Raw genomic sequence first — 141,848 nt, 5'->3', positions numbered from 1 at the left:
TATGGTGTGTTTCTAAGGTGAGCGGCCTAGGGCCATCTTGGCCCTCTTGTTTCTTAGCGGAGCCTGTAAGATATACTGCTGTTGTGTAAGCTGTAGACGCAGCAGCAGCAGCGGAAACAACAACAACAACAAATATAAGCAATAAAAAGTACGACAGTCACTTAAATTGATAAAGAGTATGTTAGTAATAGGTTAGGTGGGGGTCTGTATTTTATAGATAAAATCGGGGGGTCATTATTATATAACGGGTGTCAGTATTTTATAGAAAAGGGGTCATTATTCTATGGGGGTCAGTTTACAACGTTACACCGGCAAAACCCATCTGACACCCCCATGCCAGATGACTCTTGTGCTATTTATGACAACTAGTGGTTCATGCACTGATAATATACTGTTTATGCAAAAATACGAAAAAAGCAGGTACCTTGATAGTTTCTCTCCGTTCCATATAGTATATTTCTCGATTCAAAATACGTTAGTTTACCGTAAGAACATAACGTTACGCTACAAACGATGAAACTAAAGTGGAACTTTGTTATGATGCGTAACGCAAAACGTCACTTCTGCTTACGGACGTAAATTTCCCGCGCTCTACTATAAGAGAGTGCTATAAAGAAAGTATTTCTACCTGTTATTTGTAAAGTACGGTATACAAAAATAATCTGCCAGAATAAAATGCTAACATGTATACGATATGCAAGAAAAATATGAAGCCTCATTACCGCCCAATGCGCAGGTGCCCTCGGGACGGATATTTCTATCTGATTCGTAAACACATGACAGATACTATTATTGTTATCTAATTTCCAACTCGTCTCAAAAGGCCGGTATTACGAAAGGAGTTTTTCAAGCAACAACGAAAAAGATAGAAGCTTTCAAGTACAATGAGATTTTATTTATATTGATTTCTGTGCAATTAATAATAAACTCCAGTAACCTTAGAACCCGCACACTATCGCAATTAGACCAAAGAGACTATTTCTAAATGGAAGTCGTTTGCTATTGGTGGTAGATACTATCTATTTCGACACTGAGTACAGTTTTAAGTCATTGAAAGCAAAATACAAATCTAAATTGGGCTAGAACTGTTAAAATGTAAGAAAGACGCTTGATGTCGAAGTATTATTTAAATCGAAATTTATTTATTTGTCCCAAGATCGGAGTAGCTTCAAACATAATCAGCAAAGTTTGTATTCCTTATTCCTGTATTTGTGTGTGACGATCTACCTTTTTTATAAAAAAAAGATTGGTAACATAAAGCTTGATCATGTAATAGTATGGCTTTTATTTGAAATATAACTGTTCTGCAAAATAGTGGTTCTGTTGTCTCTGAAAATGAATGATCGCTCGCAGGTATTTTCTTTTCTAACTGCATACAAAAATATAATAAAAAACTGAATCAACCAAATTTATCAAAATTCGTGATTGCATAAGATATAAGTATTATTTAGTTTGTTATCACAGAGATGTTAATACTTTTTAAGGCTGAGTTTGTATGGAAAATAGACTAAGCACAATTATACCGATGCATTTTAGATAATGCTACTATGGGTCCATTGCATTTGTTCCTTGGAGACGTCGGATGGTTATAGTTTCTAATGCTGTCTATGTTTCCGGCCAGAACAATATCTCTGCTATGATTGTACACAATGAGTTAATTTGTAATATTACCTGCAGTTTTCTTCTTACTGTAACTAACGCTAATATCGATTTTAAATAGCAGGGATCATGCTTGATGCATGTACATATTTGGCAGACAAAATAATTAACTTAGAATTGAGGCCATCTATTTTTGTTTTAGTTTATTACCATTATCTTCTATAGTTTTCCATGCTGAAAATGCCAGGGAATATGCTTAGCACATGGGTAGGTGAAAACAGAAAGCAAACATGCATCTTTAGAAAACAAAACAAAGCAAACGAGCTTGAAAATGATACCTAAATTTGCCCTTATTTGCCTGCTAATTATCTCCTTTTCGTGTTATTATTATTTATATTATTGCATATCAAGTTGTGAACTTGGTGATTTAATTTAGAGTACACACAATAAGACCTGAGATATCGCCATTTATTGAATATATTTGCATAGAAATGGACTAAAACTTGTGTCGCATGTAACTTAAAACTTATTTGACCTAGGGTCATGAAACAGAATTATAGGAATATCAATTCGTTTGGGATTTCCGACACTTAATCCAGAGTTATGGTCCTTGATTTAGTCACAGATTTATATAAAGGGCATACAAGTTTGAATCGCGCGTATCTCTAAAAGTATTTGACTGAGAGTTATTAGAGAATTGTTATATAGCTTTTAAAGTGGTCTATTGTGTTTGGTTTGGGATTTCACTGAGCCAGACCAGAGTTATGGTCCTTGACTTAGAGTAAAATACGCATAAATAGCTTAAAGATTTGTGTTGCATATTTTCTAAAAAAAATCAGAACAGGATTTGGGGGCCCCGTGTGTATAACGACACTTATTTTGTTAAACATTTTGTTAATAAAGATTTTAAAAAAATCATATATATCGCAGGTCTATATAAAGTCGTATATTATTTCAGAGTCCAAATAAAAGTGCAGTATCATGTTCAGGCTACTAAGATATCCAGAAAGTACAACATGTGTAAAAGAGAACAATATCTTTTTGTCAGTATTTTGCGAAAAATGCTGAATTAGGAAACACGCACTATCGTTCTTATAAGTGTTATTCTATTTTATTATGGATATTTCTTATTTCGTGTACATTTTCAAGAAAACTTTAGTTTGAGGTTTCTTGGGAAACAGAAATTTTGGACGATTTACCTTTGGAATGAACACTGCAATAACAAATACATTTGCAAAAACTACCACTGGGCATCTATTCTTTCATGAAAACTCAGAATTAGGCTAACAGAAGGATAAATATTTGTAAGTGAATATTTTAATACATGGCCAGTTTCTCAACAAAGACGGTTTGGCTAAAAAAATTGAAACCGTCCGATCCCCATGTTTCATTTATTAAAATTGTTTCTTATAAATAACAGTATCGCGAATTTTTTAATCATAAGGCCAAATGGAAGAAACTGGACCAATAAAGTATTGTTCTATCCGTAACCGTTTCAGAGTTTTTATTACTGTAGAGTGGGAACAGTTGGAAAATAGTTTATCACTTCTCATAGGTTGTATGAAACTAAATAACTTCTCCTGTTGTTTTATATAAACAATTATATCTAAAGATTGTTTCCGGTAACAAAATAGCAAGTTAGAATATTATGTCTTCTTACCAAGTGTTTATGAATATATTAATGTTGTACTTATTTAAAGGTATGTGACGAAAACGAATGCGTCTGCTTTTGGATAGGATCCGTGTCTGCCTTCCATATTGCGTTACTTTTCCCAAATCAAATCAAGAAATTTCGTTAAACATGTTGTTTAGTTTGATCGAAAACGGATATTTACTTTTAGCATTTGCTAAAATTAGTTGTGAAAACATTTTACTGCTTTATTTCTTTACGAAACAGAAGTCCACACACTATAGGATCTCCGTGGCAACGCTACAGATTTGATCACTTGCCCCACCAATGCGAGTTAAGAACCTGTCTCTGGGTGTAGAATTCTTATTTGAGGAAGCCATAATGCTGGTTCATGAAAGGTTCTACAATCCTGGGGAAGTACCAGGTGTCATCCTCAACTAACAAAAGATCAAAAAGTCGCCATATGTCATAAATTGTGTAGAATGTGACTTTAATTCAAATAAAGTAAATCTTGAGCCAAAGTTTTGGGTGTGAGGGGTGTTTCAATCTTCATAAGCATCTCATTGACAGACAATGCTAATATTTATCTAAATTACGCACTGTGTTTTCAGCGGCCAAGCGGTTAAGGCCACTTGTCACACACCCATGTTGGTACGAAACCTCGTTCTGGGTGTGGAATTCTTTCATGTGAAGAAGTCATGCAGCTGGCTTACAGAAGATTGGTGTTTCTACCCAGGTGCCAAGTCTTTTATGAAATAATGCATGAAGGGTCACCTTGATCTTTCGCCAAAATAAAATGCTGGAAAAAAGTGGCGTTAAATCCAGCAAAATAAATAAATAAATCTTATACATGTATTTTAGATACGGATTTGCCGAGATATTGAATTTATTCATCGTGCATTCTTTGAAAACATTATTTTATATTCTGTCAACAGATGTTCGTAATAGACAACGTTCTTTGATTTGATCAATGTTGACTTATTGTTGACATTTCATTACTGATTTTCAAAGTACAAACTCATTTTCGTCTTCCTATGTTGTTTTATATCAGCTTACCATCTTTGTCACGGTGATGTTGAGTTATAAATTCAGTTTTACTATTTTGAATTGACTAGTTATGATTTGACCAACTTTCAATTCCATTTTTATTAAATAAGATTAATGAGAAATGTTATGTTTCATCAGTATGTTATGTTCACGAAGGATCTAATGATAGAAAGCCAGTATACAAGATCCATTCTAAAAGTAATGACAATCGGCTCTCGTAGACGTTTGACTTGCAAGAAACTCAAAGAACATTGTTGCTGTAAGACATCCGATTGGTAAAGACGTCACGTACACGGTGTCCGAGACAACTTGACATGTCAACAGGGAGAACTCACGAGATTTTCATCAAGCACGCGGGTTTAAGAAGGTTTTGAGTCCGATTGGTGCGCCTCAAAATGTTAATCAAGGATAAAAAAGATCAGTGGGATCAAATGTGCTTAAAACACTGCAAATGTTCTTAAATTGGGATGATTGCCCAATGTCACAGCTCCTAACAGAAGATGAGACCTTGATATACTTTAATGAGCAAAAGCATCGCGTTGACAACAGACAAGGTGACCTGTTCATCATTAATTGCAAAAAAAAAAAAAGAACTAAGTGTCAAAAAATGTTTTGTATTCCACCATCATGAAAAGCTTTCGGTCAAAAAATGTGGTCGAAGTGTGCTTTCTTGGTGTAGTCGAAAGATCATTCAAGTAAATAGGTACTATTTTTCCACTTTCGGATAATTTTCATGTTGAAAGGGTTTTTTATTTACACTTCTTTTTCACTGTAAACTCCCGGGCTGTAAACACTGGTCCCCACTCTTTATGGAGGTGAGTTGAAAACAAAAAGAGCCAGTGAAATTTCCGAGGAGGCGCTAATGACCGGAACTACACGAGAAATGTAAACAAAGACAGAGGGTGAGTTTATTTTTTTCTTTCTGTAACAAATTTAAGTCCTTATTTCAAAAAAGGGGCAATGTTATTCCACTCAGAATTGGTTAAACTTCTTATGCATGCTGGGCGATCTGCAGAGCAAAGGCATTTCTTAACGAGAGAACTTCTGAGGTTGTGAAATAGAACCGAATTAAACTGAAAGTGGACATATGTTTATGTATTTCGTCTTAATTTACACAAGTCAGAGATTTCAAAGTCCTCGTTCGGATGTTGTTGAAAAAGAATGTCTTATTACTGTATAATCTACGTGATTTGTTGGTGGATTACTACCGCCTATGTGCATTTTTGGCCAAGAGAAGGAGCCAGCGACACAGAGGAGGCGCTTAGAACCAGTGTGGGAGCAAAGGCACAGGGTGTTCAACGCTTTTAAGTTATTAGCAAACGATCTGCTTTCCTTAAACTGCATTTAGATATATATCTTTGTCAACCGAAAGTGCTACTTTGATGACCAGACAAATATCAATATACATCGTTTTCAGCAGATCTCACTGACTCACATCATCCACCCCTAGATCTAATACAAAAGTAGGTATTTGATATTATATTATACTCTACAGATCTGAAGTGTTTTTTTTTTTTTTTTTTTTTTTGTTTTTTTGTTTTTTTTTGGATTTGAATTAGTGCCCTTTTACCTGTGTTGAAAAAAACGGTTTACATATATACGATACGCTAGATTGTCACTGAAACAAATGTAAGGACAATCTGTCACATATGTCTTATCGATACAAACAATTTTTAATTTGAACTTCATATACATAGGTTCGAAATATCAATTCATTACTGAACACTTCTATTCAAGTCGTACTGATATTTACATTTACATGAATATTGCTATGCCGCTAACCGTCCCATTTTGACAAACAAACACAGTGACTATAATGGCAAAGTACCGTCTGCAAAAAGAATAATTTATCTAAATATGTTTAACCCTTACCCTGTTAAATTTCTAAAATGGACTAGTCCATCATTCAATTTGGGCAATACCATTTATTATTCGAAGAGGATATTCACTGAATATTTACTGACTGAATAGCAAACAGTGCAGACCATGATTATCCGTGCAGGCTGATCTTGGTCTGCACTGGTCGCAAAGGCAGAATTACTTGCCGCCAGCAGGCTAAGGGTTAATGTTACTTTGCCCAAAATACACTATGTCTTGACCTCTAAACACGTTATAAGCACTAAATAGCGTAGATATACTTTATAACATTTCTTCTATTATTTTATGATCCGGTATCCAAAAAAGAAAAGCATCAACGGAAGTAAGTGCAGTTGGAAATATCAGGCTCTCGGGGTAAATGTTTTAAGCGGCAACATGTTGTGTGTGTTATTGTAACCCGCAAGTTGTAACATAGTACTGTAAATGCACATACGTTTGTTACATTAACCCTTAGCCAGCTGGCGGCAAGTGATTCTGCCTTTGCGACCAGTGCAGACCAAGATCAGCCTGCACATCCGTGCAGTCTGATCATGGTCTGCACTGTTTGCTATTCAGTCAGTAAATTTTCAGTGAACACCCCTTCGAGTAATAAATGGTATTGCCCAAATTGAATGATGGACCTGTCCATTTTAGAAATTAACAGGGTAAAGTAGACTACAGGTAGTTTGTAATTGTTCATCATTTCAAATTTGAATACTTTTAAAATAACAGTTGTGTTTTAAGACGATGTGTATCACAGATCTGCACGTAGCTGGTTAGATCTTGATATAAATCAATTCAATGAGCAACATGTGTTAATGTTTTCATAAGTCCTTGTTACGACAGAATTGATTTGACGGTAAGAAAGAAATAAAAAAGTTGTTTACATTTTCATTATATTAAAAATGATGGTATTGTTCGTAAGTGTTGGCCTGGAACACATGAATATTCCATATGTTTCCATGAATTGATTTTCGATGTCAGAAACTTAATAGGGATACCAGTACAAGATGTATATTTCCTAACCTCCTCGTGTTGCATGTGCAGATATAGTTTTGTGGACAACCCGTTCAGCTACTAACCTCAGGGTTGTTGGTTCGATTGCTCTGTCAGACGTTATCAATATTTTTTCATCTATAAAACTAAACGCGGGAAAAATTGTCACACTTCTCGTAATTTATAGTTCATTTATTTAAAAAGACTACTTTTCAACATTTTTAACGTACATGTCAGTCTAAAATATCAACTAAAACCTTCAGGACTGGACAAATGCTCATTCATTCAATGGATAATTCAAGCAAATAGTGTCAGCAAATGAAATCATCAAATAAATGCTACAATAATGTAAAAACTGTTTCATAAAATAATTGTAAGAATAAAAGCAATATTACATTGAATCAAAAAATGTTCTGACATTCCCGCCGATGTAAATATTATAATGAAGTAACAAGTGTTCGTGCATAGTACATTGAATTATACTAGTTGGTGTAACTATATTGAACTTACTTTCCTGTTGGTGTTCAACTTTGTAAACACACATATGCAAGTTTTTGTATTTTTTAAACTTGTCTGTTTTATAACATATTAAACGCACTGATAAAGTTTAAATTACTTAAAACTTTTTTCTTCCAACGAGACAAACATAGGCCGTACAAAAACTTTAAAACAAGGCTTAGTTGTTTTAAGGCGAGATTGGCATACTATGAGAGGTATTTTGTTGGAATGCCGCATTGTTGATATGTTCAACACACAGTTCACATCATACCGCCAATTTCTCAGTAAAAGGTAAAGAAAGACCCTTTTGAGTCTCAACTGATATTATGTAAGGTTCAGTATAGGATCTTAACCGACAACAAACCAGTAAGATATCTTCTGGAATGTATTTGTTGAGTATAGTTTCTTGGATACCTCTGTACATAATTACATGTGGGGGCGTCATAAAATTGATTGGATTATTGTGATTAATTTAAACAATACAACGGTTTATGATGTTACACTGTCCCTATATTAGGCAAACTTAAAAAAAAAGAATGTGCTGACAGTACGCCTCACCGTTTTTGAGATTTAAAATGAGTTTAAAACACAGGTTATTAAATCAGCAATATTTATATGTATACGGAAACTTGAATTGAAAACGGTTTAACTTCCGTTTAACATGAATTAGATCCCTTTTACCGCCTAAACAAAATACGTCTGACTGGATATTTCTGCCTGCCTCTATAATCTGTGAAAGATTCTTATAATTTTATTTAAGAAATTTAAAAAAGAACTAACCTAATTGTCAATGCATTACAATAAATTTCATATGACAAACACGTTTTTCTACTTTGAGCTATTCTTGCATACAATTTTCAATCAAGCTTTATTTTGGATAAGGAAGTCCTTAATCAATTTAATCACTATTAGAAACAGTCAGCCAATAAAGTTCATGTATTTTAGATAACAGTTTAACATTTATTACAAAATTATTGTAATCTCTATAAGCATTTTGCTAATCAATAATACTTTCATTAAATTTTATAAAAAAATTAAAAAGCCGAGAAATGAATTGCGTGTACCATCCTTAATTGCCATTGCACGTACTAAACCTAACCTTAAATAATCACTTACTAAACCAAATTGCGGGGACGCGTTATGTTTTTACATTAAGTACAACACCATTCCTTTATTAAAGTAATTCAGTATTGAGTCTACAAAGAATCAACTGTTTATTGCAATAGATCTTTCACAGTGAAACATTACCTTCATACCTTTGTCTATAAGGTATTTGCCCCAACAGTTATACAATATAAATAAAATATATACGATCTGCAAGAACATCCTCTGGAATCATAGAACTCAACCAAGCAAACAGTAATGATTATCAAAATGTAACACAGAACCTAAATTACGATGTAAATTCCGCGAAAAAAGAAATAATTGGAGGAAAGCATCTTCCTCTTCACGCAGTCCTACTGCAGATTGATTTGTTTTAGTACGAATTCATCAGCATACATTGGCCTTTCTTTTTTCATAAAAGACTTAAAACAACTGTATGCCATTCTATATTATCTATACTAAAGTCAACAGCAATGTTTCAGCTGTCAGTAAAACGTGTTACTCCTATGTTTGTTATCATAAATGAGTTGTATGAGATAATGTCGTGAATTCAAAAAATGAATTTTGAGTGAATCAGCCGAAGTCTGATGTAGTATTGCAGGGGAAAGTGGCTTATTAGTTATTATAATAAAATTGCAATTTTGAAAAGTTGGAAACCTCTAAAACGAATTGTGCGATTCGTAATTACGTTTTCATTTTCGGCAAGTCGTCATATTCTATTTCTTGTTCGTATTGTAGAAAATAAACTAGATCTATAAAAGTGTAAACTTTTGGCTTGACAACAAATAATCTATTCCTCAAATTCTTATTTGAAAATCATAAAGGTTAATATGTAAATCATTCTTTTGTTAAAAAAGTATATATTTGCCACTAGAAAATAATCTCGATCAGTAGAGTTTGTAGAGGCAAATCTTTCATACGTCTGGTTATGGATATTTCACTGATACAGTCCTGTTAAATCTTTTACTTGGCAAACTTTAATTGAAACTAAAATAGGTGGCCGCCTGCTCCTTTATTTTTTAATTTCTTCGCTAAAGCTATTGAATATCTCAGTTATCAGGAAGTATTGTTCCCACCAATTGTGGTCGTTTGTTTTACAAATAAACCAGGCGACAGTTCATTTTCTTTGGAATGGCGTCACTACACAGGTAAAACCAAATTACTGTCCCTTCACTACCCAGCTAATACCAAAATCGTTATTCTTTCTGCGCATGTCATTACCCTGCTAAAACCAAACTGCTGTCCCTGCATATAGGTGTCACTATCCATCATAAACCAAACTGTGTTTCTTCATCTTGAGTTTGTATATGTGTCCCTATCTGGCTAATTACTGCCCCTTCGTCGTATACATGACAAGGATTTGCCAATATCAATAAAACAATAAAAATAATCCGAAATCTAATAGAGTGAATTTAAGCAAGCAAGGAAATGGATAGGATATATAATTAACTCTTAAAATCAAACAGCGCCTGCAGCAACGTCGGAAGAAGGTGACTCCAGTGTGAATGTAAATAGATATATTTATTTGGTACATGATTACAATAACAAATCATATTGAATTCTTTACAATTTAAAACACAGACATGAATCATGAACAATATAATGCATCCCAATGCAAAGGATAACACCAAAAGGGATAAACCCTTATTTTCAACGTGGTCCTTGTTATTAATGCCATGACAAAGAGAGATATGAAATATTAATTATCACAAATAGATATTTTTAAAAATAGTACTGACACTGAATTGGATAAGAAGAAAATAATGATTGTATGACAATTTAAAATATGTAATAGCTGACTAGCAAAAATAGAGATAGAATGCATTCTGAATGACTAGTAAAAAAAAACACAGAAAGCTTTAAAACACAATGCAATTCATCTGGAATATTCACATACTTCCGTTTTACTTTGACAAAAAAATGATAAAAGTTATATTTGACCTAGCAAGTGGTTTTTGCTGGTAACCTTGAAGGTGCAGAGAAATGAGACCAGAATGAAATGTAACTGAGTCTATTGAAACTCCATGTCATTCCGAAAATAATAGTTTGAAGTAATTAGGTCCCTGATAATTATTGATAAATGGGCATATAGTTAGCAACTACATTTGGCCTTGTACCTGTTATCCATTTTTTTTTTTTACTGAAGCGAGATGAAATGTGATATCTTTGCTCTTAAAACCATGAAGAGTCATTCCCCTTCTCAGACATTAAAACTTTATTTATAACTTGTTTATGTGACTTTGTCATTAAAAGAAGAGTATACTAATTAGAAACCCTTACGTTTTATGTAGAATTCTAACACGACCAACAAATAACCTATATACATGTAGAGCAAAATCAGTTACCAATTATTTAACACCGTTGAAACTAATATGTCGTGTTAGAATCGAAATAACAAGTTCCCAAGTGTGATTTATCGTAGAATAACCCAAGTTGTTCTTCTTATGCGAAACAATATATCACACAGGCCTACGGCCTTCGTGATATATTCTTATGCATAAGAACTCAAAACACGGATTATTCTACGATAAACCACACTTGGGAACTTACTATTTCTTAATTGACGAAAATAGCATGAAAGTCATGTTCACAAACGTTTGAAAACGAACATGAGCTAAGAAAATACATATCTTATAACAAGCATGTTTAAACAATAGGCTTATTGTTATTATGTTCAGTATAAGTACGGCTGCTATCGCGCAATTCGCTTCAATGGAACTGCGGCACTCCTGTTGGACGATTTGCGCACATAAATTCGACAAATTTACTTTTGATAAACTTACTTTTCTTTAAATTATTCTGTTCTTGAAATAGAATATAACAAATCGGGCTTTGTAGTCCGATCTATATACGAACAAAGACTTATCCTGGAAAATATACGCTTGATTAGTGAAAGAACAAGTGAGGTACGATGAAAATTCTGCAGACCTAGTGATCAAAATATTGTTCAATGACATCTGAATGCTGTACATAAATGTTTTGTTCTTGCTGTCTTTTCCATTCCGAAGGAAAAAATAGCAAATAAATCACAATTTTATACATAATCTGACTTAAAATCGTGTTTTCCTTATACAAAGTGAAAATACATGGCTGGAATAATTCAAAATGTACACGATGCTTCAAATGCAACACCGGAGATAGAATTGCGCAAAATAATCTTAGTTTGCAGTGTTATATGAATTACGAAAGCGGAATGCCTTTCGGACAAACAAAAGTGTAAGATGCAGTTCGACACGTCTCGGGGTGACTTACTGTAGCTTGTCTACAAATATTTGATAAAAGCTTAGATAATATTGACATATTCAAAAGTATACTGAACACAGCAGGGAATAATAAGAACGACCGAAGTGAGTAATTTTGAGAGTTCTAATCACTGTGTACTGGAGGTGACATATATTCTACCTGCAGCTCTTACATAACCATATTAACTAGATCTTGATTTGAGTCTGGATATCTTGATTTGTCATTCATATAAAAAATGATAAAAGACAAAAATATTATGTCAGTAGACGTAAATAAGCCTGTCGCAAATTATATACATGCATGTAATACCATATTTAATTGTTTATTGAAAATTGGAACAAAAAGCCTTACACCAAGCTCTTGTCACGTAAATACTTTGGACTTGAATACAAGTAAAGACTTTGCTTTCTTGGTAAAAACTAACTTCCCCCACTGTTGCGTTTACTCGGTCCATGTTTCTTGTTTTCTTTTTCATGCAAAGTGCATGCACATGATAACTTGATAATGTCAGATTTAACCGGATCGAAGAATAAACGGGAGAAGTAAGATACAAAAAAAAACACAAAAAAAACTTTGTATGTGTAATATGATTTAGTAGGAATGTTTGTGTTATATACTTTATTTTGGAATGCGACCATCTTGATACATGTATGTTCAATTTATTTTCTAATAAAATTCTCGATACGACGTTCATATATTCCTTTGAATCTCTCTGTAAGAAGGAAAAAAAGTAAAATATTCCATTTCAACAGACTACTTTTATCGTTGGCTAAAATATGTTATTTTTTGGACAAAAAACTAGAACTTACATTAAACAAACACCTAGCACAAAATACGAATATAAATTTTACCAAAATAACTTTTTGTCTTTTCTACATACATTTTTCTATTTCACTGGACATTAAATAAAAATATGGAATATAAAATGTAACATGTTTCTAAAACAATCAGTTTGGTTCGTTCGTATTCAAATTCTCAGAAATGGCTTCCTTTGAATTTAGAACAAAACTGAAAAGAAAATCGCATGTGATTACATCAAGAAAATCTCCATTGTCAAAAGACAACGAAGAAAGTACACTCGACAAAACACGCCTGGTTCACCAAAACTATATTCAAGTAGGTTCTACATATTAAAAGAATTAAATGTAATTGTTACATTGATACTTAAGACGATAGGCAAAGTCGAATACCGTTTAACAATATACGCAAAACTATATGCGCAATTCTATCTCCGGTGCCGCAAGTTGAGCACTGGATACATGCTGGCCTATTTTAGCAATGTCTTCACACATCCTGTGAATTAAACATCATGTAAAATACGATACTATAATATCGGATCTTTTGTTTGCTATAGTTTCCTTTTGAATGGATAGTTGGTTACAAAAATAACATTTATTAGAGCATTGTGGTTCAGTTAAGTGAAGTTTTGATAAAAATGCTTGTACAATTTTCATCATATCTCACTGTTCTTTTACTATTTAAGAAGATTATTTAAGGAAATATCTTTGTTTGTATACAGGTGTGACTACGAAGCCCGATTTTCGATAACCTATTCCCAAAATAAAATAGCACAATGAAAAAGAAACCCCTAACCGTAAATTTGCCCAATTTTCGTACGCAAATCGTTCATCGGAAATGCCGCAACTCCACTGAAGCGAAGCACCGATCTCGAATTGTGCGATGCGATTAGCAGTCGTAATAAATATTGAGCAATTGAGAATATTAAAATAAGAAATTGTAACAATATTCGAGAAAATAAGAAATTTAAAGTTAGTCTGTGATCGTTACTGTTTTGTTTACATAGTAAGAGATACAAAAACGCTCTTTCGAATATTTTGGTTGTTAATACTGCAAGACACTTTCAATTTCTCACTAAAATTTTCTAGCGACCAATTAATAGGGGATAAAAGTCCCCGAGACGGTGACGTCTGTCTTTGTTGTCTGAATATACTGAGGCAATTTTTTATGTCTTCCGGTTCCGTTTTATGTCTTTCCGCAGACTGGTTTTCTGCATGAGTAACAGAGCACCATAAATCAGTTACAGAAACTCATTAATCGTGCCAATATGTTTCTTTTACTTCTTTCTCTCAAAAATCATGCAAAAAAGGTTTCCAGTTATTTGAAAAAATAGGAATATTTTCCTTTAAAAACATTGGACAGAAAACGGAAAATATTGTCGTTAATAATCATAAAGACAGTACGAGAACGCGGCGAATAGGAAATGACGTCACCGTGACATCGGGTTTCCCTACATTTTGCAAAGTATGATATTCGCTGTAACAGGTATGATGACACTAAATATAAACTTGCTGTTTTCAAGAGAAAATGTTCTCTCTTATGAGCAGTGAATAGTTTCTTTGTTATATATATTTTAAGCTAAATAAGATTTCATTGAGCTCGCTTTGAGGCTTTGCCTTATTTCATATTAACGGTAAACCCCCAGTCGAGACGGTGCATTAGTTCATAATAACTTCAAACAAATTGTATTGTGTCAGATTGAAATAGAGAGTAATGTCTCGTTCAGAATCAAACACGTGATATTTTTGTATGTGATCTTGTCCTTAAAACAAAAGTAACGCACCCCCACCCCAACCCCGTTTTATAACAAAAAAAAGATAGAAAAAAATATGTTGATTATAGAATTATTTTGCAATTTCTATTTTAATCCTAGACGTGCCTAGGTTGTGAGTACAACGTTTTGAAACTGGCCTGTGACTGGGTTTCTACTGTCTCCACTATCCATCAGTGTAATACCTGTAAATTAGTTGAAAAACAAATGGATTTGTACATATGATTTGATTCAAGCAAGATGTGTCTAGAGCAAAAATTGTTTACTCAGATAATTTTTAAGCACAGAGAAATAGCATTATTATAGATTGCTTGGCCTTAACAGACTCTGTAAGTCTACATGATAGCATGAATGAATATAAAAACTTTATTATAAGATTTTTTTCACTGGTTGTAGGTGCAGATGGGAATTTCCGGTCTCGAGGGGTAACTGTTTAGGCGGTAACGAGGCTCCTGCCGAGTTACCGCGTAAACATTTACTCGAGAGCCGGATATTCCCGTATGCACATACAGCCAGAGATAGAATCTTTTTCTTGCATACCATATTCAACAAATAATAGTAAAAAATAAATTCACAAATGGTTTTCTTACAGCACTTTTTTCTTATAGTAGCGCATTAACAAAGCGCGTGAACTTTACGTCCGTAAACAGGAAGTACGTCATGACGTTACAACGACGGAAACAACGTAATAGTTCCGGTTTTTGTTTTACCATCTGTAGTGAAACGTTATGTTATTTTCGTAAAATGACGTTTTTTGAATCGAGAAATATGTTATAAGGAACAAAGAGGAACTATCAAGGTATTTGATTTTTATCCCGTTTTACGTTAAACATTATTATTACTACACACATCTTCTGTACATATGTAGTTCGTTATACGCCATTTACAGCACGAGAGTCATCTTACACCCCGGGGTGTAAGATGGAGTTTTCCAGCACCGGTGAAATCACCAGAAATCCCAGTCTGGTATGCAAGAAGTAAATATGTAAACTCTAGTATGTCGCAGCATCTTTAATAAAATATTTCTAAAACCCAGACTGAATTATATTACCATAAACTGGAAACAAGTACTTTTTACCCAGTTTTTATTTGTCTATAACAGTATGCATATAAGCAACCTGTGCCTATAGGTAGTTGTTTTCGTTTTGTAACTTCAATTTAAATTACTAAGACATGTACATACCTGATGGGGAGTGTAGTGTAACAACGTTTGTATAAGGGTTAAAGTGTCCTTCTGAAACTCTCACTGTCACTGTTGATGAATATACTATAACAAATAATGGGACACCTGTTATATGTTGTTCTATACTAACGTACCAACGAAAGCATTTGAAAACACCTGAGATATTTCAAAAATAAAAATTGAAAGTGTTAAGATATCTTCGCAATAAACCCACTGAAAATATCTGCTTATCACCACTATGATTTTCATTTATAACAAAAAGTGAAGCTAAGTAATTATGCGAGAACTAATTGATATTATTTTATAAAGAGATGCAAAGTTACATCATAAGACTTTTTAAAAATTCCTGTATATAGTTAACACTATGTTTTCTATTCTAAAGAGAAGACACCTTCTACTGTATTATCTTTTCCAATTCCTTCATTTATACAATGTCAAAGTTTATGACATATCTAGAACTCGATCAATTGTTAATATATGAAAAATAACAAATCTCATATTAACGATAAATGAGCCGCACCATGAGAAAACCAACATAGTGCGTTTGCGACCATCCGCACAGTCTGGTCAGGATCCATGCTGTTCGCTAATGGTGGTTTCTCTCATTGCAATAGGCTTTGAAAGCGAACAGCATGAATCCTGACCAGACTGCGCGGATGCGCAGGCTGGTCTGGATTCATGATGGTCGCAAACGCACTATGATGGTTTTCTCATGGCGCGGCTCAAATTGTAAGATAATACTCACAGTTAGGTGCAGGTAATCGTGATCCGTAAACGCTCAAATTTGCAACAATAACGATAAAAAGTGATGTAATGACTCATAAGTCTTGCTAAGTGATGTCTATCTTTTGTGTTATCAAAAATGTGCTCAAGCACCATTTTCTTGTAAATATTTGAAATAAGATAATTTAATATACGATATCAGAACAAAAAAATATCAACCCTGCCGAAATGTTACACGTGTAATTCTGCTGTCTCTCCAATGTAATGGTAAATCAGAAAATCAGAAATGAGCACGAAGGAAAGCATGTGTTGTTGTTATTTTTTATTTGATTAATACTTAGTAATGTGTCAATTTGTATTTTCTTACTGCAAAATATGAAGTGAATAAAAAGAAATTAACGATGTCCAAGGTACATTTTCAACAATGCAAGGAAGAAATTAAACTATGTTGTAGAATTAATGGTGAAAACTATATTAGATATTAATTGTTTACCTGTTTCCCCTGTATGAGGTATGTACCCATTTTGTGCTGCAAGTTAAATATATATAATAAGAAAATAAACTGGCCGAACAATAATCAGGTGTTGGACAAGACCTGTTCCAGGTAATTATGGTATCCAAAACCAGCTGCAAACGACAATGCGTCTCTAAGACATGTCCTTATATACTATCGCTGCATAGTTCAGTTATAAATTAAATGGATCTAGTTTGCATATCATACACTCTTTAGACACAGTTCAATATTTTGAGACGTTGATGCATCCTAAAAACATAGGCCGTAAAGGGAATCATTTTAAATGTTGTGATGCATAGGTGAAAGGTATTCGCATTTTCGTAAAAGCACCTTTTCTAAAATATTTTATGTCTTTAAAGAATACACTTGCAGAAAAGTAGTATGCTAAAGTTTCCTCTTCTTTTACAATATGCAATTCGATTACCAAACTTACCGTTGTCAGTATACAAGTTAAGCAATATGTTGCATATGTAAGACGTAGAATACTATTAAGTTGTTCTTATGTAATGCTTTTTACAGCGATAGTTTAGTACATACGTAGTCTGTATTAAGGCCCTAGGTTTTGTTCATAAACATTAACTCCTGAAATTTGCTTAGATAGTACAAGTGAAAATTGTTTAATTAAAAAAATATTATCTTGTAGGTGGCCAGACTAGCACACGTGATGTGTGGAATTGTAGCAGAAGTGGTCATATCATTTTTGCTGTATGCATATTATGTCCTCATTTATCACATTTATTAACTCGGTACTACTGTACTGATTAAACTATTTTAACAAATTTACTTATATATTATCATTAATTCGAATCATTCTGCTTCGTTTTAAAATGTTTGCTTCATAATATAACAACCCATAGTAAGATTACAAGAAATGTGAATAAAAGAAAGCATGTGTTGCCAAACATTTAGAAAGTGAGTAATTTCCTGGAAACTATCAGCAGTATTGTACTATTACTTCCACAGGTGTAACCTCCATAACGCACACTTTACGGACATATGCGAAGGAAACAGTTAGAAATATCTGTCGCGTGAGTCGCCAAAAACCTCTATATCCCATCATTTCAAAAACAGATTCTAAATGACTCGTTTCTTATTACTTAAATAATGTCTTCCTTCTTTGTGTTTAGAGGTGCTAACCCCCATTCAGATTAAAGCACTGGTAAAGAAAATGTTTCATTATACCATGCGTTTAACCATACCGAAACATTTACAATACCAGAGTATCTTAAAGAAACAGATTGGGAAATTTAACCATCAAAACTCAGCGGTCTAACAACTTCAGAAAACATCCTAAAAACTGACTATTGCTTTCAAAATGATTAGAAAACGTTGTTAATATATTAAGTATATTAAATTATTAATTGTTTACCTGTTTCCTGTATAGGAGGTCTGTACCCATTTTCTGCTGCAAGTAAAATATATAAGAAAATAAACTAGAGCTGTGAACAATAATCAGAAACTGGACCAGATCTTTTCTGCTACAATTCCACACATCACGTGTGCTAGTCTGGCCACAAATTTACTTATATATTATCATTAATTCGAATTATTCTGCTTCGTTTTAAAATGTTTGCTTCATAATATAACAACCCATAGTAAGATTACAAGAAATGTGAATAAAAGAAAGCATGTGTTGCCAAACATGTAGAAAGTGAGTAATTTCCTGGAAACTATCAGCAGTATTGTACTATTACTTCCACAGGTGTAACCTCCATAACGCACACTTTACGGACATATGCGAAAGAAACAGTTAGAAATATCTGTCGTGTGACTCGCCAAAAACCTCTATATCCATCATTTCAAAAACAGATTCAAAACGACTCGTTTCTTATTACTGAAATAATGTCTTCCTTCTTTATGTTTAGAGGTGCTAACCCCCATTCAGATTTTAGCACTGGTAAAGAGAATGTTTCATTATACCATGAGTTTAACCATACCGAAACATTTACAATACCAGTGCATCTTAACCTTTAGCCTGCTGGCGGCAATTGATTTTGCCTTTGCGACCAGTGCAGACCAAGATCAGCCTGCACATCCGTGCAGTCTGATCATGGTCTGCACTGTTCGCTATTCAGTCAGTAAATTTTCAGTGAACACCCCTTTGAATAATAAATGGTATTGCCCAAATTGAATGATGGACCAGTCTATTTTAGAATTTTAGCAGGCTAAGGGTTAAAGAAACAGATTGGGAAATTTAACCATCAAAACTCAGCGGTCTAACAACTTCACAAGACATCCTAAAAACTGACTATTGCTTTCAAAATAATTAGAAAACGTTGTTGATATATTAAGTATATCAAATTATTAATTGTTTACCTGTTTCTTGTATAGGAGGTCTGTACCCATTTTCTGCTGCAAGTGAAATATATAAAAAATATAATAAGAAAATAGACTAGAGCTGTGAACAATAATCAGAAACTGGACCAGATCTTATCTGCTACAATTCCACACATCACGTGTGCTAGTCTGGCCACAAATTTACTTATATATTATCATTAATTCGAATCATTCTGCTTCGTTTTAAAATTTTTGCTTCATAATATAACAACCCATAGTAAGATTACAAGAAATGTGAATAAAAGAAAGCATGTGTTGCCAAACATGTAGAAAGTGAGTAATTTCCTGGGAACTATCAGCAGTATTGTACTATTACTTCCACAGGTGTAACCTCCATAACGCACACTTTACAGACATATGCGAAAGAAACAGTTAGAAATATCTGTCGCGTGACTCGCCAAAAACCTCTATATCCCATCATTTCAAAAAAGATTCTAAATGACTCGTTTCTTATTACTGAAATACTGTCTTCCTTCTTTGTGTTTAGAGGTGCTAACCCCCATTCAGATTAAAGCACTGGTGACTCCTGTGATATATTTCACAATTTAAGACATTACTCTTGTCAACTGATACCTTATCAATACTAGTATCAAAGTTGTTCGGCAAATAAAGTAGACTGATGTTTCATTCTTTCAAAGATCTTAGATTGTGTTAATCAAAACACGCCATATATTAGACACTATAACTAAAAAATTAAAACTGGACTTTTTAACATTTAGACTCCAAATATATATTGCTAAGTATAAAACGCAATATTAAAATGTTGTGTGTTATTATTTAAAAGAGATTTTTACTCCAAAACATTAATCCCCATACATTTTTGGAAATAGGTTTGACAACTCCTGAATGACTATCTCATCAAGTTTGCTGATATAAAAAAACTTAGGTATTTTCCAGAGATTCCCTCTTTAAAAGGGTATGTTTCTTCATTTCATTCGACATGGAATGTAAACAATCCAGGAACTACTTAACAGGACAAGGACATGAAACAACCTTTTTTATTTTTCCTTCAGTACGGGTACCATGTTAGGTTATATTGTAGTTAATAAACCCAAACATGTAAAACAATAATTAGCTCATCAAAGAAATGAAGACTATTAACTTCACAATATTTTTATTACTTCCCTTCATTTTTTATCTACATATTTTTTAAGGATTACCCTCTTATCTCATATTAGCTTTCTTATATTGCAATTTAATCAGTCAGTATTTTTACCTTAAATTTCAGACAAATAAATATATATCTTTTTAATCCGTGGTAAGATGAAAAGCATATATTATATTAAAGAATACCATAAAAACATTTATCACACATGAATGCAAGATATACACAAAAATAATGTTGAGCCTTGTTGCCAATGACAATGTTGAAAAATATTACAGCTCAGATGGCATAACAGTGAGATAAAATCTATTTCTTCAGTAAATAATTCCCATATTAACTTATGACTACACAAATTTAAAGTATGTTGTTTTTCCCATTTCCGTCCAACATATCTAAAGAAATAAATACTACAAAGACTGTATATCAATTTTTTTTTAAATATCACCAACATAATTTTTCTTTTTTCTTTTCTCTTGATTATGTAGTGTACTAATCTGAAAATGATGAGATATTTTAAAACGTATATTTCTTTATTCCCCTGGATGGAAATAAATAAACAAATAAACAAAACAACCATTTATACCAACCAAATTGTAAAATACTTAAGTTTTGTTTATGTTAGTTTTATATGTTGAGACATCAAAAAAATAAAAATTTAAAACTAAAATTTTGTGGAACATCATTTCTAGAGTAGATTAGACTGTATTATACAAATGTTTATATGAAAATATGCGACAAATCTGGTTGAACAGAATATTAATTAAGATATGGTAAAATGTTGAACTGCTTTAACATTAATCTACAAGTGATGAATGAGTTCATTTAACCATAATTTTGATATTTTATGCATTGTTAAGAAAACTATAACATACAAGAAATGACTTACAGACAGTATAAGTTGCTGAATGACTGGTTCAATATCCACCACAAATAATATGAAACTTCAAATTTTTAATGCCCAATTTAAAGGTTATTCTTTAATTAGATTGATCACATTTTAACATTTCTTGAATGCAATAATTATTTTTTAATTAATACTTGCTTCTAACATGCATGCAATAATGGAAATAAAACTGATTCAACATATTATGTATACAGTCTTGTATAAACACATTCTGTACAGATAATACATAAAAAGGCAACATATTTCTTTGTGTGGGTCCATCTCAGTTTAAGCTGGTGCATGTCTGCAGCACAGTTGGGGTAAAATCCACTTCACATGACAACATACTTGTAGCACTCCGGGAAAAATACAAAGGTAAAACTTCTTTACATAAAGAGAATGAAACATAGCAGTTTGTAAAACAATTATAACATCATTTTTGGCATTAAATTTTGCAGATATTTTTAGAAATATATTATCAAGCAGCAAGTAAGGTAACTCTATAAATTGACATTTTGTCTAATTTCAACTTGTCTAAGGAATCACCTGTCTAATACCCCAGTCACACATACGGCGCGGATAGCTACGTCTAGCTACGGAGAGAAACGTAGTAATCCGTATCGATCCGTACCTGAGCCGTACCTTAGAGTAGTCATTCGTATTAATCCGTACCAAAAAACGTGGTCAAAACGTATACAAAACTTATTCCAAACTTGCAAGTTTCTCCAACTTTTGAACATGCACAAAAGTTTGAGCGAACCGTAGCCATTTGAGCGTGACTTTAGTCCAACTTGGCTGAAACTTATTCATCCGATGTTAAACGTACTTAAACGTAGTTGTCCTTGCTGTTACGTACCTCGCCGTAGCCGAACGTAGTTATCCGAGGTTGCTCGTACTTAAGCATAGTTCAATGTAGTTTACCGCAGAACCGTCCGTGCGCTGGGCAAGTTGCAAGGCGCAGTAAAACGTAATTCAACGTAGTACCTCGTACCTATCCGTACTTATTCGCGTCCTGTATTGTTTTGTTTGTTTCCCTGTTTCTCACCATTTTTCCCGTACTAAGACGTACTGCTCCGTAGTTATACACCCACAGACTAATCCTATCCGCACCGTACCTCAACGCACGGACGGACATATCCGTATGTGTGACTGTAGCTTTAAGCAGCAATATTGTATTGCTACTTGGCGTGTTGCTTTATCTAATTTTACATATACTTAGATTCTCTAAGTGACAAGTTATATAACAGGACTGTCTGAAAAGATTGCATATTTTATAACATTCAATGTACATATTCAGTGAAATATTGAAAACAATAAACAGATAATTCTGATGATGTTCACCTATGATCTCACCTTAAAGTTCCAACAACAACCTACAACCTCTGTTTAGTATATGATTATGATGTAATAATGATCAACTACCTAAAGTGTTTTTATATAACATGCAAAAAGAATTTGAGAACTGCCACAACTTCACCTTATAATAATAAATGTTCACTTTTTCCCTTGTTGTAAGTGTTGTTTTTTTAAAGCATTTGAAACAATAGTATTATAAGTACAGTTCAACCTCTGTAGAGCAACACCCTGAGGGATGTACAAATATTTTTAGTTATGCTGGGTTGTTGTTCTGGAAGGGGAAATTTGATAGTTATATTTCAGCTTATGGAAATTTTTATGATGTTGTTATAGAGAGGTTTTTGCTTCAGAGTGAGTTTAAGAAATTGCTTAAAACTACATCTCTTTCAACTGAGCTAAATGAAGAAAAAACAACAAAATATTCTCTAAAATTTTGAATTTCCTTGTTTTTACAATTTTACATTTAATGTTAGGCAACCATGCAGACATATTTTTTATATGATTAATGCCGCCTTTAACTATTTTATTTCAAAGAACAGATTGTCAGTCTTGATAAAATCATTGTGAAAAAAGGTTCACCCGTAAAAATATTAATTTCCCAATCATTCATATGTATTTCAAAATCAGCCTTACACAACTCATAAGTGGCAAAATTAAAACTAAATGTTGCATTTGTGATGTGCAGCACTGGCCATGTCTTTTTATCACACAGTTCTTTCCTATTTATATCTGTTGCTTTTATCATTACTTTTATGTCCATTCTGCACTAACCCTTATCTTCAAGTTCTGAAATTTTGTAAAACATTAATTCACACGCTTTCTAGGTAATCAACATAAATCAGTGTCAAAACATTTGAATAGAATTGTTTTCATTTTCTTACTATAAAGATGAAAATGTTCTTCATGTTTTACTGACTGATACAATATACTAATAAATTTGTATTACAATGTTTGTTATCAATGTACATTTTCATTCTATTTTTAAAGTGTTTACATTACAAAGCTATCACACATTTATTACTAAAACATATCTATTAGCATTATCTTTAATGGTGATATATGTACTTAGAAAATTGAGGGATACACAGAGCTACAGGGAAAACAATGTTTATGCCAGGCTGACATAAAGTCCAGAAGGTTCATATCTTGTCAGGAATGTCACCCTTATAGCTGACTTGTACAATTATTTCAGAAGCAAGTATGTAGTCATACAGTATATAAATGCTTTAAGACCCTTGTTTAACATACAAAAGCATAATACCCCCTGCATTTAATCATAATGGTAACATCTTCTGGGACTGCCACAGGGTAAGACAGGTCAAACAACTGTACATACTCAAACTACTCTCTACCAAAACTGAAAATCAAAATTATTCCAAAAAAATATCTTTTCCTTTATTTTAGTACAAAAGATGACACATACATTTAATATAGACTTTTTACATGTATTAATCTAAATATATTAAAATCATTAAAAAATATTTAACTCCTTTTATGTTTAAACTATTACCATTAATAAACATGAAGCTGAAGTTTTTTAATTCATAAGCTAAAATTAATATTGGAAAAAACCCGCAATATTGTATTATATAAAAAAAATTATTATGAACCTGATTATAAACTGTCAGAAAATCAAGGTTTTGTACACATTAAAAGATTCATGTTTTGCCATCATAAACTTCATATATAAAAAAAATATACCCTTATGTCATTGTAGCCTCTTTTTTTGTTATTTCAACAGTTCCAAAGACAGGTTGCAACTACATGTATCAGACACTGAAAGTAAAATATACAAATAATCATTACACAAGAGAATATTTCATGCTAAATAGAGGGAGGTAAATTTAAAAGCAATCTGAGAATTATTGCTAGAAAGGAGAGGGGAAATAATTATTAATTAAACAAATGAAGAAAATGTATATATAAGGGAGGGGAATTTAGAAAAAACTTCAAATGTCAGTATAATGATTCTGACATTGACAATGACCTATATCAAGTATGCACAACATAAGAAACAGCAAGCACTTGAAAAATGCATTATATTTCCTTGCAATTTCAAGAATATTTGACTGTATTTAAAAGGGGTTCCCCAGATGTGTTATACCGAAACAAACTTTGTCTAAATATAGCTTAGATCTATTTATATCTTTAAAAAAAGGAGTCCCAAGTTTCCACAGCTATTCACAGGGTGAAATTTTAGATAAATTTTTATTATTATATTAATTTTTTATTATTATTATTATACCAGATTTATATAGCGCCCTTTCATGATCAATTTCACGTTCAAAGGCGTTTACATAGTTCAAATGCAGCCACACAGGGGGCATAATTCATCCTCTACTAGTACAGACACAGAGCGATCTGACCACAGGGACAGATGAGACAAACCCCCCCAACGGGGCAAAATCCTGGGCGGGGTCAAATTTGACCCCGGGGTCATGATTTGAACAAAGTTGGTAGAGGTCCACTAGGCAATGCTTCACACCAAATATCTAAGCTCTAGGGCTTCTGGTTTTTGAGAAGAAGATTTTTAAATTTTTCCTTTCGGTTGCCATGGCAACCAGAGTTCTGCATGGAATTCAATTCTTTGAACAATATTTAGAGAAGACCATCCAAGGAACATCCCTGTGAAGTTTCGTCAAAATTGGCCTGTTGGTTTAGGAGGAGATGTTGTTTAAAGGAAAGTGTGGACGGACGGACGGACGACGGACGGACGGACGGACGGACGGACGACGGACGGACGCCGGACGGTGAGCGATCACAATAGCTCACCCTGAGCACTTTGTGCTCTGGTGAGCTAAAAAAACGGATATCACTTTACAATTAATGATAGAAGCTCATATTTTGATTGGTTTAATAGCTATTTTGAAGTAATTTTTAAAGTTAATAAGCTTGCTGATGGTGCTAATTATGCTGACGGAGATCAAATTGCTCTAATTAATAATGCAGCTTCATTAATTGATCAGTTAGTGGTTAAACAAAATGGGAAAATTGTATATGATTGTAATAATTTATACAAAGTAATAAATGTAAAAAATTTAGTTGAATTATCTAATGATTATGCAGAATCAACTGGAACAAATGAATTTATCTATTTAGATACTACTGCTGTTGCCGAAAGTAGGGATGACCAAGCTGGATATAATAAAGGTTTTGCTATTAGAAAGGTATTAATCCAGGGTGGTAGTGAGGTAAATGCTAAGATTCCATTAAATAATTATTCATTTTTCAGGGTTTAGAAACTAATATTTTACCTCCAAGTCAAATTCAAATAACACTACAGCTGACGGATGATGATGAATTAATTTTTAGAGCTAATGCTGCTGATGCTGGTAGAGTAATTGTAACAAAATTAATTCTATGGGTTCCACGTTTAATTTTCAATGAATTTGGGTTTAATCTAATTTATGAAAGATTTACAAAAGCAAGATGATCATACCTTCGGGAAATGGTGACGCAATCAACTGATACACGACAGACGGACATATCTTTTAGAATAACAGCTGGTATAACAAAACCACAACATGTATTTGTTTATCTACAACGACCTGTTAAAAGTAACTCACAAAGACATAATCCGCATTTATTAGATACATTTAAAGTTAATTCAGCAGATGATGATTGCACTTTAAGCTCCTGTCGTCTTGAAGTTGGTAATGGTGTTTTTTTATCCAGAAACAGAATACACAAGTATATCAAGAATATATGATGATGTAATTAATTATTATTATAAACAAAATAATAAGACTACTGGAAGTCTGCTAAATAGATCAAATTTTTATGATTATTTTGGATTTGTTCATTTTAACTTGGAATATAAAAAGGAAGTAATAACAGAAGATCCTAAACACATTACATTAACAGCTAAATTAAATGTTCGGCCGACAGAACATGCCCGTGTTTAGGCAATTGTATTGTATGAAGAAACAGTTGAAATAAATACTATTGGAAATGAACTTGTTATTGTTTAAATAAAATAAAATTAAAATTAAATAAAATTAAAATAAATATAAAGTATATAATGTCATCAAATTATATTGAATATAAATTCTAACACGATCCGATTCATTTTCCTATTAAACAAAGAAGGAAGAAAGCAATGAATTATCATACAACAAATCACTGTTCTGACGTCACATTTATTACGTCACGGCGTCAAGCGGCATAGCAGCGCGCTGGAAAAGAAATCGATTGAAAACGGGCAAATATTTAATGCATGTCATCAAGGATGTACTTTAAAATCCTTTATAACGTGTTAGAATCGAAATAATATATCTCATTTAGTGATTTGCTCTTGAATAAATCACTGCTTGTCGTTCAGATGCGTATTATTATATCACTCGGGCTACGCCCTCGTGATATAATTCCTTCGCATCTGAACTCCAAGCAGTGATTTATTCAACGACAAATCACTGGATGAGATATATTATTTCTTAAACTTAAAACTTCCACGTTTGCGGACGACTCAATGAGAAAAACTAGCATTGTGAGCGTCTATGTCTACCGTATACGTTAACAAATATTATCATTACTTCTAATTCTAACACGATCCGATTCATTTTCCTATTAAACAAAGAAGGAAGAAAGCAATGAATTATCATACAACAAATCACTGTTCTGACGTCACATTTATTACGTCACGGCGTCAAGCGGCATAGCGGCGCGCTGGAAAAGAAACCGATTGAAAACGGGCAAATATTTAATGCATGTCATCAAGGATGTACTTTAAAATCCTTTATAACGTGTTAGAATCGAAATAATACATCTCATTTAGTGATTTGCTCTTGAATAAATCACTGCTTGTCGTTCAGATGCGTATTATTATATCACTCGGGCTACGCCCTCGTGATATAATTCCTTCGCATCTGAACTCCAAGCACTGATTTATTCAACGACAAATCACTGGATGAGATATATTATTTCTTAAGTTAACCTTACAGATGGACAAAAGAAAAATTTAGAACAAGCTTATAATAAAAAAATTCCATATAATTTTAGATTAAAACATGAACAATTACGTGGAAACTTCCCTTTACTTTTAACAAAAACACAAATTAATCAAATTAAAAAAGCTGTTGTAAATAAGAAGGGATTAGAAATTACAATTTCAAAAAAAAACAAATGTCCAGTCAAGGTCAAAATGGCGGATTTTTAGGAGCTTTGGCTGGTTTGTTAGGAAAAACAATTCTTCCAATGGCGGCAAAAATAGCTCCAAAAATATTAGCTCCTCTGGGCATCGGTGCCCTCTCTGGGCTGGCCAGTACTGGTGTTAGTAAGTTATTTGGGAATGGTATGATTTCGGTAGCTAATGATAAGAGAAATATGATATCGCCATATCTTACACCTAATCAAAGAAAGCAACTAGTAGGATCTGGAGTGATTAAATTAACACAAAAACAGAGACAAAATGGCGGCTTTTTGGGTATGCTGGCTGCTAGTCTAGGAATACCTTTGATTACATCTTTGTTAAGTGGGAAAGGATTACAGATTGATTCCTAACGGAGGTCGTACAGACGAATTCCTATAGTAAAAAAAAAATAAAATTTATAAACAAACCAATTTCTAACTTTGAAAATCAAAGTTGAATAATGAATGTGGAATTATAAATTTGGACGACTCTGTTGGACCTGGAACACATTGGGTTTGTTACTTAAATATTTTGTACTTTGATCAAACCAGAGGTTTTCGGAAAAGTACGTTGTACTTTGATAAAACCAGAGGTTTTCTGAAAAGTACTTTGTACTTTGATCCATTTGGACTTCCTCCGCCGAAGGAGGTAATTGAATATATACCCGGAGTTAAGTATAACAACATACAATATCAAGACATAACAAGTACACTTTGTGGTTATTATTGCTTATTTTTCATTAAAATGTTACAAGATGGTATAAATATTTATGATTTATTGTATAGAATACTAAAAGTTAACAATCAAAGAGTAAATGAACAAACAATTATAAATTATTTTAATTAATAAGGACATTTTCTTCCGCTTTTTTTTCTGTTTAATTAATGTGTTTTGATTTGAGTGGACCTTGGTTTTCATTTCATCCCTTCAACCTTACGTCCATCAAAGATTTTCAGGGTACAAATACGCCGAGTTAGTATTTTAAGATTGGTTGGTTTTGGATTTTTTAAATTTGAATTGGCCGGTGTTGGATTTTTTAAAAGAGGGGCAAGGGGTCAGGTGGGGTCAGATTGGCTTAAAACAAACAATTACTATACTACTGTGGCTGGTTTAACAATGAACTAAAATCTTGTTTCCATTTACTAAAAACATAATCTTTATCTGTCGTAATATTCCCAGTTTCATCTTTAACCTCCATCGGAATTTCATTTTTTCTATTATCCCGTATTACCACCCTCCCAATTGACTTCCAAAACTGTTGTGTATTACTTACATCACTGTCTAACAATTCATTTTGAACTTTTAACCAATAATTTCTTTTATATCTCTGGACAGAGGCATTAAAATGTTTTCTTTTCCTGACAAAATCATGTTTAGAAATATGTTTATTTATAACTTCATATGTATAATTTATATTTTAACTTGTGTTTAGACAAGAACCGTAATAATTGTCCCTAGCCGCGGGGCATTTCAGACAACCAGCCACTAATCCAATTACTTACCATAATATAAAGAAATTTGTCAGCATTTGGTCAAACGCGTTATTTGACTTTAATCTTGTGCGACAATGTGATAGTGTTGCTTGATTGAGATTTATCATGTACAGATATGAAATTGAGGTTTATCATCTACAGATATGAAATAATTACAATAACTGCAGCCGAATAATATGTTTTTATATTTACACATTACTTTTAAGTGAAGTATGTAATTTACATATACAATATTTCAGTTTAACTATGAACAAGTAGTAATATATGTTAATCAACTTTATGTTATGTTATGTTTTAACGCAATAAATAATTCTAGTACTTAGTGAAAATTAGTATCGAATGAATAAAAAAATGAAATATTTTTTACTTAAACATGTAATTTAAAATAACATTTATATTTAATCTGAAAAAGTAATGACATTAGACACGGAATTAGTTCGACAAACATGTCTATCTAATTAAGAGACTTGTACAAGGTTATCCGATGTCATCAGTACGGATCAGTACACGTGTACTATGACGGGCAAAACTTTCCAAATTAGTACAATCAGTGATATTCAAACGTTTAGCGAAGCAAGAAGACATAAAAATACCTTAAAAATAAACTAATTGAAAGAAAGATTAACTTTTCTAGTTTACTTCAATAACTTAATAAATGTTGTGAGAAGAGTATAAATATGAGATTATATCATTTAAAAAGACCATGTAAAGCTTAAAATCTGTCATTTCCTACAGAAACCAATGGGACTCGGGATTAAAATTAATTACTTATTTCAAACGCTTAGGGAAGCAAGAAGATCATAATTTATTTATTAAAAATTATATTGAAAGAAAATTTAGATATTGCAGATTACTTCAATAACTTAATAAATATTGTCAGAGAATGCTTTTGATGTCATTTGATGTATTAAAGATTTTCCCTTTCTATATTTCAATAGGCGTAAATTGACCGATAATTGCTAACCGATAAACTCGATAAGCTGTTTTCAAGAGGAGACAATTTCGTCAATAAGCCAGCAAAATGGCTTAGATTTCTCGGTATGATAGTTAATTGCATTTTTGTTATACGGGAAAAAAAGGACAAGACAGCTAATCGGAATCCACCGAGTTCTTGTTGATCGGTATATGAAGATTTTAAAGATTTAGACATATGCGGGTAAGCAGTGAGGTGTAACATAAGACAGAATTTGATTCTTAACAAAACATAAATTTACTTAAGGAGGTAGTATACCTTAATATTTGTAAGTGTGCATGCCAAATCTGAAGCTAACGCGATCATTTACGGCAACGTTCACGACAAACTAAATGTGTTTGTTGGAGAGGTCTATCGAGACCTCTCAATAATGTTGGCTTTCAAACTAGGAGGATTTAGACTATTCTACTAATTTTACGTTAGATTTCACTTTCTATCGCAAATTACAGTGAGCCATTCTAAAATGACCAAATGCGCTTGCGTACAAGTAAGTTTTGAAATCCTCTAAGACGAAATTAATTGTTCGTTTAAAATAAAGAAATACAGTGTATACTATTGTTACAAATGTTGGGAACGGCTCAGTTATTAATTGCAAAATATAGAGATATATATTTACTATTCTTTGTTCGCAGTATTCAAAGTTGCGAAATTGCATTGAATCACGTTAAATATATTTCGTTCAATTATTATAATAAATAAATTTATTGTTTAACTGGCGGTTCGTTTGCCCCGTTCGTTTAGGCCACGGAAGATCTGCCGGAATAAGAAGAGCTCTTCCGAGATGTTCGATTGTGCGTCTTCTGTTTTTAGAAGATCTTTTGTGTTTTCCATCAGATAGTCGGAAGAGGTTGCAGAGATGATAATCACGCACCAAAAACAAGGCAGCAATTCGACATATAAAACTTACAAACTGAGTGATAAACTAGAACAAATAAAATGTTTAGAATTTCTTTTTCAAATAGCACATTAACCACAAAAACCAACGGACGGACCGACCGACCGACCGCCAAGCTCACTCCTATATACCCCCCCAAACTTCGTTTTGTGGGGGTATAATGATTAGAATTTCTACCTTTCTTCAAACGCTTCTTTCTCGATAGACATGTTTTATTTTGATAGAAGCCTTTCAAAAGTTAGGATTAATAGTTTCCATAGGATCTCAAAACTTTATTGAACAAAAATGGAGTCTTTAAACAATAAACTTTCCATAGTCCATAGTCCAAAGTTTGGATTGGTACCTTCATTTTAGAATATGTCGGTCATTTTAGCCCAGTTTGTGAGAAGGAAACTTTTCACGATGGGTATCACGATTGTGTGATGAAACAGTTGCCATCGTCTGGCATTCTGAGAACTCCTGAAAGTTCTGTGATAATTCTGTCAATTGTCAAGGGCTGGCACAGCATTTAACAACATTTTTGGAGAATTTTCATAACAGTTCTACTACAGAATTCTTGCTATCAAAAGTGTCTTTCTTGAAATCACAATTGTCAACAGCAAAGAACATATGGTGACCATTCACAAAGTTTCTTGGAATGTATACAACCTAATTAGAGAAAGGTTATTATTAGCTATCTGATTCTAATGGGCTAAGAGTAGTCTATATAAATATATAACCCGTGTAAGAAATAGTTTAGTTCTATACTTCTTGATCTTTAATGTATAATTCACCGGCTGCAACCTGTAAATGTTATTAGTTATAACCACGAAAAGTTGCAGTAGGTTTGTAGATGTATGTGAATATAAGATTCTGTGACGAGTTGGGAACGTGACTGTCCTTGGCATGTTCAAATTGTCATTCTTGCTTTCCCTGGAAGGACCTATGATCAACCAACGTAGATAACATGCAATGAAATAGGTATGGACTTCCAAATAAGATCTTGATTATCATGGTCCTGTAAGTACCAGCCTGAGGGATGAGTATCATTTTTCCCTAAAGAATTTAGCTGTAGAGGAAAGCTCTTGTTTGTTAACCTTTCCGTCTAAAAATTGAATTGCTATATATTCGTTTCACGGACAATAGTTTGGCATATTTTATGTTTATTGCCGAATTTAGACGTATTTGAAATATTGTAAGACTTTTTGATCGCCGTTTGTAATTTTTCACCCACGGAGCATTGGCCTCTTCCAACAACTAATATTTGCTATTGCCTGTCTTGACAGAAAACAAACAAGATTTTTCTACGCCCGAAGGGGGCGTATATTATGACGCCGGTGTCCGTCTGTCCGTCCGTCCGTCCGTAAGCAATTCCGTGTCCGCTCTGTAACTCTTGAACCCCTCGAAAGATTTCGAAGAAATTGACACAAATATTCACAAATACTCTTGTTTAGTGTCCGCTCTGTAACTCTTGAACTGCCTGAAGGATTTTAAAGACACTTGGCACAAATGTTCACCACATCGAAACGACATGCAGAGTGCATGTTTCGGATGGCTGGCTTCAAGGTCTAGGTCACACTTATGGTGCGGTGCTCTTGTTTCCTAAAAGAATCATTATAACACTTCTAGTTAGTACTAGGGGCGCTTGTTAATTTTCAGTCATATTTGACTCTATTGCTTTTGCAACAATAATCGTTTCGTATCTGATTTTAGCGCGATCCATTGTGTCCCTACTGACGCGGCTCTATCACAATCTCTTTACCAAGATGAAAAGTCAGTCTATGTCAGAGAAATCGCGATCATCATATTAAATGCATTCTCGAATGGTAGAAAAGGCTGCTGCATAAGCGCTAGGGCACATTTTACCACCGTATGTTTAATATATCATACCCGTACATAGTTTCCATATCGTGCAAAGGTGTGCTACTGGAGCTTAGTGTCGTTGTGATCAGACATTTTGATACATATTTACAGGTATAAACTAGTAGAGAGAAGATATTAACGAACATATGTTAAAACATTGTCAAGAAAATGTTAGAAACAAATTTATTGATGTTTCATACAGCGGCTTAAACATTTCTGAAATGATTGTAAATGCTCCTCAGTCATCATGTCAGTTTTCACTGAATGCTGTGTATAAATTTTTTGGAAGAGTGATATTTCATGGTTAAAGGGTTTAGCGACGACACATCAATTTGAATGGGTCAATATTGTCACAACAACAGCAACGAAAAGTAGAAAGTAACTTATAAATGTGAAAGATAAATTAGATATAATTATACTCTTTTATTCTATAGTTATGTCCAGCTGTGTTAAATAGCAAGAGAAGATGTCACTAGAAAGAAAAGAGTGCACTCATTCAGAAAGATACATGTAGAGTTATATTAAAGTACATTAACATACAATTTTGAAGGGTCGTGAAAACAAGTCCCTGCGAGATGATTGTGCTTTCGGTTATTAGTTTGTTTAATCTATTATTACTGTTTTCAATTATGTAAGATTATTACTATCATATAATTATAAACATGTTTCTATTTTTGATTTACATTTATGTACGATGCAGCATAGAAATTACTTCAACAAAGCTTTTCCTTTATTTCATGTCCCTTTAAAGATGTATTATGCTCACCTTTTACATAAATATTTCCTCATTGCATATTGATCTAAATCTAGTAAATCCTCATTAAACATCCTTACCTTGGCTAAATATATAAACTAACTGTGTATAATGTCAGAATTAAATGTCTGTAAAGTAACAACATTTGTTTCAAACAAACTTCCAGAGTTTTAGTAGCGTAATATATTCGTACTGTGTTTACTTACACATTAATTAGTATGTAGTATTTAAACCTTACATACTACCTTTCATACTCATGGTTATTTTATAATTCCCTAAATGATATGCGATAATTGTTCATATATTCAAATATGAAATTTGGGCATAATATATCTTTAATATTGTATAAATGACGTTCCTTTTATTTAAAATAACATAAGTATGTATGTGTACGATGTAAGCTACAATAAACTTCACTTTCAGCAACAAAAACAAACAACTCTATCAATCATTTGAAGATGATGATATATTTATTTTTTTAAAAATGGCCGCCATTTTGATGACGTCATAACTCGGTCCAGTCGCAGAAATCACACTGGCGATATGGCTTATAACGAACTTCAGACATTACGGAACAGATTGGTATATGTCGCCATTAATATTTTTTTCTAATCGCGCGGGACCCAAAATATGGCTCTAAGCGAATACACTATGTACTTGAAGGGACAGAGATAAACGAACTTGACATTGTATTTAACTAAAACATTAAATTACGCGAAATGCAATAAATTGCTACCGTTCAACTAATTTGAATTTACCCTGATAAAAAAAGGTATACTTCCTCCTTAAAAATGTAGATCTATAGATGTTATACTTTTATTATGAACCTCAAAAAGAAGAAAGACAATCCTAAGGAATCAGTCACATAAATAACACATCGAATAAAGTAGGGTTATTATAACAGTACATTGATCTGCAATACTGTATGCTCGTACGAATCTTGGAAATATCCACGTGAACCGAACGCATCAATGCCGATCAACGCACTGTTTCAGTTACCCTTTCATTAAACAGAAGTCTACCTCTACATATTTGTAGTGTTATATCAACTTATACAGGTATAACTACAAAATATTACAAGTCATTTTTATTTATCGCCAATGGTTCGGACACATTAGCCTTTCTCAGGATACCAAATAAACAATGTATAGGAAATGACGTTAACGTCAAACGACATCAATGATGGCGACGTCAAAATGTAACCAAACGTTTTGCGGAAAAGTCACAACCAGGATCATAGTATAATACATAATTATTAGTGAAAAAAAGCAGTATAACAACGGACTTTGTTTCATTCAGTTTGTTCATGAAACTTAATGAAAACATGCATGCTTTATACCGATGTTCGTTATTGTTGGATTATGCATTTCACCGATTCTAAATTTTGTCGGCCCTTTTCCCTTTTTCAGCCAAATGCATTTTTTTTTATCTGCAGTTAAAGACATTACTTAAGTTATATTTCGAATTCTGCGGTAGTGATAATGCATGTGTGAGAATTATTTGAAAATTATTTTTGAAGTTTGGCGATTTAGTGTAAACAAACACTTAGATAGTTAATGGTACTATTCAAACTGAAAGAAAGTTCATTATAGAAATTTAGCAGGGTAAGGGCAAAAATGTTCTGTTATAGCCTAAGTAAGACAGCTGCATAAAAGTTATTCACCAAGCCGTACATGACAACATTTTGCATGCGTTTTAAGTGACGATATCATAAGAACAATGCAGATTAATTGATCAGGTATTGTTTGTTATAACAATTCAAGGACTGATCGCGAAAGTATTGTATCTTTTTCTTATTTTACATACAGTTACACAGTTTCACGCTCAGCCCTCTGGTTACTGGAAAAGTAAAGTTCTTGAGAGTTATTATGACTTCGTAAATGAAATCCCAAAGCGTAGACTTCAGAAGTGTCAATTGATGCTAAGCTTTTAAGCTCTAGTATTGTATGTAAATTAAGAAAATGTCTAAAACGTCTTTAAAGAGCACTGCTTCTGCTAAAATTCACAGAACCACAGAACACGCATGTTTTACATTTTTAAGTTTTTGCTATCTTGGTTTTAGAAGGTGAAGTCACGTTGCCATAAGAGATGCATTTTTCTGCCCGGTGCGCGTTTAACACTACCAAAAACAGCCGTCTTTCGACATCAATGTCATCAATATACTGACAGTAACAAACCATATCCGAAAATTCATTGTTTTTCTTTAATTTAAAAAAACAAACCTTTTCATAGATATCATTTTAATCTATATATTAAAACTCTTACATCTCAAGAACATGATCATGAAATGAATGAAAAGCATAATCATCTTTTATCATAAGCACAGTATATTCAAACGTGTCATTTTGTACTTTAATTTAGTCTCCTGATTTATAATCATATACAATTTCATTTTATAACAAATGTGTTTTCATGGAAATCTTTGCACTCTGTATATGAATATTAAAACGTAAGATATTATTTATTCATTTATTTATATTCTTCTTACGAAAATGAATTTGAAAAGAAGTTGTGAAATGAATAATTAGGGGCATTTAGAAATATTCAATTTGGCTGTCACTTTAAAATAAACACTAAAAGCAAAATACAAGTGTTTGCACGTGACTGCATAAATCATTAATATTAACCTGTTATCTTCGTATCGATTTCTTACAAATAATCTTAGATCCACGAGGATTATTCACACGATCCATTTAGAATGAAAATAAATACAGACGGTGACAAAGCAATGTATGTTTATACTAGGAAAACGGCCTTAGTCGTTAATTTATCTTTAGGTGTCACTCCGAAAAGCCATCGCACATAAAATAATGACTCGTGCCTTCATTGTTTTTTTTCAAAGAAATCTTCAACGAAAAAACAAAAACAAAAACAAAAAAAAAAACAAAGAAAAAAAACCAAAAAACAAAACAAAAAAAAAAACAAAAAAAAAAAAAAAACCAAACTAGTCGTTCTTCCATTAAAACTAGGACTAATATTAATCTTAAAAGTTTTGTAAAATTTCTAGCTGTATGCTGAGTCTACAGTTGTAAAACGTCACTTTGTAATGAAATACCAGGTCCAGTATAATACTAAATAGCTAAAAAGAATTATGTTAAAAACTAAGGAAAAAGAGGTGATTTTGTCATTTATTTATTCTGATTAGACGTGTTCATGTTCTGTTTTTTTCTTCTTATGAACACATCTGTATGTCTAAAGTATAACTTTACAGTCTTATACGCCCCCTGTAGTCGTATAACTTTACTGTCCTCTTTGTCGGCTTGAGTTGTATAAATTCACAGTCCCCTATGTAAGTTGTAGTCCAAAAAATACGCACCCACGTTCACTTGTAATTTACCGTCCGATGAAAATACAGTTCCTGGTTTTTATCTAAAATATCATTAAATACAGTGAAAAATCATACAGTCGTGTCGATTCAGTTTTTATCTTTATCTTAAGAAAAATTAGTTTAAGCTATGATTTAATATTTTATTTGAAATTTTGGCTTCAATTTTAAAAGAATTTTTCGAACGACCTCATTTTTTTATATTTTTTTTTTATATTTTGTGAATGACGTCAGGTTGCGCGTGCAATCTCGCGGAATGGTGCGCCTTTGAGATTATTACACCAATAGTCTTTCTACGAAAATAAACGCTTGTTTTCAAACAAAATATATGGGAAATGTAAATATTAACAAATAAACAAAATAGTTGAACGTATTTTCAGTCATTAACTTATGCTTTTTGTTTATGTAAAAACGATCTGTATATTGCATTTTTATGCTTTAATGACGGTGGTGGTGATGTGATGATATTGAATCAATTTATCATTACATGTTCACATGCGACTGTTTCTGACTATGACAAGCTTTCCATTAAATAAATGATATTAACTGAAGTTCTGCATTTATTTATTTTACTTCTGTTCTTAATACGAATTTTTAATATGCAACATGTTGGTAAGCAGTTTGTTTAACAGACTCAAATCTAAAATCAATTGATGCAAACTAAAGTATTCCAAACGTAAATAGTTTTTTTCATTCAATTTCTTTGTTAACCAGGGTCTGGCGCAATTTTATGACAAAGTTATACAGCAGGAGGGGTCTATCAAATTCAAAACTAATTTTAGTTTCTGCTAAATAAGAATATGTGAAACACACTCAACTCAATTGATAATAGTCAGTATTAAATTATTGCAGAATGCGTAAATAGCTTTTCATTCCATTACGATTAAACGCATGTGTTGCGAGTATAGATCTGTAAATCTCCACCATGACTAAAGGGAAACATCAACTTAATAAACTTCAGGAATAAAAACAAGATTAACATAACGCCTTTTATATACAATCAGTTTAAAATTGTTTATCGATATGCGTAGGATTCAGTGAAGTTGTCTGCATTTGATTGAATGTTGAGTTGAATACTAATTTAAATTTTAGCAATAGTGCAATAAATAAATAACAGTTTTGCCAAAATAGGTAAATAGCTAACCGGATGTACCGTTTGCATTTGATAATATTTAGCAGTGATTTCAATATTGAGGACAGAAGGATATAAGATTTTTATTTATTTCAGTAATTTATTAAAAAAAAAAAAAATGAAGTATAGCTATATTTCCACATGGATTATTTTGCTATATCTAGATCGGAGTTATTCACAGTTGAATCGTAAGTTGACCATAAATTTGGTAGAAAGTTGCTTCCTATTATTTAAAGCTGTGTGAATATCATTAATCTATATAATATATTTACAAATCCAGGAGCAGTGCTTTTAGTAGAGTCTTTAAAGTTTCTTTGAATTTTAGACCTCATTGAAGAGATATACATAAGCTTTAGTTAAATTTGTTTTAGTTTGGAAGATATTTTATGGCATCTCAATTATATGGTATGCAATGTAATTTTCAAGATACATAATCAAGATACTTTCCTTTCTGTTCTATAAGTCTACGTAATTTAAGAAAGTGCCTTCCCGTTTTATCATTTAAACAAAGAGTATATTTGCTTCGAGACTGCTGACCTTACTGATGTTCTTTATGTTCTATGCTCTGCAATAACATTGAGTATATCCGTGTATGTTTCGCAAGGTTGTCATATGATAATTATTATCACGAGACCATTTTTGTGTTTTTAATAATAATTGCGTGTGTTAGGGTTGCACCTGTCAGGGGCTTCTTTTATCAATACCGCATGGCTTCTTTGATTTGATATGGATGGTATCCCTAGCGCAAGACAGCATGCTACTATATACTTAAATTCACTTCCCTTATTAATATTCAGTAGATGTTACGTTAGTTATTTAAGTTTGGTTTTGTTATTTAAGCCCTTTCCCCGCCGGTTAGCACAATGCATCATAAGGCTGTAGATCCGATGCCGTGGTGTATGTTCTCACTGACCATTCAACTAGACACTAGAATGTACATGTATAGTCTACATTTCTCTAGGAAATAAAAAAAAAAATAGAAAAAGTGGAAACTCCTCTGATCGCTCAACACGACAAAAATGAAAATGTTGCAGGCTCGGTTTGATTGAGCCTGTTCATGGACGGTAGTGGAAATGCATGCTACCGTCCACGCCCTCTAGCCCCGAGTTGAGCAGAACATGCTACAAGTACAAATCAATTTAGAAACATCCGCAGATCTATTCATACGATGAAACACTAGCGTGTAATTCCATGAAAAGCGGCGTATGGTCCCCAGTTAAAATTATAAGCTGCCCCATTTTTAGTAACTATTTCTATGCAGAAATTTACAGTTTTTTATGGTGGCTGATATCTGCCATTTAGTGTTGGCATGTCGGCGGGGCAAAAACACGAAAACAAGACACATTGTACGCGTAAACACACAGACACTTGGGGTTCGGACCTCCACACACCCCATTCTCCTCCGCCCCTGGTTAAGGTTAGCCGATATATTTCAGCATTTTACCATGTATTGAGCATAGGTGACGATCATAAAACGCATTTTGTAACATTTCAGCGTGTTTTTAAAAAATGTATTTTTACCATCAATGCTCTTAATATTACAAGATATGTAACATCGCACGAACAATGGGAACACTTGCTTGCGCTGGACCCTCGCTTTGTGTAGCGCATGTCATAAACCGGGTACCAAAATTGATACTCTTACGGCTTTGTTAAACAATTCAGAATTTATTCATATTCACTAAAACTGCATTAGGAGATATGAGATTATAAAACAATACAATAACATGTCAGATGTCAGTTATCGTTTTAAGAATACAAAGTATATGTATAACTGTCCCGGTTCCAGAAATATTTCATTGGGGTGCGGTGAGCGGCAACAGTTAAAAAATGAAGGCGGCATCGGCGAGCCGAGTGGGATTAGGTACAGAAGTGGGTAACCCCTCATGTTAGGTAGGCCAGGGCGTGTCCGCCTGGAAATGTTTGAAATATATGAATAAAATGGTAGCCCCTGCAGCATTTTTTGAGTCCAAGTTTTGAGGTACGGGGGTTAACCCCCTCCTGACAGTGGAATCACAGGGTCTTTCCCTTGTCATTTCTGAAATACAGGTATGAAATGGTGGTCCCTGCTGCATTTTTGTCCAAAATTTGAGTTACGTGATGGGGTCATGCCCTCCTATTTAGGGAGTCTGATGGTATTCCCACGGACAGTTTTGAAATATAGGAATGCAATGGTGGCCTCAGGTGCATTTTTGGGTCTAAATTGTGAGAAATATTATTTTGATATTCGACCTTTTTTCGATATCTTTTTGTGTAACGAAATGGTATTCGGTCGAAATAAACATATAACATAAGTCTATTTTTATTCTTATACTTGTATTTTCTAGCATGCAGTTATGTTATGTTCAGTTCAGTAATTTTTGTGCGCTTGTCTAACGGAAGATAAGATATTTGTCATGTTTTCGAGTTTTCGTGTTTTCGTGCCAACGAAAATCATTCTGATAGATAATAACACAGTTTAGAGATAGACCCTAAAATTTTCAATGATAGAAATACATAAAATAAAGTTTAGAAACTCATTTTCAAGTCCTTGATATAATCAAAATAAGTTTACAAATGTGTAAATTTTGATCGTTTTGTTAATATAATATGATAACAGCTGTTTTAATATCTAATTTAAAGCGATCCGCAAAGAATGACAACTCTTGTCTTAGGCCAGTACTTATAGTAGAGATATCTGTTAGTTATCTTCCCTTGCAATAAAACAATTGAGTGGAAAACGAAAACGGTTTAAGACACAATATAATACCTCTTTTGCACAACAACAACATTTATAATTTATTCATTGTTTGATTTATTTAATCACCCCTTTTTATACGCCCGTTTTAAAAACGGGACGTATTATGGGAACGCCCATGGCGGGCGGGCGGATGGGCGGACGGGCGGCGTCCACAGACTTTGTCCGGAGCATATCTTCTTCATGCATGGAGGGATTTTGATGGAACTTGGCACAGTTGTTCACCATCATGAGATGGAGTGTCATGCTAATGAACCAGGTCCCTAAGTTTAAGGTCAAGGTCACACTTAGAGGTCAAAGGTCAAATTCAAGAATGCCTTTTTCCGGAGCATATATTTTTCATGCATGGAGGGATATTGATGAAACTTGGCACAATTTCTCACCATCATAAGGCAGAGTGTCATGCGCAAGAACCAGGTCCCTAGGTCTTAGGTAAAGGTCACACTTAGAGATCAAAGGTCAAATTCAAGAACGACTTTGTCCGGAGCATGTCTTCTTTAAGCATGGAGGGAATATCATGTAACTTGGCACAATTGTTCACCATCATAAGACGGAGTGTCATGCGCAAGAACCAGGTCCTTAGGTCTAAGGTCAAGGTCACACTTAGAGGTCAAAAGATACAAGAATGAAAAGTTTGTCCGGAGCATTTCTTCTTCATGCATGGAGGGATTTTGATATAACTTGGCACAAATGTTCACCACCACAAGACGGAATGTCATGCGCAAGAACCAGGTCCCTAGGTCTTAGGTCAAAGTCACACTTAGAGGCCAAAGGTCAAATACAAGAATGACTTTGTCCGAAGCATTTCTTCTTCATGCATGGAGGGATTTTGATGTAACTTGGCACAATTGTACATCATCATGAGACGAAGTGTCATGCGCAGGTCCCTTCTTTAGAATTACTTCCCTTTGTTTTACTATAAATAGCTTATATTGTAACGTTTTCATTACTAGTCGTAGGGAAAAATTGAAACCACTTTTCTGTAGTACAACATGCATGTTACATCCAATTTTGAGGAGTATTTTGACCTATCTCTACCTGGTAAGGATTTTTGTGTGGACATAAAACTTTTTTTTGGACTTTGTTTTTAAAGATTAACTTCCCTTAGTTGTAACTATAAATAACTTATATTGTAACATTTTTATAATTGACCGTAGGGAAAAACCAAGACCATTTTTCTGTGGTACAACATAGATGTTACTTTCAAATTTTAGGTGTATTTTAAGGTATCTCTACCTGGTAAGGAGTTTTTATGTGGATTTAGAAAAACAAAAGAATTACAATGATTACTAAACAACCACAAAATAAAAATTCCATTTGCAAATAAAGGTGCTAGTGTAAAGAATTTTGCTGTGACGGGCGTATATTGTGACATTCTGGCTCTCTTGTTCAGTATATTTTAAACACAGCTTATCTATTATGTAGCTAAAAAGTCTCTTACTCTGTAGAAATAAAGTCTGATCTCAACATAAGTTTATTAACTCAATAAAATGTTAGGAAAGTAAACATTTTATCTTAGCCACCTTTTATGTCACTGTCAGTTTTTAAGTAGATCCATGTATTTCCCTATTTACGACATAAATCGTGTATAATTACCATCACGGAAACACAATATAATAAAGTTATTTTGTGATGGGACTTTTACCTTCAGCCTACTGGCGGCAAGTGATTTTGCCTTTGCGACCAGTTCTGTTCGTTCTTCTGTCAGTAAGCTTTCAGTGGACACCCCTTTGAATAATAAGTGGTACTGTCCAAATTGAATGATAGACCAGTCCATTTCAGAAATTTAGCAGGGTAAACGTTTTACTTTGTATTCCTGGTTTTGTATTAATTTTGTATGCATATGCACACGAGCACAGTGATAGCATAACGATCTGAGGGCACTACGATCTATGGAAGTTATTTCTTCTTATGGTTTTGTAACATTAATTCATTTGTTTGTTTTTTCAGCTTGTTCTGGACAGATCGTTGGCGAGAGTAACCCCCAAGGCGGATCGCTGGGTCAAACTAGTATGTTAGATAAGTGTGTTATTACATATCTTATTACAAATAGTAACTAAACTGCATAGGAGAGAATCATGCCACCCATGTCAAATAACAGGAAGGGGGCATTATAACCGGAAGCAGGCATTATGTATAGATATATACATGGAAGAGATGTAACCTTGAGCGATAATTGCCTTGGCAAGGTGTTAATAGCCCGAGATTTACCTATTTATTACGTGTTTACCTATTATACGGTATGAAAAACTTTTAAAAGTTCAGTGTGCAATTTAAACGTGATCAAGTTTATAAGCAACTAGATAGAGTTTTTTTTTCCATTTTTTTTTTAACTTTGTTGGTTACAGTAAAGCTTGGGCCTGAAAATATAAAAAAAGTTTTATTGACGAAAACTACATGACGTTACGCTTCACAAGTTAAAACTAAAATTGAAATATTCATTGTTTTGCCTGTATGAAACGTCAAAACGACATTTATGTTTATGGACGTTAATTTCCAACGCTAACATCAGGGCCGTTACCAATAATGACCCCGGGGCCAATTATGTTAATGTGATAATGTATGAAGCAATACGATAAAAGGAGAATTTTCAGCACAACATTGTGATAGTTATAGGTACTCCTGAAATAAACCGGTATTTTGGCCAGGTCATGAATGACGTCATTTGTTAAGGATGTACGAGGGGTGTTCAATAAATAGACGGAAAAGTATACTCGATTCTTTATTTCTAGTCCCATTTAGCTAAAATTTAAAAATATGACGGATATGAACCTAGTAATAAATGTGAATATCTAAATTAAAAATTTCAGAACATGCACACTATCTTTTGTCGTCTCCTTGGCAACGTCACTACTTCCAAAACGGCAGAACGTCATTATGACACTGTCATTACATACAATGAGTCAATGCAGCTCAAGATTATCACTGGTTCAATGTTTATCGCCATTAAAGACATTTTTATACTTTCCTACAATTTAATATATATATAGATACTGCTCAAATAATATTCCTGTCGTATTGCAAAATTTGGACACTGAAGTGTGATGCCGTATCTTTAATTCATATAAGGTGACTGGACCTTTTATTTTTATCATGTCTGTACCTAGATTCGTCAGCAATATTCTCTTGACCACTTTTAAACGTCCCGTTCCATTAATAACTTGTTGTTTTCTTTAGGGCATTGTCCTTTAAACCTATTGCAGCAGAGAATTTTGTCCCTTTCCTTAATTTTCGATTCAATCTCATGTCTCTGTTCATCACTGATTTTCAAGCAATGACCAACACAATATGCTTGCCAAATATTTCAACAAGTCAAATGGTTTATCGCTGCCAGAAATTTGTACAAACCGGACAGAAGTTGCGAAATTGTCATTTGTGCAGGAAAGAAGCGTTTACCATAATGTCCAGTACTGGACAGGTATAGTGACCATGCACGGACACAGCCAATTTTGTCAGAGGGGGTCCGATCCCCTGCCCCCCCCCCCCCCCCACTGGAAATTTTGAAATTTAGCACTTCATTTTTTGCATTCTGGGGCAGTTTTATGGACTAACCTGTTAAATTTGGAAAAAATGATCAAAATCAAGCTTTCTTGAAGGTGAAATCCTTAGTTTCTTTTAGATAATTAATATTAATTATGTCGTGGTCGTATGTAGCAGCAGCCGCATATACTTTACATGCAATCCTAATGTTGCCTTTTTCGAAAAACATTTTCTTTCCTTCTTGTCTTCTTTCCTTTTTTAAAGATTTTCCAGAGGGGGTCCGGACCCCCCGGTCCCCCCCCCCCCCCCTCCCCTACCCCTCTAGATCCACGCATGGTGACATAGCACGCTTTCTGTTTATGCAGGTAAACTTGTGTTTGGTTAAATTTCAACAGAGCACAATTGTCTGAACAGTGTACAAACTCATTACTGTTTTTTCAGGCAATCAGTAGAAGCTAGTCGTATTTACGCTTATGAGACCTGTTTCACCCACAAGTAAAGAATTCACAGGTCCGTCATGAAATATTTTCCCCAGCACGTATATACTTGTCCTATTCAAAATGATCGCGGCCTCATCGGCCCGATCAATGATGTCAAATTTATAATTTGACGTAATGCTTACACTTCACTTCAATATTCATCCAATTTAAGAAAAGGTAGCTTGAAACATAGATAGGTAAGTGACAAGTAAGTATTTATATACAAAATAGAAAAAGGAGTAAATTGGGTCAAATGAAGTCACAAGACGTTGCCATGGGGACTAGCATTTACTAATTATTTATCCAAAGAAAATATAATTTTGACATATCAACTCAGTTTTCTCTAGTTTAAATTATATAGCAGTGTCATTTATTTTTGATGTTACATGAAGAATTGAGAGTACTTTTCTGGGTATTTATTGAATGTTGACATAACTATCCTCGACATTCATAAAAGAACTCATACCTTGGTACAGATATGCAGATATCATTGTAATATTCAAACCTCATTAGGACTCTGACCCGCGACCTTCGGGTCAAGCGCTGTACCTCTACATCAGTTCTCTCCTGTCCCCGTGACATATTTTTCCAATGAGGACGATCAAAACCTGCTGTTTTAACTGGATTTTAACTAATAGAGCAAATACATACCTTTCTATTTAAGAAATAAGCAAAATTATAAAATCATATTATATATCATATCACACTATATTGTACCATATTTAATGTATATAGGCCAAATTTTACATGATAAACACGTTCAGAGTCGCTTTACGTACAAAGGTAATCACCCAGGGCGCTAAATTCCTTCTACCAGTACAGACACAGAGCGAAAAGGGACAGAGCAAGAGAAAGCACCAAGAACAAATAGAAAAAAAAATCCTTTAGATACAGATATGTTTGGCTAACATAGCCTAACTTTTTGCGAATAGGCAATCTTGTTTAATGATGTGTCTTGTGCATAGCACCGGTACACGCGAAGCCGTATTTCTCCTGGGAAGAACAGGTACTTGCCTCTTAGTTAGTTAGCCTCAAGAGTATCTCAGAAAAGTCCAGTGCCTGGACCGGGATTCAAATCCCGGACATCTAGATAGACAGTCAAACGTGTTACTACTAGACCAACAGGCCCCTAAATTTGCGGCTTGTGATCGTTTTTTGACTGAGAATCGAATAGAAACGATTGCAGCAAATATAAACTATTTTCTTTCAGACAGATATTTCCTCGTATGTGATGCGAGTTATACGTTCGATTGTTGTGGTTTGATAAACAGGTGGCTTTATAAAGCGGAAGTTGCAGCAGCGGTTGAGTTACAGGTATGGCGACCTACTACGACCGGAAACTATCGACTTATCGGCTCGACTGCACATACTGCCACATCAGGTAAAATTCGTGATATGGATTTTAGACGGTTGAAACCGTATTTATCAACTTCTGGTTTGAAGTCGGGAATTAAATCTCATAGTTCTTAGATATACAATTTACAATATGTCGTTTATAATTTAGCAAGACCTGTTAGCATAATAATATATAGTATTGAATGGTATTGAATTACAAATCCATGAGCTTTACAAACCAAAATATATTGTATGACAAATCATAAGTCAATTTTTGTACGAAGTGTATTTTTATTTATTCTATATCCATTTTATTTATCCAGTCGTGAACGTTTATTTGCAACACGTGACCGTACAATATATTACCGTACTGGACGCACGTGCATACAAAATAACCTGTATTTTTGGTGTCGGCCCGGTACAATTTCTCCTTCTTTGCTGTATAGTAAAACAAGCACTTTTGGACATGGATTGTGAATTTCACAACAAAATTGCAGCATTGACAGCTCTGTATTTCTGAAGAGTAATACTATCCCAGTCAATATATCACAGAAAAACACCACCATCAACGATGAACTTTTTTGCTACACATCAAAGTATCTAGTCCATGTTTAAATTTCCCACTGACATCTGTCATGGCCACCAGTCTGGTGTAGTTTTTTAATCCTTCCGCACAGAAATGTAATCCTGAAAAACACACATAAAACAACTGTTAAAGACATCAGAAATGACAAAAAATGTACACAGTATCAATAAATACATTTGGAATATAACATGTCAAAGTAGGGATAGCGTTAAATTGGGAACTTCAAAATTTCAAAGAACTACTTTCTAGGATACAACGACCCGGAAGTACTTCTATACCGGGGTGACACCTAAATCTTATCAAATTTTTAATTTAGCCAAATTTTTCCCATAAAATCTTGTAACTTAGGGTTTTGCGAGAAAAGTTACACAAGACATTGTCATCGCAAAGAAAATTTTGTCCCGCAGAAACATTTCAAACATTAGACCTACTTTGCGGAGAAATTGGCTCGGAAACCGGAATTTTGAAGAAAAAAGGCACATTACAAAATTTGCCTTCCTTCTGAAAATTTCAATCAGATTTTCATGAAATCAACTGTGATATCACTAGTTAATGCTTATAGTATGTTTTATGTAACTTTAAGCTTATTTATTTTGAAAAATGATGTATCAAAATGAAAATTTACTTTAAAAATATGCAATTTTTAGTAAAAAATGCATAATTTACCCACTACAATTGCAGAAAAAATGAAACTTTTAATGATTGAAAGACCAAAACCCACAAGCAAAGACCAATATGTGATTATATTTATGACAATTACTGGAAGTAAAACAGATCAATACATCACAGCCTATCTTAAAATGAATTATTTCTTCGGCTAAGCCGAACAATGCCTGAAACGCCAAATGCAAAGCCGATCCGCGCCATCTTTGAAGCAGGCAAGTGCGGAAGGTCAAGAACTCCAACTGGAGCCAGACACAGCTCAGGGTACCCCTGAAACTGTCAAGCAGTTACTGACATTTTAGGCTACAGTTCTGACTAAAGACATTAGGACCTGAGGGCAATGCACCGGTGGAACATGTAAATCGCTTACCGAAAACTAACCGTCATTCTGCGGTGTTACACTGGGAATCACAGCTTCTGCCCGCTCGACTTAATAGGTTGGTCTGGTTTATGGGTAGCTGCTGACTGGTTGTACGATTCTAAATTTCCTTCTGACATATGGAATTCATCGCCTGCAAATGACAAAAGAAAGATTGTGAACCGGTGTCGGCCTTTCTTGAGAAACAGCTGAGTGTGTGTGTATAGTTCTAAGTGTGATCAGGAACACCTATAGAAAAAAGTGACATAATATTCACAGATTGGTACCATCTATCATTTCTTTATCATTCTAATATCAACTGGTTCAGGAACTTTACAGGAAGTCTGTCATTAAAACACTGCAACTGAATAATTTTCTACATATATGTTAGCTGAAACAGTGAAAAGAATATTAAAATAACTATTACCAGACAACCTCTTTCAGCACAGACAACGAAGTATCTGAAATGCACATTTAAAAATTGAAACACATAAATGCTATGAAAAAACAACATACAGAAAAACATGAATAAAAGTCCCAACAGGAAAAGTCCTATCTAAAGAATGAAGTAGAATGAATCGAGCAAAACTGAAATACAAATACCGTCAAGTTGTGTTTCCAGTCGGTACCAGGACAAATACATATTAAGGAAACTGCACGAGGCCGACCCAGGAAATCAGCCCCGTTAAATATTTTCTTAGTAACACAGACCTGCGTTGTAAACCTGAAAAGCAAATCAGAATAGAAGCATCCCATTCAAGGCAGAATGTATCTGACGACGGCCTGATGCGGGCTGAAGCTGAAAGCTCGGAATATGTTCTAAACAGAAAAAACAAATGAATAAATAAAATAATACACAAACAACAACAACAACAACTATTTTATCACACTGAAGCAACCTCCATGTAATTCCCTGTGTAATACAACCAATGTCCTGTCAGTGTAAAGAAAACTTGTTATACATTAATAATGCCGACAAATGCACTCGGCACACCGGTAAGCAATGTCCTTCAATGCCAAAATGCCGGTAGCACATTGGATTTGACTGAAATGAGAAAAATAATTATTTCGTGTAATATTAGTTATGCGTCTCATACGCAAGGGAACGAACATTCACGCAATTTCTTTATATCATATATGAGACGCCTGCTGACTGGCTTTAACATCAGTGTAATAACACCGTGACCGGTTCGAGATCCAGGCCCGACAAGCAATCAGTCTCTCCGACTCCTGTTACGAAACCGACTATAGCCTCATTTATAAACCCATCCTGTCCAAAATGTACAGCTTCCACACATACGACACTGTTCATCCACGGTCTACTGCGGCACTTTGTAACATGTTCACATATATATACTTATAAATTCTTCGGAAAAGAGACGCTATGCGAAATAGAAATTTTTTTTAAAAAATTTAAGAAATTTAAATTTGTATTTTTTTCTTAAAATTAAAGTGAAAAACTATGTGTCTTCTTTTTATATAGCCTTTTTAAAGCTTCCTGCTTGTTCAGTGTCTTTGCACTATAGTAGAAGACTGACAAATCAAGAGGAGACAACTATTACTCAAATTTCAAAGAAAATTCAACTACTGAATTATTAAAATTTGAATAAAATTAAAATTTCACAAACCTTGGAAATATCCTTTTAGCCACTGATTTGTATTGTTATCAGATACTAGTGTGTGAAGTTTCAGGACTGTAAACCCTATGGTTGCTGAGATATTCCACTTTCTGAATTTGCCATATAGGTGTCGGCCCGGTACAATTTCTCCTTCTTTGCTGTATAGTAAAACAAGCACTTTTGGACATGGATTGTGAATTTCACAACAAAATTGCAGCATTGACAGCTCTGTATTTCTGAAGAGTAATACTATCCCAGTCAATATATCACAGAAAAACACCACCATCAACGATGAACTTTTTTGCTACACATCAAAGTATCTAGTCCATGTTTAAATTTCCCACTGACATCTGTCATGGCCACCAGTCTGGTGTAGTTTTTTAATCCTTCCGCACAGAAATGTAATCCTGAAAAACACACATAAAACAACTGTTAAAGACATCAGAAATGACAAAAAATGTACACAGTATCAATAAATACATTTGGAATATAACATGTCAAAGTAGGGATAGCGTTAAATTGGGAACTTCAAAATTTCAAAGAACTACTTTCTAGGATACAACGACCCGGAAGTACTTCTATACCGGGGTGACACCTTTTTTACGTATTTGGACGGCTCAACAGTCCCATGTTAAATATACGATAAAGCCCGAAACGCGTGATAATGTTCCGAATGTAAATCCGGTGAAGTAGGCACTCCATGTACAGAGTTTGACTATGCGTCTTGAAATCGGGAATTATATATATATATATAAAAAAGGCAGAAATACAATATTCAGTGAATCATTTTTAATTTAAACTAAAATAAAATAGATATAGAATAAAAAGGTTATTTAACATTGTACTGTATAATACGAGATATATTTGGACTTGTACCCAGCTGGGAAAACCATATTGGGCTCGCCTAGAGCGGCTCGTCCAATATGGTTTTCTCAGCTAAGTACTCGTCCAAATATATCTCCGTATTGTACAGAACAATGTTAAATAACCTAATAAAATACACTTTATCAGAAACAAATATATCACGGTAACATGCGTACTAAATGCTTTACAGCAGGACCTCATATCCTTGGATTATAAAACTTGGATGTTCAGCTTTTGACTTTACATTACAGCAAATGAAGATGTGGATTTTACTGTTACAACTCAATACCTTGTGAAGCCAGATGATTGCATAGGGTGGTAAGTAGATTCGTTCCTTTGATGACGCCGTGAGATTGTCCAAAGTGGTAAGTAGTTCGTTCCTTTGCCTTATACCTGACGACGCACGGAGATTCCTTCAGCTTATACCTAATGACACCGGGGGATTGTAAAAGAGGCATAAGTTTATATATCAGCTATATGCTTCCTTTTAAGTTTATAACATATATGAACCGCACCATTAGGAAACCAACATAGTGCATTTGAGACCAGCATGGATTCAGACCAGCTTGCGCATCCGCGCAGACTGGTCAGGATCCATGCTGTTCGCTTTCAAAGCATATTGCAATTAGAGAAACCGTTAGCGAACAGCATGGATCCTGACCAGACTGCGCGGATGTGCAGGCTGGTCTGGATCCATGCTGGTCGCAAATGCACTATGTTGGTTTTCTCATGGTGCGGCTCATATCGTTTTACTTTATCATTGAAAATTTCAGGTTAGTACCTTATATTCGAATACCGTTGAAAATGCATTTAATGCAGTAACTCAAATTGGGAATTTATTAAGAAACTATGGAACCTATCAACATACGTATACAGGGGAATATACAAACGATGTAGCATAAACCCTTAAAATACCACTTGTATTTTACACGTTTATTGATTAGGTTTCAGTTTGTTTAAAGGTATATTAGATCCAAATTGCATACTTTAAAACATGAACAATTGCTTCATACAGTTTATATAAACATAAAATCAACAAACTTCTGTGTATTATCAGTACTATGCATTAGGTCTGAGTACACACTGTATACATTTATAAATAAACAATGCATAAATGTGTACTACTATTCGCGCACGGTATTTGTAACGATAACATGTTTATGTTATTGAGAAAAGGGGAATCGGGTAGTGAAACCATTATCCGTGACAAAGTAGTTGTACTACTGTTGAATTGTATTGACTATAAAGAAAACCTTAATTTACCAATAAAGATATAATCGACTTGTTCGATAACGTTTTCGTTATCGTTTTCTACTTATACTACTAAAAAATTGGCTGTTTTTAACAATTAGCTGTTACTGCATGACATTTAGTTTTGAATTTAGTTCTATTTGCAAACTTAAAAAATATATTTAGTGAAGTTAAATACATCCGTTCAGGATTTTATACATTTGAAGTAAATATCTAAATATGAAATATTTTAGTGAAAGATGGCCATAGGATACATTTAACATTCATTTGGCAATGGCAACAGGTGATATATATAATTATGCTATACATGTAGATCTTAAAGCGTAAAAGATACACTTTTATTGACCTTGAAACAGTTAACACAGCCGGCCAGCAAGTCCGTTTTCCTTCATGAGCACAGAGAATTCATTTCAGGTATGCTGCTGGGCCTGAAGTAGTTGGCAATAGAAATACTGGAACTATAGTTCCTGGCAAGTATCAAGCTGCAGGCTCCGTCAATACTGCTACGGATGTAGACTGGTCTGGTACGTCTACTGCATCCAGGGAATGGGGAATAGGGGCACACGTTGTAAGATGTAAGTTAAACGAAAAACAAATTGACTGGGATATATATTACATAGAATAAAAGGCATAATATATGTATATAAAACATATAAATGAAAAAAATAATACAGATGAAAAAAGACCTGTGAAATGCGAATGTAATGTATAAGGGAAAATATGTATGTGATTATCAGAGCGTTTGATTTTGTAAATAACAAGCAAACTTATTATTGACAATGTGTTTTCAGATTAAGCCGTATTAAAATTTAAAAAGATGGCGAATTATTTGAGAACAAAATAGTTCACCCCCTTTGGACATAAGACTTCATTTTATTAGATGTGAGACTGAAAACTTTTTGTAATAAACCGTTTGGCCATTTTCATTGTAAGTCACAAATTTGTGAAAGAGGCTAAAATAAAAGGAAAGTTGGAGAGGGTGTCATAAAATAAAGAGAAAATATTGTAGTGAATTTTATTTATTATTCTTTATAGAGATTGCATAAAATGTAGAAAAGCAGGATGTTTCGAGCTGTAAAGATCTGTAACAATGCAGAGAGAAGAAAGTAAAAATTTGTAATAATGAACACTACATGTTTTCTGTATATTGAAAATCTTACAAGAGATATGTGTTTAAAGAATTACCACAAAAATGATGAATTGGTGTAATTTAGTTTGCAGCAAGTTAAAAGTTGTTTATCATTCTCTACTGCATTGCCGCATTTTTTCTATGACAACACCAAAGTATTTCGTTCACATTGACATACCTTATGTATCTAAATCTAATCGAATATAATATTATACAAGAAACAATGCTGTATAAAAAGATATGTTCTGGACATAAGTTAAATTATAAATTATAACCCATATCTGCTTAGACAATCTTACAATTGTAGATACTTTACAAAATTATTTCGTTATTCTATTTATTCGGTAGGTATCTAAATTTTGCTATATATAATATCCCATACATTTGAATATCCCATACATTTGATTTCAAGCCCCATGTGGTTCTGGGACGATCTGCGTATGAAAAGAATTTGAACCACAACCCTTGCATGATCGTAAGAGGCGACTAATAGGGTCTTAACACTTGGTTTTGCAGTAACTCTGTGATTCCAGCAGGTATGCAAATTTTGATTCCATACCTCATATTTTTACTGTGTTGGTGCGCCGTAAAACCCAAATAAATAAATAAATGAATTTGATTTCAAAAGTTGTTTATTTAAATAACAAATAATAAATAATAAAATCATTTCAGAGTATTATGAATTATTTACGCTGATTGTCTCTTTTAAAATGATATAAACCCGTATAATTGCATAAAATTTAACATTTATCATTCAGCCACGAATCCAACATTCTCCGGGCCAGCTGTCGGTACTATATTAAATACGGCCGCAGTAAATGATCTCGTTGAAACAGTAACATTTATTGACGTCGATAATGCGGACGAGCTTGTATTGACAATGACAGACACGTATTTTTATCTATCTGACAACGGCGATGGAACGGGTAAGAATCAATAATATTTGAAATTAAGTAATCAAACTTGAGTTATCATCACGGTAAATTATTTATTTGTTTATCAATATAGCACCATAAGTTGAATTAAAAGCACATAAATATTCATTACTAGGCCAAATTAGGAGTAAATATAGTAAATGATTTTGAGTTCTAATACGATCTGCATTAACGGGGAACATTCAACATTTGACAATGTATATAACAAAAAAAAGGAATTTAATTTATACTATAAACTTGCAAAAATTTGAAAGTGGGTCAACAAACAAAAAACATGTCAATTTAAATATTATCAATTAATAAACGGCAGCCATTTTGGGCACTGTGACGTCATCGTCGTTTCCTTATATAGCCATACCACATATTGTAGTTGTGGCAAAATTATATTAAATACAATAAATTATGGAGGTTAAATGTAAGATATACACTTTAACACACATGCTAAGATTCATACTATATCATGACCCACAAAATATATTTGTCTTAATTGTTTTTCACTAATTTTCCATATATGGTATTTGCCGATATAAGAAAAGTATGATAATGTCACGGTGCTCAAAATGGCTACCGTTTGAGTACATAGATAATATTCAGAAAGCTACATCATTTTCTTTGTAGTCCAATTTTGAGTGTTAATATTTCACCTAATTCTTTCTAGCAAAAAAATATTGGCAAATGACAAAATAAACATATAGCAAGCAGCCCTGTAATTGAATCTTTGATGAGATATGACTGGATGATATATTTTATCGCAAACGGTTGTTAATATGAGATTATACCTATTTTCAATCTTAAACGAATGATTACAGAGCCAAACAGTAGTAAACAACATTCCAAGACTAACGCGCGGAGGCATAACACAATTTCATCTCTACGTGCTAATTAGCTCGTGTTGACATATTCAAAGTACATGAATGACATAAAGTATGATGTCATAATTTCATGACATCATACATAAGGCAAGAACTCAACTGGCTGTATTTGTTTCGCTTGCGTTCGTGTTTTTACATGCGCGATACGTTTTACGCGTAGAACTACGTTCATAAGTGTTGCAATATACCCAAAATTGTCTCACTTTTGTGTAGGATAACTTTTCAGTCTTCTGATACATCTACGTTTTAAAGTTTTTAATGATGAATCAAACTAAAATAGACTACCTTCGTATTTATTCATCGATAATATCAGTCAAGTAGACTTTGCAATGATTCTTTTAAAGGCCAAGGCGTTTTTGTTTCTCTCATTTATTCTGCATATTCATTTTCGTAGTTAAATCAAATAAATAAGAACTCGGTGAAAAGTAAGTAAGACTGTGAGTTTTGTAAAACGTTCAACTCCACAGTGGCGCCATGTTCTTGTTCACTCCAAAAATAGATTCAGGCAAAATTTGCTTCACTCGTGTTTTGTACTCGGTGTTTGTTTCGCTATTACACAAATTTAGTATTTACAAAACAACTAGGCTCACTGGTGTCAGTTTATGAAATATGGTCAGTAGTTTGGATGCATGATACTTAAATCAAGAGCGCATACAACTTAGCATCCGAACTCCTACACATACTTTTTTTGATGATATAATCATTGGAACAAATCTAATATTTCGATTCCAACCATGCAAAGTCTTCGCATATTACGGCACAGCATTTAGCTTTATGCGTCATTCGACGGGCCGTATACTATTTTAAACACCTCCACACATCTGGACATTACGGAATTTGATTTGCCGGTATTCAGTATTATTTTGAAGTATAAAGTAGTGACAACTGTGAAAATGCTATTTTCAATAACTTCTAAAGTTTGACGTAAAAGAAATCAAAAAGTAAATACTTTATTTATGAAGTGTGCAGTTTCTAGAGTATATTATACGTCACTTATGCTGACACTCATACAAACATTGAAGTATACATCAGTTCATTGTGACATTTAAACTAAGTAAACACTGGAGTTTGGAGTGAGCATGGAATGTAAGTTGTTATCGTTACTGGAAGTTGGCATTTGTAATGCCTGCATTAACTATACAGTGCACGGCCAAACAGATGACGCTAATATTGAATGGCAACTTATAACTACGGAAGACAGCAAACATTTCCCAGGGTGAAAAATTGCTTTCAAAGTTTCTAATAAATAGATAAATAATCAGTTAAGAGCTATTTGTCTCGAAAAAAAGTGTTTAATAAAATTACCATTTAGCACCAGAAATATGAGTATATAAACGTCAAGAAATAGAAGCAGAGTAGAGTACCTCATGTTATTATCGTATGGTGAAATGGAACAAGTAAATTGTATCGAAAATTCATGTATACATATGTTACTTGCTAAACGTTTATATAGCAATTTCTGCATATCGTGTTAGAATTAAACATCAAAACTCCTGTCCGTTTCTTATTAACTAATGAAATAAAGAACCATATTTATTATTCGTTAATCTAATAGGAACACACATAAAACTAACTAGCAACTCAATATGCAGAACCGCTCAGAAAAATGAAACACAATTGCATGATTGCTAATTATAAAACAAGTGATACCTATTGATTTTTATGTAAATGTCCGCGTGTAGTTGTTCCGTTTGTATTAGAGAAGAATATATTTTTAGTAACATTAATTTTGTTCATGTTATTATATGTGTTTAAGCATCAATTTTTGTGAAGACTTCGCTGACTGGTCAGGATGGGACTAGAACTTTGAGTATTACCGCTACAGATCTCTGTGAGCAAACTGTGACGGCTACTGTTGTGATTACTATTACAAATATAGTAAGTAGAAAAAGTATTTAATAAACAAACTTAACAATTTATCAGTTTGCCATTTATCATTCTAAGGGTTATTCACTGAAACTTTACTGACTAAAAAGCAAACAGGATAGACCATGATCAACCCGCACAGATGTGAAGCGCTGGTCGCAGGGGCAGAATAACTTACTGCCAGCAGCCTAAAGGTTAACAAGGAACTTTATGGATCCCGGTCATAGAATCTTTGTATTGATCCCACCCACTTAATTTATTCAAATATATAGTAAGATATTAAAGACCGCCCCGAAACTTTCATGGTTATAATGTATCTAACTTTAATTTAGAAAAGTTAAGAAGCCAAGGATAATTATCAAGTTACCAGTCACGCAACTTATATTTAAAACAATATCTTCAGAAGCGTGTAGCGAAAACAAACAGAAAGAAAAAAACGATTTTGGTTTTACTGAATAAACGGTTGGACTCGAAGGAAATAGAATGGTCGTGTATTTACCCAGCTCCCGTACTACAAACGAGCAATATTAAAATGCATTTGACCAGAATATCCGTCTCTCTGTTCAGAGCCAGTTAAACAGTTAAAGGAGAGTTAATCTGGCACAATAATATATTGCAACGATAAAAGTGCACAGTGAAGAACATAATTGCTTTTAATGATTAGAGAATTGTTATCTTTTTGTGATTTACATTTCGGACTTGTAATATTTACGATGATAGTTGAATATCCTACTGTGTGTGGGATGAACCACCTTCAGTGATAGATATGTGGTGCTAAAGATTTATTGACTTCAACTAGATATTCATATTCAAAGACTGTTGTGCATAAAGCTTCCGGTCCATATACATGTATAACATTCATGTGAAATACGAAGTTAAATCTGAGCTAAATTCCGTTTATTTCATAAACAAACATTTCAACTCCTATTGTTAAGATAAAACCATTGTGATATACAACGGATGTGACAGTATATCATCATTACACTGTCTAGTAAAAAAATATCATCGTGTCTTCTTTATTTTAACAGCCGCCAATACTCAGCGGTCTTTCAAGTTCTACTTCTACACCCGAATGCATCACTTCGGAAGTTATCCTTTCAACATTCACATGTAGCGACACTTCTGGAATTGCTGACGTGTCAATATCAGTTTCTCCTGCAAACAACTCATCTTTTTTCTTCACAAACCTTACTGGCGTAGCTACCGATGGTTAGTTATTTGTTTTTGTGTTTGTAAATCAAAGAAAATCTAACTTTTCCCTTAGTTTAAGCTTATGTATCCTTCTGTTAGCCCATTATTCATTTATGTAACGACGAACAGTAAAAAAATAAATGTTCCTGGATCTTGCACCAATAGTTTAGTATTCTCTGTAATTAACTAGCAATTTCTTTACATGAATCAGAGGTGAGGGACGAGTGATTTCAGACACAGTCTATTTTATCAAATCGTAGTGAGAACATACACGATACCCGGATGTCGAACTCACGACCAAATTTTCAGGTTTATTCAATACTTTCCCAGACTGCATAAAATCTTACAAAAGTATGAGATACCACATCTTCAAAAGAAAACATTAAAGCAACGCGAAAAATAAAAAAAAAATCGCTTCAATTATCTTATTAATGTTAAACAGGCCATCAAATTTATTCAACATATTCCCAGTTTGCATATATACAGAAATATGAGATGCTACAATTTTCAAAGAAACCTCGAAGACAATGCGAAAATGTACAAATCGCATCAAATATTTTTTAATGAAATATAGGCCATTAGGTTATTTCAAAATTGTTAGCATACATGTGTACAAAACATGAGACAACACATCTTTTAAAGAAAGCATGAGAACAAAGCAAAAAATATAAATCGTATCACATTTTTCTAATTAAAGATATATATGTCATCACTATATGAGCACCGCCATGAGAAAATCAACATAGTGGCTTTGCGACCAGCATGGATCCAGACCAGCCTGCGCATCCGCACAGTCAGGTCTGGATCCATGCTGGTCGCAAAGCCACAATGTTGGTTTTCTTATGATGTGGCTCATATTTTGAGATACTAATAACCACTTTCTGAAATAAGCCCTGATTCATTCTTTGATCAAAATCTTCGTAAAGCTGAATTTAAAATCGAAATCATAATGATGTATGCTTCAGCTAAAATTGACTTTCCTAGCTACCTGTTATAGTTGAGTTAAGTGAACAGAACAAACATAGGAACATCTGGTTGATATTGATAATGCATAGTTTATTTGATGTAACTGAATCAATTATAACACCAGTCTTTCTTTCATTTCCACACGTAAGATATTTCATTCATCACTTGTCATAAACTGAAAACAAATTAAGGTAATCGCTGCTTATTTGTTTACTTTTGCATCAAATGATCATTGTGATTATAACGCATGTCAAAATAAATGCGCCGCTAAAAGATAAAACAAAAGAAAATGCTGACAACTTGCCACGTGGGTTTTTGGATTAACAACTTTTCCGGTTCCGGTCAGGGAGAAAGATGGTCAGCCATTTTTACTGTGGACAAATTGTGTCAAAAACTTACATTTACCCATCTTTATCAATTATTCAAATCATAAAATAAACATTAAAAGTCATCTCTACGGATTCGTCAACCGGTTAAGGTAAAATTGACCAGGAATACCCAGCAATAGCCACACAAAAGTCGTTTGAAGCGTGTGACCAGACCCAAATTGGTGCTAGAGATATATTTTCCCAAGGCATATCGGAATGGTCCAAACTATAAAAAAGCGCCACACAATAAGCAGTGGTGGTAATAGAGACCACAATGATTATGCTCCGGGTATTGAAAACTTTGAAAATCTCCCTGTAAGTGAAAAATGTGCATTATGTATTCTAAATTGCACTATATTGAGAAAAAATTTGACCAATGCCTTATATTACAAAATAAAGTATTTAACATTTATGAACAAGTTAATGTGCAAGAAGATCGTTTGACACTGTAAGAATAAAAATTTATTGATTTGGAGGCAAGCAGCAGGAGAAACAACCTGATATTCGGGGATACAAGAATCTAAATTTGAACATTGTGAAATAACTATTTGCAAATTTCTCAAGGAGATTTTGATTCTTGCCCACCCATCCCTAGAGTGCATAGACAGAATGGGCAGATTTGAAAGAGGCTGTACAAGGCCCTTTTTGCTCACTTTCTAGAATATGTTGTTTCAAAAGCCAATAGACTGAGTGGTACATTGTGACTTCCCCTCAGAAATTGTACAAGTTAGGAAAGTCTTGTGGCCTAAATACAAGAAATTTAGAGCAGACTATCCTAAAAGTAAAGTGGGCATCTTTTTTGCCTGCCTAAATCATTTTTGATGGCAAAACTGTAGCCGATATGTTCCCCAAATGGAACCTCATCATGCAAGGCAATCGCGTTGATATTGGAAAAACAGTGATTACTAATATCCCTCCCATGCAATCTCGCAATTCTAGTGCGCGCTTAGATTCACAATCAGTGAACAACCGGCCAAGGGCTTATCAAACGCAGGAGCGTAGCCCTGTTGTGTCTCCATTAAGCAACCGCCATGAACCTCGAGGACTACAGTCGCAATCAGCTCGTCATCGTTGACCGCGTATTCACGCTCCAGTTCGCAACGCCGCGTCGAAGGAACGCACGAATAAAAAGGACGCTGAACCTGAACCTGTCATCAACAGGCCCTGGGATATACCACCTGCTGCGACAAAGACTGGCGATCAAACTCACTAGGATAGCAGTAGGGTTGATTGTGGCATGAACACTCAGACAAATTCTATTAAATCTGGGTATCTGAATGTTAATGGAGTTAAAAAGCGTCTCAATTACCCTGATTTTTGTAAACTTATACATACGTATGATATATTTTGTTTCAGAGACACATCTTGACAGAACTGATATTGTTAATATGAATGATTATGTATTTTTCTCAAAACATACAAGTCAAAAGTATAAGTGCAAATCTTGAGGTATTGTGATATATGTACGTAAACAATTAGCACCCTTTGTTACAATCCTTGAGAGTATTTCTGATTACATTTCATGGACATCTATAGACCGGGTTTAACATTAAAACAAATGAAAATATTATTCTCGGATCCATTTATCTTCCGCCAGAGAACTCGCTTTTCTTTATCGATGATGATTTAAATGATTTCGAAAATGAAATTACGCAAATGGGCAGCCATTATGAACATGTCTTACTGACCGGAGATACGAACTCTACAGTAGCCAGATTTAAAGTTTTTGTCCGGATCCTTTTTTAAATGAACTGTTCGACATTGATGAAGACATGCAGACTGATCTCAATAAATATACATTGCTCGAAAATCTACCAGTACCGTCAGAAAGATGTTCGCTTGATAATAAAACAAGCACTCATGGGTTCGGTTTAATTGAAATTTGCAGAAATAATAATCTTTTTTAATCCTCCGCCACAAATGGTGGGGGGTTATAGGAATGATCTCCGTCCGTCCTTCCGTCTGTCCGTAACAATTTCGTGTCCGCTTCGTATCTCCTAAACCCCTTGAAGGGTTTTCATGAAACTTGGGTCAAATGATCACCTCATCAAGATGATGTGCAGAATCTATGGATCAGCCTTGTCGTCTCATGGTCAAGGTCACAACTCAAGGTCAAAGGTTTGAGCCTTCCATTTTGTGTCCGCTCTATATCTCCTAAACCCCTTGAAGGAATTTTATAAAACTTCGGTCAAATGATCACCTTATCAAGACAATGTGCAGAACCCATGAGTCAGCCATGCCAACTCAAGGTCAAGGTCACAACTTAGGGTGAAATGTTTGAGCCTTCCATTTTGTGTCCGCTCTATATCTCCTAAACCCCTTGAAGGATTTTCATAAACCTTTTGTCAAATGATCATCTCATTAAGGCAATATGCAGAACTTATGAGTCAGCCATGCCGGCTTACGGTCAAGGTCACAACTGACGGTCAAAAGTTTGAACCTTCCATTTTGTGTCTGCTATGTATGTCCTAATTCCCTTGAAGGATTCATATTAAACATGGGTCAAATAATCACCTCATCACGGCGATGTGCAGAACTCATGAGTCAGTCATGCCGGCTCAAGGTCAAGGTCACAACTCAAGGTCAAAGTTTTAGCCTTCCATTTTGTGTCCGCTCTGTATCTCCAAAACCTTCAAGGAATTCTATAAAACTTGAATGATAACCTCACCAAGACGTTGTGCAGAACTTATGAGTCAGCCATGCTGGCTCAAGGTCAAGGTTACAACTTAGGGTCAAAGGTTTGAGCCTTCCATTTTGTGTCCACTCTGTATCTCGTAAACCCCTTAAAGGATTTTCATCAAACTTGGGTCAAATGATCACCTCATCCAGAACTCATGAGTCCGCCATATCAACTCAAGGTCAAGGTCACAACTCAAGGTCGAAGGTTTGAGCTCTGTATCTCCTAAACCCCTTGAAGGATTTTCATGAAACTTGGGTCAAATGATCACCTCATCAAGACATTGTGCAGAATTTATGAGTCAGCCATGTCAGTTCAAGGTCAAGGTCACAGCTAAAGGTCAAAGGTTTACCCTTTCACTATCCATAGCAGTGGCGGGGATTTAGCTGTCTTTCAGACTGCCTTGTATCTTAAGCGGAAGGATGTTCAATGATAAAAACTGGAAAGGTTTTATTCACAGCGTTTTGAAAAATGTGCTGCAGCTCTGTCGTTATGTTTTCGACACCTCTTGAGAATGAGGTTAATTCTGTAATCTTGTAACATTTCTTAATTTTCAGGATTAGTATTTTCGATAAATTCCTTCTGTAGACTACCATTCCATTGCGCTTTACTGTGTTTAACGTTTTAGGTTAGGTTTTGTGCCGGAATTGAGTTACACTCTATAGTTTATTCCCATTCAAGTTCAATGCGGCAATCTGAAAATAGTGCGTCTATCTGAATATCTTTAAAATGTTTTATGTATTTAAGGTATTAGGTCACTAATAGTAATGTTTACAAAATGCTGAAAGATAACCGTGTTTTGCACTATTTTGCAAATTTTAAACAACTTTTACCGTGCCGTTTTTTATAAATTTTGAATAACTTATGGTATCTCCTCAAGCTCAAGTAGAGACAAATTTCAAAGTGTTAGCCACTATCCAAAACGTTTGCAGAAAACTCATTTTACCATTAATTCCAATAGAAGAAACATCAAACTATTGGTAAACAATTATAAAACACAAAATAAAAATGTCAGTATCATTTTTTTCTATGGTGCCTCAAGTAAATGGGTTTAATGAGACAGTATTCATACTTCAACATTGAAAAAATCAGGTCGAATGATGTGTTTCTGTTTTGGATTTTGCTTACTCCATTTAAAAATAACATTAGGGAAGATGTAAAACCTACCTAAATTTCTTCCACAATATGTAACCTAAGAGTGAAAGCAAAATAGAGAACTTTCACCGCGTGTAACTCAATATTTTTAAAGATGTGTAACTCTACCCCTTCTGTTTAAGTAGTAAATTCACTTTGAAAACCAAGAAATCGCTTATAAGATTCATCTTTTTCCATTTTTTTACAAAAAATCAATAATAAGTCTTGAAAGAAGTAAAAACTTACTAGTATAAAAAGGAAAATAAGTGAAAAAAAATGGTCCCAGTAGGGCTTGAACCTACGCACCCCTAAGAATTGCAGTAAAAGTAGGTTTATGGTAGGAATTGAATACTCTTCATAAAGGAGGTTCTCTATTAGTGATCTAATACCTTAAAACATTCGGCTCTGGTGATAAAACAATCTATAACGGAGCGTCCTCTGAATGTGAACTTACCTATAATAATAATAATAATAAAATAATAACAATAAATCGTGGTTCCTCCAAAATGTAATAGAGCTAGGAATAAGTATTATGATGCCAAAAGAAGTTATCGCTTAGACCCTACTGATATTAATACAACACGGCTGCGCGATGCTATTAAGCTATACAAAAGAACAAAAAAATTCTACATTCAGAAAGATCAACAAAGTAAGTCGCGAACTTCGAGCGAAAAAAATCTAAAGTAGTATTGGATGTTCCTTAACAGCCTAAAAACTAAAATAGAAACAAATAACCAAAAGGATATTACTGAATTTTATGACCAATTTAAGAATGTAATTATAAATTCTTGACCAAAATACCTTTGAGTTCGAAGAAAATATGTTTCCTTTAAACTCTAATATTCGATTAAATTCCCACATTACCGGAACAGAAATACTCAAATATACAAAGTCTTAATAACGGTAAAGCACCAAGCTCCTCCCACAATATAAGAAACGAACATATAAAGAGTACCAAGAAGAGTTAGCTGCCTATTTATGTAAAACTGTTGAGCTGAGTACTAGATACAGGCTTTATCTCAAATGAATGGCTCGAAGATACAATTATTCCCATTTGTTTTAAAACGAAAGGCCCCCAAATAACCCTAATAATAACCGCCCTATTACAATAAGAGCTGTTTAGCAAAAATATTCACTATAAACTCTTAGTTCTACTCTATGCAGATGACACCATTCTATATCGAATTCACCCAATGACCATCAAAATTCATTGAATGCTTAAAATGATTTAAGGATTATTGCAACTACTGGCATTTAAAAGTTAACTTAAAAAAGTTATTTTGGAGCTTGACAAGTAGGAAATTTCAGTTGTCATTTAGGTAAAGAGAATCTCGAGATAACAGATAATCACCACTATCTAGGACTTACATTCTGTAGCTGTGGTTCCTTCCTTAAAACCAGGAAGCATGCAGTACAACAAGCAACTAAAACAATGTACCTATTCTTTACTAAGTCAAATAATTCAGATTTACCCATCTGATTATCAAACTATTTGACTATAACGTTTCACCAATTTTAACGTAAGGTTCAGAAATATTCGGATAAAGAAAATACAATATCTTCCAAATTTATAAATACATGATCAACGAGCCTAACTATGAATTCAAGCGGATAACTAAAAAAAAAAGAAATTTTAAATTCTGTCATGCGGCCGGATCTTTGGCAGAATCAATCACAAATTAGTTCCGTTTTATCCATAAAAAGATAAAACAATCATTAATTGACTAGTATAAACAGATATGGAATGCGCAGCTTTGTCAGTCAAACAAAGGTCTCAGTTACCAAAGTTTTAAGGAAAAACTCCAAATTTGAAGAATACTTTCGAATTCTACATAACCAAAAATCACTTACACTGTTCCAATTCAGAAAGGCAAATCACAAATTTCCTACAGAAGTTGGGCGCTACGACAGTACCCATTTCCCTACTGACCAAGTTGGTACTGAACAACACTATCTATTACACTGCATTGTTTTCCAGCAAAAAGGGAACAGTTAAACCGTTTAATCATATACGCGGCATTACGCTTAAATCACTACTCGGATCTAATCACGTTCTTGAATAGAGAAATCTTGTTAAATTGTTGATACTATCATGAAACATTTTAAAAGATAATCCCATTGCCTCCAGTTTGAACATAATTCTAGCAAATTATACACTAAATAGCTTCTTCAAAAAACACTATTTACAACATAAACATAACACCAACACATGAACTTCTGCAACTGACATAATATGTAAATTGTCTTATCTATGAAGGAATTAATCCTTATTACTGTTACTTTCTTCAGATATTTCTCGGAAATGTCCTTGGTATCGCATTTGACAACATAAATATAGTTTAAGAATGACAATCCTTCGCTATTCACGCGCTAAATGATCAATGCTCCCTACCCAGTTAATTTATAATTCAAACCCTAAAGTACTCCCAATGTACTTAAATTAACTATGTTAGTGATTGCTAAATATCAATTGTTTATTTTCCTGTATATCTCTAGAGTTCAAAGTATATAAACGATTGAATTACTACAAAAGTGCACAATTACTACTATTGGTCATGTTTGCTATTTATAACACTGCCTAAATTAACGAATGACATTCTTTGAGTTGTAAAACTGTCTAGTTACGCAAACTTCAAATTCTGAAAAATGTCCTCACACTCTTTTGTTCAGTCAAACTACTGACTTTACTTTCTTCGTCAAATCAATCAGTGATTTCATCATTTGTGAGTAGTTTTTGCTACGGCGCCTGTATCAGGACCCCATGCCGAGCAGATGTAATGTCAAAAGTAGAAAATAATTTTGCTTCGGCTACGGCAATCTCTAGACTGCTTTAGTCACTTTATTAAAAGCGCGACAATTTATATATGGTCTTACGTTTCCGTCCTTCTCAACACAAAATATAATAGGTAAGGTTAAATTTCTCGGAAGCACTGAGCACTACACACAGTCTGAGCACAGTCTCAGAGCCACGCTTTGCGTATAAGGCCCACAATAAAAGCAAGCTGTAACGAAAAAAATTACAGACGGGTTGCTTCACAAATCTAACAAGTGCATATTCAGGGGTAGAAAGGTAATGGGGAGGCGGGTGAAGGGGAAAGTAGAGCAAAAATGAATATACAAAGGGAATGTCACAATCCTTGATTACAGTAACACTATAACGTAAACCACAAACGCGAAGGCATATAGGTACCAAAGATAAACATACAACCTAATCCGACTAAATAATATAGAAAAACAGACATGCAAAATACAAGAACTCTGTAGGGCACCGCTTTTGTCACACAAGGCAACAGACGCACACCTACAAGCAGGAAAAGAAACAATCGTGAACGGTCCCAGTACCTCGGCAGTCAAAACAAAGGAGTGGGGAATGGGGGCGTGCACGAAAGCCAATTCGTAGTAAAGGGGGAGGGGACGCTAAAATACGTGGGAGCGCAAATGCAAGGGGAAAGGAGGGGGCGACAGGGGGAGCAATGAGAAGGAAGAAGAAAAAGAACAGGAAAACACACTAATTACAAATGCAACAGAAAATACAAGACAGACAGAAAACCACTTGACAACAGGGGCACTGCCTTGGAACGTTCAGTTACGTATATAAAGGAAACATGGGGTTTAAACGTGTTTAGGGCATGCCAACCTTGCACTTATCCTATTTTCAACAAGTTTAACAACATAATATAAATAAAATCCCCGCAGAAAAAAGCTCTTACATTAACGAAAACGTGCCTAATCAATTAAGTAAAACATAAAATTAATCTAAGGTATATATATACCAGAGCATCAAGAACCTTGCTTTTAAGGGCACGACTAAGAAAGTTGCAAGACAAAATTCAACTCCCTCCGTCCGTTGAATGTAGGGTATAGAATCATGGAGTCTTGCGCTTTATCAGTCATTGCACCATCAAATAGGAAAGCGTGGCGATTAACTGTACAGGGGTCAATCACTAAACATGCACTGTGCATTACAATTTTCGCCACGTATCCTCTTTTGATAAACTTTTATCGCATTTAGCACAAATGTCTAATAAAAAAAGGACTTTGTTTGATTTTCCGAATTTTATGAACTACATCTCCATAGTATTACGAGTATGTAAGTCAAGTCTTTTTAAAGTGTTTTTGGGTTAGTATTGTATTTTTCTTACATTTTGGACGATCTGTAGTAAAATTTACTGAAATCTTTTCGTAGCTTATGATAACGGTAACCCTGGTGTAATAATTTCTTGTTGATATCAAGATGTCAATTATAAAAATCCGCTATCGTTGAGCAAGCTCTTGCAAACGAATAAGTTGTGAAGCATAGACACCGTATGATGTTGATCGAGAGACATTTTTTCCATCGAGGTGGGGGAAGTTGACAATTTTAAAAATTAAAATCTTCCCTCTTATCATATATTTTCGTTTCTATATTATTATTCACAGTTATTATATTGACAGATCAGCCCACGCGGAAAACCTACATTCCGTTTTTTTAAATGTAGTTAAAGTCTTGCATAGCGAGAAATCCACCGAGTACTGCCTTTATCTGACTCGGGGTGCCGATTGTTATAAATCTATTACTTTAGCGAAATTTCGTCGAATCAATTCGAGAAATTGCTCGACGGAACTCCGATTCGAAATTATACAGGTAGCACTATAATGATTTCCGGTATTTTATTGCCACTCCGTGTGACCCCGAGACTGTAATAAACAAAAAGTCAGTCATTTCGATTGACGCGAGATGATTTCACGAAACTCCGAGGCAGTTTTCCCTTACCTTGAGGATTTTCATATAAATAGCTTGTTCTTTCTACTATTTATAAATTTTGTGAATTTTGATATTCAAATGTGTCTTATGATACGAATTAGATTAAGCAGCATATTTATGTAAAATGGATTAAGTTATTAATCATATAAAATTAAATAAACTTTCAAATGACCACCGTTTAAGAAAAATGATTTATAAAATGTTGAAACCGAAAATAATTTCTTACTTTGTGAAATAATTAAGAAATACAGTTATGTAAAAATGTACTAGATTAAGCATAATTTATAATTGGTAAAAATTTAAATAACAACCGCTTAGTTGTTAAGTATGATACTGAAATACCTTCTTACTATTTTGTTTAAATAAGAAATGAATTATGTAAAATGGTCATAAGTTTAAAATTATATAAAGTAAACAAACTTTTAAATAAATGGCGTTAGAGAATTGTGATTTGTTAAATATCATATTGAAATAGTTTCGGACAGAATAAAATCAGAAACAGATTTATGTAAATAGAACTAAATAAAGAGCTATATAAAACTAGAAGGACTTTGAAATAATGGCCGTTAAAAATATTGATCTTTTGTTGAAAATTATAGGAGAAGTGTTTGATTTTTATAATGAAAATGGTCTTTTATTTATTCATTTGGAGGGAAAATAATTGCTTCCGTATCCACTCAGAAAGTCATGAAATGTCATAAGTGAACGGAAAAAGGCTGATTTATTTTAATGTGAAAAAGAGAGATACTACTATAATTATTCATAAATTACTTTGTTGTTAATTCTTTGGCGTATCACTACAAAAGTATAACTATCTTGCTACATGTAATTTGAAATCTGTCCTCGAAGGCCTAATTTATTTCTTATAGGTAATTATTTATTCGTCTCGGAGTCATTATAAGGAATTCCGTCAAGCGACTCGGGGAAAAAATGGAATAGAATGGGTTTTCCGCGTATGCTGATCTGTAATTCCAAAATTCAAATCCAAGACACAGCGGATTGGCCCAAGGAATCTTAGAGCTCTTCTATCCTTACTTGTCATCTTTTCTGAATATTGCCCTTTTTCTCCATTTTCTCTAGGATCTTGCGCTCTTCATCAGCAAATGCAATTGGAATTCTTCTATAAGGCACTCTGATAGGTATTCAAACTCTCCTCCACCGTATCAATTTCATGTTTTACCAAATCAGTGCGACCAAGGTCATTTTCATCTTTAGAAATTGCCTTTTCATGACTTAAGAGCAAGTTTTCTGCCAGCATCATCAAAGAGACTTTTCAAATGGTAGGTAGAGCCTTTCCGTCTTGAACATTGTTTTTAAGTGATACATCATGACAATTTTTCTCATACTGAATCCACCGAATATCACCGAAGTTGTCTGAAGGACTCCCTTCAGGCATAATAGTCTTCAGATAAACATAACCCTTCGACGTATAATACCTCTGTTTTGATTTATAGACACTGCTTTTGCAAAAGTTTTCATTATACCTCCCTTCTGAGTAGTACTGCTGTTTATGTCGACAATACTACTTACCATAACAAGAGAATACCTTTGAGTAAAGCCTGGAATCTGGTTCGATTAGTACATTCTTTGCACTGTCTTCTTCAGGTAACATCTCTACAAAAATATCCTTCACTTGCTCAATTTTACCTGGTACTACATAATAATAAGCAGCTGTCACCTTTCTTACCCTGTTATATTTGCTTATTTGCAAAATTTGTATTTCATTTCCATTAATATAATCTGGAAAGTAGATTCATCGGAAGCCCCAAGAACAATGCAAACAGTGAAAATTGCAGACTCGGTTTGACTAAGTCTGTTCATGAGCAGTAATGAAAAATGCAACACTGCCCAAGCCCCTATAAAACTTCAAAATTCCCTTGCATAAAGTAAGTTGCTAGGACCATTTACATACACATCTGCTTCAAGTAGGCCTTCATCATCAGTTTCAGCAACAATGATGTCTCTTATAATCCCCAGAGGCCTTAGCTTAATTTCAAATAAAGCTTTGCCATATTCTTTTAATATATTACTACATGCACCTGATCAAGTTGAAGGTTTTCTCAGAAAAGATCTTACCTGTTTTGGAATTTTACCATATATCTTCTTGCTAAGAACTGTCTTTGAAGCACCTGTATCAACAGTAAAATATAAGTTTATATATTGTGCAGTAGAATCTATGTAGGCACTAACACTGCGCGGAAGCTTCTTTTTCCCTTTAATATTTCTTGACTTTTACCTTCATAATGGACAACAGAGCCGACCTCTAAAAGTTTAACGAATGTGCTTGCGTAGGAGTTCTCTGACTATTATCCATAGGTCTGAAATGTGCCATTTCTTTTGTGCATTTCTTCATTCAACTGTTGGTCTTCATTAAATGTTTGGCTGGGCATTCCCATTTATCATGCTGATAGTTGCAACAATGGTAGCATCTAGTGCCCTTTTTCCAGTAAGAGTTTTCCATGTTAATTTCGTAAATCTTTATAAACCTCTCACACAAAGTCTCTCTCTCCTTCGTTCTCTCAAGTGAATTCTGAGTGTCGCCCTTATTTGGCTGCCCACTGATCTTTAATTTTTCTTTTCTTTAATGTTTCTTTTGACCCAAGTGTTTTTGCTGCATTGACCTGTTTTGTACTCATCTTACAAGTTTATCTTCGGCATCTGACACAGTCAATCGCTTCTGTAATACATCTTTCTTGTCTAGCAAATCTCTTCATGTCCCTATCGACATTTGAATGTACCATAAATGACTTTTTTTAGTTTCTTGGAATGCGACAACCTGAAAAACTGCTTCATAAATATCTGTAGGCTCCTTGACAAATTCTACCTTAAATCTAGCTGTATCATCATACAACCCATCAAGAAATCGTCGAAGTAGATCTTCACGCCTTGTTGTTGGATCTCTGTCGGAATAAGCACTGTCGTACAATCTTTTAAGATCTAAAGCATATTCCTCTACTGTCTAATGTTTCTGTTGATTAGACTAAACTCTTCACCAAAAGTCTTCGCTGTACGAAATACTCTGAAACGCTTGTTGAGCTGGTTGCAATCGTCCAAATACAAAATCACCTGCACTGCATAGTAACCTAGGCAGCAGTTCATCAACCTATCGTCGTCTGTCCACTCGAATCTGTGTGCAACCTTAGGAAATCTGTTAAACCAAACTTACTCAAATATGAAGCATCGTTAACTCCAACATTTCCAGCAACTGCACCTGCAAATTCTACGGGTAGTTATGAATATTTATCAGTCTGAGAGAGACACCTAGAGTTAAAAAAGACAATATGTTCATTTATCTGTACGTCGTACACCAAAGCCCGCCCGCTTAGCTCAGTAGGGAGAGCGTAGGTCTACGGATCGCGGGGTCGCGAGTTCGATTCCCGGGCTGGGCGTATGTTCTCCGTGACGATTTGATAAAAGACATTGTGTCTGAAATCATTCGTCCTCTACCTCTGATAATTCATGTGGAGAAGTTGGCAGTTACTTGCGGACAACAGGTTTATACTGGTACAGAATCCAGGAACACTTGTCAGATTAATTGCCCGCCATTATATGGCTAAAATACTGTTGAAAAGCGTTAAACCCAAAACAAACAAACAAACGTCGTGCATCAGGTTATTTATACAGAAACATCGTGTTAACATTGTTAGTTGAAAATAAGCTGCTAATAACATTTCAAGTATCATTAAATCGGATAAGCCTTAAGGCCGGTTTCGAACCGTAACATATACTATTTATTATTTTTGCTTTGTCCACCAACAGCGACGGTCACCTTGGCTACACTCTATATCATTAAATTATTCCATTTATCTTGCAACATTATCGACTCTCTCTGAAGTAAATTTTATTTATGACATAAAAATCGATAGAGTGGATTTACCGGAAGTACTGAGCACAGCAAACGCAGCCGCATCATATATCACAAAGTCGTCTCGCCGAGCAGAAAATGCAGTGGAAAGAAATAGCAGAATGTTTTGCGCATTATTTTGCGCTGGTAGGATCATTCCAAATCGATGTTTTCATTTTTGTGCCCCTCCCGCCGATATTCTATTTTTTGAGTGTGTGTGGATCGGGAAGGCGAGTGACTTCGATTTGCACCTGTACACTTTTCAAGCCGTGCGTCCGAATGTGTGTTTTGGGGCTTTATGTGGAATTTAACCCGTCCTCTCCCCACTGCCCCACGCGCCCCTAAAAATCTCAGTCCTTTTTATTTTTTTCTTGCTTTTCTTTTTTTATTATATTTTGTAGTATCTATCCCCCCCCCCCCCCCCCGATGACTCATTCTTCCAACCCAAGGTAATAAAAAAAGTAATGAAAAAGTTTACCTAATCGTGTGTTGTCAACATGTAGCATATGACGTACAGTGACATGATGTTTGGAACTGTTTGCTTTGGATATATATCTAGAATTTGGTTCTGACCAAAAGGTGTGTACATATCAAAAATTCAACTTTTGAACACAGTATACAGCAATACGTGTACTTTGGTAGCAGTCAGGCTGGATGCAGTAGCACTCTCTTTTGAATTTTATAACATTAGATAAAATGGAAACCCACAGGTCGCCAAACACGACATAAAAAGATATGTTGCAGGCTCGGGTTTACTGAGGCTGTTCATCGGCAAGCTAGCGTTCCCGTTCTCTAGCTCCGGGTTAAGCAGAACTCAGTATTTACACATGTAACAAGTATCGGGATAAAAATATAGAGGCACCCTCAAGTTCTTTCTTGGAACCTTCAATTACACACAAAGTACATTTCCATTAAAAGCAGCGTATGTATTCCAGTTAAGTTAATGGGTTCTCCATAAAGGAGAATACAGTGAGCAGAACTTTAGAATCTGAGGTTACGAAACCCGCATACTAAAGAAGCTGCCAAAAGTAAAAGTTGGAAAGCAAGCAATATAACCTATTGGTGATGAAAAAACAACAACACCTATAGCTATTAAAGCCGGACTACTGGAACCTCCAAAGCCGAGATGTTCAAGCTGAAAAAGTAAACAGTTCATAACACAAATTAAATGTCGTGCTGAACAATCTAAAGAGATCGAAATATACCTATATTCAATGCAATTTCCATTTCAGAATATGGGCTATATGCACGGTCGCAGGTCAGTGCCTCGCTGGGACAATTCAATTATTTTAGTCAACGAGATTATACAATAACAGTTGTCTGTGATGATAGACTGGACAGTGTCAGTGAGAATATAACAGTTAATCTCATACCGAACGCGCCTCCAGTAATCAATAATCTACCAGGTGATGTATAATGTATATCTATCAGCGGCTTGCATTCAAATAAGTAACCCGTAATCTTCTCGGAGATTTGCCACTGGCAGTTGAGCCTGTGTAGTACATTTGTACTTTTTATAATTCAAGTATTCTTTCCGTTGTATATATGTATGTACTGTCTGTAAGCGAGTATAGTTTATTATGTCTCCCACATGATTGTTTTAGTGCCATCCATCCGTCTTTCTGATACAAAGTTTGTCCAAGCACCTCCTCCAAAAACACTAGATAGATTTAGACCAAACATGACACAAATGATTATTGCTCCGGTTTGCTGGGTTAAGGCTTGATTCATTATGATGTTTTGGCCACTTGTCTTACATCATTTTGTGGCTTTCCACTAAAAACTTCAGGGTTAATCAGCGCCAGACTTAAAGCATATTGTTTAAGTTCAGTGATTTTTGGTTGCGGGTTTATCCCGCTACCAACGTTAAGTGTATTTCTGACAATCATGTAGTATCTTTATTTGATTCCAAATCACATCAAAAGGAATTTGTTCATGTGCTACACAAAGTAGTCCCATTCTTGAAAAACGTGGATGAATTATCAATGATCAAGCAGTTCTTATTCATTCTCTATCCATTCACACTGGCCATTTAGATTATATAAGATCTGTCAATGATTAGGTATTCCAGCCCATGGTTACATCACTGACTTCCAGCTGTTCATGTAAGGTCAGGCAGAGTTTATCTTAGATATGAGGCACATTAAGTATTTGTTTCTTATACATGTATATTTATAGATTGGCATTTAAAATGAAAATAACTATAGCAAAACCCGCAACCACCAGACATCTCAAGGCTTTGATTACTTGAGTTATGGCATTTGATTTCTTGTATTTTACCTTTCCCGGGCATTTGCTTCGATACTTAAGAGGAATTATACCAAGCTCACAAAAGTGACCATAGCCAAGCCTAGTTTTGCGTATTATGGGCATATTTCGTTTCGGTGTAGCGGAGCTATGAACCTTATTTCATTAAATTTTATGAAGTTTCAGTCACTTCGCTTATATAATAGAGAGTATTTATACCAATACTTACGAAAATAATCACTACAAAGTTTTATTATGCATATCATTGGCATCCTCATTTAGGTTTTTTAGATTTAGTAGAGTTATGACCTCTGATTGTAAAACTGTGTGATATTTTGGCAATTTCTCTTACACAATTGGACAGATTTACACCAAAAAATGCAGATGTTCGTGCCAAACCTAGTTACATACATCACCGATATGCTCAATTACAGTGAGTTTTGGCCCTTGATTTGTCGTATTGTACGGTGTTTACACTACTTTCTGTATATATATAGGCTGAATTTCACAAAACCTCCGGAATGATAAGTATAAAACGTAGTTGGGCATATTTTCCTCATGTTCTGAATAAACTATTTTCAACGGTGTCATGACCCTTTATTTGTCAAAATCCTTAATCTGTGCTACTTCTCTGATACCACTGGTTGGAATTCCCCAGGAATATCCACTGCCTAAACTAGTGGTATTTGTAGTTGAAATGTTATAGTTACATGTTAATGTAAGTCATTTTTCCTAGTGTTATGGTGACATTTTACAGTTTCTACATGGTTAGTGATGAGGGACATACGTTTTTCATGTAAATAATTTACAGTTAATACTGACATATAAAGATTGTAGCGAATATCAAGTGCTATATAAATGGAAGTTGCGAATATTTTTACAATTTTGTAATAACAGATATTTTGAAAATAGAGGATGATTCTAATAAGTACAGCTGTGTAAAGCTATTTCGTTATGTTTAAATAACAACTTTTTTACTGTTTCCTATGGAGAATGAATGCCTTTAGATAAAAGTCAACATTTTACCATTTTGCCTTTCAAAACCAAATAGATATTAAATCAAACATTGAATATTCTAAACAAAAATTGAAAGCATTAAATGCAGCTAAAGTCCTTATAATTTCTGATTTTAATTGCGGGACTCACGCTTTAGAAAATGTTGCCGCATGCATTCAGTTTATCTACAATAAGGGCTTTTTGAATATTGTCTGAATGTACTAATTTGACTTTACTCTTTGTCCAGAGAATGCGATATAAATGATTTTATGCATTTATTTTTATTTCATATGCAACTCCTCATTAAACCTTCTTTTTCAGGAATATATAAATAAACCAGATGAATCAATTTAACACAGTGTATTTTAACTGAATAATTATATAAGTTTCGCTGTAAGAAGATGTTTAAAAAAGGCGTAGTAATTCTATGCTTGCATGGAAAGAAACTTCGGCAAGAAATTCAAACAATAACATTTTTTTGATTAACAAAGTTAACGAAAGATGACAAATGAATGCAGAAACGAAAAGTCGTAAATCATTTCATGCCCACACACTTGTTTAATAACTTTACTTTTCTCAATCTAAGCTAAATACTGAGATAAAAATCCAAGATGCAAATTGAATGATTTGTTGTTGCAAGAGCTCTTAATATAGTGTTATTAAGTGGCACATTTTCTTATACATTTTTACATTTATGAAAGTTAAAACGTTTACATAAACAATAGATTTTTTTTCAGAAACCTATAAAAAGTAGATCTGAGAACTGTTTCTCTTTTATACAATACCAGTAAATAAAGAAATTCCTCGTAGATGTATATATCAACAATAACAAAATCATTCAAAATATTCCAGAAGGTTCTGAAACGGTGTTTATTACAGTATATCAAATGTTCTAAAAAATTCGCTAAATGTCAAGCTAGTTATGTAATATTCAAAACAATAACATTTGGTAAACTGAATATACAACTATACGTCAACACTTGGCAGCATATTATTTTGCAATGAGATTTTGTTAATCACAAATAATGTATGACCACTTATTACCAGGGACAGGGACATTACTCACTGTAAATACGTCTACCACGCCTGGCACCATAGTTTTTACAGTTGATTATACCGATCCCGAGGACAATACGGTCAACGTTACCTTTACCGCAGATCCTTCAGATTGTCCATTTGCAGTTTTAAACTGTAAGTAATAGCGATTATCTCCTTTATTGCAATTTATTGCCTAGAGACTAAGACATGACAAATATCAAATATAGAAACAAATAACCATATCTTTAATATCATTTCCTAGAGGATTATTAAATAGGTTTACCAAATGAATTTTAGTAAATTATTTATTAAATTTCTCTGACGAATTAAATTATGTGTAAAATTAAGCATGCTTTTTCCGCTTTTTATATTATTTCATATCTCTCACATGACTGCGGAGGTTATGATAAGTGATATATGTTTGTTTTATTTATTGCCTGTCAACAAACTGCTTAATATAGCAACTGTAATAAGAGCAGGTACTTGCAAATTATTTTCAAGATTATTGCTGTATACTAGACTTTTACTAGGAAGGATCTTATTTTTGCATGCTTTTACAGTATAATCGTGCATAAGGTTTTTAAACATAAATATATATAAACAACCACGTGTCAAACTTTCTACATTGATGCGATATTTTTAAGTTTTGATTTTGAATTTCAGATGCCAATATATATATATATATGCTTAGTTCTTTTTAATCGAAATGTCATATCCGTATTTTAGTGTATCAAATGAATTATGATATCCAGGAAATATAATCATATAAATATCTTATAAAATAATCGTTTTAGAAGTTGACTTGAAACTAGACTTTATACTAACCCTTCCACCGTAGAAACATCGATATATTCTTGTGAGTGTATCATTCTGACAGTCCCCAGTGTGTTCAGTCTATCTATAAAACTTTGCACAAGCGTTTTGAGCCATACTAACATAGTGTGTACAATATACTTACATATGGCATTTCTTTGAGAACCATATGTAACCTTTATAATATATATTTTTTACCTTTCAGCGGGCGATGTGATTGTACTTGATACAATAACTACGTTCAGCTCCTCTGCATGTAACATCCTTGTTGGCGTGGCCGACAAAAGAAACTCCGGCATTAGCAGGACCCTGAGTATCATTTTGAACGTGGTTACAGAGGCAACCACATCATCTACTTCCGACAGGTAAAGCTTTTAGTCTGATTGGTATAGCCTTTATTACGATACTTTAATTCCAATAGGATTTTGTTTTACGATTTTTATTTATTCCGTTCCGAAAGGAATAGTTTCTATTTGAAACTTTTAATTCCGATAGGTATTCTTTCTGTTACGATGTTTTTTATTCCTCTGGGATATGTATTACAATACTTTTTTTTATTTCGACAGGTTTGCTTTTTATAACGATACCATTTTCAAGCAAAAATCATATTACGATACTTTTTATTCTGATATGTGTAATTTTATTACAATATTTTCATTAAGTTATGTATTTTTATAACACTTTTTATCCCGACTGGGTATAGGCTAGCGACTGCGTTCTTTACATAAAGAATGTTATTCCTGAATGATATTTGTAAAGGCATGTGTGATATAGACAATGACAACAAACGCTGTAGTCTGTGTTATTTACATACGCCATTTTTGTATGTTTTGCTCACACGTCTTCATTGTTTCCTGAACGGCACGGCAACAAAAAAATGCAAAACTAAACACTGAATTTGCTTTTTGATTCTGTATTATAAAGAATGATACAAATATAAATCATAGCTTCGAAGACCCATATCATTAACAGTTCATGTCTAAAAAGGCTAATTCCCGTTATCTTTGTCTGACTTGTATATAAGGGTGCATTAAAAAACATGAAAATGGATGTCGAGTTAACGCACAAATTTCCGATGCAAGGCAAAATATGATTTTTCCTAAACAACCAACTGTTCAAGTTTACTTGTATCCATAGCAAAGTTATGAGCGTTTCAGAACATAATAACCAGCTAGGCCAGGGTGTAGCCAGATGCCGGGGACGTTAATCATACGTTTTCGAAAGAAACGTCGTTCAAAATGGAAGCAGCACAACGTCACTTGATCAAATTTGTTGTTTTAAACAAAACCAGAAAACTAAATGAAAGGGGAATTCTGAAACTTTTAAGACTAAAGCGCTTTTGTAGAAACGATCATAGGAACAAGCACGATTTTTTCATGGACATTTTAGGGTATTGTATAGCCATATACAATATGCATTGAACATTTCAACACAACTGGTTTTGCTATAGATGAGTGATGTACAGACATTTTAACACAATCGTGTACGTTAGCTTTTTTATCACAAACTTAGTGATCTAAGAAGACAGTTAGCAATTAACATCTACATAAAGATGCGTTATTATGTGAATGTATAAGCCAATCAGATTCAGCAAGAATTTAAAACCGTGCCCAAATACGTCAGCATCCTATTGTTATATTGCTGCTGTCAGCCATTGTAACGGAAGACTCGACATTTACGTTTCTCAGTTAACTGCATCAGTGAGCATTTTATCAGGAATTGTTTATGAAAACACTTACCATGAGCATAGCTTAAGCAGCTTTATTCGATGAGATGGTTGTCTGTTTGTTAAGATTAATTGTTAATATGTCAAATTATACGATAAATCGGATTGCAATATTTATTAAAGCAAAAAAGACTTTTGTGAAAAAAAAAAGAACAAAGAAAAAAGAACAAAAAAGCAAGACGTAGATATATAAATATTCGACAATAGCATGACAGTTGTAAGATAAAACAGAAACTTAACTGCACATGAATTACCTTGTTTATATTTGTTCACGTTTATTCATGGCCAGATCCAGTAAAAGAAAGTAGCGTCTGTGGTAGGAAAAGAAAAGATTGAAATGTTCTTTTTTCAAGTATTCAAAACATTTCAACGGAGTTATTTCACAAACCATCACATGACTCATTTGTTTTTCTTTTGAATGATATTTTTCAGATACAAAACATTTTTTGATGACACACGGAATATTATTTGGTTCGTGCTACTAATGGTACTTCTCGCAATTACGGCTGTTGTGACACTATTTGTCTGTTGTAACTACGTCTGTATGCCATCCTGCTGCAAATGCCCATGTGTAGGCGGAAAGAGAAGGTATGTCTTATATACGCAATTGTATGTTTGCTACTTATCCGAGTTTAACCCTTACCCTGCTATATTTCTAAAATGGACTGTTTCATCATTCAATTTGGGCAGCACCAATAATGATTTGAAGGGATATTCACTGAAAAATTACTGATTGAATAGCGAACAGCGCTGACCATGATCAGCCTGCACATCTTGGTCAACACTGGTCGCAAACGCAAAATCACTTGTCGCCAGCAGGCTATATGCATAGTATTAAGCGTGAAATCGACATGTCTGCTTAAATATTCTAAAAGTTCTTACTATAATCTATAGAAAAATAAATTATATGAAGGCGGGTGTTATCACAATATTATCTTAGGAGATTTTGATATTTTAGGATAGTGTTGCACATGCCTGATATTGTCTAGGGTACCACATAGGTACTTTAACTATCCATCTTTAAATTGACAAATGGGCTTGTTTTAGCAATATTCTAAGGCTTCTGGCTAGTTTTGGATTTTTAATTCTAAAAAGCAATAGGAAGTTTAATATAAATTTGTTGAATTGTATACGTATACGTAATATTTAAGGTTTGGCTCGAAACCGCGTCATATTCAAAGGGGATACACAACACCTCCAACGAAGCCTAAGAGACCAAATGATTCACAAATGATGTCCGGTAAGTTAAGACTAGCAGGCGGTACTCTTTTCTAATTTGAAAGTAATTTCGACATCAAAGAGGTTTTTGACAGTCATGTCTTTAAAGATGTATGTTTGAAATTATTTGTAGATACGGGCACGAATTTTGTCATATAAGTTAATGTTAGTAAATGAAATTATATCAATTAAATGTAATTGTTTAAGGAAGATGTAAATTTATAACGAATAAAGAACATGCGTATCCTTATATTTCTCTTAATATAGAGAGAATATATTTTACCATATTGTTTCAAAAAGTAGTGTCTGAATCATTAATATGCGCATGACTATCAAATTCCATTGTAATACTTAAAAGTATATATGATTTTCACTTTTGAAAAAATAAATTTGCTCTATTTTATTTGAACAGTTCGCCCGCCTCCTCCAAAAGGTTTGTACTTTTTAATATTTGAAATATATTCTTGTTGCTTTGCACTCTGCAAAAGCATTGCGCACGTGCATACTTTTACAGTATAAAAGCAATCAACTGCTGTAAAAGTGATATTGACAAAAAAAGTATTTAAGTCAAAATGTTCCATAAGGTCGATGGATCAGTTTAATACAAGTTCAATAAATAAGTATTAGATTCACAAGTTGCTTAAAATGAATATACATTTATTGCAAGTCTTTGTCAGTCTTTAGACGAGCTTTAGCCTAAATCTACAAGAACACAAACTTTACAAAAATCATCAAATTAGTATTCATTGATGAAAAACATATAGTTTTCTAATGACTTAAAAGAAAAAAAAATAGAAATATTTTTAGCATATTTTCTGTCAGAGATATGAATTAAAGTTCCTTATTTGGGCCAGACACTATTACTCCTAATGTAAAATCAATTAGAACTTTAAGGATTTAGATTTTGTTTTCATGAAAAAATTAGTTGAATCTTCATCAATTTTGTCAAAGTTTTCTGAACTAAACAGTTTACTCGATACTTTAGGATCGGTTTCGACGTTTACACATATGCAAAATGCATTACTTGTGTATATGTATTTAAAAGCACATTGGACCTCCTCTAAAAGAATCTAATACTTTTCTATGTAAACAATACGCAGTTATGAAAATACCATAAGATGCTCTAGCACTGGCATATGTAGTAAAAATACAAAGAGATGCTGTAGCTTTGGCATTATTGTAAAGTACAATAAGATGCTGTAGCTTTGGCATTATTGTAAAGTACCATAAGATGCTGTAGCACGGCGTATGTAATAAAAATACAAAGAGATTATGTAGCTTTGGCATTATTGTAAAGTACCATAAGATGCTGTAGCTTTGGCATTATTGTAAAGTACCATAAGATGCTGTAGCACGGCGTATGTAATAAAAATACAAAGAGATTATGTAGCTTTGGCATTATTGTAAAGTACCATAAGATGCTGTAGCACGGCATATGTAGTAAAAATACAAAGAGATTATGTAGCTTTGGCATTATTGTAAAGTACAATAAGATACTGTAGCTTTGGCATTATAGTAAAAATACCATAAGCTGATGTAGCCTTGTAGCTTTTTATTACAACAGACATAACATAAGGTGCTATAAGCTTTAGCATTATCGTAAAATACCACAAAATACTGTCGAGACTGTATTAGCTGCTTAACTTACTATAACAATGAATAAGGCAAGAGTTAATTTTTATTTTCTATTACATATAAGTATAAAATATGAATACAAGCTTTGCATAGAGTAATTCGTTTAGTATTTATATAGTTTTTTTATAGTTAAAGTTTTGCGCAATTTTAAAATAAACGACAGCTGAAAGATATGACCGTTTCAAATGTCATTCAAGACAAATTATTTATTTGTCAATTGTATGTGTCGTTGTAGACTCTGATATTTTTTATTTCCTTCGGTTTCAATGTTTTATAAATATTTGTATCTGAATACATCAGAAGTGTGGCAAAGAACTTTGCTTATAAAATGCGTTTGTCCAAAATACATACAACGCATCTACATGTGCATATCATGTTAAAGGCGTCCAAAGGTGCGTGAAAAAAGTTCGAATTTTGAAAATAGCATTATAATTTTAAATTTCAAGAAATTTCCTTGTGTAAAAGTGTGCGATATGAAAGTTTTGAAAATGTATTTCTGTTTTCAGGTACCAAGTTTAAAAATACATCAACTGCATGTTGCTTTTTTTTAGAATACAACATAATTGTTTAATTTCATAATTACGGTACTAGTAATCAAGATAGATATAAAAATACCTATTACTATTTTACTAACTTTTACGATTTAGCTTAATGTTTATTCTTTCAGTAGGTGTTAAAAGACCCAGAAGTAAAAGAAAACTATGCTAAATAATATGTCAATCACACTAAAAGACAGTTGTGAGGTATTTATGTGAGATTCAATATTTTTGAAAGTGTTGTTCTATTTTTCAGCACATGGTTGGGAAAAAGATGTGGACAGATATTAAATTTCTAACGAGAGCGAGTGAAACTGGAACCCTTTCAATACATTTATTTGCTATAAGAATTAATTGTATCCAGTTTGTTTTATGTTTGCATGTTTGAGTGTTATTCATACATGCTGCAATGAAAGTAATTATTTAAAGGTAACTGTAACATTACAATAAGTATGAGCATCAGTGAATTGACATTATGAACATAAATTCCTTAAAATAACGTTACCTGTGACAGATTTGTTTTACGGTTATTTATCAACATTCACTATATAGATGTATAATTATTTCTGTTAGGTGTGCAGAACGAAGAATTTGTTATATATGTTGTTCATGGCACAGCTATTTTGATTACAGTTTCAGAAATTCCCATTCATTTTTAGTATTTTCAATTTCATGTTCAGTAATTTCCATTATAAATTCAGTAATCATTCATATAACAATTGTATTTCGATCATGTTTACAATTTTAGTGATTTTTCATGTGCAAAACATATTCAGAGTAGCTATGAATGAGTAGCTATTTGAGGTGAGAACGTTCTTAAAAATTTGAGACGCATTTTAAGTAACCAAGTCTATTTTGTTGTTTCAGCACAATACACAATGCATTTTATCAGTGAGCTTCTTTAGTTGAATGCATTAAATAAAACACTTACTTCATGTAAAACCGGGCAAATTCCAAATTTATGTACCTGACAAAGGTGATATTCATCTCACCATCAATAGCTGTTATTTATATGAGCTGCGCCTTAAGAAAACCAACATAGTGCGTTTGTGACCAGCATGGATCCAGACCAGCCTGCGCATCCGCACAGTCTGGTCAGGCTCCATGCTGTTCGCTTTCAAATCCTACTGCAATTAGAGAAACAGCAAACAACGTGGATCCTGACCAGACTGCGCGGATACGCAGGCTGGACTGGATCCATGCTGATTGCAAACGCACTATGTTGGTATTCTCATGAGAAAGTATGGTAATGACACGTTTTAAGACATATATCTCTTTTGAGTTGTGTCGATAAATTGATTGAAAGAATAAAACAAAACTACTTACATGTAATATACAACCATCTTCACGACAGTAAACTTCAGTCTATTTTAGAATTTTAATTCGAGTAAAATAGAGGCAATTATATTTTCAAACGTATACAAACGCATACTATTAACCTTACTTAGTACAATATATCAAATAAATTTGTTAGTGATCACAAGCAATTTCGTGTGACTTTTAGCAACGGAAAACAATAAAGGCACACTTAAAATGTTTTATTTTAAGGAGAGTACAACTGTAAGCTAATATAGCTTTCTGTTCAATTCCCCAACAATTATTTTTTTAATGAATGAAGAATTGCTGAATCAAAAATATACCCAGTTTCCTTTACATAGGTTACTGACCGTTCCAAGGCGAGGCTGTGCCCCCATTTTCAACTTTCTGCCTGTCTTGTATTTTGTGTTGCGTACTAGCATTTAGGAGTAACCAGTCGCTTTTATTAATATATTTGAAAGGTTACTGGAATGAACCACTTCAGTAAAGTGGTACCCTACCTTATTTATATCTTATTTCTATAATAAATATTTAAATGACTGCCTCCTTCGACAATTAGACGCCGTGTGCAGTGATAAGCGTGACGGCTTTAGAATCTAACTTTTGTGAGTTCGAATTCCAACGGAAATCAATACTTTTTTTTCATTTTATATTTTGCTAACATACATTTTAAAATGATGATAATGTTAAATATGTGTTTGAATTGCATTACTTGTATCATTTTGCTTTTTTTCGCATATAATATAGGTTTTACAAATATCTTCTTGATTGTGAATTATTCAACATAGTTGACATATCTCTTTACAATTTGGTCACTCAACTAACTGATGACACTGATTCGGAGGAAACCGACACCGCCAGCGAGTGTGAGGATGCTCCATTGGACGCGTGTGTTTGAAATATATTGAATGTATTGAAATTGTATGAATGAAAGTAAAAATGAAATTGAAATGATGAAATAAAATGAAATAATAATAATAAACATGAAAAATATAAATAAAACAAATTCAATCATCAACCAAATCGCCCTGTGTGGGATTCGAACCCACAGCCTCCTAATCGCAAAAGTTAAATGACTAGCAAGATTCCTCAATTCTACCAACTGGGCTACCGAGGGAATTTCGATATATACATTATTGGAAATATATTTATAGTTTTAAATAAGTCGAATATCTTTCAAACTCTTATTTAATCAAAACACTGATAGTACTGATGGGTCGGGACAATTCAGCTATATTTAATAATCTCCAGGGTTCATACAGAAATCTGGGAACTTAATTCAAGGACTTTCCAAGGACAAATTGGCATTTTCAAGGACCTGTACGGCGCTCCATTTTTTAGACTGTTACAGTTTTTCTTTGGTGTTTATACTTTGAAAAACATTTATCAAACTATTTAAACCATAAATATTGTTCAAAACTTTCGCTATTTCGAATTTACATAAGCTATCAGCTTGTTTTCCAATCCATGTATTTGACATGTAAAAATTTGTTGTACATGTTATGTGTATATTGCTTCAAAAATAAAATATTGTTTAAACTAAAACTTTCGCCCATGGCACTTTTTTCAATTGTTTTAATACAAATTCGGCAATGCGCTTTGTGGACGTCATTTTCCTTTCTGCACCATCTATAATCTTTTGGCCAACTCAGTTTGAAACGGCACTTACCATTTTGAAATTAATTGTCAGTACATCACAATTGGAATCAGTAAAATTTACTTTTTTACAATTCGATTCGACATTTCAAGCACTTTTCAAGATGCAGCTCGTTTTGAAGCACTCTCCAAGGCCTTGGTCCGAGAGCTCACGGACTTTTATTGCAACGATTGAGGCCAAAAGAAGTTTATACATTTTTGGAAACAATATTTCATATCCTGCATGAAAACCCATTTCTTAAGTGTCAAAGCCGTGCCTATCTATATTTTGTTCACTTATGTTTGTGATAGGGGAGGTAAAACTCACTTGTAAAAATATTAGGGTGTAGGGTAAAGTTTATGTCTACCAGTTTTTTCACTGATTAATTACAGTAACTATTTGATTGTCAGTAAATGTATATATGTCCAACAATGACAGCAATAAGAAATTCATCAAAAAGGACTGAAGGGCAAACTGGATATTCAAGGTCAAAGGTCAGATTTATGTAAAAATCACAAAAATTGGCATATTTGAAATTCATTTTTATTCTTAAAAAATAGTTTGTTATCATAAGTCACTCATCTTTATTCATGTAATATGTGTATATCAGCCAAAATTAGAAATGCAAATTTTATTGCAAAAAGTCAAGGTCACCCCTGATAATTGAAGGTCAAAGTTCATTTTAATGCAAAAAATGTGAAAATTATTACCTTAACTTTTTCTATTCTGTTTAGTATGTTTTCACATTATTAGTCACTGAAGTTAATTCGTTTTGATGTTTGTATGTCAGGCAAAGACAGCAGTGCAAATGTAACCCTAAAAATGCCAAGAGTAAAGCTAATATCAAGGGTCAAAGGTCAAAATTGTGTGAAAAATCGCATGAATAGCTTCCTGTTTGAAAAATAACAGATATGTATTAATCATTATAAGTAATTGCTCGTGATTTATTTAAATGTATATATGTCTCACAATGTCAGTAATAAAGATATCGTCTAAAATCAGACAAGTTCAAATGTAATATTAAGGGTCAAAGGTCATTTTCAATAAAGAATGAAAAAAATAGCTCTTTAACTTTTCTCTTTGTTAACAATATCTTGTCGATATTAGTCAATGGTATCAGTTTATTTTAATGTATAAATGTTAGGCCATGTCTGGTTTGCACAAATAATTTCAAAACATTCAAGTTCGATCATAATATGAAAGGTCAAAGGTCAAAAAGTGAGTAAAATGTTGCAATAATATCACCTATTTGTAATATATTTTTATTGTTTAAAAGTATTTATTTTGTCATTTCAGTAACTGATCGTTGTTCATTTTACTGTATATATGTCAGACAATGTCATGGAAGAGAAAATATGTCAAGGTCAAACCTGGTATTAAAGATCAGGGGTCATTTTTGTGTAAAAGATCAAAATGTAGCATACTTACTCATTACTTTGTTAAAAAATAGCTTGTTGTTATTATTCACTTTAACAATTTGTTTTAATGTATACATGTCAACCAAGGTCAGCAATGTAGATTTTATCCTAATAAGTCAAAGCCAGCCCTTTTTATCCAAGGTCAAAGGTCAAATTTGTGTGAAAATTCGCAAAAAAACCAGCATTTTGCAATGATTTTTGTCAACACTAGTAACTGATCATTATTCATTTTCAAGTATATATAACAGATGATATCATTCTTCCTTAATTATGAAAAATTAGTCAAGGTCAAACCTGACACTAAAGGTCAAAGGAGAGGGTCTTCAAGAAACTCGCCATTATGAAAAAATGGCTTTAACAAGTTGGGGAGGAAATGAATAGATCCTACGTTAAGTCTACACAGGCACCGTACGGCCCATAGCATAGTACGCATCCACCTCATGAGTAACTTCTTCCAAAACCAGTACAGATAAACTGGACAAGGTTCAAAATTCAGGTCTGAGGATAATTCTCAAAGCAATGAAAACAACTCCAATAGAAAAAATGGAAAAGACAGCCAACCTTGAGCCATTAGAGACAAGACGAGAGTACAAAGCCATTGTGCAGGCAAAGAAAGCAAAGAGACTACCATCATGCCCACTCCACTCAAAACTCCAGAGCAGAACTAAGAACATACTGAAACGACAGAGTCTCAACGATATCGTCAAAAAACTGCAGAAAGGAAAGGCAGCAGCACTAGACACAGAGACTTGTACCCGATGAATGGGTTCCTAGACAATGCTCTCCAAAGATCAGATTGGAGGTACCAGGAGTAGAAGAAAAGGGAAAACAACACCAGGCCCACCAACAATCTTTTACGCTAGAAATGATCGATGACCGCTATCCAGCACACTCTTGGATCCAAGCATATACCGATGGAACAGTGGAAAAAGCAGTTCATAATGCTGCAAGTGGTGCCTACATCAAATTTCCAGAACAAAATATAGATAGGCATTGCTTTGCCACTAGATGCGGCAGTGAATTTCACCGCTTCTGCATGTCGCTGGCATCTCCCCACGGCTTGGTCTCATTTTGGATGTCTATGGGCTAAACAGCCTGGCGTACTTCTTCCAGATAGAAACCGCTCTGCAGGATGTGGAATGGTATTTGTTCCTCTGATCCGCACTGGCATTTTGGTGTCTTTGCATCACCGCACTTCTTCATATGTTTTCTCAGGCCACAGTGTCAAGTGCGCTGACGGAGGATAGTTGTTTGGCTGTGCCTGATTAGCTTGTGCAGACTGTCATGATTTGGCAGGTAGCCTCCATCATTTATGTTCTTCAATTCTTACGAAAATCTGTTTTTCTGCAGAATCTGAGATTCTCTGTATGAAGTTGGAGGTTTGGAACTGTATTTCCTTGGTTGCTTCCTTTGCAAGTTTGTCCGCAGCTTCATCTCCGGCTATACCTACATTTCCAGCAGCTGTCTCGTTAAGATGTCTGATGGACCTGCTGAGAGTCTGAAGAGCTCACTTGGAGTCTGTCAGGAAAACAATATTTTGTCCATCTTCTCCTCGCTCATACAGTTGGGGTGTGGCCGAAGTAGGGGCTTGCGTCTCGGCTCTAAAGTCTGAGAATCTCTTGCCGACTGAGTGAGAGAGTGAGAGAAAATTTGATGTAGGCACCACTTCCAGCATTCTGAACTGCTTTTTCCGCTGATCCATCGGTATATGCTTGGATCCAAGAGTGTGCTGGATAGCGGTCATTGATCATTTCTAGCGTAAAAGATTGTTGGTGGGCCTGATATTGTTCTCCCTTTTCTTCTACTCCTGGTACCTCCAATCTGATATTTGGAGCACATTGCCTAGGAACCCATTCATCGGGCACAAGCGGCTCTGCCTCTGTGTCCAGTGCTCCTGTTTTTCATTTCTGCAGTTCTTTGACGATATCGTTGAGATTCTGTCGTTTCAGTATGTTTTTTCAGTTCTGCTCTCGAGTTTTGAAAGGAGTGGGTGTGAAGGAAGTCTCATTGCCTTCTCTGCCTGCACAAGAGCTATTGTATGCCTGTCTTGTCTCTAATGGCTCAAAGTTGGATGTCTTTTACAATTCTTTTATTGGAGTTGTTTTCATTGCTCCGAGAATTATCTTCAGGCCTGAATTTTGAACCTCGTCCAGTTTATCTGTACTGGTTTTGGAAGCAGTTACCCATGAGGTGTATGCGTACTCTGCTATGGGCCGAACGGTGCCTGTGTAGACTTGCCGTAGGATTTTTTCATTTGCTCTCCATCTTGTTCAAGCCATTTTTTCATAATGGCAAGTTTCTTGAAGACCCTCTCCGTTGACCTTTAATGTCAGGTTTGACAATGACTGATTTTTCATAATTAAGGAAGAATGATATCACCTGTTATATATACTTGAAAATGAATAATGATCAGTTACTAGTGTTGACAAAAACACCCTAAAACAATAAAGAAAAATCATTGCAAAAATGCTGGTTTTTTTTGCGAATTTTCAAACAAATTTGACCTTTGACCTTGGATAAAAAGGGCTGGCTTTGACTTATTAGGATAAAACCTACATTACTGACCTTGCTTGACATGTATACATTAAAATAAATTTCTAACAGTGAATAATAACAACAAGCTATTTTTTAACAAAGTAATGAGTAAGTATGCTACATTTTGATCTTTTACACAAAAATGACCCCTGCCCTTAATACCAAGTTTGACCTTGACTTATTGTCTCCTCTATGACATCTTCTGACATATATACTTTAAAATGAACAACGATTAGTTACTGAAATGACAAAACAAATACTTTTAAACAATAAAAATATATACAAATAGGTGATATTATTGCAACATTTTACTCACTTTTTGACCTTTGACCTTTCAATTTATGATTGAACTTGAATGTTTTGAAATTATATGTGCATACCTGACATGGCCTAACACTTATACATTAAAATGAACTGATATCATTGACTAATATCGACAAGATATTGTTAAAAAAGAGAAAAGTTAAAGAGCTATTTTTTCATTCTTTTACTTGAAAATGACCTTTGACCCTTAATATTACATTTGAACTTGTCTGATTTTTGACGATATCTGTATTACTGATATTATGAGACAAATATACATTTAAATAAATCACGAGCAATTACTAATAATGATTAATACATATCTGTTGTTTTTCAAACAGGAAGCTATTCATGCGATTTTTCACACAAATTTGACCTTTGACCCTTGATATTAGCTTTACTCTTGGCATTTTTAGGGTTACATTTGCACTGCTGACTTTGCCTGACATACAGACATTAAAACGAATTAACTTCACTGACTAACAAAGTGAAGACATATTAAACAGATTAGAAAAAGTTACGGTAATAATTTTCACATTTTTGCATTAAAATGAACTTTGACCTTCAATTATCAGGGGTGACCTTGACTTTTTGCAATAAAATTTGCATTTCTAATTTTGGCTGATATACACACATTACATAAATAAAGATGAGTGACTTATGATTACAAACTATTTATTAAGAATAAAAATGAATTTCAAATATGCCAATTTTTGTGATTTTTACATAAATATGACCTTTGACCTTGAATATCCAGTTTGCCCTTCAGTCCTTTTTGATGAATTTCTTATTGCTGTCATTGTTGGACATATATACATTTACTGACAATCAGATAGTTACTGTAATTAATCAGTGAAAAAACTAGTAGGCGAAAACTTTACCCTACCCCCTAATATTTTTACAAGTGAGTTTTACCTCCCCTATCACAAACATAAGTGAACAAAATATAGATAGGCACGGCTTTGACACTTAAGAAAAGGGTTTTCATGCAGGATATGAAATATTGTTTTCAAAAATGTATAAACTTCTTTTGGCCTCAATTGTTGCAATAAAAGTCCGTGAGCTCTCGGACCACCTGTGCGAACCCTAAGATTTACACCAGAAATCTGTTTATGTCTGGCATTTCCAAGATTCATGCGCGCGCTGTAGGTACAAATAAAAAACAAACCAGTTTATAATCAGATTGTACTTTGTAGCTTTGAAATATGTCAAAATATTAAACTCACAAACGAACACAAATTCAACATTATTGTATGAATCCTATTATACATAATGACTTTAACATATCTGCCTTTAGTAAATAGTATCAGTTTGGATTGTCAACTCAAATATTCTTTTGTTTATTAAAGGTTAAACTTACATATTTAATTTAAACAAATTTGTTTGCGATATGTGTACCTACACGGAAAACCCAGTCCCGGATTAAGACTATTCACTTGCAGTGAACATTACGACTGGTAACAAGAGCTGTCACAGGAGACAGCGCCCCCGACTATTTCGATGCTGGATAGAGAAACTGGACACATCTGAGGAAACTGAAGCTGTCACTGGAGTGTTTAATGACTCCAATGGTAGATGAAGATATTGCTAAATAGCTTGAATCTGTGTCAAAAATATTAAGTATTAGGTATTAAGAGAGGTAAAAATACAGTGTAAGCTTCTCAAATTTATAAAATAAATGAAAATAAAATATGTATCAGAAACCATCTGATGCTGAATATCATGCTTGATTCTGCCTTTGCAATCAGTTTAGATCACAATCAGCATGCACATCTGTGCAGTCTGATCATAATCAGTATGTACATCTGAACAGTCTGATCATGATCTGTACTGTTTGCCATTCAGTCAGTATCTTTTTGTTAGCATCTAATTTTACAATTAATGGTAGTATTTCCAGATTAAAAGATGGAAATATTGATTATCTAAATTGCGCAGGGTACGGGTAAACAGGACAGCAATGTGGAATATGACCATAGTGACAGCGTGCATCTAACTCCTCTAACATGTTACAGCAGCATAGATATTAAACTTCAAAGGGTTCATGCAAATATTTCCCCCAATATTCAACTTCATGAACTTCCCAAAAACATTTCAGGGTTCAAAAACTTGATATCAATCCTTCTTTTCATGTAATGCCACGGTAGTATTATATTTCATGCACCAGCAATATAAGTCATCAGAAAACATGCTTTTGAATACTCTTCATTTGCACCCAAACAAATTCGTTCTCAGGCGAAAAATATGATAATTTAACTAGTGATAATTTTGTTTCCTTTTTTTATTTATTTTTTTTTAATATTTTTTTTTCGAATTCCTTAGATAACATCTAAAACATTTCAGATTCAGAGATGTTAATTGATCACATGTTTGACTTTGCGGGAGTGTAATAAAGCAAATGAATAAAAATGATAATACACTAGAGTTTTGATGTCGATATTGTTTAAAAATATATATGAAAATTGGTTGACTTGTTTCTATAGTGAAAGAAAGTAGAATTTTTGTTGTGTCAATAGGAAACGCTAATATGTACCGTAATTAATGCTTGGCAGAGCCTCGCATTTCTTTATATTATTCAACTTGTTTAAAAATTCAGTATGAAAAGACACTTATGTAATATCTTTTATAATATCCTTTATCGAAGTGATGTTATGGATCTCGCGTGCAATCATAACAAAATAGAAAGTGCTAGACCAACTTTGCTAAATAAATAAGCACTTCTGTGAAGAAAACAAAGAATCTGCTTGTAAATGAAATTCATCTTTTAAAAGATTTTTGCCAAACATGCGACAGCGCAGCACTGCAAATTATGCTTAGTTAAAGCTTCATTCCAATATGGTGCCTTCCAGCAAATGAATTACATCTTTTTTTTTCCTAAGTCTTAGCATCTGTATTAGTACTTATTTTATATTTCTAAAATAATTAAAAAAATTATTTTTGCCAATAAAAACAAACAAAATGTTGTTAAATGCAGTTATTTTACATAGTACATTAAATTCATACATGTAGTACATTTTTTTCATATTAAAAAAACGTTTATGGTAGTCCTTGTTTAGGTTCTCATCATTTTCAATAACACTGTCAGAGCTTTACAGAAACAGTCACTTTTGCAGATTCAATAATATTTTCATATATCAATCAATAACAAAAGCACTTGTGAGTATCATCCAGGCTGTTATTAGAAGAACTGGATTATGGTCGTTCAACGCCTTTCTCACAGTCTGTTAAATGTCTTCTACTTTCTGCTCGTACCCATGACAATGTCTGTCTTAAAACTTCTAGCATTATACTGGTATACACTCCAAACACCTGAAATGATAAACTTGACAAGCAATTGATTAAGTTACACTTTTCATCTTATAGGAAATCAGTCACAATATTTGAAACTTATGTTTATGTTATCTTGTATAAGTATATACATTTTACTGAGATACTGAAATACTGAGCTCCATTTTTTTCATCAATAACTTTGTTTGGTCAAATGGTTCAATTTTGCTTGACATCAAATAAAAATAAATGTACACGTAACAAAAGCGGTAACAACATTTATTTCGCATTTGTTATTGCCACCGGGAACTTACTTTTAGTATTTTAGACTTGGAATTGTTGCACTGCTGAATTCATTCTACTAACAGAGTAGATTATAACAGTTACTAATATCACGAAGTGAGAGCTGTTTACATTAAATATTTAACAAAAACTATGTTTGTGACAATAAATCATAGCTTTTCCTCAGCAAACATCATATACATTGTTAACATAGCAGTACAACTACAAGTATACAATTTGATTACCGCACCGCCAGAGGTCCGTTTGTCATTACCAGAACCCTAGCCTGCATGTAACGAAACTAATTCACAAGCAAGTTTACATGCTGGCTGCACATAAATTCAATTTTCATAAGATAAAAACATATTCAGGTGTCAAATTTAACAATATTTCCTACTAGCTAAAATTAGCTAGTGCCATTTTTGTTCACTAGCTAAAACAAGGTGCACAATCACGTGATTTGTTACGTTTCAACTGGGGTATCACGCCAAGCAGAATCGTAAATTAAACGTTGTTTTTATAGGTAAAGATTTTTAAAAATATATTTTTGTGAAATGACACCTAGCTGGTGCAAATCCTTATATAAATACGTACCTCCGGTGATATAACATCCGTGTCCGCTTTAGTTTTGCTGGTAACCTGGACAAACCGCAATGCTTCCACAGCAAGTGTATTTTCAAATGGCTTGAAAACCAAACCCAAGGACTGTTCCTTGATAAACGACCAACTAGTTTACAAATTCTGCTCGGCGTACCCCAGCTGAAACGTCAAAAGTCACGTGATTGTGCACCGTGTAAAAGGAAAAGATACTAGCTAAAATCAAACACGGGTATTTTATAGATTTTTACTGGCCAGAACAAAAGGTTTAATCCATGTTAGGTAAACAGACTAAAGTTAACTATTTAAGTCAATTCATTATTGTGACTAGTCACTCCTTTAACACAATTTTAATGTTTTGCTAAAGAATTAACTAATGAACTGAAACTGTATGCAGTCACTGTCAGTCAAGTCACTAAGGGCACATTTTAATTCCTGTGACCATATGGCAATATGTTTGGTCTCTTCTGTCTCTGACCACTTAGCCACCATCTCCTTACTGCTGGTCTTGGATTGAAGTCATTAAATTTAACATTGGTGACTGAAATCCTCATTAAGATATCCATCATATCCACATTCAGATTACACCTCCAGTCAGTTTTGATCCGTTTCATAGTAGAAAAGGCCCGTTCACATGAGGCATTGGAGAGAGGGTATACACTTGTCAAATGAATGACTTTTAATATGTCCTTATAGTCCCCTTTATCTGAGTCTTCTTGACTAATCATCTGCCAGACTAGAAGTGGGTGCATTGTTGCATAGCGAGCTGTGTTGGCAACATGGATTTTCAAGTCATTCCATTGACTGAGGGCGTTGACTAGATCGCAGTCAGCATTCTGTAGGACAGTTGAGAAATGTCTGTAAACAACCCTTACGTCTTCCACTCCATAAAGGAGAAGGGCAGCTCTCTCATTTGGAAGGGGCCAGTTTTTGTGATCAAATGCATTACATGCAAGATATATACTCTCTGACACTATGTTGTCAAACCTTGCAGCTATGCAGTCTATGACAGACTGTACAATCCTTTGTCTGTCAGTAATAAGGGAATGACAGTCTTCGGCAAGCATGTTTAAAAGAGTGTGTCCACGGTATTGATTGTCTTGTATTTCATGCTGCAACTCAGTAACAGCTGGCCCATCATTGTCAAACATCTGACGTAGAGTTCCCTCAGCACTCTGCAGTTTTGTAACTGCACTATACACGGTAATGTCCTCTCGCTGAAATAAAAGGCTGATCTTTGCTACTTCGTTGAGGACATCTTTAACAAAAGCAATGTATCTTAGCATTTTATGCTGCTTTAGCATTATGAGGTAGCCTCTGACTCTTGCTCTGTCTTCTGCTTTATTAGAATTATCTTCTGCGTAATTCTCCATTTGAGTTACAATGATGGGCCAGTTCTTCAGTAACTTAGTGACTGCTTTCAGTTTATGATTGACCCACCTTGTTCCATTTGCTTTTTCAGGTTTCAAGAAATGTTCTCCAAGTAAATCAGCGATATCATTAGCTTCTTTATTACGTTTTGCTGAACACTTGTAAAACTGGTATATGGAGACTAGCATTTCTATTACTTTGTCCATGTAAGTCCCTTTGAAGGAGTCTTTCACAGCTAACTCCAACCTATGTGCCAGACACCAAACAGACAAAATCCAATCTGCATTGCCTTCTTCTTTCATTAATGTTATGACACCACGGCGAGATCCCATCATTACACTTGCTCCGTCAGAACAAAACCCTACTGTCTTCTGTTTATAATCCTGCAAATCAAACTCAGTAAATGCCTTATTTATAGCTTCCAATATACCTGTGGCTTTTGTATTTTCTGGCTGTTCTAACTTAAGGTATTTCATTTTTGGGTAATAGTTTTCGAGTACTTTAACCATGATTACCTCTTTCTCAGTCTCTAATCTCTTTCCCGTATGATGTTTATGGTAGTTCTACAAGATCGAATCCATTTTCTTCTTTACTGATTTGGAATTTGATTAAAACCCTGCTCCGGGGCTATTCAAATTTTATTGTGTTTGCAATCCATGATTACAATACGTAATAGATAACGGCCGCGTGCAACACTTTAGCACGCAATCCACAAATATTTTATGCAGAATTTTATATGATAAATAGATCGGCGTGAAGTTGGCAGTACAGCAGTAGCAGCAGTAGTAGCAGTTAACTGCTACTACTGCCAGCAGTTACAGCAGTTAACTGCTGCTACTGCCAGCAGTTACAGCAGTTAACTGCTACTACTGCCAGCAGTTACAGCAGTTAATAAGTTGTTACAGCAGTTTATGTTACTGACATTAAATATTTTGTTTCCCATTCTTCACAATAGACGTTCATATCAGTACATCAAAATGCTGTCTCATATTACCATTTTCCCTTAATTTACTCTTATTTTACAGAGGGATGCGCTCCCTGTCCCCACACCCATGCTCCTACGCACATGGTAAAGTAAGTTTTAGGAACAAGTTTGATGTAATTAATTCCCCTGATTTACTCGTTATGAAAATGAAAGTAGAAAAATCGCGATTTTCCAGACAGTTACATGTTTACAAATGGTTTCGTAAGTGGCCCGGATACGTTTTCTTAATAAAATGAATAAATGTATTTTATAGGCATAAATATTCATTGGATTATCTTTAATGATTACTGATGTGAAGATAGGAATAAATATTGACAAAAAGTTGTTTGCGATAAAATCGGACTTCTTGGCTCCGTATAGACAATTACAATGAAACTAGATTTATGTATCAATCCTTCGCACAAGATAGATTTGGAAAACGAGGAAAGTTTTGGAGCCCCCAGCTCCGCCCCAGACTTTTATTAGCGGATCGGACCGGGTGGCCGTTGTAGAGAGGTTGTCCCCCACCAGGCACGGGTGGCCGCCATTCCGGGAAAACTCTTGTTTGGGAGGAACCCGGGTCGAGGTGTGAGGCGGGGGTGGGTCGGGGGTGGCCTAAAATCGTTCCAGCAGTTAATAGGAGGCCCCTACGGGGCCTTTATATAGGGTTGAGACCGGGTGGTCGTTGTAGAGGGTGGCGGTGTATGGGGGACCAGCACAGTGGCTATTCCGGGAAAAACTCTTGTTTACCCGCGAGCGGGTCTCAAAGTTGGTTTCAGGCCATTTTCGGAATTTTTCAATTTTTCCAGTTTGGACGCCCCCAGCTCCGCCCCAGACCTTTATTAGCGGATCGGACCGGGTGGCCGTTGTAGAGAGGGTTGTCCCCCACCAGGCACGGGTGGCCGCCATTCCGGGAAAACTCTTGTTTGGGAGGAACCCGGGTCGAGGTGTGAGGCGGGGGTGGGTCGGGGGTGGCCTAAAATCTTTCCAGCAGTTAATAGGAGGCCCCTACGGGACCTTTATCTAGGGTTGAGACCGGGTGGCCGTTGTAGAGGGTGGCGGTGTATGGGGGGCCAGCACAGTGGCTTTTCCGGGAAAACTCTTGTTTACCCGCGAGTGGGTCTCAAAGTTGGTTTCAGGCCATTTTCGGAATTTTTCAATTTTTCCAGTTTGGACGCCCCCAGCTCCGCCCCAGACCTTTATTAGCGAATCGGATCGGGTGGCCGTTGTAGAGAGGGTTGTCCCCCACCAGGCACGGGTGGCCGCCATTCCGGGAAAACTCTTTGTTTGGGGGGAACCCGGGTCGAGGTGTGAGGCGGGGGTGGGTCGGGGGTGGCCTAAAATCGTTCCAGCAGTTAATAGGAGGCCCCTACGGGACCTTTATCTAGGGTTGAGACCGGGAGGCCGTTGTAGAGGGTGGCGGTGTATGGGGGGCCAGCACAGTGGCTATTCCGGGAAAACTCTTGTTTACCCGCGAGCGGGTCTCAAAGTTGGTTTCAGGCCATTTTCGGAATTTTTCAATTTTTCCAGTTTGGACGCCCCCAGCTCCGCCCCAGACCTTTATTAGTGGGTCGGACCGGGTGGCCGTTGTAGAGAGGGTTGTCCCCCACCAGGCACGGGTGGCCGCCATTCCGGGAAAACTCTTGTTTGGGAGGAACCCGGGTCGAGATGTGAGGCGGGGGTGGGTCGGGGGTGGCCTAAAATCGTTCCAGCAGTTAATAGGAGGCCCCTACGGGACCTTTATCTAGGGTTGAGACCGGGTGGCCGTTGTAGAGGGTGGCGGTGTATGGGGGGCCAGCACAGTGGCTATTCCGGGAAAACTCTTGTTTACCCGCGAGCGGGTCTCAAAGTTGGTTTCAGGCCATTTTCGGAATTTTTCAATTTTTCCAGTTTGGACGCCCCCAGCTCCGCCCCAGACCTTTATTAGCGAATCGGACCGGGTGGCCGTTGTAGAGAGGGTTGTCCCCCACCAGGCACGGGTGGCTGCCATTCCGGGAAAACTCTTGTTTGGGAGGAACCCGGGTCGAGGTCGGGCGCTGTTTGCCGGGAAAACTCTTGTTCTTGAGAAATCGGGACTGAGTGTGGTTGGAGTGGCTTTCTTTCAGCAGTAAATACACCAGAAATGTATACGAAACGTGTTTATTGCTTTTGTTGGATGTAACAAGAACCTTTCTTTATTGCTGTCATAAACCATTTTAATGCTAGTAACAGGAACCTGGTATATCACTTTCATAAAATATTTAACCGCTGGTAGTTACGCGTAGAATACTGGTATACTGCTCTTATAAACCATTTGACTGCTGACAGTAACACAAGAAAACTCGGAAACTGCTTTCATTGGTCATTTTACTGCTTGAAGTAACAGAAGTCTGGTAAACTGCTCTCATAGACCACTTAACTACTGGCACAAACATAATTGAGATTGCTGGTCTTACATAATTTATATGAGAATTTTAAACTGCTCGTATATACCAGTTAACTGCTAGCAATAACAGACATAAAAACATGATCAACTGTTCAAATAAACCATACTGATAAACTGTTCTTAGTCATATTTAAATGCGGCAGTTACATATATAGGAGACTGGTAAACGTTCTTATAAGCTATCTAACTGCTGACAGTAAAATAGTAAGAAAAATGACGAAAGTGCACTTAGTAATACTGTTTTATTGCTGGTGGTTGCATATCCTGTTCTTAAAAACATCATTTAACTTCCTGTAGTAACATATACATGAAACTGATGAAAGTAATCGCAGAAACAACTTTTAACTATGGACAGTAACATCTATCTGACACTGATACCAGATATCGTCATTTAACTGCTATCATTATATAATATTATGTTTATAGGAAATATAGAAAACTCAAAAATTCGTATATTTTAACAGCTGTCAATATCATATAGAAAACAGCTGAAACTGTAGTAAGTGACAATATGTGACTGCTGGCAGTGACATACACAAAGAAATGATAAAGCATGTCGTAGAAACATCATTTACCTGCTGGCGATAACATCTGTAACGGGCTGAGGAGTGTACGAATCCCGACTCGGCACTTTCCCCGCTTCATTATCGTGGAAGAAGCACAGATGTAAAATCATTGCACATAACACTTAGCAACAGAACATAACAAGTCTTTGGCAATGTCCGTAAAAGAAATGACAATTGAGTAATTTTGTAACAAAGAAAAAATGAATATCCTTGGACGTTGCACTTGCTCGATCCAATAACATGAAATTTAATAAGAACAACTGAACGCGCACGAGACTTCGTTTACAAGTTTGAAGATAGAAATAGATTAAGAACGCTTCAGTATACGATACGGACAAATGTATGTGTGAAGGGTAGGTTTGACGGCTTATTACACATCTGTATTATGCCATTCCCATCACCTAACTGGTAATACAGCTTTATTAACTGTTGTAACTGCTGGCAGTGGTAGCAGTTAACTGGTGTTAGTACACACGATGAATTGCTGTCACTGCTGGAAGTTAAATGCGATACGCAATAAACTGCTGTAACTGCTGGCAGTATGAACAGTTATTAACTGTTGTAACTGCTGGCAGTAGCAGCAGTTAACTGCTGTAACTGCTGGCAGTAACAGCAGTTAACTGCTCCTACTGCAGCTACTGCTGTACTGCCAACTTCACGCTGATATAAAATAGACTCAATTTTGACAGGCGTCACTGTTCATGCTTTTTCAGTGACAACTTAAGGTTAAAAGGTAGGACTGGAGCAGGTCTTTAAACCCCGATTGTTTTCAAATTTATAGAATAAACTTGCAAATTGCGGCAAATGTAAAATGATAGTATCATGTGCTTAATTTGCTAGACAGAATGTTTTAGCCTTACGCAAGTTTTCGTAATAGGTGCCTATGGGAAATCGTCTTTTCAAAAATAAATTGTCCCCAATGCAGCTTTTAATGAAACTTCTCTGTCAGAAATATAAGCTACAGTCTTGCATATGATTAAATCAAATGTATACGTCCTGTATTTTTATGTTTGCCTTCAATTTTTAGATCAGCGCATTTCAAGCTGGTTTAAAGACACTATTTAGAACTATTTAACATTCTAACCATTTTAATATTATGTTTTATGTTTAGAAATATAATACTGTTGTCATTTTCAGAACTTTACTCACGGGGGTTGCCAAACAAGAAATGAATTCGAATCCGGGCTTAAGCCTATGTTATGCTTATACATTGTTTGTTTTACTTCCGGTTCATCAAATTTGCAGAATAACCTTAAGGTATTAGGCCCATAATAGAGTACCTCCTTTTTGAAGAGTATTCAGTTCTTACCATAAACCTACTTTGACTGCAATTTTCAGGGGGGCGTAGGTTCAAGCCCCACTGAGACCAAATTTTTTTCCCTTATTTTCCTTATTTTCTAGTAAGTTTTTACTTCTTTCAAGACTTGTTATTGATTTATTGTACAAAAGTGGGAAAAAAGTCATTTGATATGCGATTTCTTGCTATTCAAAGTGAATTTACCTCTGAAACAGAAGGGGTAGAGTAAGACTTCTTTAAAAATAATGAGTTACATGCGGTAAAAGTTTTCTATTTTGCCTTCATTCTTTACATTACATATTATGGAAGAAATGTAGGTAGGTTTTACTTCTGCCCCAAGGTTATTTTTGAATGAAGTGAGCAAAATTCAAAACAGACCCCCAGGATGCGACCTTAATTTTTCAATATTGGAGTTGGAATTCTGTCTGATTAAATCCGTTTACTCGAGGCACCCTAGAAAAAATGATATAGAAAGTTTTTATTTTAAGTTTTATGATTGTTTACCAATAGTTTGATGTTTCTTTCATAAAAAATAATGGAATAATGAATTCTCTGCAAACGTTTTGGATAAAGGCCACCACTTTGAAATTTGTCTCTACTTGAGCTTTAGGAAATACCATAAATTACACAAAATTTATAAAAACGGCACGGTAAAAGTTTTTAAAAATTTGCATGTAAGTGCCAAGCACGGTCAACTGTAAGAATATACCAAGCAAATGCCATTTTTTAAACATTACTATTAGGGGCCTAATACCTTAAGTGATAATTTTCCTTTAGATTGTATTCGATATTTGACTTCCATTTTTTTAAAATAAGGTTTAAAATATCTTACAGTTATAATATTTAATTAAAGTAATGAACTAACGAACCGTGTTTTATGTACTTTGGGATGGATATAAATATAAACAAAATAACAGTACAATAACTATTCCAATACACTATTTGCTTCTAAACTTTGTGTGCAGGACTTTTAATCGAATTTATCTTGTTATCCTGAAATAATGTCTTTCCTAAGAAAGCAGTCAATCTGAACGCCGTATGTCCTTATGTTACACCATACACAGCTAGTGATTAATGTTAGCCTTAATGATCAGTCATTGCTATATAATTTGGCAAACCTATTTTAACTGGTCTATCGCCTCGCTGTAAAAGTTTTCAACTGCTGATTGTATTTATAGACGATATTTGTTGTTGACATAGCGACTGCCTAAGAGACATGTTTTAGAAAGCATACCTGGTAATTAAGAGTGTGGATGTTCTCCAGCAAAGTCGTCAGTGTGGATATTCTCATTTTAATAATTTTGTTTGTTTTGAATAAAATATCGTCGGATATCCTTGAAAACAGCAAAATAAAACAATAGTTGAGTATTATACTAGTCACTGGTATTTAACGAGCGTCAAATCTATCCTCATTCTACGAAAATACGATCAGAACTCGGTTTCTTAGACTAAAGTGTGGTACTGCTCATGCCCTCTTTGCCAACTGTTCGCGTTTCCGGGAAAAAACCAAGCCATACGTACCATATGGGAAAATTAGACCCATCGTGAAAATCACCACAAAAGCCGATAATACGTTTGGCCAGGTAAATCGGCTGTCGAGACTGTTCGCTAGTTTTCGGCCTACTCCGTATTTCCGGCCGGTGTCTAACCCTTCTTCGCCAGTGTACCGTTGCATTAATACTTTTGATCATACAGATTTAGGGATATTGTTAAGTCTAATTTACAGTGATTACAAAGAGATTAGAAAATAGAAACCTAAGTGGCTATTGGTGGTTTAATCAGAATACCATTTATAACGGTATTCTCAACAAACACATTATTATAAAACTCGCTTTTATAATACTTTCTTTGATGTTCATGATTATGAAATAAAGATTTTAAGTAGTTTTTATGTAATCAAATAACTGCACATTTATTATTATGTCGTGAGCGGTGTCCAACTAGCTTAGAATTTTATGCCAGCTCGAAGATCGACATTCAACTTCACCTGAAGATAAAAAAAAAACGTCAAATTGCAAAATAGCTTTTAATTTCGGGCCAGCTCAATGATCGAAATTTATAATATTCAAAAAGCCAAATTTCGATCTCGTATTGAATGAACAGCCTGTTCTAAGATTGATATTTAAATGAATAAGTCAAATATCGAGCAAGCAATTGGTGTCGAGCCATCTCGAAAATCGTACTTCAAATTTTGAAAAGCTGAATTTCAGTATAATGCTGAAACTGCGATCTGCTTGTCACAGGGTGAGAAAAATATGCAGCAAGACCGGGACTCCAACCCGGGGCCTCGGAATACCGTTCCGATGCTCTACCGACTGAGCTATCCGGCCGCCTACACATTTTCTCCCCGTTTTAATATTCAAGTTCTATACCGTGACATGCTCAAGATTCAAAGATTAAAAATTGTGCAAGATCGGATATATCGAAATTCAAGTTTTTATGCCCCCGGCATCTACTGATGCGGGAGGCATATAGTGACTGTCTTGTCCGTTCGTTCGTCCGTCCGTCCGTCCGTCCGTCCGTTCGTTCGTTCGTTCGTTCGTCCGTCCGTCCGTCCGTCCGTCCGTCAGTCCGTCCGTACGAGGTTAACCAAATGGGATCGTTTTGTCTAGCATCAATACCCCTTACTAGAATGACCTGATACTAATGCACATGTAACATGTGACCATTCCTCATCTTCAGACATCACCTGACCTCAGTTTGACCTTGACCTTGAACTTAACCTCGTTTTGGACTTAGATAGCTTTGTTTCAACAAGGATGCCACCGGGGGCATCAAGCGTTTATTGAACATAGCTCCTTGTTAAAAATCTAAATAGATTATTCTCGGTATTATATTTCAAGCATGCTCTAATTTTCAAAGCAATCGAATTTAAAATTGGTATTGAATGTGAAACTATCTTTTTAAACAGCCAGCTTCCGGGAAAACCCAGTACTGGTGTCATATGAGAAGTCATGGTCGTGACACCTTTCACGGATGCTCGAACCCACGACCCCTGGGTTGAGCGGCCGACACATTATTAACTGGACGACTGCTCCCCTCAAAATATTTGAATTTTTGTCATCCTGCTGGATCTAATTTCAATTCTGCCTCGAAATTCGACGAATTCTTTTTATTTTAATTTCGATTTCCGAGTATGTGCGAAATTCAATGTAAGCGGAATTCAACATCATCCTTTCAAAATTTGAATTTTGATTTTCTACTTCTAACTTGCCCAAAATATGCTGCCTAAAATTTCAACGTTTCTTTTTTATATTTTGAACTTCGATCCTCAAGCTGTTTAAAATTGACTATTGGCTGTAAACAAATCATATTATGGAGCGTCCACTAATTTATAAATCCGTACATGTGTGCTGTTTAGCGGGTGAGAAGATATCAGTCTTTACCGTTAAGGAGCTTTAATTCCGTAAGAATTGACGGAAACATACGAGACTGTTCGAGTCTTTCCGATAAGGAAAAAAAACCTATACTCATCTGCAAAATGCTTAAAAAAGACCATTTTCTTCTTCACCTAGAAAAATGAAATTAGTATGAAACAATAGCTAAATGAATATAGATTACTAAGTCATTTGCAAAGGTCTTTAAGCACACATAAGAATCTATTTATTCTTTGTTAAACAGAAGTAATTTCCGCAAATTATCCATATTTTACTATATTTCTAATTGTAGATAGACAGACATAAAGTATATGCAAAAAAGACCATTTTCTTTCAAATTCATTTTTAAAATAAGATATTCACAAGAAAGCCAATGCATTGAATATTATCACATCGTTTGCAAAGCTAAAATAGCTATAACACTTTTTCCATGAATTTAAATAAAGTAAAGGGCTCCTTCTTTGCGCTATATAAAATATTTTCACTCGTGTGAAAAATCGATGGGTCTAATTTTCCCATATGAAGATGGAACACCACCACAGAAAAGTATACTCCAGGCCGAGTACGGTTCTCTTTATCTCGAGTCAAAACTTAGAATAATAAAAAAGTTACAAGACTTTTCTTCCCTGAATCTTCCCTGAATCGGCGTAAATTTGTGTGTGGTCAGCTCATTTGCGCTAGTTTTTGATGACGTTGTATTCTTGGTTTCCCCACCGTGTCATTTTAAACTAATGAAATGTTTGAGCTTTGGTTTGATGTCTTGTTTTGTTGAACGATAGGACATAATTATGCTACATATCTATTTGGTGCATCGTAAAGACATTCGAAAATTATCATTTACGAGTTAGTCCTTGTTTGTCTATTTGTTTATTCAAGTTAGAAGCTGAAAACTCAGATGTTTTTCATACATTAGTGAATAGTTTTAAATACAAAACATATTGATAAGAGAGGATATTTGTTTGTATTTTACAGAATTAGAGAATATTATCTTTCAAGGGTGGATCTGAATATGTATCATTTGCATTTGAGTGGTGAATGAAAATACAAAATGTACCTACTTTTTGCTGTTTATTAGTGAAGATGTTCATCCAACATATAAAAATGAAATTTTCTATTCCATGCCCTTTCACTGGCTTTACCATAATTTACCATATAGGCCAGAGTAACTAGTGAAAACATATCTGATAATTGTCACTGTAAAATTATCAGATATTTTTCGCTGAAACAGTTATGTAAACATGTAATCATTACTCATGTTTGGGTTGACATGTATATCACCTACTTGTATGAGCAAGCCCATTGCAGAGGTAAATTTCACATTATTATTTTATACCTGTTTGATGTACATATTCACTGGTATGGTTACGCATGTGTTATGGGGTCAAAGTTCCTCTAACAAAATTCAAACAAAAGAAAGAAAAGGCAAACATAAATGATGATAAAATAAATAAATAAATATGATTCAAGAGTGCAATTGCAATAGTCTTGGGGAGCATTCATCTAGCTTTTTATACATTAATATCCATACGTAATACAGTTTTGCGATAATCCATAGCCGAATACCCATTATTGACAACTTGCATTTCAATACATCTGCAAACCATGATTTAATTGGCTAGCTTTCTGTCGTTTTCGAGAACAGCAGTTTATAATGCACTCGACTTACACAGATATTTAATACTGTTATGCCACTGAAAGGTGACTGAAGTTTTCTTAATGTATAATAAGACACATTTTTCAAAAACAAATAGGGTTTGGAAGGCCGTATACAGATAAATGATAAGTATTTGGTAGACCTTTTTAATTAACTAGCAAACACGTAGAAAGTCTCACACATTCTGCACCGTACTATACAATAATTTGCGCCATGAATAAGAACGGCATGTCTGAACGCGCCGTGGCGTGGCTGTTACATGCTTGAAAAGTTCTGTGCTTGTTATGTTGTCTTACAGGCAAGTTGTTGCCTTGCCTGTTGCATTGCTTTCAAAATTTGTTTTGTAACACGGATACCGTAACGTTTTAGAAACACAATAATTTCATTTCACCCCGTTATACAATAACAGTGGTTTCACTTTTATGATAAAAAAGGTGAGATCATTTTCGTCTTTCACAGTATTATGATATTTGCGGTCATTGTTTTGTCAACAAATCAAATGAGATTTCGCTATACATTGAACGAATCAATGTTGAAAAAAATAAAATACCGCAATGACATAACATTGCTTGGAATAGTATATAAAGCGGAATAAGTACCGCACGTGTGTTTATGTATATTTTGTTGATAGTGTATGCCTGCATATGTTAGCTGGAAACTGTAAATATAAAGTAGTTTTCACGCAGGACCTAAAGTTACTTTGTGTTTAACCTGTATTTATCAGTATATTCACAAATATCATGAGAATTGCTGGAGTATACATTTGTCGAAGTAACAGGTCCCACAGTCATTACCAAATTATGTAGTATGACGGTTGTATAAGACATCTTAAAACGAGCAAATGTGAACAAAAGCACCCTTTGAGATGGAGAGCAGCGACATCGACCGCACAATTTATCAAAATCAGTGGTCTCCCTTTGATCATCTACAGTATTATTTATGTTCCATCGCAAAACGTCGATGAAATCAAAACAAAAATTTGGTTAACATTTTAGCTTAGACCTACCGGTCGTAGGGATCGGTTGAAAAGTTCTCTGTCACGATTTGTTTGTGTCTAAAATCATTCGTCCTTTTACTTCTGACACATATGGAGACATTATTGCGTAGAACAGGTAAAGTACTGGTACATTAACCGGTCAAACTTACATTATGAAAGTAACGTAGAAAAAAGGCGCTAATCCAAAACAGGTTTCATTATCAGACACATTTTTTTTCACAGCACTCGCTTTTATACACAGAAGGACATTTAAAACGCCAACATTCCCGCGTAAAGTGTGGGGTGACTTTTGGTAAGTTTAAGAAACGGAGCTTGTATGTTTAAAAAATGGAGTGATAATCAAGACAGCTTTTTATGAAAGTTTTTAGGAATAGTTGAAAGATGTTATATCATTCAATAAAATGAATCTGAAACAACAACTGATAATTTTGTTTTGATCTGAGTGTTGAGTTACTAATGTGTTATTATTTCTTGGTCCTTAGGAAAATGAAGTCCATGAGAAATCCAACATAGTGCGTTGGCGACTAGCATGGATCCAGACCAGCCTGCGCATCCGCGCAGCTTGGTCAGATCCATGCTGTTCGCTTTCAAAGCCTATTGCAATTAGAGAAGCCGTTAGCGAACAGCATGGATCCTGACCAGACTGCGCGGATGCGCAGACTGGTCTGGATCCATGCTGGTCGCAAACGCACTATGTTGGTTTTCTCATGGCGCGGCTCATATTGCATTTACTGTCATAAGCAGACTCGATCTTACTGAGTCTGACATTCTTTGTTTAGTTGCCGTCTGTTCTTTCAAAGCATCTTTTTATAGATGTGATTGAAAGTCATCAAAATTACAAAATGAACCGATATTTCACTTGAAACATTGACCTTAAAGACCCACCACGACCTGGTGACCTACTTTTTCCTCCCACATGAACTTCATGCAAATCATTCTGATAATACTGCTACAATACAGCTATTCCACAAGATAACAGTTGGAAAATATAGGCCCTCCTGAATTAATGTGTTTTCACAACTTCATTTGCAAACTTATTCAGTCATTCCCTTTTCAGTATAGTTTTATATACATAGTATAATAACTATATTACACTGTAGAAACAAAGTGTGATCTACACTCACCTTAATACATCAAGTACATTGCATACTACTACATTAATTTAATAATATATTTAGACATTATACACATTGTCTTGACCTTATGTATGTCACTGTCAATTTATAACTAGATACCTGTTATTTCTTTTTTTCTTCATGCAAAGCATATATAATTACCATCATGGAAATACAAAAGAATACAGTTATTTTGTGATGCGTCTTTAAGCGAAGGACATTTTCGAAATGAATGGGTAATTCAAAAATATATAACAAAATAAAATATATTGGACAGTTTATTAAGATCTTCTTGTGACAAAAAGAATGACCAGCAGTGAGTTACGAGACATTGCATAACATCCATCGACTATGTGTCTTAATGGTCGGAGACAAAGATATTGTTTATAACTTGTTTTCTAGTCAATAAGTATCAAAATTAATATGGTATAATTCATAAAAAGTGGGATGATTAAAATGAATGTTTGCAAAATTGGTTCAGCTATCGCTTCGAAATGTCAAACTTCATAGCCAACGTTCTCTGGCTGAAGTTGATCTTCTTCTTTAGCCTCTCCCAAATCTGTAAAAAAAGTACACCCGTTAAAACCGCTACCTTTTCCCATATTTGAAAGGAGGAATAGTGTCTACCTTGGTTCCATATTGTTATTACTGGTCCACTGCTTTAGATATATTTTTTGAAAATTTCATATGCTGTACATTTAACGTTGTCTGCATTTTAACAAATGTTCAAATAATTATATTTTAATCAAAAGGTTAAAGGAAGTTATTACCAAAGATATATATTTCTCCTCAATGAATAAATAAATATCGTTTCATATTGATAATGTTTTACACTAACGTTAAACTTATGAAATTGATCTTTTCAGTTACAAAAGATTGAGTTTTTACAGTTTGTATAAAACAGTCACGATAATTTCCCATCACGCATATGACAAGTGTTATTGTCTTAATATATAGTAGACTATCATTTTCACCAAAGAAAGTCGATAATATGTGTTTTATTTTTCTAAATGAAATTAACAAAATCGCCAAAGTAAATTCTCTATAGAACCCTATTAATAATATATATATGTTTAAAAGCATTGCGAGAATGAAGTAGTCTCTTGATGAAATTAATTTATGAAAACTGTTTTGAAATGAAATAGTTTCAGCACTTTAGCAAATTTGATGTAGCAGATATTACTTTAATACCTATCTCCTGGGATAAGAACATGTGAAATTTAACCTTACTGAACACATTATTTTACATTGTGAAATGATAAATATAAATATTTCTTTCTCTACAGAGTATAATTTTATTCCATACAATTGTTACATCCAGAGGCAAACTTGACTCTGTGGTACATGTGGAAAATATCGGAATTATTATTTTTCAAGCAGCAATTCTAATATGTAAATAAATCAGATCTTTTGACCTTTTCTCGTTGTTAAGCCATGATACAATGTATATGTTGATATCAACAACCATTAGTTTTTTGTGCCCACGCAATAGTTTTAAAATGGTATCCGATATTAAATAAAATTGGCGAGTTTAACAGTTTAAATATATTTTGTACTATCTGTTTCATGCATTAGTAGTTCTGGACAAAACGAGAACAACAAAGCAAAGTCAAAATAATAGCAAAGCATGGTCATGAGAGATAATGAAATGTGCAACACCTATTATGCCTCGTAGCGGTGACTTAAGGGGATTCTATTAAAGTTAGACTTAATAGACTTCAAGGTCCCACAGGGCCAGAAAATATAACAACAAGAACTCGAAGTACGGGCCGCCCCACCTCGTTACTAAGTAAATAAGCACAGGATGAAGTCATTTTCGAACCCCAAGCAACTCCTAGAAATAGAGGGCGGAGACAGACGAAACATAGGAGGTGCGCAAGTTCATGAAATACTTTTTGAGCTAGGCGCGTCACAAACATTTTTCGGACGCACGGACGGACGCACGGACTATACCAGATCCATATTCCTTCGACTGAGTGGTGGGGACACTAAAAGGCATGGACCAAGTACCTTAACAAAAATACGTTCTTTTAACATTTTTAGAACTATTTCATTTATTTATTACTTCGTGTTTGCATAATCGTTAGATTGTTTGGCAAAGTGTTAATATAAATACGATCTATTCTGAACAGCAAAAGAAACTATCCAGATATATAACTGGTATATTTTGAAATAAAAAATTAATTTTTCAAATTTGAATTGTTTCTTCATACCAAAATTACACTTAAAGATCTTCACGTGATTCATTTTTAAAAATCAATCAACCGTGAAGTCAGTAGTCCCACAATAGCCGTTTGAAAGGCTATAATCTTCTGCGCGTCAGTAACATCCCTATTGGGCGCTCGCGCTAAATTTGATTCAGTCGTGCGGTGTAACCAACAATATTTTTGAAACTTTATGCTGTTTTTCGACTTAGCCAATAATCAATATTTCCAATGACAATAAAATTTCACAAAGAAAATTGTTTTAATTACAGGCGCACGTGAATTTCGTGCAAAACGGCTATTGTGGGACTACTGAATTCAAGGTTGATTGATTTTTAAAAAATTTACACGTGAAGTTCTTCAAGTGTAATGTGGTATGAAAAACACAAGTGATTTATAAATAAAAGTTTTTAAATAAAAAATACCCCAGTTATAAAATTGGATAGTTTCTTTTGCTGTTCAGTATATTTAACTATTTATCTTAAACTGTAACATAAAAAGAAAGTTGTATTACCTGTTTCTTGTATTGGAGGATTGTACTCCTCAGGCACTGTAATGAGAAACAGAAAAGGCACAATTATCCTTAATCTTTTTCTTTTATTCTAACATTTTCCAAAATGATTTGCTCGGAAACAAATTAAGGATTTTTTTGCCCAACATTTAGAGCCATTTTTCAATAAATAGTCGAACAATATGTCATTTGAAAACTAAATATAATCAACCAATATAAAATATAAGTTAATGTCTGGCGTATTCGTTATCAAAACTGCTTTGAAGTTTGCAAATGGAAAATGCTTTATAGCGTAGATTTTTATGATATTTTTTGCGAATGGAAACTGCTTTATAACGTGGATTTTAATGATTTTTTTTGCAGTTGTAAATCAACATATTGTCTTTATTTATAGTAAAATAAAATGCATTGCCGTGGTCAAATGTTTGGGATTTGCCTACGATTAAAAAAAAAGTGTGGCATTGGTCTGCTGATGCGTCAAGTGTGGTGTGCTGTGTGTTGTGTGATTGTCACCTTCCGCTTTCAGCCTCCACCGCTGGCTAGCCTTCTGGTGAATAAGGAGCCGAGTGCGTAAGTCTTTCCTGCCAGTAAATAGCCTCTATGCAGATAAGCCCTTTTGCAGTGTCTCCCAGTTGGCGCCACACGGTAACTGAGCACCTTGCGGCCTCAGGCAGAACTGCAAGGGACTCGGAGGAGGTCTGCCCCCAGACATGTGGCATGCCAGGCCCACCGGTGTGTGGACACGCCCTGATGCCTATGAACAGACCCCTAGCTATGGGACAAATAGTTCCTGTGTTCCCAGGATAGGGTTTTAACTCGGAACTAAGGGTGAGGTAACCCCGAAAGAAAGAAACCTAGAGAGTTGAAGACAGAGGTGCTGGGCCATTGGCATTCTCTTAACGAACCACAGCACCATGCAATATCGCTATGACTACACATCCATCCGGTATTCAACAATGTAGTGCTGAATCTCTGAGGTCCCTCCAGGGGGATTCAGTGCCTCGACAGAGTCCACCCACAGCTACTGGGGGTCCCTCCTTCAATCCACAACATGCAAAGAGAAGGAGGACCATACCAAGAAGAAGAATCATTCCGCATCAGTCTTTCAGGCTGATGCATTGGAATGCAGAGGGTGTCATTAACAAGAAAGCTGAACTTGAGCATATCCTCCATGAGAAAGACATCAATGTTTGTTGCATTCAAGAAACTCAGCCAGAAAAATCCTTCAAAGTCAGAGGATACCAGTGTTTTCGCTGTAACAGAATTGGCAGACGAAAAGGGGGCATCATAACATTGGTCAGGAACAACATCAGCGCTGTCCAGACCAACACGCATATGGATGACTCCGAGTTCCAAGTTCTGAGCCTCAGAAAGAACGAGTTCAACTTGAAACTTGTGAATATATACTCTCCAAGTGGCAAAGCTCTGTCCCTTGACAAAGTTACAACTGATGAAACCAGGTTCATCATTGTAGGAGACTTTAACAGTCACTCACAAAGCTGGGGATATGACCACCTGGATAAACGTGGAGAGGAAGTGGAAACCTGACAAGATGATAACAAGCTAAACCTCATCAACAAGCCATATGATCCCCCAACTTTGTTCTCCAGAAGCTGGCGAACAACATCAACCCCTGACTTCACCTAACATCCCCAGATGGAACTACAAGAAGGGTGGACGTTTTACCAAAGTCTGAGTGATGAGCTCTGTAAAGACATCAGAGTGGAAGGTAGAGACATCAACCGGGTTGTCAAAGACTTCAACGCCAGTATACTTAAGGCTGCTTACAGCGCCATTCCAAGGGGAGCAAGAAAGGACTATAAGCCCTACTGGAGTGATGAGTTGGAGAATCTACAGGCAAAGTTATCAGAAGCCAGGAAGCAGAAAGCAATCCCTCAAAAGAAAGTAACCTCTCTTTACAGCGAGCCAAGGCCAAATTCCTCAGGCACAAACGGGAAGCACAGAGGAAGAGCTGGAGAAACAAAACAGCCTCGCTCAACCTAGAGCGAGATGGCCAAAAGCTGTGGAGATTGACGAGACAGCTGAACGATGAAGAAACAGGAAGAGGCTCAGTAACTTTGGAAGAGAATGTTGAACTGTTGGCGGGTAAACAAGCGGCAAATACTTTTGCCTCTAACTACAAAGATGTTTCCAACATCCCCATCAACAGGGAACGGCAAAGGGAAAGGCAGACAAGCCAAGTGACACCAGAATGCATGAAGCAGAGTCTTATACTGCATGAGCTACAGACAGCTCTTACGCAGTTGACAAAGGAGTCTCCTGGACCAGATGGAGTCACAAATGAAATGCTGACCCATCTAGGCACTGCAGCAATTTGCAAACTCCTGGAAATTTACAACTACAGCTGGACACAAGGACTGCTTCCACAGATATGGAAAGAGGCAGTCATGATCCCCATCACAAGAAAGGGAAGGATCCAAAGAAGGCTGCAAGCTATCGCCCAATCAGCCTAACCAGCTGTGTTGGAAAGACCATGGAGAGGATTGTGAATGCACGCCTGAAGTGGTACATGGAGACTAACAACCTATTCGCAACGCAACAAGCTGGCTTCAGACAGTTCCGCTCCACTGAGGACCAGACCACTTATCTATCGCAAGAGATAGAGGACGCCTTCCAAGAGCAGAAAGTCGTGCTTACAGCATGGATTGATCTGCAGAGAGCGTTCGACAAAGTCTGGACTGATGGACTCCTCGTCAAACTGATGAGGACTGAAGTAGGAGGTCACACGCTGAGGTGGATTAAGTCATACCTCCACAACAGGAGAGCAAGAGTCAGTTTAGAACATGCCAGCAGTAGGAAGTTTCTGTTGCGTCATGGTGTCCCACAAGGCGGAGTCTTATCCCCTACACTCTTCCTGGTTTTCATCAATGATCTGGTGTCTGAACTACCGAAAGGAGTTAAGGCTGCACTCTACGCTGACAATCTAGTGTTATGGTGTAAGGAAGAACATGCCACTACAGCCACATACAGGATGCAAGAAGCCATCAACAAGCTTTCAGCTTGGGCTGAAGATTGGTGTGTATCAATCAATACAGAGAATTCGTCCACCACAGTATTCTCCCTGTCGTCAAAGTAGAGGGCGGGTAAAATCAAGATTGGAAATCATTCGCTGATTGAAGCAGACGAGGCAAAATACCTTGCAGTGACCTTTGACAAACGGCTAACCTGGAAGCCCCACATTAGTCAAGCAGAAGGGAAGGCCCGTAGGAAGCTTGCCATGATGAGCAAACTTGCTGGAACAACGTGGGGAGCAAATGAGCAAATACTCAAGACAGTATATCAGGGAACAGTGAGACCCCATTTAGAGTATAGCTCAACTGCCAGGTCCACTACTGCCAAAACTAACCAATAGGCTTTAGACAAGGTTCAGAACCAAGCAATGTGGATCATGACAGGTGCTACAAAGTCTACACCAATCTCCTTCGTGGAGCAGCCATGTCTTTTACAAGACAGGAGACATGCAAAAGTCCTGCTTCAAGCAGAGAAGTTCAGGTCTTTTCAAGACCATCCCATGGAAGCCAAGCTAGATGGCTACACCAAAAATCGGCTCAAACGTAGCAGCTTCGTTCATGAGGCAAAGAAACTCGACCGAGAGTTCAAAACTGAGCTGAACATACCAACGACTCCCCTAGGTAGTGAAGACATTATAAACACTAGCGAATGATCTGTCCTCAGTGACTGTGAGACTTGCTGTTCATCATCTTGACCGCGGGAAGCAAGAGGATGAAGGCATTTTGAAGAGCCTCACACTTGCTATAATTAATGAAGACTATCCTCCGGAATCATGGACTCATGTCTATACAGGCGGATCAGCCACATGCGCCGTCAAAGATGGAGGAGCAGGAGTTTTCATTCAATACCCATCTGGCAAGGGGAGAAACACTACATGCAGCCACAGGAAAACACTGCAGCAATTACAAGGCAGAGACTGAAGCACTCATGAAGGCCGTCTCAATGGTTGAAGACTCGGCAGAAGAAAGCTCCACAGTCGTCTTTCTTACAGATGCACTGTCTGTCATGGAAGCTCTGATCAACAATAAAGCTCCGCAGATAGCCAGGAGAATGCAGAGCCTGAGTATAACCTGCAAAGTAGCACTTCAGTGGATTCCATCCCATTGTGGACTTGCAGGCAATGAAGAGGCAGACAAACTGGATAACTAGGAGCTCAGTCAGAACAACCAACAGAACCTGTGAGTTACAAGAAGAAAGTCACCATCATCAAGGCACTAATGAGACCAAAGATGGTGGAAGATGATTTTCATCTCCTTGATCGGTCTGAACAAGTGATGATGGTCAGGCTCCGCTCAGGGCACAACAAGCTCAATGCTCACATGCATGTACAAGAAATACAGACTGGCATCATCGCCAACTTGTCCTTATGGTGAGGAAGATCAGACTGCGGAGCATATACTTCAGAGATGTAAAAGGCATGACCAGGAGCGAGCTGCGACTTGGCCGATAGATACCTCATTCCACCAGAAACTGTATGGAGGCATTGAGGATCTGCGGCAAACCACAAGTTTCATCGAGGCTACTGGTCTGACTGTGTAGTCGCGTTCGAGAAGAAGAAGAAGAAAATTTTTTGCAAAATTTCAAGCGGATTTGAAGACACATTTGAAATTATTTCACCTGACGAGTGTCATCTTTTTTGTTTACATGTTTTATCTGTAGAAAGAAAACAAGTTGATATTTAAACGTAAGATTATTTTTTCTTTCCGTATGCCGGGCCTATGCTTTATTCTAATAACGTTACGCCAAGACTTCAGGTTTATGAAACATATAGAGCTACATGGTAAAGAGCTTAAATGGTAAGTCCAACAAGAAAAGCTTATAATAATAAAAATTTTAACTACACATTCAAAACTGCAGTACTTAAATATATTTCCATTTAAGCTACGTGAAAACTCAAAACCAGAACGCATGTGTCTATGTTCAAATAAAAATAAATGCAATTTAAGAAGAGACATTTTAACATACCAGTTTTGGTGCCACCTAAACTTAATTTGATTAGTTTGTTGCTAATACCACATATCCACTCAGGCTTTCGTTTCCTGACATCAACATCTGAAAATTAAAAAGAAAACAACCTTTCAGCAGCATTTATACGACTGTTTGCTCTTAATATCCTCGCTTGTTATCTTAAGCTCACGTAAGCACAATGGACTAAAAAGTGAGCTGTTACAATACCAGAGTGTCTGTCCATCAGCCGTCAATAAATTTTTGTTAACCCTTTAGAGGTAATAATATGCTCAAACACAACGAAACTTGATTGGTAAAACCACGAAGGATTTTGATACTGTGTCATCTGTGGTTACAATCATAGAAAAACGTTTGCGATCTGAATTATATGAAACATGGCTCGATCTTTATCGTTATAAAACTCTAAACTCGATATAAAACTAGATTAAATTAAAAAGCAGACACCATATCCAAGGGGTGATTAAACAATACCCAAAGCTATGAAAGCGGGAGTATTGGAATCACCCAGGCCGAAATGTCTATCTTGAGATGGACTTATTTTGCACCAAAGATTATAGTGCACAATAGGACCAAGTATCAAAAGCTTAATTTGAATATCGTTTAGAATAAAAAACAAAACTGCATTATAACTCTTGCAGGAATTATAGCATACATGTGAAGTATCATAGTTATATTCCAATATCTTACAAAATAAAACAGTTTTTAGCTCTCCTGAAAAATTTGAAAAACCCGAGTTGAACTTGTTTTGCGCTGAGGCCTCGATATAGGATCATGAACTAGATCATTAGGTCATGTCATAAACACATTGTTAGTTCTGTAGAGACCTAATTTCCTACAGGAACTATATCGTTTGTACGTTTGTCTTTAAAAAGGCATGTGAAATCAAAAAAAATATTGTTAAAACTCTTGAGGCCAAATCTTCAAACTGATCATTATGAAACCTAGTCACATGGTTTGCCTTTAAAATCTGGGGTAAACCATTTGAACATGCCAGGGGTCATAGTGTTTTGCTCGACCAATATAAAACGTTCTAGAATATTTGTTTGAATAGGGTCAACTAAAGTCTGAATCTGGAATATCTAATCACTTTGTCAAGTAATAGAAAAACCTTGTTAAACTTTAAAAGCTAGATGTTTATTCCATCTATAAGAAAATTGACGAAATGTTTGTTTTTGTGATTCCTAGGTCAAATTTGAAACTAGGTTATTTGGATTCATAAAATAGATCATAATGGTAAGTCGTAAAATAAACTTTATGTCACACAAGAGTAGCATTTGCTACCTGATGCACATAATGCGATCTTTTAACAAACTGTGTCATATATAAAATCTACATCCCCAGGTCGAATCATTGACTACTAAAGCATTCGATACACATTAGTTAATTAGGACATACTTCTATCTACAGCCCCCTCCCCCCAAATCCCCAAAAAAGAAAAACAAAACAAAAACAAGGAGCAATGATGGTCTGAACAATTTCTTACTGGTGCAGTTATTTGATGGTAATAAATGTGCACGGCTAGTATAGAAAGTAATACTATGTGGTGACTTTTGTTGAAATGGATGCTGTTGTTTAAACAGTTTTTATTCGATGATCTTTAATTGAATGAAATGTAACAATGTTTAATGTTTCTGTAATTTTTAATGTTTACATAACTGTTAAAAAGGCATAGCTGACCAGATATAAAAAAAACTGAAAAGCAGTTGTAAGTAAACTTAATCATTTAATGATAAAATGAAATGTTTGTAAACGACAACAAAATACTATTTTTACAATACGTTTTATACTTTGCCATTTGTAATTCATGGTTTTGGAAATGTTGTGCTGCTTTATGTGTAGCTTCTTAACTATACAGGTCTATGAACAAGACTTTAAATACTTTGCTAAATTTTACTTTCGTAATTAAGAGTTGGTTTCGAAATATGATAGAAATTTAAAGACACTTCTGCGAGAAGGTATATCAAAACCCGATTATCATCTGGATGTAGTCAACAAACTTCGTTAGATTTTGGGTCATGGCAATTTTCCAGTTGTATTTAGAAAAGATTAAAAGAGGTTATGACCCATCTGTTTTGAGATACACCGCATGTTTGGTGTTCAGTTATTTTACAGTTAGACGCTACCCTTCCCTCTTTGGTTGAGTCTGACGTAACAGGTGGAGGACTCTATAGGTGCACAATATACCAGTTAAAGCCCCCTCAGTGGTGGTTTTACCACTGTCCGTTCCAAGGCGGTGCCCATCTGTGTTTCTTTTATTTGTTCGTTTTGTATTGTGAGTTTGTTTTGTGTTGGTCGTATGCGCGTCCGCATGCTTGGTTAATGTTTGGGGAGGCTGTGGTTTCAGAACTTGATAATATATCCTTGTTTGAATGTAACCGGCTACATAAATAAGGCTTGGAAATGTCTCTCCTTGGGCCCATAAAATTACATTGAATATAGTGAATTTCAGTCAGTGTCTGCCTCTATGAGTAAACTTCTTATATCTCATTTTAGGTCAAATGTTGTTATTGAATTGCAGCTTTGGAATGGTGAAAAAAGTATAGGGATACCCGGAACATTCTATGAGACATCAGCTTATTTGTTAAGAATGTGTTGCCATGGATCGTGAAAATGTCTTTACAATCTTGAAATGTTATGTTCTCTGTGCAATTTCAAGTATCTATAGCTGCCTAGTTATATATATGATTCTGAAATTTGCAATTTAATAAAGTAAGTACTAGTGTGAATTTTATCACTGAATTCAAAGCACACTTTAATACGGTTGTCTTTGAATGTAAATAGAAAGCCAATGGGTCGGTTATGCCTATATAAAAAGTTTTGTCTGAAAGGGTATTTGAGAAAGGTATTGACACCTCATGGGTCAACGAATGTTTAAAGGAGGTCCTACAGAGTCGCTTCTTATGTATATGCAAATTAATAGCACAGTTTGGCATAAAAAGGGTTTCTTTTGAATTGTAAATTACCTGAAATAACTGATACAGATAAAAAGTTTTTTTTTTAAATAATGATTCTGCTAAATATTGTAACAGAATCAAAGCTTCCAAGGTTGTTCAGTACATAATTACAGACATTTTTGAGAAGTTAGTAGATACTTTCAGACAATATCAAGACAAGGGGTGCTCATACTTTGCATTCAGGTGATTTCAAATAACCCAAGAGATATTTCTAATTTTAGTGTCACCTTTGAGTCAGAATGTTTTCAGTGAGCAGTATCATAAGGAGGGACAAATTATTGAATGAATACAGTGTTGTTCTTAAATAAATCTTTTATTTATGTCTCAGTACATACTTGAGCGGTTATGGTTCTTTGAAGACTTTTGGGGAAGTTTGTAGGAAAACCATGTACTGACAGTGCCAGAGCGTATATTGATGAAGCAAAGTAGAGGTATGAAACCAAAAAACCCCATACTTATAGACAGGGATAACTAAAACATTGCTCCTACAAACTTCAACATTATAATATTTATTATATCATATGGAAACATTTTCGCTTTTCCTTGTAACAATGGAAGTCTTTCGGGCACCATTTTTTAAAAATTGTATTCTTTTTATATGTGATTTCTTTTATTTTTTTCATATATTTTTACTGATTCAGTTGCTCAAAAGATCAACAGAGCGCAAGATTGATATTAAGATATTTGTAAGCTTGCTGTGTAAAATATAACAGTACATGTGAGGACAAATAAAGTTTGTATTTTGGTATCAACAAAAATATAGCCCCAGAATAACTTATTATAAACAAGGGTTTGTTTGTGTGGATCAGTTTAAAGTTATGTTACAAAATACAGCTAATGTAATTGTATTTTGCAAGTGATCTGACTCAAGTTTCATTATGTATGCATTCTGGGATTAAATAATAGTCTGTTGTGTGCCGTTGTGTTAGATAGAGCAGGAGAAGTATCTATCATTTAAACAAATATTTCTTGATAAGTTGATATATGTCTAATTTTCTTTCCAGCTTATTTTCAGTGTTGTTGTTAGTCAGTTTATCAGAACATTCCGAAACTGTGTCAAGGAGAAATTAGAAGTGAATTACCTCTCTTAATTGTTTTGTTTTTATTTCATATGTCAGCTTTTAACTGTTTCATTAAGGTAGTTTGGTCTATACAATATAGATTTAATGCAAGAGTAGTTTGATAGGCATTCTATTAATTATAGCTTTCCTTACATTTGTGTGAAAACAACTTAAACATGGCACTCTAGAGATGTTTGGTAGCAATAATTTATGTGCAAATACAGCATAGCAAATTTGATATTCTGGGCAAAGTAATGTTTCCCCTTATTTACAGATGCATCATTTATACATGTTTTTGTCTGTAATGGAAAAAGAAGCTTGTATGTGGCTAAAACCTGATGAAAAATTGCAGTAGAGGTCTATATGAAAGACATTAAGTTCCAAAATACTATAATGATAGTGTCAGTAGAGTGTAATCTCTATCTTAAATATCAGCAATTGTTTCAATGCTTAAGACATTTTCAGTAATCCCCTTGGATAAAAAAATGTTTTGACATTGCAGAAGAACATTGTTTTGCGATAGGTTTTGCGATAGTATGAAAGCAGTACCCTGCTTCAGCATTGATGCTCAACAGATATGTAAGTAGTATTTGTTTAAAGGAGATTATATTCATACAACACAAAAGAAGTGTTATACATATTGCATCAACATTGACTTCCCAATAGACGTACAGTTTTATTTCATACTGTTAGTTCAACCAACACGCTATACATGAAATGAAATAAGAGGTTTGGATTTTATATGAGGGTAAAAGTAATAAATTTGTTACTTTGGTCAGTATTTACTTTAAAATTATAACTGCTGAAGTACATGTATATAAAAATTATATTCTCTTCAAGTCAGAAGTTGTTACTAAATAGCGGTTTTGAATTGATTGAAACAAGTGTAGGGAACCTCCTAAGATTCAATGAGACAAAAGCTGATTGCTTAAAATGTATTGCCTTGGGTCGTAAAACTATCTTTAAAATCTCAAAATATAATGTTTTCTATGCACTTGGAAGTACTTTGCAGCTGCTTTGCTACATATATTATTCTGAAATTTGCAATATAGTAGGAATTTCATCACAATGGAGGATAGTTGCCTTTGAATGGAAATGCAAACAATGTATCGGTTATGTAAATTTAAAAAGGGTATTTTGTTTCTGTAATACTACAGAGTCATTTCTTTAAAGGTACGTCTATTGGGAAATCAACAGCAAAGTTTGACCTAAAAATATAATCTTGATGAAGCTTTGGAAAATTCATATCACACTGGTTTGACGTACGATTTAGGTATATCTTATAAAAACGTTTTCTGGGATATTAATTAAGCTACTAGAGCACAAGTTTCCATATGCTTGCTGTCGAAAAATTAATTGTCTTTTTAATGTTAAGGCTTAATGTTTAGAACGTAGCTTTCCCTGTTTGATATTCATCCTTGTTTTTATATACTTCTGTTTAAAGCTTTGATATCTGACCCACTGAACTTTCTTCTAAGTGTATAGTTTAATCCGTATTTAGACAATTATAGTCATATGATTTAGTCAGTTATTAGCTACATGAACAACGAAGTGTAATCAGTTACAGAATTGCTTATTAAATTTTATCTGGAAACTGACAAAGAATGAGTCAATAAAATTTTTAGACATACCAATATCGTCATAATCTTCACCTAATTTCGTTTTCTTACTTTCTCGGCTAGGCACTCCCTCATATGTCCGCTTTCTTGTAGTATCATCTGAAATGAAAATGTTAAATAAGCAGTCGTTGTACGCATTTGATCAGTATTGTCATTATCTCTGAAAAATATATTTAGTTCTTATAGTATCATCTAATTTTTATATTCTTGTTGATATGTTCTAAAATGTACAGTTTTTTTAACTTTGTCATCTTTTAAATATCGAAGATGTTTATTGTGAATTTTAATAAAATAGCTGTTAATTTAGTTTAGATCTACTTAGAAGATAAAAGGAAACATTCAATTATTAAGTAATGTTGATATAAAATGATTTAACATCCTTATATTGTCTTAAACTAGGAATTTTAGCTTAAATGATATATAATTCAGAGAAACATAATTCCGTTTAAAGCCTTTTGGTTCAAGTTAGTGGGCATTAGTCTACATCAATGCTTGACAGCTATGAACTTGACGGCAAAGTTGGTAACAACAACTCGCTATACTGTGTTCTTACTGTAATCTCAGGGAGGCAAATGGTTAATTTGTTACACAGTCTAACAATGTAGTTTAATGTACCAATCCTTAAATAAATAGAAATAAGACATATTTTACAACAAAGAAGTACATACAAAAGGTAGCCATATATATATGTTAGAATTAAATCATATCTTTCGCAGTCATTACTTTTTCAATATATGTGATTATTATTTTTCCCCCCACTGAGAGAGACATATTGTTTTTGCCCTGTCCGTCCGTCCTTCAGTCCTTCCGTCCGTCCGTCACACTTCATTTCCGATCAATAACTGGAGAACCATTTGACCTAGAACCTTCAAACTTCATTGGATGGCAGAACTTATGGAGTAGACGACCCTTATTGTTTTTGGGGTTACTCCATCAAAAGTCACAGGGGCCTGAACATGGAAAACCATTTCCGATCAATAACTTGATAACCACTTGATCCAGAATGTTGAAATAGTCATGCAGAATAAATGACTCCTATTGATTCTTGGGTCACCCAATCAAAGGTCAAGGTCACAGGGACCTGAACATGGAAAACCATTTCCAATCAATAACTTGAGAACCACTTAACCAAGAGTGTTGAAACTTCATAGGATGATTGGTCATGCAGAGTAAATGACCCTTATTGGTTTTGGGGTCACTCTGGTAAAGGTCAAGGTCATAGAGGCCTGAACATGGAAAACAGTTGCCGATCAATAACTTGAGAACCACTTAACCCAGAATATTGAAACTTCATAGGATGATTGATCATGCAGAGTAAATGACCTCTATTGATTTTGGGGTCAGTCTATTAAAGGTCAAGGTCACATGGGCCTGAAAATGGAAAACCATTTCCGGTCAGTAACTTGAGAACCACTTGACCCAGAATGTTGAAATGTCGTAGGATGATTGGACATGCAGTGTAAATGACCCCTTTTGATTTTGAAGTCATTCAATTTAAGGTCGAGGTTGCAGTGAACAGAACACGGAATCCATTTCCAGTCAGTAACTTGAGAACCACATAACCCGGAATTTTGAAACTTCATAGGGTGATAGGACTTACAGAGTAGATGGCCCCTATTGTTTTTGGGTTCACTCTGTTAAAGGTCAAGGCCATAGAGGCCTGAAAATGGAAAACTGTTTCCAATTCATAACTTGAGAACCACTGAAAATCCTTTTCAATCAATAACTTGAGAATCACTTGACCCAGAATGTTGAAACTTAATAGGATGATTGGACATGCAGAATAGATGACCCCTACTGAGTTTGGGGTCACTTGATCATAGGTCAAGGTCACAGGGGCCTGAAAATGGAAAACCGTTTCCAATTCATAACTTGAGAACCACTAGGCCCAGAATGTGGAAACCTAGTGGGATGATTGGACATGCAAAGTAAATGATCCCAATTGCAGCCAACCCTCAGTGTCTTTTTGACTTTTGCTCCTGTCCACTACTGACTTCTTGCCTATACGACTATCCATTGGGGAAGACATGCGCTTTTCTACAAACATCTTCTAGTTTTATTCAAATTCTGATCAATAATGACATACTCAGTGCAGCTGGTATTTGATTTTGTAAAATAATGTGATACCAATTTATTTTCTTGTACAAGATTTTATGCAAGAAAAACTACCCATAGATTATTGTAACCCATGACGACGTTGATATAAGTAATTGAGCTATAGACTTTTTTTTATTAAAGCAAGGCAGTGGTTAATAAAATCAACCGGTGTACATCGTTGGAAAGAAAGTCAGGTCCCTTTTGGCCTTAACATACTTGCAGATGTTATTTTGTGTATATCAAATATATAATTATAACATTTATACTACGTGTTTTCTTCTCTTGCGATCTGTGTTATGACATTGTATGGGGCTCCTTGGCCGAGTGGTTTAGGTCGCTGACTTGCCCTCACCAGTGTGGGTTCAAGTCACACTCGGTGCGTGGACTTCGTCATGTAAAGAAGCGATCCAGCATACGGAATGCCGATGGTTCAACCCAGGTGCCCATCTGTAACGAAATAATGCACGGAGGGGGGCACATGGGGTCTGCACCATCAAAATTGGAAAGTCGCTATATGATCTACGATTGTATCGTTGTGACTTTACCCCCCCCCCCCCCCCCCCCCAATCTAAAGAAAGATGATGTAATTGCTTAACAGTAGTTGGAACGTGACCGTCACGGAAGTTTTAAACAAATGCATTAGTATTTGACGATAGTAAGCAAAATAAATCAGAAACAGAACTCATAATAATTATTATCAGTTTGAAAAGTCTACATAACTGAAACATTTTAAATCAATACTTGTTACATGACCGGAAATTGTAACACGTTCACACCTGAGGCGGCCATCTTCCCTTTTGTGCTTTGGTTTCCCATCATAATTTATTTTCGGCGAGCTGTGATTGATTCACAGCGGAGCTGATTATAATACAGGGAACAATTGTCACTTTCCTTTCTCATATTTATACTACATGTCTGGTTAATATTTACTTAATTTAGAATTTAAAACGACTGACTAGAATGTTTATATTTTGCTTGAGGTGATATCAGTTTCTTCTCTGTTTGACAATACAACGGTACTACAATACTATATTTTGTCGAAACTAGGTAAACAAATCGGCACAATGTTGATGTAGCTCTAGAAAGTTATGCTTTGAATTATGCTTACAGGAACCGATCGGGAGAATCTTTGATACGATTTCATATTGGTAATACAGAGACCGTAGGTCAAATGAAGTTATTGAACTGCGGCTTTGGAATGGTTGAAAAAATTTAGGGATACCTTGAGCATTCAACGAGACATCAGCTGATTTGTTAAAAATGTGTTGCCTTGGATCATGAAAATGTCTTTACAATCTTTGAAATGTTATGTTCTCTGTGCAATCTGAAGTATTTTATAGCTGCCTGGTTATATATATATGATTCTGAAATTTGCAAAATAATCAAGTAAGTGCTAGTGGAAATTCTATCACTAAATTTAAAGCACAATTTAATGCCGCTGTCTTTGAATTTAAATAGAAAGACAAATGATCGGTAATAACTATATAAAAAGTTGGTGTGTGTCAGTGTGTGTGTGTGTGTGTGTGTGTAAGGATATTTGAGAAAGGAATTGACACCTCATGGGTCAACGAATGTTTAATGGGGGTTCCTATGGAGCCGCTTCCAATATATCAATATATACGCAAATCAATAGCTGAATTTGACATAAAGGGGGTTCCATTTGAATTGCGAATTAACTGAAATAACTGATACAGATGGAGAAGTTTTGTTTTTAAATGATGCTTCTGCTGGAAATTTTAACAGAGTCAAAGATTCCAAGGTTGTATAGTGCTATTATTACAGAAATTTAGAAAAGCAAGTAGATACGTTCAGACAATATCAGGACAAGGGGTGCTCATACTTTGCATTCAGGTGATTTCATGTAATCCAAGTGATATTTCTACTTTTTAGCATTACCTTTCAGTCAGAATTTTCTCGGGACATACTTGACCGGTTATGGTTCTTTGAAGACTTTTGGAAAAGTTTGTAGGAAAACCATATACTGGCAGTGCCAAAGCGGTTACTGGTGAAGCAAAATAGAGGTATGTCACAAAAAATACATACTTTTAGACAGGTATAACTAAAACTTTGCTCCTGCAAACATCAGCATTATATATAGAAACATTTTCGCTTTTTCATGAAACAATGAAAGTCTGTAGGGCACCATTTTTGTCAATTATATTTTTTCATGTGACCATAGAACTTTTTTTTTATTTATTTAATATTTGTTTTAATTTTCAGTTGCTCAAAAGCTCAACTGAGTTCAAGAATAACATTACATTAGTTGTGAGCTTGCTGTGTAAAATATAACAGTACATGTAAGGACAAATAAGGTTTGTATTTTAGTATAAATAAGAAAAACATAGCTCTAGAATTACTTCTTCAGAACAACGGTTTGTTTGTGTGGTTCAGTTTGAAGTTATGTTACAAAATATAGCTATTGTACTTGTATTTTGCAAGTGTTTAGTCTCAAGTTGCATCATGTATGCATTCTGGGGATTAAAGAATAGTCAGTTGTGTACTGATTTGTTGGAAAGAGCTGGAGAAGTACTTATTATTTGAGAGGTCATTATATCATTAATTTGATAAAAGAAACGTCAAACTTTTGGTAAGCAATTATAAAACACAAAATAAAACTGTGATATCATATTTTTCTAGGGTGTCTCAAGTAAACCGAATGCTTATTACAACATTGAAAAATTAGGGTCGAGTCCTGTGGGATTGATTTAAATTTTGCCCCATTCATTCAAAAATAACCTTAGGGCAGAAATAAAACCTACCTCCACTTCTTCCACAATATGTAGTCTAAAGAGCACTGTGAAATCATTTTTATTCGCGTAGGACGAATTTTCGCGTATTTCGCGCTAGAACCGATGCGCGAATTTAAGACCGCGCTATTATTATTTTTTAATTTACTTTTTCATTTATAAATTGAAAATGCGCGAATTTAAGCCCGCGCGAAACAGTCCTTTTTCACGTTTGCGCGAAATTTCATGCCAGCGAATTTAAATTATTTCAAAGAATAGAGAACTTTTACCGCATGTAACTTAGTATTTTTAAAGATATATAACTCTGCCCCTTTCTGATTTCAAATTCACTTTGAACAGCAAGAACCCATTTATCAAATGAAAACAAATTAACTTTTGTACAATAAATCAATAATAATTCTTAAAAAAAGTAAAAACCTTCTAGAAAAAATGGCTATAAGAAAAAAATAGTACCAGTGGGGCTTGAACCCATGCCCTCTGAAAACATTATGTCAAAGTAGATTTATTGTAGGAAATGAATACTCTTCAAAAGGAAGTACACTATTACATGGGTCATACCTTAAAGGTCCATTACTAAAACCCGAACGAGTATTATATGAAAACCAGAGTTTGTAGCTGAGACGTCCATTTACTGAAAATATGGCCCACTGCATCAGTTCTGACCAAATAGTCATGAATATGTTCAAGAATAACTAACAAATAAACAAAAAATGTTGCCTATGTCAAACCGAAAGTATGCTTTCCGACTGCTTACGAACCCGTCGAGCATCTGCGGACTTTTTCGGAAGAATCCTCCAAAACGAGGCTTTAATTTATAAATAGATGCAAAATATATCATATGCCCAAACGATAACGTGATTTTTACAAACTTAGCACATGGAATTCAACAATTTTGTAACTCACAAAAACTTCATGAAAATCATTCTTATAATACAGGTAATATACAGCTATACTACAAGTTTTCATAAGGACAATTCAGGCCTTTCCCGAATAAAAGTGTTTTTACAACTTCGTCTGTGAACTTTTTCAGTTAATCTCTTTTCAGTATAATTTTAAGAAAATAAATGAGTAACTGTCTTACACTGCAGAAACAAAGTATGACTGAAATTTACCTAAATACACTTATTTATGTACACATGGCTACATTAATTTAATAAGATTTTAGACATTAAACACATTGTCTTTGCCTAATATATGTCACTGTCAATTTTAAATTTAAATTTTGTACATCTCATATTTTTCGTGCAAGTCGTGCATAATTACCATCATGGAAATACAGTTATTTTGTTGCGCGTCTTAAATGGATATTCGTTTGAAACAATTTTAAAATCACGTGATCCCGAAGAATTTCCGACCGATTACGGAAAAGCGATACACACGAAAGGACAAAATGACCCCCCATGTCAGTCTAAGAAAATACAGAAACAATCATTTGTTTCTCTGTACATGTGTTGATTTCAAGGGAATATTGCACGGCTATCGTAATGTTTAGTACTATATTTCAAAATGTGTAGTCTTTTTTTAAGATTTATGTCTATTCATTTGTCTTTATTTTGCACCTTTAAGACCTTTCTTACATTTGTGTAAAAATAACTTAAAACTTACACTCTTAGAGACGGTTGGCAGCCTTTATGTGCAAGTATAGCATAGCAAATTTGATATTCTTGGCAAGGTTATTTTTCCCCTTATTTACAGATGCATCATTTATACATGTTTTTGTCTGTAACGGAAAAAGCAGCTTATATCTTTGGCCCTGAAGCTAAAGACCGATGACAAATTGCAATAGAGGTTTATATGAAAGACATGTAAATACTCTAATGATAGTGTTAATAGTGTGTAATCTCTATCTTAAATATCAGCTATTGTTTATTTACTGTCTATTCAATGCTTAAATCACTTTCTGTAATCCCCTTGGATGAACGAAATGTGTTAGCAATGCAGCAAAACATTGTTTTTGCGATAGGTGGGCACAAAAGAAGCACCCTGCTGCTCAAAAATATATGTAAGTAGTATTTGTTTAAAGGGGACTAAGGGGACAGAAGAGGTGATATACATATTGCCTCAACATTGGCTCATGGTGGTCATTTAGATAAGAAAACAGTTTTATTTTCTACTTTCAGTACAGTCGGTTTAAGACACTCTGGCACGCTATACATGAAATGAAATTAGAGGCTTGGATTTTAGATGTGAGTAAAAATAATACATTTGTTACTTTGGTAAATATAAGCTGATAAAATGTAATGATATTAAAATATAATGATTTCTTTGCAATTTGAAAAACTTTACAGCTGCCTGACTATATATATGATTCTAAAGTATCCAATGTAGTAAAATAAGTATTAGTGGGAATTTCACCACAATGGAGGGTAGTTATCTTTGAATTGAAATACAAATAAATGTATTGGTTTTGCCCATATACAAAATGGGTACTTATGTCTGTAATAACACTTGAAGAGGAAAATGACACCTTAAGGGTCACTGAATGTTACTAGTGGGGTCTACAGAGTCATTGTTTTAAAGGTACGTCTACAAGGAAATCAATAGCAGAATAGCAGAGTCTTACCTAAAGGAAAATGTTTTAGAAAATTACTATCACATCGGTTTTATGTACGATTTAGTTATGTACTATAAAATGTTTTACAGGTTATGAATAAAGCAACCTTTCATATGCTTACTGTTGTCATATAAATTGTCTTTTTCATGTAAAGGCTTAGATATCCAGTTTAAGTCGTATTTAGACAATTCTAGTCATATGTCAGTTATTAGCTGCATTAACATTTAATGTAAACAATTAAAATCTTATTGATGAAACTTTGAAATTGGAAGCTGACGAACAATGAACCACTAAAATTTTTGGACATACCAACTTCGACATAATATTCTATCAATTTCGTTTTCTTATTTTCTCGGCTCGGCATTCCCTCATACTTCCGCTTTCTGGCAATATCATCTGAAATGAAAATGATAAATAAGCAATCATTGTTTGTATTTCATAAGTATTTTCATTTTCTTTGAAGAATATATTTAGTTCTTATAGTATCATTTAATTTTATATTATTGTTGAATTGTTTAGTTTCTAAACTTTGTCGTCTTTATCGAAAGAGGTTTATTGTGAACTTTAATTATATAAACAGGATTGTTAATTTAGTTTAGATCCACTTAGGAACATACAATTATTAAGCATTGTTGATATAAAATGATTTAACATCCCTGTTCCGGTAGGATTTACACATACTTCTTTTCTTTCTGTTTTATACTAAACCATTGAACATAAACACATCTCTTAATGTTTGATACTATCTGCCTTTCCTCACTTCAATATAATATATTTAAAATATAAAAATGTCGAATAGGTTTGTAACTTATAGTCAAAAATTAAATTGTTTGCTTAATTGGGATGGTCACAGGATGGTATCTTTTAAGAATGTATTCATATGCAAAATGTGAACTGCAAAATAACACTTCTTATATTGTTTTAAACTAGCAATATTAGTTTATATGATATATAATTCAGAAAACCATAAATCCGTTTAAAGTGTTTTGGTTCAAGTTAGTTGGCATTGGTCTACCTCGTTGCTTGACAGCTATGAACAAGACAGCAAAGTTGGTAACAACAACTCGTTTGTAATCTCTGAGAGGCAAATGGTTATAAGTTAAATTGCCTTACAATGTACCTATCCCCAGTCGTACAGAAATAAGGAATATTGTACCTCAAAGAAGAATTAGATGTTAATGTTCATATTAAATCATATATTTCGCAGCCATTTCTTTTTCAATATGTGTACGGACATTTATAAGATTGTTTTATTCAAATTTGGGTCAATACTGACATACTCTGTTCAGCTGGTTTTTGATGTTGTTAAATAATGTGTTACCAATTTATTTTCTTGTACAAGATATATGCAAGAAAAACTATCCATAGATTAGTGTAACCCATGACGACGTTTATATAACTAATTGAGCTATAGACTTGTTAAATTAAAGCAACGTAGTGTTAATAAAACCAGGAATAATTGTGTTGTGTTTGTTGAAAGGGAATGGCCAAAGTTTCCGGGAAACTAATGTCGGGTAGTGGAATAAAGTTTTGACACAGACATATGTGCACAAATGCATGGAACTTGAAAGAATGCAGATTTGAAAAAGTAAGGCAACCGGAGTATGTCATTGAAAAGAGTCAGGTCCCTTTTGGGTTTATCACACATGCATCATAATTGTGGAGATGTTAACTTGAGTATATCGAATATATATCATTTCTACTACGTGTTTTCTTCTCTTGCGATCAGAGGGGCCTCAGAGGCAGAGTAGTTAAGGTCGCCGACTTTGAATCACTTGCCCCTCATCGATGTTGGTTCGAACTTTAATCACCCCCTCCCCCCACCCCCACAAGAAATCTGTCTATGATGCAATTGATTAAATGTGGTTGGAACATGGTGGTCACGGAAGCTAAAACAAATGCGATGACATTTAGCGTTTAGTGATGGCAAGCAAATTACACCAGAAATATAACGCATATTTTCAGTTTGAAAAAATCTATATAGTTGAAACACTTTAAACCAGTTCATTGTTGACGGGAAAGTGAAACACGTTCACACATGAAGTGTCCATCTTCTCTTTTGTGTTTTGGTTTCCCATCTTAATTTATTTCCGGCGTGCTGTGATTGGTTCACAGCGGAGTTAATTATAATACAGGGAACAGTTGTCACTTTCTCATATTTATTCTAAATAATCATTACTGGCTAATATTTACTTAGTTTAAAGTTTTAAACGTAAACGATTGACTCGAATGTTTTCATCTTGCTTGAGTTGTTACCAGTTTCTCTTCACTGTATGATGATACAATGATAACACGATTCTATATTTTGTCGAAATTGGACTAACTAGTCAAACAAGGTTGTAGAAAGTTATCCTTTGAATTATGCTTGTATACTGGTAATATTCCTACAAATATATCACTTACCTTCTTGGCAACGACCGACTGTGTTGAAAGCAATCTTTTATAGTCATTAACTCCAAGTAACACACATATTTACCTTTAAATAAATAAATCGAAAACGATATCTGTTTTTGAATTTTGATTTGATTGAAATTTAATACGGACACACTCAATACCTGAGCTATAATTAAGACAAAAAAAATAATAAAGTCCCTTTTCACTAACAGACAACGAAACTGTTCTTTTTCATTCATTGAAACGCTGTACTTATTGATGAAAAAAGCCTTACTATACAAGTAAAGTTTATAATGTGCGCTGCAAAAGTAAGTTTTAATCTTAACAAAATCTAAAATATAGATTTTGTGATAAGATGAACAGTTTTATTAAACGTAAGATGAATACAAGTCTTTTACGTTATCTGGATTCCAAGTGCTTAATAAATTGCAAACACAATCTAATCAATCCGCTCCGAGTCGCTTTATCATAAAAGGTAATATATTACATAAAAAGAGAATTAAATCTCCCAGTGTTTTATTTGATACCATTGAAACAAAACTCAAATATGTTTTGTGGATAAGAGGGCATGTAATGTTTGAAACCTTATACCCCATCTATAAAATATATCACTTTCTAAAATATACTCTTTTTACAAATTTAAAGTGAAAACAGGTGCGGGTATCACATAAGATACTGTTTAAATTTTGTATTTCAGACATGATATCTGTCGTTACATTCAAGTGGCGTGATAAAACATTTCTGATACTGTTATGTTTTATTTTCTTATGTATTTGGATATTTGTTGCATTCATGGAGATTTACCGGTATTTGAAAGCATGTAAGACAATGTAAGACCCTGTCAAATATTTGAGGATATTTCTAACTGCCACGAGTAAACTGTTTTTTTTTTGCAAAATAAATACTGTGTGTTTTCTGTTACAAAATAAAACACCTGTTATCCTGACACTTTAAGTTGAAAATATGAGTTGAAAGTACTGATTGTGATTTATTAAAAAACAAGTTTCAATTTATTTTCACTTCACTGCCGCCCGCTGACCTTGTCCAACGTAATTACGAAAGAAAATAAAACAGTACAATAGAGATTTTATTCTGTCGGTTTTATCCTTCTATCTATGCATTTTTCTACACCTTTTACCAGCACGTACATGTTCCACTTATATCTTGTGGTAAAACATTTATCATTAAACAGAAAATATACTGAACAGCAAAAGAAACTATCCAGATGTATAACTGGGGACTCTTTCAACAAAACATTTTTATTTATTATTTTGACTTGTTTGCTTCATACCATATTACATTTGAAGAACTTCACGTGTCAACTTTTAAAAATCGATCAACCGTGAAGGCAGTAGTCCCACAATAGCCGTTTTGCTTGAACTTAACATGCGCGTGTAATTAACGATTTTCTTTTGAAATTTTATTGTCACTGGAAACATTGATGATTGACTCACTTGAAAAATGATAAAAGAGATTGTTGGCTGTATGGCACGACTGAATCAAATTCAGCGCGAGAACGCAATTGGGACGTTACAATGCAACTGACGCGCAGAAGATATAGCCAGAATTTCGTGCTTTTGTGGGACTACTTACTTCATGGTTGATCGATTTTTTTAATTTAACACGTTAAGTTCTTAAAGTGTAATGTGGTATGAAGAAAACAGGTCAAATTTATAAATTTAAGGTTTTTTATTGAAAATACCCCAGTTATACATCTGGATAGTTTCTTTTGCTGTTCAGTATATATAATTAAGTATTATCATACCTTCTACTGATTATAGCAAAACACTTCTAATCTATAACTAGCTTAGTATTTTTGGTCAGCCTCAAGTTCCACGAAAGAGAGGGTGTGTATCTGCCAGTGTTACTTCCAGTGTCAGTACTAGTGAATGTTGTAAAGATAGAACATTTGATATGAGAGACATTCAGAATCATCAGAAGTCAATGTTTCCCAGAAATATGTCTAGAAATGAAATGTGACACATTATGCTATTATTAATAACTTCTATAGTTTAGATAAGTGGATAATTTACAAAGATGCAGGCGAAAAATGCCTTAATGTATGTTAATAAAAATCAAATAGCCTTCTTTCGCTTAATATTGCTGTTTGGAAATTGTAATGAGATAATGCATTTACCTATCGATAAATCGATGTATTTCCGACCACTAAGAAGAAGTAATTAAACCAAAATAACAAAAGTTAAATGAATAAAGCGACATCAATATCATTTCTTTATTCAATCCCAAGGGAAACATATTTGGGATCAAGTATAGTATAAGCAAAAATAATTCTGGTGTAATAAATGAGTAATTTGGTAACTGAATTGACTATATACTTCAGAATACAAATAAATCTTATAGCCCTAATTCCTAATACTTATTGTTTCAAGTAAAAAAGTAATTCGGGAGTAATGAATAAAATCTAAAGACATTAATCTGTGAATATAATGGCGTTCAAAGTATTTGAGTATACATGTTGTTGTTTCGGATTTGAATTTGCCATCCGATCAACATCAAATATACAAAAGCTTGTAATATTGTTATTTACTGTGTTTTTGCATGTAATGTATGAAAACAAAGTTTGCATAACAATAATATTGTCAGAAAATAGCACCTATACCAGGCATTACTCAAGTGTAATAAGATTAAATTATTTTTTACATGTATGTGTATTGGTTTCATCTAACTATCTTATTATCAGTAGATTTCGTGTTTATCTAGGCGGACATTAGTTTGGTTTTTCCCGTACGCTAAATTCACCCAACTTGATAATTCAGAATTCTTTTATTGCAACCGCTTTCCTATATCATTTAGATTCCTTTAGGCCGAACACGCCAGCCCGTGTAATTCACTCATAGTGTAGTGTGGTTTAAAGGTGGCTAATCAGATTTCGGTCAACTAATTGATTTGTTGAAAACTTTAACAGCTAACCATTTACACTTATATGAATTCACTGATTACTTAATACATGTTAAATTTTCACTGTATTTTTAAGATTTCATTTTCCTATCCTGGTTGTCAAACCAAGATAGCATTACCTCAGCATAAGTATAAATTTAATGAACATATTTAGCCTTAGGAATATGAATATAAGCACTATTGTATTAAATATGTCCAATATTTGCATTGACAAGAATATATTTTGCCAAAATTTATTAGAAATACAAGTTTATAAAATTATTGATACCTCCCTTTGCCTATCTTTGTTGCGTAACCATGACAGATTCAATTTAATATAAAACTAGAAATTATATTTAAATCTAAAGCAATAGTCCATTTTTTGAGTACTTTTGTACTAAAGGGAGATAATTACAAATTTTCATAGAAAATAATAATATATGCACTTTATGGATCTAACTCTATGTAATGGGTCTAATTATTCCTTAAATAAATCTCTAACATAATGTATGAAAAGTGAAAAATGTCACGAAATATTACTCGAATGTGATTTACCACTTTTAAAGATCTATGATAATTTTGCCACTTGTCACTAAAGTAGGAATTTAGTTGACAAACTTTCTATGTAAACGGACACCCATATCTCCCGATTCTCGTCACTTATTTAAATTTATCTAATTGATGAAAACGCCTGTGTCTTCTGACAATGCAGTGTTGCGGGATTAGTAATCACTATCCAGCTTCGAAATAGATGAGCGCGCTGTCTCGTTCGGCAGCTCTTGTTAATACCAAAAACTATTTAAGAAACACATAATTATCTTGTTTTCTGAATAAAGAAGTTTGATATTCTTTACGGAACAAGGTGGACGAAAGATTTATGTTAAACAGGACAAATATGTATATTTCCAAACCCAAACATCTCAGTGTCTACTTCTTTTTAAAGATTTAGTATATACGCAATGATCTGCAATGACCTATAAAGTATATAATTCTCTTGGGAGGAAGAAACAAAACACACTGCATGAATATTGTCTACAGGAAGTTGAAATTCAAGTTAAAGGAAAGTTTTGAGAGATATTTGCTTATCTAGTAAATAGTATATCGATTAGGGGCCTAATACTGACACGTAGCAAGCAGCTAACAAAATATTCAATTATAAGTAAATCATTTCTTTACAAAGTACTGCATTTCATATTTCTTTCCTTATTATTAAAATTGATTAAAGATTTACTCTTCTAATAACTATAAGTGGACTGCCCGGAATCCAGTCGTTACCATCAACACATAATACAGTACATTTAACAGATAGAGAATTGTCTTTAATGGCCATTAAATACAAGACACTTAGTCTTTTTAGTAATAAATTAGTAAGCTTCCAAAATTACAATCACATCGACCCTGTAATATGCCTTGAACATGAACTTTCTTGGTGAGAAGTGAACCTACTTTTGATGTAGTCATAATCTATTGCAAGAACATGCTCTTGGTAACATAAACATGTTCTGCAAGTAATTTAACAATAAAGACACAAAATGTACTTATGTGACCTGAATGTTCATGTAAAATCCCAATTATGAATCTAAGATATCATTCAGCAAGAAGCCTAAAAATTGCTCTTATGAGCACAGAAAAACAATATGAGAGGAATATTTTAATCCACTATGAAAAACGCTGCATGACATTTATTTTGTCAGAACAGAACAGAACATACCTTTATTAATTCGAAACTTGTTACAGTTGTTTGAGTATACAATGCAAGAGATACACATATTCAATTCAATATGACATGGTGATATAAGTATGTACGAAATGCATGTAATGACAACATGTATAATATTATCATGATTGTGGTTTTGCACACAAGACAAAAAAGGTGATTAAATTACAGTATACTGGTATATATATAAAAAGCAAGCGGACCAAGAAGGGGATGTGGAAATGTTACTGCAATTAACCCGCGACTAATGACAATCTTTGAAACAACCGATACTGTGACCTAATTCTAATTTCGTAAAAATAAACTATACTACTTAAAGTTATATAGAAATAGACTATAAGTTTTGACCTTAAATTACTGTGTTAACACGTGCGCTTCAGTGACACTGTCATGAGTAGTGTGTGGTTCGGGCATAACCTATGTTTTGATATTATAAAATGGAATATTGGTTATTCTGTCTAAGAGGTGAGTTTGTTGTTTCCTGAGCATTAGACAAAAATACTAAACAAAACTGCTACGCTAAGGCTAGGAATAGAGTAGTTTATTTGTGTGGGAGAAGAAAAAGACTGGCACTAGTGAATAGTTACTGTTTATAACTCAAGCAAGTGTAAAATTGATTACTCATGCTAGAGGCCAGAGCGGCTAATTACTCAAAAAAGAGTAAAATGTAGATCTAATAAAGTTTAACTTAAGACCAATATTTGCTTATTGACAGCAATAAGTAAAGTAAATTGGAAAAGTGGAATGAAGTTGACCTAATAGAATCTATGCGTGACATATATACAGTACATAATAATATACATATATACATACATATAGAACTGTTTATATAAATGTAAACAGACACTTGAAATCTTTAATATCTCAGTTTACGTGTAACCTGTGTCAATAAAAAATTTAGAAATTAACAAAGTTTTGATACCTGGTATGTAGAATTTGTTGTCAAAATATCTTTATATTTAAGAACATTTGGCCTAGTATACTAGTACTTTTTCAAGTATTTTTTCTGTCTTCTTAGGAAAAGGGACACTTTAAAAAATAGTGGAATTCATCCGCAACATCGATAGTATTAAATAAATAGCAAGTTCTCTGAGTAAAGAGAATATTATCCCATCTATCTGTTTCACGAGGAAAAAATGTGGTTTCAAGTTCTAAATCTGAGGAGATAAATATACTCAGATTTTTTACAGATTGAGCAAATATGGTTCTAACTTAATGCCCTCTTTAAAAGATGAATGATTAAATCCTTTAGTTGAGCTTTGTAAATTGTCATGCCAGATTTGGAAGTTTTGATCAATTAGCGTTTGCTTTACTTGGTTTTATAGTGGTTTAGTTTATATGTTGTTCTGATTCTGCCATATATCAGGTCTTCCAATTTGAGTAAGAATTTGTTTTATACTTTTAATCCATTTATCTGTTTCTGAAGCATATATTTGTAAACCTGGTATGATAGTTTATTTTGTTGCCCGTAATTAATCTGTTCAAATAATTGATCATTCTACATTTGATTAAGACATTTAAGGGGTATCGGCCATATTCTGCATAGAGACAATAGTGAGGCGTGAACATCCTTAGTTTATTATTTTTTCTCAGAAACTCTGTGTGTAATTTTTCTAATATATTACTGTTCTCATATTCTCATACTTTCGATGAATATAGCAAGATAGGAATTATTGATTGATCAAAAAGTTTTAATATCAAGTCTAAAGGTAAAGATAGATTATTTATTCTTTTATGTAGCAGAAACGTTGCTTTTCTTGCCTGCTGAACCAATTGTTTTCTGGCTGTTAAAAACTTCCTGATTTTGAAAAGAAAATGCCTAGATAATTATAAGATTTTACTATTTCTACAGGCTGGTTATCTCAGGTAATTCATTTCTTAATCCAAAGAGTATTGCTTTAGCGATATTGATATTCAGTATCCAATTTTTACAATATTCTACAAAATCATTTAAGCATTCTTGTTATTTCATGTGGTCATCTGATATCAATAGTGTATCGTCAGCATAGAGTAATATCAAAATTTTCAAAAAGGTATCTATTTCTCTTTCTTTATCAATGGATTTAATTCCATCATGTCTTTTTGATGCAAGGTAGGTTTCCAAGTCATTTAAAGACAGGGAAAAAGGTACAGGGGACAAATTTTCCCATTGACGCACCCTGCAGTTACATGGTAGAAATTGGGATTTATCTTTATTTTAGAGACGCAAGATTTAATTTTTGAATACATGTTCTTTATTACCCTGACAAATTTGCCATTGATGTTTGCAGTATTTTTTTCCACATAACTATTCGCCATACTGAGTCGAAGGCCTGACTAAAATCTATGAAAAAGCAGAAAAATGTCTTCTTATAATGTCTTAAACCTGAATTATAGAATTTGATAAAGAGTAATGTTTACTAAAACTGCTTGATTTTCTGACATTGTATTATTTGTTTTGAGAAATTTATTGAGTTTTTCATTCAGAACTGAGGTAAAGAGTTTGCTTATGCAGCTAAGTAGTGTGATAGGCCTAAACTTTTCTGGAGATTTAGGATCTCCCTTTAAAGTTATTTTTATAGATGGGAATAATTACACCTTGTAACCAGTTAGTTGGCACCATTTGTTATTTTTAAGTAATTTATGTATTTATTCATTGCTACTTTGTATTGGTCATCCATTGTATGCATACCTAAGAATTATTTAGGAATTATAATCAAAATATATTCAGCTATGTTGCCCGGTGACGTTTAACATGTGACAAACTTGCATCTTATATAGTATTACATATATAAGATAGCAAACTTGCATCCAAAATGGTACTTGGCAGATTGGCTTACATGAGGTTTTCTGTTTCTTTGCTCTGAAGGTCATTATTCATAGTTTGATTGATTCGAAATACCGGTCTATGATTAACATATTGATATCATATTTGTTTTGAAATAATTGCACATCATAAAACATCAGTGGGAAATTAGGTCATACACCATACCATAAGTCTAGAGAAAGCATTTAAGTTGTTATTTTCTTAAAAAGATTGCTAATTTGGAGGGACATCGATGTGTTATAAGTCAATGTTGTTTAATATGTCATTACATGTTGCAACCTAACTGCAAATAAAGCATATTTTAATGCATCTTTATAGCTGGTAGCTTGTCCTTATTTCTTTGCATGCTTCCAATCTTTTTGTTTTCTTATTTCCTCTTTAACCTGACTTAAATTACATACATAGTATGCACAATACACAAGCTGATACAAATTGCATAATAAAGCAAAGAAAAATTCAATTCAAAACATTACTTTGCAATGACACGTGGGCCGCCATTTTGTTCATCCCGATTAAAATAGGGCTAAATCGTTTCACTCACATCGGGATATACCGGTAACGTGAGCGACAAGAAAAAATTATCGGCGGTTTATTGATAGACGAATGCTTCGTTGAACACCGGCACTTGGGCTGCGAATTAAAAGAAATAATATTCCAATATGTTACATTTTTTTCTGTTGTGTCCTGTTCCAAATAAGTAAGAAAACTATTTCTTGCTGTATGTATAAACCCGAAATTTCCAAATGTTTACCCGATTTTTTTTACTGCAAAATATATAATTTGCTGCTTTGCCTATCTCGCAAGACGGGAGCACATCGGCGTATGCCGGACAGACCCGGGCAGTGACAAACGAAAGCAAAGCCGGTTGTCCGCGGCGAAACGGCATGTGCCGCAAAATTGAAACGAATTGGCCCATATAGGGAATTCGGGAATCCATTGTTCTATATATACATTTATGAAATCAAATTATAAATAGTAATTTGCTGTATACAATAAGATATTACTTACATTACATTACATCACATAATTCCAATTTCCAACGCAGCACCCAAAACACCAACTGCAAAAAAGAAATTAAATTAACAATTTTTTTTCATATAAAAGCATGTTAATCAAATTTATATACTGTCTGTTAATCTTACGTATTCAAAATTATTAAAGTAAGTACGAAAAGTCTAATGATATCCATTATTCCCTTTTTTCATCTTCTTCAAAATGTAATGTACATCACTTCGTCACTTATATTGCATTTTTGTCCATTACCCATCAGTGAACCTTAATATTTACCTATTTGTTTTATATCCATGGTGAATATAACACAAATCCTCCGCTTAGATCAAATAACCATTCAAAAGTAATCTTAGTAGGAAACAAGCTTTTCTTTTTTTGGCTACAAAAAGGACAGATAAAACGCAAAAGTTGATTCTTTAAATCAAAGAAACAGACCAAATTGTAATAAACTTTACGTTTTTTATAAAGTAAATATAAAGCTAAATATTCCAACCCGTTTATAGGAAGATAATTCCATATCATTTAGTATATTATTAATATAACGTTTTATACTGTCACAGTTAAAACTAAACTGTCACTAACTTCTTAAATAAGTTTATTAAGTTTAAACTAATGAAATAAAAGTTATGTAGGTTATTTACAAAAGAGTATTAAGTATGTCTTATCACATTTCATAAGTCATATATTTCAATTGATATATTTACAATACTTATTCTGTTTCCTGTTAATAATCGATAATAAATTGTCATCCTTACTGTAGTCCATGTACTTCCTTTTTCACAATTTTGCATGTTTTATAAGTTGAAGTATGCGAGATCATAATAAAACATAATTGTCTACTTGATTAAAAAAAAACAGACATCGTTTTGTTTACTTCCTTAAAAATTTCGCAAAATGTTGGATATCACTTCACAATAAATCTTTCACGGAAATAAAAAAGAATTGTTCCTTATTTCAGAGGTAAATAACATTCCTTGGAATACAGTCTATAAAATACCCACTCCGTGTACAGGTATTGGCGTTGGCTGAATGTTTAGAGAACAGCAAGAATCCGCGTTATAAATAAATAAATAGATAGATAATCAATAATTAATTGTAGTGAATAATTCCACATTTCATCCGAATTGCGCATTCGAGTTCCGGTTCTTTCATACCGCTTGTTAAAAATATTGATATTATTCATAGGATTTGATTGGTAAAGTAACTGAAAAATCTTTTTGCCTCTGCAATATTCACTTTATGAATAATACATGTCCGGCAGTAAGCGCGAATAACTGAAATATCCCTACGTGAGACAACGATTTTCATGACTTAAAATCTTTTAAATAGATCACGTAGTTTAATTTACAAATACGAAACGGAAATATTTAAATCAAATGAACAGACCAGGTTACACAGAAACCCAGTATAAGTACTCCATAGTTTAATGTACAAATTACGAAACGGTATATGTACATGAATCAAACATGCAGGCCTGGTTAAATAGATTGTTTTGTTATTATTGGGTTAAACATCGCACGGACACAATTACAGGTAATATGGCAGGTGTCTAGCTTTGGCGATGGAGGAAGACCCAAGGTGCCCTCCGTGAATTAGTTCATCTCGGGCGGGCAAATTGGTAGAAGCATCGACCTTCCGTAAGCCAGTTGGAAGATTTCCTCATATGAAGAATTCAACGCCCCGAGTGAGGCTCGAGCCTACATCGGTGTGTGGCAAGTGATTTCAAGTCAGCGACCTTAACGACACGGCCACGGAGGACAATCATGTTAGAAGCCCAGTATCGATGCCAGGTTAAACAGAAACCCTGTATCGATATATTTGACACATTTGTCGATCTACATACACGAATATACATGTAGGGTTTTATTTCTTATTTTTAAACTAATCGTTTAACAACAAAGAGTGCATTTCTATGGCATACACTCCAAAGTTAAATGTAAGTATTTGCTAGGGGACTCGAGGTGTGTAACATATTTGATAAAATGAGTCTGTTATTGGTTTGAATGGCTGCGTTCAGGACAAAATCTGTTTGTTTTAACCTGATATACTTCTATCTTTCTTAATATATCAAAATTCCTTGACATCGTGTTTGTAATGTTTTTTCTTTCTTTTTCAAAATAACAAAATATATCACCCTGAGAAAATCAAGTTTTTGTACTTTGAAATGTTGAGGTAAATTTGAAGCATAAAACAGGTAAGCTATTCAACTGAATAAGAATATAATTTGATGCATATGAGTGACCTTGTGATTTTAATTTGATATGAATAGGGGTCAGCTCTGGAAATTGTAAATAATTTTTAAGGGCCATTGAAATACAAAAACCTCGAAATATTTAACATAATCTTATAATTCCTAAGAAATGTATCAAGAAACCTTCGGTTTACATGTTTAAATTATTAACACGCTCGATCAAAGCATTTACAACAGATACACTTGTATCATTCCACGTGTCTACTGATGTCTATAATATAAATAATTTATACAGGACGGACTGTTTTTCTAAGATTAGGAAAAAAATCTTGTTCATTTTTTGATAAAACCTTCAGTAATACACTGAACCACATACATAACGCCTGGTGGATCTTTGTGAAAGTATTTTGATTCATTGGGCATACATGTTTTACTTTGATGCACTAGTAATTTCCTCCTGTTCATACGCAACATTTCAGATTAGTTAATTGTAAGCATATGATTGTAGAAAATAACGTATAAGATAACACGAAATGATCTATAATAGCGTTGTTATAGTGAAGTATTTAAGTACATTGTATGTTTCTCTAAAGCGTGTTCAGTTCAAAGTTGACTAAACCGGTTATATGATGAAACAATACCACATTGTGAAAAACTCTGCTGCTTGATTCTCAAAATTTCGTTAATTTTGACTCCATGTTTCATAATGTTTCAGATATAAATTATACACCATTGTACACCATTCTTCAGGAATTCATGTGCGGAAGTAGGAAAACTTTGAATAGTAAATATATATATCTACAAAATTGACAAATTTTCTGAACTTCAAAAGTCTGTTGCTTTGATAATATTTGATGTTGACATTATGGCAACTACATCAGACATGGTCAGTGATCTATGGTCGCTAATAATTGCTGGACGAGTCACCTATTTCACTTTTATACGTTCTTGTAAATCAGATATTAATATCACATAGCAATATCTTAAAAAGTTGATTATGAGTGCTTTTTATTCTAATACTAGAAGCCTAAGATTTATCACAAAAGAAATTTCAAAATTCTTAGATATGAAAACATCTTTAAATAATATATGACAGGTCAAACGTAATGCACATGTTGTCTTGATATTCGACTTTTGTTAGCGGGGTGTTTAGACCTTCTTTCCGGACAGAAATATATTGCAGTTCAACGCGCATTGAAAGTCTTAATTCAACATTCAGTTCAGTGTTTGCTGATTTGTTCATTTCATTTATTTTTCGGTCTAACATGATCCGCAATGTTATCCTTGAATCAATATTAACAGTTCATTCTCTATACTTATAAGTTCTCAGACATTGAAATATCCTTAAAAATATCATTTTTCTACATCTTGTATCAAAATTATTCACCATTATCTACACTTTCATTTGTTTTGTAACTGAATTAGGTAAGTGAGATTGTTTTTTTAAATATTCTCTTCTCATCTATTTATCT

General features: G+C 34.3%; 4 protein-coding genes and 1 long non-coding RNA gene across 7 annotated transcripts; 1 reads left to right on the top strand and 4 right to left on the bottom strand.

Moving 5' to 3' along the window:
- The first annotated feature begins 38,100 nt into the window (after nt 1-38,100).
- Nucleotides 38,101-84,355, top strand: LOC123564730 (uncharacterized). Its single transcript, XM_053537366.1, has 15 exons — nt 38,101-38,374; nt 42,874-42,933; nt 46,093-46,263; nt 50,559-50,625; nt 51,973-52,133; nt 53,446-53,613; nt 56,251-56,372; nt 57,389-57,569; nt 72,517-72,690; nt 75,575-75,718; nt 76,584-76,743; nt 78,537-78,692; nt 79,256-79,344; nt 79,735-79,755; nt 81,750-84,355. The coding sequence occupies exons 1-15, from the start codon at nt 38,305-38,307 to the stop codon at nt 81,782-81,784; spliced, it is 1,779 nt and encodes a 592-aa protein (XP_053393341.1). The 5' UTR covers nt 38,101-38,304; the 3' UTR covers nt 81,785-84,355.
- Nucleotides 46,621-49,977, bottom strand: LOC128555305 (uncharacterized). Its single transcript, XR_008369963.1, has 3 exons — nt 49,453-49,977; nt 47,837-47,978; nt 46,621-46,904 (listed from the first exon to the last, which is right to left on the bottom strand). It is a non-coding gene; the product is annotated as an uncharacterized LOC128555305 (long non-coding RNA).
- An 8,692-nt stretch (nt 84,356-93,047) lies between the features above and the next one.
- On the bottom strand, nt 93,048-94,746 carry LOC128555303 (zinc finger protein 862-like). The gene has a single exon (XM_053537367.1). The coding sequence runs from the start codon at nt 94,723-94,725 to the stop codon at nt 93,274-93,276; it is 1,452 nt and encodes a 483-aa protein (XP_053393342.1). The 5' UTR covers nt 94,726-94,746; the 3' UTR covers nt 93,048-93,273.
- On the bottom strand, nt 93,274-94,692 carry LOC128549839 (zinc finger protein 862-like). Its single transcript, XM_053527514.1, has one exon. The coding sequence runs from the start codon at nt 94,690-94,692 to the stop codon at nt 93,274-93,276; it is 1,419 nt and encodes a 472-aa protein (XP_053383489.1).
- A 12,136-nt stretch (nt 94,747-106,882) lies between the features above and the next one.
- Nucleotides 106,883-139,472, bottom strand: LOC123564727 (uncharacterized). 3 transcript variants are annotated; one of them, XM_045358493.2, is made up of 7 exons: nt 138,941-139,472; nt 138,183-138,234; nt 127,669-127,755; nt 119,974-120,060; nt 114,325-114,411; nt 109,330-109,365; nt 106,883-107,170 (listed from the first exon to the last, which is right to left on the bottom strand). In XM_045358493.2, the coding sequence occupies exons 3-7, from the start codon at nt 127,721-127,723 to the stop codon at nt 107,109-107,111; spliced, it is 327 nt and encodes a 108-aa protein (XP_045214428.2). In that variant the 5' UTR covers nt 127,724-127,755; nt 138,183-138,234; nt 138,941-139,472; the 3' UTR covers nt 106,883-107,108. The 3 variants fall into 3 exon arrangements, with proteins under 3 accessions (XP_045214428.2, XP_045214427.2, XP_045214426.2); XM_045358492.2 differs by lacking the exon at nt 138,941-139,472 and adding an exon at nt 138,462-138,863; XM_045358491.2 differs by lacking the exon at nt 138,941-139,472 and adding an exon at nt 138,679-138,863.
- Nucleotides 139,473-141,848: the final 2,376 nt, after the last annotated feature.

Source organism: Mercenaria mercenaria, chromosome 2 (genome assembly GCF_021730395.1).
Source record: "Mercenaria mercenaria strain notata chromosome 2, MADL_Memer_1, whole genome shotgun sequence".
Lineage (NCBI taxonomy): Eukaryota > Metazoa > Mollusca > Bivalvia > Venerida > Veneridae > Mercenaria > Mercenaria mercenaria.
Note: the sequence above shows the minus strand (reverse complement) of the source record. Positions and strands in the feature narration are given on the sequence as shown.

Coding starts and splice junctions, on each gene's coding strand:
- LOC123564727 (XM_045358493.2), bottom strand. CDS start 127,723: ATGCCGAGCCGAGAAAATAAGAAAACGAAATTGATAGAATATTATGTC. Junction 120,061..127,668: donor AGAATATTATGTCGAAGTTG/GTATGTCCAAAA, acceptor TTTTCATTTCAG/ATGATACTACAAGAAAGCGG. Junction 114,412..119,973: donor TGAAGATTATGACGATATTG/GTATGTCTAAAA, acceptor TTTAATTTTCAG/ATGTTGATGTCAGGAAACGA.
- LOC128555303 (XM_053537367.1), bottom strand. CDS start 94,725: ATGGTTAAAGTACTCGAAAACTATTACCCAAAAATGAAATACCTTAAG.
- LOC128549839 (XM_053527514.1), bottom strand. CDS start 94,692: ATGAAATACCTTAAGTTAGAACAGCCAGAAAATACAAAAGCCACAGGT.
- LOC123564730 (XM_053537366.1), top strand. CDS start 38,305: ATGAAGTATAGCTATATTTCCACATGGATTATTTTGCTATATCTAGAT. Junction 53,614..56,250: donor TGACAACGGCGATGGAACGG/GTAAGAATCAAT, acceptor TATGTGTTTAAG/CATCAATTTTTGTGAAGACT. Junction 75,719..76,583: donor TCCATTTGCAGTTTTAAACT/GTAAGTAATAGC, acceptor TTTACCTTTCAG/CGGGCGATGTGATTGTACTT.